At 35.6% G+C, this 144,179-nt stretch overlaps 2 protein-coding genes and 1 pseudogene across 2 annotated transcripts; 1 reads left to right on the forward strand and 2 right to left on the reverse strand.

The window, feature by feature from the left end:
* Nucleotides 1-15,655: 15,655 nt before the first annotated feature.
* On the reverse strand, nt 15,656-16,243 carry LOC131067584 (ubiquitin-conjugating enzyme E2 27-like). Its single transcript, XM_058002660.2, has one exon. The coding sequence runs from the start codon at nt 16,241-16,243 to the stop codon at nt 15,656-15,658; it is 588 nt and encodes a 195-aa protein (XP_057858643.2).
* Nucleotides 16,244-46,546: 30,303 nt separating this feature from the next.
* Nucleotides 46,547-47,134, reverse strand: LOC131067585 (ubiquitin-conjugating enzyme E2 27-like; annotated as a pseudogene).
* An 8,450-nt stretch (nt 47,135-55,584) lies between these two features.
* Nucleotides 55,585-107,658, forward strand: LOC131067601 (cAMP-dependent protein kinase type 1-like). Its single transcript, XM_059220430.1, has 10 exons — nt 55,585-55,638; nt 104,670-104,825; nt 105,516-105,590; nt 105,801-105,894; nt 106,226-106,289; nt 106,370-106,431; nt 106,534-106,600; nt 106,765-106,812; nt 106,970-107,087; nt 107,554-107,658. Exons 1-10 carry the CDS (start codon nt 55,585-55,587, stop codon nt 107,656-107,658), a joined length of 843 nt encoding a protein of 280 aa, XP_059076413.1.
* The last annotated feature ends 36,521 nt before the right edge of the window (nt 107,659-144,179 follow it).

Consider the following 144,179-nt stretch of genomic DNA (forward strand, 5'->3'; position numbering starts at 1 on the left):
AAGCACTGGGTAGCAGACACGGTATGTAACTATCATAGTTATTTTTATAATCAAATTGGATACAAAGTTACATGTGATTTGTTGATTTCTTTCTTTTCTAAATACTTTACATCTCTAAAATGTTCCTATGACATTTTCAAGTTGTTGCAGTAGAGGGGTTCGAATGAAATCTTGGAATAAACAATTTTTTGAAGCTAAAAATTCAATTCTTTTCATTTAGACCCCTATAGACATGTACTATGTTACAATATGTTATTTAATATATTTCCTGAACAACTTCTATAAAATGTTTGCTCCTTACTATTTTTGAGAAATTCATCATTGATCATTTCGACAATTCTAGCTCAACAATCTTGCTTTTTCTCTTCAACAAATATCGCTCTCCTAGTTCATCCCATTGGATACCATAATGTAACTTAGATATTTTACACAAACTTGGCAATTACTCTAAACAAATATATTCATAAGCTTATTTTTTCAGCTTCTTTCTCTTCTACACCTTACTTTAAGTTACTAACAAACTTTCCTCTTTCCTGCATTCTGTGTAATTAATATTGAAGTTATGTTCCTCTCCAAACTACTTTTACTTCCATTCCCATTGTTCCTTTAATCAATGTTGCTCAAACATAGTCTCCCTATCGGCTACCCGTTGCATGCACTAAAAAACATGCAACTGCTAGTATTATATATATGTTTATTTATTTATGTGTAATATTATTAAATACTAGAGAATCCATTTATTAAATTAACATTCAATTATTATTATAAATATATATAAAGAAAGCCAAGAGATAAGGAGGCTTTCAGTTTTTAATTTTATAAAATTATTTTATTTAAGTGAAATAATGAAAAATGAAAGCTCCACATGCGCAAGTAAAAAAAATTAAATAAAGAATTATGTTTTTTGATAGATAGATATATGAGAATTTTAATATTTATTATTTTAAAAGTATAATTAATTATTTCCAATAGTATTGTAATAAATTTAAAAGGTTTTTGAGCAAGTTAACACTTCAAGAAAAATGAAGCGAATGCATAGAGCCAATTTGTCATTACGATTTTCTCTGCGGAAATCTCTAGACCTTGTTCAATAGAGTGGTTTTTTCCAACAAACCAAATATGCAACTATGATCTGCATTCTGGGGAATAGGGATCCCCTGCCTCAAGCTAATTTAGAATGGCAAGTGGTGAAACCTAGGAGGTTTCGCATGGGGCCATGAAAAACTCCTGATGGCTGGAATTGGCGAGTAGGGTAAAATGAACATCCGCTGCCAAGGAGGCGCTACGCCGGTCATCTCCAATAGGTTTAATCATTTGCAGAATCTTGAGGAAGGTTTCATAAAACTTGCTCCTCGAGTTAGAACTCATTCCAATAATGTTAAGAGAAGAGGAAATATGAATTACTCTAGGTCGGTTGGTATTCAAACCAGAGCTAGGGATCTTGAGGGTAAGGGCAAGAAATTCTCGACGCCTCCTAAACCCTTAGGAGATGAGCCAGTCACAAAAATGAGCCCTAATTCAGATTTGGCAAATATTTTAGAGATTAATGACAATTTGGTTAAGAGGATTCAACAATCTTGCAAGGCTTTTGGGGTTTTTGCTAGATGGCAGGGACTTGGAATTCCATCATAGGCTATTGCAGACTAGTTCAAGTCCTCCTTCAAATGGATAGTAAGTATAGCTATCTTGACTGGGGGTTTTTTGTATATTGATTATGGAAATTCGAGGCATAAGGAGGAATTCCTAACAGGTAAATCTCCAACTTTCAAAGGTTTTGATTTTATTTTTTAAGAATGGTAATTGGATTTTACCCCAAACAAAGTAAAATCTTTTAAGGTAGATAAACCAATTATGATCCCTAACCTTCCACTAGAATTATTGGACATAGAAATTATTAGGAAAATAGGTAATCACTTGGGTAAATTTGTACAGATTAGAGATAAAAATAGGAAATATTCTAACTATGTAATGATAATCAACATGGATATTAGTGTTAAATCTTTAAGGCCCATTGAAATTAGAATAGGGGAGTCGTCTTTCCTAATCTACCCTGAATTTTATAAAGGGTTTCTGGATTTAGACCCTACTCCTAAACCAATCTTAAAATTCCCCTCTTCTCAATTAAAACCTAGAACAATTCTTGAAGTAGACATTAGTTTTAATATGGAGCAAGGAGGGTTTGTGATCAATGAAGTCTCCTTACCAACTAGGAAAACTAAGGAGGTAGAAGAGGGGGAAATTATAGTAGACTAGAGTAGGGATGATCAGTTGATCCCCTCTTCTCTTCATACACTCAAATAATTGTTGTTGGATAAGCAAGGCAGGACTGCTTATCCAGAGATACCCCTTGTCAAGAAGGGACAACTTTCTCGGGCTTCAAAGGATGGGAAGGATGGGGAGAAGGAAGCCCTTCCTCTTACTTCTGATCGGGTTACTATTTTGGAGGTTCGGAGCAACTCTAATGGATCTCCCCATCCGAAAGAAAGCCCCATTAGAGTGGAAAGGACTGATCAAAAGGAGGATCAAGCCCGCAGAGAGGAAGAGGTTAATTGCATAATAGACTATTTATGTGACTTAGTTACTGAGGAAATTATGGAGAAACTATTGGATTGAATAATAGACAAGGATGAGCTTGAACTTCAAAAAAAATATGCTTAGAAAAGAGGTTTGGAGCTCCTCCCCCCCCCCATCCAGTCTGAGACATGGAGGAACTTTTTTTAGATTTAGACAACAAGGAAAATGAAACCTTGGGTATCGAACTTTGGGCAGATGACAAATCTACTCTAGATTGTGCCAAGCTCTGCAAAAAGAGAGGTAGGAAATCCTTATCAGAGCTAAGAGCTAATGATGGTATTACGGAAGGTCAGATTAAACTCACGGACATGTTTCATGTAGGGAAGGGGAATTTCCTTCCCAAGGCATCATGAAAGTAGTCTCATGGAATGTTAGGGGCTTAAATTCTCCTAACAAACAAAGGATAGTCAAGCGATGCCTATCCTCTTATAGTCTAGAATTAGCTCTGTTACAGGAGACCAAATTAGGGAATGAGATTTTAGCCTCCTTCGGTAAGCAATTAGGCTTCAGACAGATTAAAGGGTCTTAAGATTATTAAGAAAAATCTTATCCATTGGAATAAGGAACACTTTGGCAAAAGTTTTGACAATAAGGCCCAAGTGGAAGCTAAGTTGGTAGAAGTTAATGAGAAAGTGATGAGACATGGGATGGATGAGGCCCTGTTTCTGAGAGAAAAGAAACTCGTTGTGGGTCATGAATCTATTCTTGCCAAAGAAGAAGTCTTTTGGAAACAAAAATCTAGAGAGACTTGGTTACAGGAGGGAGACAAGAACACCAAATTCTTCCACAATAGTGTGAGGATGAGAAGAGTCATTAACCATATTTCCAAGATCAATTTGAGTGATGACTCTAAGGTGGTTAACCCAAAATTCATTGCGAAGGAGGATGTAGATTTCTTTTCTCTTATCCTCAACTCCGACTGGAGCCCTCATGGCTCTTTCCAAGACAAGTTGATTAAGTGTATCCCAAAGCTTTTGAGTAACGACCAAACCGATTCTCTAACTGCGAAATTTTCCTTAGCATAAGTAGAGGATTCTCTTATGTAGATGAGCCCAGACAAATCCCCTAGGCCGGATGGCTTTCCAACTAGTTTCTTTCAAAAATGTTGGCCCTTCTTAGGTGAGGAAGTGATGATAGCTCTTGAAGGGATGAGGAACTCGAGTAATATCCTCAAGGAGATCAATAACACTTTTTTGGCCCTTATCCCAAAAAAGGATAAACCTGAGCATTTTAATGAATTTCCACCCATAGCCTTGTGCAACACTATCTATAAGATTTTTTTTAAAACTCTAGATAATAGGATTCAAAAACTCCTTCCCCTGTTGATCAGTTAGGAACAAATAGGTTTTGTTCCACGAAGATCTATTTACGATGGGGTTATAATACCTCAGGAGGCTATCCACTTTGTCCAAAAGAATGGATCTCCCAATATGCTCTTAAAATTTGACATTACGAAAGCATATGACAAGGTGAATTGGATATTTCTATGTAGATGCTTAGAAGCTTTTGGATTCCCCTTTGCTTGGATTAACTTAATTTTTGAATGTATCTCTACACCTAAATTCTCAGTGCTGGTCAATGTTACCCCTAAAGGTTTTTTCAGCTCCTCTAGGGGTTTGAGGCAGGAAGATCCTTTATCTACTTTTCTCTTCATCATTATGGTAGAATCCTTAGGGAGATTGATTTCTAGAGCTAGGGAGAATAGTCAGATTGAGGGAATTAGACTTACTAGTAACCTTGACCCTATAACACATCAGCAATTTGTGGATGATACTATGGTATATGGGATTAGTGATTTAGGGGAGCCTCGTGTTTTCAAGAAAATCTTGGAGTCTTACTCTATGGCCTCAGGTTAGGAAATAAATCAAGCTGAATCTGAAGTCTTCTTTTTCAACACTAAGTTAAGCTTTCAAAAAGATATCTGTGGCATTTTGAATTTCAATCTAGGAAGTCTCCCCTATAAGTATCTAGGTCTACCCGTAGATAAGGGCTTTGGTTCAACAAATTTGTGGGATGGATTAGTAGACAAGATTAGAAGTGTGGTAGCAACCTAGAAGCGTAAGTGGCTAGCCTTTGCGGGTAGACCTACACTGGTCAAATCGGTTCTGGCTGCTATGTCCATCTATCAGCTATCATGTTTTAACCTGCCCCAGTCCAAAAAGTATATGCTAAATAGACATCTAAGATGTTTCTTCTGGCAAGGGGCAGAAGAGAAGAAACGGATCTCCCTTATGGCTTGGGATAAGATCTGCAGGCCCAAGTCGGTAGGGGGTATTGGGATTAAGAATATTAAGGTTCAGAGTAGGGCGTTAGGGGCCAAATTAATATGGATAATGTTTAGATCTCCTCATCTTAAGTGGGCACAAATCCTTTACCATAAATATTTGTGAGGCAGGACCATATGAGCCTCTTCAGGGACTCATCCCCCCCGAGAGGCTCGCGTATTTGGAACTTTATGTTGGATTGTAGGAAAATCATCTTAGACAAATTATCAAGGAATTTGGGCAAGGGTGATAAAGCCCTTTTCTGGTCTGACTCTTGGGGAGGTTTCCCAGTCCTTCAGCAAAAGGTCAACTTGGAATCGACGAGAGTAGTACTAGAATTTGTCTTGGGTAGGCATGTTAAGGATTATATCATGCCTTCTGAGAGAGAATTAGCCAAGGGATGGCTTGGAGATCCCTTCATCAGGTGGACATCCCTGCAAGGGAGAAATTGTTGCTTCAAGACATCCTTAATAAGAGGATTGTCACTTTCAACTTAGGGCTAGATACTCTTGTCTAGGATGGGTCGAAATCAAGAGAATATACCTCAAAAGATGATTATAATCTCCTCTTGAGTCAGCAGCTCTCCTCTTCCTCTTTTGTCCCTTCAACCTTATGTTGGGATAAGATGTGTTTACCAAAGGCGGGATTGTTCTCATGGTTAGCTCTCCAGAATAAGATTTTAATAGTAGATAGATTTAGAAAGATGGGCTATGAAGGCCCTAGTAGATTTCTTTTATGTGAAGAGGCTGAAGAAGATAAAGAACACATCCTTCTCAATTGTAATTATGCCTCTAAGTGTTGGCTTTGGTTGTGCAACAAATTAGGGTGGTACTCATCCTTTCCCAATACCATCCTTGAGATTTTTCAGGCATGGCCAATCCTTTTAAAGAACTCCCTATATGGAGGGATTTAGAACCTGGCCCCTTCTCTGGTTATCTGGGAACTTTGGAAGGAATGCAATAGGAGACTCTTTAAGGAGGAGAAGATGAAGTGGACTCTTTTGGTGAATAAAATAGAAGCCTCAATTGTTGAGACTCTAAATAGTATAATTTCTAAATTTCCTAGTAATCTCTCAGAGATGACCTACTGAGATGAGAAGATGAGGGGGTGGTGGTTCGGTCCGAAGATCCCTCCCTTTGTTGGAAATAGAAACTCTAACAAATAGGAGTTGAGAAAGTCCTACAAGTGGAGTGCCCCAAAAAGGAGCTGGATCAAGATAAACTTTGATGGAGCCTCCCATTGGAACCCAAGTCCTACAGGTATTGGATGTTGTCTGCATGATGAGGTTGGAAGGGAATTGGCCAAGCTAGCCAAACCTATAGTGTTTGAATCCAATAACAAAGCTAAAATCTTAGCCCTAATTGAAGGTCTCCTTCCTTGTCAAAATAGGGGTATTCACAATATGGCCATTGAAGGAGACTCAGACATTATTATCAATGGCCTTAGAAAAGGTTCTTTGCTTGATTGGAAGTTGAATGCACTCTTGTCTAGAGCTCTAGGTCTCCTCAGAGATTTCAAGAAAATGACCTTTAACCACATCTATATGGAGGGAAACTCTAGGGCATATGCATTAGCTAATGTAGGAGCTGATAGGCAGTTCCTTAGTTAGGAGAGAGTCCTCCTCTATTTTAGCTAAAGGGTTGGTTATCCTAGGCTTCTGGTCTTGTTCAACTTGGCTTGGGGTTTCCCCAGGGTATTTTTATTTTTCTTTTTTCTGAATTGTGGCCTTCCCCTCCTTCCAAAGATGGTGTGTCTCTACTACCTTAGGGGGCTTATCCTAGATCGAAGATGGAAGAAAGTGTTCCTATCATCGCTCTAAGCTGGGGTACTTTAGCGAGCCTGTGTCTAAGCTCTCAGAATATATTTAGGGTTCTTTGGTCTTTTTTCGTGGAAAACTTATTTTCTTATATCTTCTTTAGATCTCCTCTTAGAGCCTTATAAGATTTTACATCTATTGGTATACATATGCATATATGGATATGCATATTTATATAGACATGCAAATATATAAATAATTATAGATATATATATATATATGCATGGATGTATATGAATTAATATTAATATAGATATATCGTATACCAATAATAATAAGAGATTATTATGTTTTAAGAGTTATAATTATCTAGTAATTTATTTTATACTCTATGTATTTTATAGCTATGATTTAGACTATATCTATCTATGGATTTTAGCCATATTTTAGAGGCAGCAGATACCTTTTCCGGACATCTTTTGTCAGCAACTCCCCTCGATTAGTACTAACTTGGCAGCATACTTGTGGTGATGATGTGACTTCCCTTACCATGATAGCCAACAATTGCTTAGCAGCCCGTTTGTGTAGAGGCGGCGATATCAATTATGTCTATCGTCCCTCTAAGGCTAGATGAGTTGTATTTTACGATGCCTTTTAATACTAGTTCTATTTATATTTATACTTTCTTGGGCTCTGCCTTATCTGATATTCTAGTAGCTCCTATGGATACCCCACTAAGATTAATAGGGCTCAAGAAAGAAATGGCCTTTGTAGGAGAAATTAAGGAGGAGAGATTGAAAGGCATCTTGGTCTTTACAAACCCCCTAGTCATTAGGGCGGTCATGAATATTCTCTGGAATCATGATATTATGAATGAAGACCACACCAAAGCCAATTCAGACATTGCCGCAATGTTCATGGAAGTAGCTATGCATTTTGAGAATGACAGGAATGTGGTAATGAAACTTTGCAAAAAGGTCTTCAAGAATGAACTGTTTGAAGAATTGGATCGTGTGGTGGTTAATGACTATGATATTCTCATCCAAATGAACAATGGAGTGCCTAGATACCCAATTCTATCAATTAAGGATCCGATAGCCTTTGAAGCCTACAACCCAATTAGGCGAAGGAATATCTTCTTCCTCATGTGGCTTCTGCAGGTTAAGAAACCGACATGCAACAGGTGGTTGGATAACTATCTAGAAGTAGAGAATATTGAAGTGGTTCCGGACTATGTGGAAATCCCTCCATCCCCAGCTTCATCCCCTGATAATCTGAAAACCAGCTCTAGAGAAAAACCTCCACAGGAACGAGTAAGGAGATGTCGAGCTAGTTAGAGGGGTCTGTGATGGTTTTAGGATTCTCGCCTCTTTATGACTCTCAAGTATTTTTAGTTTTTATTTTGACCTAGATTAGTAATATCCATCTTTAGACATATGGCTGTTAAGTAGGATTTTTTACTCTATCTTTAGTTTTGCTTCTATCCCTCAACTTGGGTCATTCCTTCGTAGCCCGGACTTAGTTTTTTGAAAGTGTTTATGGACACAGTTTATTATGCTTATCATCTTTACTCAGGTAGTATTTATTTATCTTGTATGAACTGATGGCCTTTATGACTGGAAACATGTTTCAGTTTGTTCCAAGCTTTTAATTAGCTGTTATCTTATTTTCTCTCTATTTATATATGTATGAAAATATATATATGATTATATATATATATATATATATGGGTTTATAAAAGTAAAATCTCTTATCTAGATGTATAGATATATCTGTCTATTTTTGTTTAAGCAGTGTTTGGCCTTTTTGAATGATGATGGATGTTTCAGTAAGGTGGTTGTCTTCTACTTCATCTATAAGCATCTATGTTGATTATGTGAGCTTCTTTTTGTAATTCAGTTCGGGGTTTTCTCCTTCTTCCTCCTCTCTTGCGTAGGATGTTTGTCTATGTTTGAAAGGTGGAAGCCATCTTGATTTCTCTTTGCAATAAGAAGGAGAGAAATGATCTAACTTCGATAAGATTTGGTTTTTTATCCTTTTCGAATGGCTATATTTCCCAATATAATGCTATGATAATGCTATTCTATTCTTAATATTACTTATAGTCTCTAAGGATGTTGTAGATTAATTATGAAGGTTTGGCACCACCAATTGTGTGGTTTTTAGGGCTAACATCTCTTGGAGTGATTGATGTAGGATAAGTCTGAAGGTTTTATGCAGGTCTGGTCACGATTAGCCTTGCAGGGCCTTCCCCTTGAAGGCTCATTATTCATTTAAGCTTTGTAGAGCATTTCCTGACACTGATCTTGGTCATAAGATCTTTTGAAGATTAGAAGATCATTTTGAAACCTAGGAGATCATTTTGAAACCTGCTTCTGAGAGACTAGATCCAGGCAATAAAGGGTTTTGCAGACATCATTTTTAAGGAGTAAGCAGTTCTTTCAAAACTTCAAAATTTAAGAATGATTTCTCTCTGTCATATAGCTCAGCCTATTGGGATTATCCCAAGGACTACTGTATCTTATTCTCATTCTTGTTAAGTGTATCATTAGATTCTGATCCTTTAAGGGATCGGGGTGAGACCAGAGGTTTTCTTCCTCCATTCTTTCCTACCGGTGCCCACACTTTCTCCAATAAAAATTTTAGGCTTCGGCCTTTTACCCATCAAAAAATAAAATAAAAAATATTTCCAATAAATTATTTTTAAAAAAATCTTTTCAAAATGAAACTAAATATTAGAATTAGAATGTATATGCGTTAAAATAAACTTTTAATAAATCAAATTGAATACTAAAATAAATATTCATAAATTAAATTAAACTATACCAAATTGAACCCTAATAATTAGTTAGGATTAGAATTCAACTAAGGTTAAAGTTACAATTTTGATTATGGTTCAATTTCATTTAATGTTAGATCTACTCCTCAATTTGGTATATTATTATGGTTGGAAATTCAGATAAATTTAGAGTTGGCTTGGTATTAATAAGATGCAAATTATATGAGCCAATTAGATTGAAGAAAAACAACTTATATAATTTGAAAACTTAAAAATCATGTTGAGTGCAACAGGACCAGCCTAACTACAAGTACTAATAAGTATCATGTTCTCAACAAGAAATGAAACAGTGTTTAAAAATATGAATGAACTCTATTATTTCTTGAATAATTTATTTGAATATGTTCAGAAAATATATTTTATTTGTAATGCATTTCATTTTCTAGTGATGAATATGATACTTTTAGGTTTAATATGGATTTACAAGATTAAATTCAATTTTGATTAAATAAGATCAGATAAATAATTATTTTAGCTCTGTCATAAAGCTCTCTATGGGTAGGCAGCCTTGGTTGTTGGATTGGAAGTATTTTATACAAATCTCAGTTACCATTTCAGCCGGCTAGATGCCCAGTCCATTGTTCATTTTCAAAATGCTCTTGGTTTCATATTGTTGGATTTTGCCAAGATCAAGAGGTCAATGAAATGTACAAGATAGAGACATAATATGGGACAAGAATAAACTGTATTCTCATCAATAGAAAAATGATCAACAACTGTTGTTACATACAATGTAGATGAGCCTGCTTATATAGGCAAGGCTAGGGATATGTATGAGCACACAAATATGACATGTGGCTCAATAAGAAACAAGGGTAGGTAGGAAATAAGTGTGGGTAGGTAGGAGAAATAATACAATATTCCACATGAGGTGGATCACCCACCGAAGGTGGAATTATCACTCCACTATAAGTGGATATGATAGTGTAATAACAAGATCAACACCATAAGAGGTGGAATTTCTCCTACACACACTATCCCAATGTGGTACAAACACCCAAGTGTCTCATATCCAAACTACTATGAAATGCATTATCCTAAGTAAACTTAAGTAAGTGTAATAATATTCATGATGAATAATTATTTACACCAACACCCCCCCTTAAGTGCAACTTAGGGGAATGCACTTAAGTCTACAATGCAACTAAGCAATGCAAGATGGGTCCCGGCTACGAGGCCATGTTAGGTACCCATGAACAAATGCAAATGCATGCAACCAATGCAATGAAATCTCTCACAAAGTGGGGAAAGAGAGAAAATCCCAATGGGAAAAAACCCTCCCTCAAAAGAGAGATGAAAGCTATACAAAAGAGAACTCTCATAGAAGAATGTGAGGAACAAAACCCCATGTGAGGAAAGAGTCCCCCCCATATGAGAGAAGAAGAGAAGTCAAACTGTGATCCTCCCTCAATGAAGAATCTGCACCAATGATAGAAGCTCGATGTATGAAGAAACTGCTCCACGAACGTCGAACAACATTCCTCCCCTTAGGAAGAAACAAAACCAAAGGTGTATCCATGAAGTCTCCCCAATCATGAAGGGAAGATGTATGAAGAAAACTCATGATGAAAGGAATCTCTGAAAACTGCTCAAGTGTCCCCATGTCGATGCTGAAAGATACCCCTTCCAAAGGTGGTAAACTGTGCCACACTGCTGAAAAAGGCACTCCAAGATCTAGTGGAGATGGATGTAGAACAATGTCCAAAGACTCATGTGTCTCCTCAAAGAATAAAGAGACCTCCTCCAACTGCTGTACATAAGTATCCACAATCATGTCAACCTCGAAAGAATGATCATGTAGAGAATGAACAAGAGGGTCAGAGTGTGCCCTCGCAACAATTGAAGAAGGATCATCTTCATCAAAGAGAAGATGTATGTCATCAATGATGTCTCCCAAATCTGCAATGTAGGATTCCACAAACAAACCTGCAATGTCTGTCAAGTAATCATCCCATGAATCTGAAGCTGGAAGACAATGTATATCCTGCTGCACTGAATCACATGAAGGCAAAACTGTCGCACTATCTGCATCATCAGGTGCAATAGGTGATGTGATATCAATAGGAGGAGATGAAATACAAGACTCAAGAATGGGTTCACATGTGAGAATCCCCATGTTCAAGTGTCCAAAGTTCTCCTCAAAATCTGAATCATCACAATAAGTGTGATCATCATGTGTAGAATCATCAAATGTGAAATCATTATCATCAACAAAATCTGAAAAGGAGTATAACCGAGATGCATGATCAACCACCCCATTTGCAATGATAGCTCTAGTCTCCATGTCTCTAATAAAAACTGAGTCAGGTGTGAACTCCACAACTCTCTTAGTTGCGCCATGTGTGATTTGATAGATAGAAAGGAGATTGTTTGTCAAGTGGGGTACACACAACACATCATTGAAGGAGTTATCCCCAATGTCAATAGATCCTTTCCCAATCACATCCATGTATGTATGATTGCCCATCAAAATCTGTGGCATGGTGCAAGGCTCAAATGTAGAGAACATAGACTGTGAAGATGCCATATGATGAGAAGCCCCTGAATCTAGAAGCCATCTCTCTGAAGTATGATTTGTTGTAGCACATAGAGCTTTTCCTTTTCTTGTTCCAAAAGAGTGAGTTTTTCCACTTGTAGAAGCCATGAATGCTTGCCCTTTTCCTTTTGAATGTGAGGAAGTGGAAGTTGATGAATCATCCTTCTTGTAGACTTTAGGCAAATCAATGTTATGCTTTTTGATGATATGTGTGAGCTCATCAATCTTCTTAGTATGGCAACGATGTTCCTCATGACCAATCTTTTTACAATAAGCACAAGTAGGTCTCTCTCTCTTTGGTGAATTATCTCTCTTGGAAGAGGATGAATCTCCTTGTTGTGGAGAAGATGGTGCTTTTTCTTTAGGCTTTGATTGCCATTTCTTCTTGTTTGAGTTGTCCTTTCCTTGATTTCCTTTGTTTCCTTGATTTGCTACTAATGCTTGAGACTTAGAAGAAGCCTTAAGAATGCCCATGCTTATCAACTTAGTTTGTTCCATCATCAACATTTCATTGAAAGCATCAAGTGTAGGCATTTTGTAGCTTGAACCCATTGTCATCCTATGAGTTTGGAAACTAGAAACAAATGCTGCATATTCTTGTGGAAGCTTCCCTATCAAGTTGAATATCAATTGAGTATCCTTCTTATCAATGCCACAATCTTTGAGTTGTGCCCTCAACTCATTTGCCTTAGTGACATAATCTTGTATAGTATCAAATTTTTTGGGATCTAACATGGTGAGATCACTATCAATTTGATATCCCCTAATCTCATCAACTTGACCATACAAGTCTTGAAACTTTTGCCAAGCATCCTTGATTAGAGTACATTTCTCAATATGAAAAATGAGATCCTTTGATACATACTTTCTTAAGGTACCAATTGCCATGATATTTTTAGTGAGCCAATCTAAGTGACCAACTGGATCAGCCTTAGGATCAGCTGGAGCAACAATAGTTCCATCAATGTAATGAGTGAGTCCTTTTTCCATAAGTTTACTCCATGCATCAATTTTCCAAGTAGCATAATTATGTGGAGTTAAGAGAGGAAACTTAGAGGAACCCATAGCAGCAAAGAGGAAAGAACACAAGAGCACAAAAGCACAAGAGACACCCCCCAAATTCAATCAATCAAAGTACCCCCCCAAAAGTGATGATTTTGGCACTTTATACTTAGTGCGATTACAATGAGCCACTTGCAAAACAAGGCAAAGTGGACTTATGATGCAAATTTTACAACTTCTCAAATGAGATACAAGAGACTTCAATCAATAGTGCAATGAATCTAACTGAGATTCAAGCAAATATACAAGTACCAAGAGAGTCAAAAATGGCCAAGATCTGAAAGTACAATTTCTACTTACAATGACATCAATCTGATAGCATCATGTGAAAGTAGACAAAAAAATACGCACTTTCAAAAAAAACGGCACTTAAAAAGGAGGTCGGATGACCCCAAACGAAGCCTCTGAAGTTGCAAAAACTGGGATTACTCAGGGACAGTCACCAAAAACTGCATTTTCTGAAAAATCCATGCATCAAAATCAAAAAATTCTTTCACCACTGCGGAGAGCACAAAATTCTAGCCCATTTCAAAACAAATTGCACCCAAAAAGGAGCAAAAATGAGCAAGTTATGGCCATTTGAAGTTGAATTGCAAAATCAAAAATGCAAATGAGAGGGGCTCCAAAAATTTTCAAACCCTGCTGATGTGGCGCTGACGTCAGCAAGTCACTATGTTAAATTTGACGACCGTATGACCGTCGCCAAAACTTCGCCTCTCTGGCTAACTGGGCGTCCGTACTGTACGGACAGATTACGTGGCGTGCTGACTGTATGTTCCGTACTATACGGAAATGCTGACTGTGCAGGGCTGATGTGGCGTCCGTACGGTTGACGTGGCATATAGTTTTCTGCGTGGCAATGTACGGAATCGATGACGTGTCAAGGTTTACCCCGCGGGCCAGTGGACGCCTGCCACGAGGCGGACGCGGCCACCGGTCTTCGTTGACTGGTCGGTTAGATGTCTGCGTGGCGGTGAGCGTGGAGGCGGAGCTGAGGGCGGATGGAGCCGAGGCGGAGCAGCTGGACGAGGTAGGAGCTCGGGAGGCGAGGATGCGGGAGGCGCCGGGGGGTGGCGCTGGCGGAGCCAAGCAGCGGCGAGAACCGGCGAGGATGTGCTCGGGAAGCGGCGCCGGAGGTCGCGGTGGTTCCTGGAGACGCCGAGAGGAGGTCGTGCAGGTCGCGGTCTGGAGGAGCCGGCGGAGACAACGTGCGCTCGGGCGGCGGCGCTAGGAGCCAAGCGTGCGGTGACAGACGGACACAGCGCCGAGAGCGGTCGGAGATCCGGGGAGAAGGTGCTCGTGCTGCGGGAGGCTGCGGGCTCGGCGGGAGATGGGCGAGCGGACAGTACGGGCTTTGCGGCACAGGTACGACGTGCAAGCACTGCGACTGACAGGGAGTACGAGCGCGCAGGCTCCTGCGACCTGCAGACAGGTACCGCGGGGGTACGGGGGGGTCTGCGGACCCCTCAAAAACTATTTTTTTTATTTTATTTCTTTTTCGCTTTTTTTGATTTTTTTGAATATTTTGAATTTTTTGAAAACAATTTTCAGAGAAATGAAAAAAAAAAAAAAAATTGAAAAAAAAGGAATATTCGAAAAATCCGTACGATATAGCAAAATTGGGGAAAAAAAATTTTCTCACCAAAATAGGCCAACTTTATAACCAAAATTCATGGAAACGGCCTTCCGGACGCAATGGAGAGGTCGGATCTGGTCTAGGACGCCTCCAAATGATGATGCTCCTCAGATCTGCCTCTTGACGTCACAATAATGCCTCTTCAAGACGAATCAATGAAGCCCCAACTAGCTTTGATACCATGTTGGATTTTGCCAAGATCAAGAGGTCAATGAAATGTACAAGATAGAGACATAATATGGGACAAGAATAAACTGTATTCTCATCAATAGAAAAATGATCAACAATTGTTGTTACATACAATGTAGATGAGCTTGCTTATATAGGCAAGGCTAGGGATATGTATGAGCACACAAATATGACATGTGGCTCAATAAGAAACAAGGGTAGGTAGGAAATAGGTGTGGGTAGGTAGGAGAAATAATACAATATTCCACATGAGGTGGATCACCCACCGAAGGTGGAATTATCACTCCACTATAAGTGGATATGATAGTTTAATAACAAGATCAACACCATAAGAGGTGGAATTTCTCCTACACACCCAATGTGGTACAAACACCCAAGTGTCTCATATCCAAACTACTATGAAATGCATTATCCTAAGTAAACTTAAGTAAGTGTAATAATATCCATGATGAATAATTATTTACACCAACACATATATTCACCACAAAAAACGTGGGACTCCAATATAAGATAGCCAGGATAGAAGTCTAGAATGTTTTTATGATAAGAATTCGTGTTATGATTGGAAGTTTGGATTTCAAATTCTTATTATATAGTATTCATTTAGATTGTTTATGCTTATTAGGTGATGATATTGATTCTCTTATTGACTTTATTGATTTCGAAAATGTAAAAGCTTACTAGTTATATCTAAAACAATACCAATAAAAATAGGTCATTTCCAATAAAAGATCAAACTGTCATTTGTTTACCATTTCATGTTCAAGTAAATCTAAAACGTTTTGAATCAACTTTTATTTTAACCACTGCATAGCTTCTCAAGTGCCATATCTTCATCTCCTCTCAACTGCTGTAGAGCATTTCTGACTGCATTCTCATCAAAACCCATTTCAACGAGCTTCGATACCTTTTCTTCCATTCCTAGTACTCTCCTCTTTGCAAAAGGCACTGTCCAATGCCGTGCAGTGACCAAGAATTTTGGATAATCATTCAAGTATTGTTGTGCCACCATGGCATCCTGAGGATCATTAGGTTCAGGAGTTGAAAGCAAAGCTTGTAAAGAAATTAATGTGGTTTTCAAGGTTAGAGCTGGGCTCCACTGTTTTTTTAAGATATCCAGGCATATTGCACCATTTTGGCTACTGATATTGGGATGCCAAACTTTTGTTATAAATTGCATCTTTGGTGGCTCAAATGGATACCCATCTGGCAAACGAATGTCAATCTGGAAGGAGCCCTGTTCATAAGGGCTGTCCATGGGGCCTGCAATTGTTCCACACAGATGTGACATATCATTCTCCTCAAAAACTTTAATGCTTACTCCTGTTAATTTCTTATCTTTCTCTATTTGGGTCAATTCCCTGTGTACGCGTTTGGTGTCCACCATTGTCAAAATGCTAATACTAATGGCACTCTTCTCTCTGTAAATTACAATACCAGGATTATCAAACTTGTTGCTCTCTGTGTGATCAAGAAACCCTAAATGGCACTCTTCTCTCTGTAAATTACAATACCAGGATTATCAAACTTAATGCTCTCTGTGTGATCAAGAAACCCTAAATGCACTCTATATATGTAGTATTCCTTTTTCGTTTTATTTATAAATGATTTACTTGGTTGCAAGGCCGACAGCCCTCGTCCCTTTTCTTTCCAAAGCGCTGCCTGCCTTACCTTTCACAACGCTATTTCATGCTTTGACAGTTGAAGTAATTTTAAAAAAACACACAAAATAGTCAACTACTTTATTATAACACAATTTTTAGAACAAATAATTGTTATTATTTATTATTTAATTAGTAGTAATAAAAATATAGACTTCAATTTTATTGTATTATGTTTCTCTTTTCTTATTTATTAAATCTAAATTTCTTTCTAAAAAAGGACATCAATGAGTTCAATGTAAGTTTTTAAATTTTTTAAATGTAGTTTTCTATTTTCATAGTTTCTCAAATAGAGTTTTTTATTTATTATTTATTTTTATATATAATATACTTATATTGCTTTGCCAATTGAAGTAATTTTTTTATATTAAGAATAAGGAGATCAAAAATACAAGAGATCACAGAGTATCAGAGAACAGAGGCTAAGCCTCACACCATCTAAAAAGAGTATTTACAATGAACCAGCAGCATATATAACTTAAATTACGACAACTAGTAAAGCACATCATCCCAGGTGTCCACCCAAGCCAGCCAACCCATAGCCATCCATCCACACCATGCTTTTCTGATCTTGAATTTGTTTCAGCATGTAAACCGACTCATTAGTAGCATTGTGAGGTCTTCTTTTAATCTCCTTTCTAATTCTGCTGAAAGTTTGATTGAAATCATGTATATTATCCAAATGCAGCCTCCATAAATATCCATTCTTAACGTCATTGGCAAAAAAGGTAGCATGACCGTCCTTGAGCAGCCTTTTGAATTTAGCCTTGTTGATTTTCATGGTGATCTGAATCTGCGAAAATTTTTTAAAATATGTGAGACTTCAAAAAGACTCAGTAAGCATTCTGGGGATATTTTGAAACCTTTCTTCATTTCTGCACTTCCAAATTTGCCATAAAATGCTAGATGAGGTAATATCCCAAAACATGTTAACATCTTTTTAAGCATGAGAGATAAACCCAGTAATAACTTCAAAGAAATTGAAATTAGAAGGGATAGAAATACCGAACATTAACCAAACCTCTTTAGCAAAACTGCACTCAAAGAAAATATGATTTCCCATTTCCAAGGTTCTGCAAATGGTGCAATAGTTAACATCAGAGAAAGAGCTCCTAATAGGAAGCTTATTAAGAATAAGTAACCATTTAAAACATTTAATTTTTGGATCAATGGAGCTTTTCCAAAGATAATCAAAATACTTTTTCCAAGAAGAAATATCCAAATCAGTATTCCAAATATTGTTAACATGATTGATAACATCAACATTATAATTTAAAACAGAATAAATATTCTTAGCCTTAAGCTTAGAAATGATAATACCATTAGGCCATTTTATCTTTAAATAACTATTAGAGTCCACATGACACAGAAAAGGAATGTTTTTACTAGCTTTAACAATCATACTATGAGTCTTTTTATGAGAATCGGGAAGTTTAAACTTATTCTTAAGATCATCCCAAAGGATAAGTCTGTCCATTTCAAAGATATCAATGAATTGCTTGATTCCAAGGTTAGCCCAATACTTAGCCAAGCACCCTTGGGTAAGAGCAAGAGGTTTATCACCAAGCTTAAGGTTCCACCAAATGGACCTTTCACCGTGGAGGGTTTTATTATCAAAAAAATCTTTGCTAGTGATGAATTACCTAACATGGTTCCAAGCTTTCCAGATGGATTTAAAGACTGCTGAGCCTTGAACAGTAATAGGAAATTCACCACAAATGAGATCAGTGAGAGGAAGATTTTTCCAGAATTTGGCACTTTTAGGATATCCCCTCTCAATATTGTTATGAATCAAAAATTTCCAAGGCTCATCTCCCTCCAAGGCATGAAAGATCCATTTGGAGGCCAAAGCAAGACCGCTAAGTCTCAGGTCTTTCAACCCCAAGCCCCCAAGGAGCTTACCAACATGACACCACTTCCAATTGACAGAAGGCATCTTTTTATTTCCCTTCCCATCAGACCAAAGATAATTTCTTATAGCCTTCTGGATTTCCATAACTTGATAGTCATTAAACATCCAAGTAGAGGCATAATAAATGTTGTAAGAGGACAGAATTTTTTGGCAGACTTGGATCCTTCCAGCAAAAGATAGAGACCTATTGTGCTACTTGTTTAGTTTATTATGGATCTTATCCTTAACCCAAGCCCACATCTCTTTCAAAGAGGGGTCAACAGAAAAGGGGATACCCAAATATCTGACAATTTTAGAGGGGCCACCCCATTGGAAATCAAATTTATTAAACCAATTAGGAGGTTAATCATCCCAACCAAGACAAATAGATTTGGCATGAGACAATCTAGCTCCTGAAATTTTACAGAAGAAATTAAGTTTATTAATCATAGCAACAAAATTGTCTTCAGAGGTTTCATGAAACAGAGAAGTATCATCGGCAAACTGACAGTTAATAATCTCTTTATTATTAGGAAGAATGACACCTTTAACAGCTAGGGATAAAGTGTTGTCTCTAAGAATATAAAAAAGAGCTTCAGAAGCAATAACAAAAAGGGCGGGAGCAAGAGGACACCCTTGTCTAATCAATCTTCCCAAAGGGAAAGAAGTAGATAGGGAACCATTAACATCAATTTGAGCATGAGCATCCTTGAGATACATATTCACAATGCCACAAAAGAAGGATGGGAAACCAAAGGCCTGGAGCATCATATTAATAAAGCTCCATTCAATTCTGTCATAAGCCTTTTCAAAATCTAGCAAGAACATAGCAACCTTTTGATTAGAATGCTTAGCCCAGTTAAGAGCTTCCCAACTGGTAACAAGATTCTCTAAAATATATCTGCCCTTCACAAATCCAGTTTGGGTAGGACAAACTAATAGAATAACTATTCATTATTTTCAAGTGTAGAATAGAAGACTTATAAGTTCACGAGGTCAAAGATAGTTTATAGGATATGAGATCCTATTACTTTTGTTTTTTCAAGTGTCAAAATTCTATTATTTAATTTTATAATGATCTCTCCCATTCTCTCAACCTTTTCCTTACATAATACATCTTAAAAAAAAAGTTGTACTATAAAATATAAAATTGTCATATACTATTTGTCTAAATTTAAAATTATCCAAAATCTTCATATAGAAGTTGAAACTACAATTAAAATATTGCCTATCATAAGATCTCATATCTCTGTGCGTATTCCCCGTGTAATTATATATAACTTATTCACTATCATTCTCAAATTACTTCCAAATGTTGACCACGAAAATGATAATTTACATTTTTTAATCTTCTCACAAGCAACATGTGAGTTGTCAAGAATAATCTGAATACAATTATAGTATCTTTATTTCAAACTTTGTTATAGTAGCTTTAGTCTCATAGCCTCTTTATTTCAATATTGTTAGGAGTGTTTATGCACAATTTAATGATTGGAACATGGATGCTAATGTCTTCAATTGTACTATACTTGGACTACAATTCAAAATATAATATCTATATAATTTGTGTTCCCACATTTCATCTAGAGCATTCTAGAAAATGACACTTGTCTTGATCTTCTAGAGCCTTCTTTTCTAGAGTATTCTACTAGCTTGCTTATGTTCCTCTAGAGTTCCTAATTTTTATAATATACTAACCACTCCCTTATACAAGAAAACTATAAGCATGCTTCAATATATTTTGATTCTATATAATCTAATCACTATTGTCTATTATATATTTGTGTCTTTATACCTTCTACTTGAATTTATATATCTCTATGTTTAAGATATTGTAGCGTCCTAAAATTGTATGCCCTTGCAATTTTTGACTGCATTTGAATCTTCACCTTAGCGTTTGCGCCCCTTGGCCTAATTGAAGACCTGATTATTCTCATACACATCATAAACATCAAAAACTTTGATTTTACCCTTGTCATACACCTTGATCCTGGCCTAAAATAGCGAAGGACCAGGGCGTGGTGCCATGGTCCTCCCTAAAATGGGCCCAATTTAAACCATTTTTCCCATTTCAAATTTGAGTAGGATTTCCCTCTTTGTGTTGGCTCATGTCTAAAAATTAGTCAATTAACCTGACAAGAAAGTATATAAAGAGGATTTCCCTTCTCATTTGAACATCCATCAACTAGAAAGAGCACACATGCGACATCAAACAATTAAGCATTCAAGAGAAATTGAGCATTTTCAGTCTTTCTTCAAGCCTTGGAGCAGCAACAAAGTCAAGATTCAAGCATTGAAGTGGAGATCTACATCCTATTTCATGAAACCCTAATTCCATGTAGAGGCAAGCAAAACTTCACAAGGAGTTATAATAATTTCATTTTCAGTCATAATTCAGCATATCTCTCAAAAGGAGAACATTTCCTTTCAATAAATTAATCTCAACTTCATGGTTAATTCAAAAATAGGGGTTTAACCTAAGGTAAGCCCCTATTTCCAACTTATTTCCCTTTCTTTCTATGTGCAGGAAACAGGTGTGCAGTTGTACTTCTTAGAATAAGCTTCAGACATAGAGACAGAAAAACCTTTTTCGGCATGCAAAAAATTTGGAGGACCATGTTTTCGCATCACAGTCTCTTCTTTTTCGAGGTATTTTTGCAGGGTAGATCTGAAGTAGCTCATATTACTCAAATCTAGGTGCACGATGAAATCCCGAATCTGTAGCTCATTGTTTTCGATGTTTTGTTTTCAATTTCAACACTTTACCCTAAATCAACATTTCAACTTACAAAAGAGGGTAAAACACATCATAATCAATCGATCCACTTAGTATTTGGTCCTTATCTAATTTTTTATTGAATCTTGTGAATTTCTTCCCCCAAAAGTGAAAATTGATTTGGTGATTTCTCCTTCTATGTTACAAATCGCCAAATCAAATTTATCCCTTTGCATTTTGGTGAACCTAACATGTCCTATGCTTACTTCTGATTTAGATCTAAGTGTCTATGCAATTTAAATTTTAAATTTTCATTTAAAAGTTTGATTTCCGTGTAAATTTGAAAAAAATAGCTTGATTAATTTCATTAAAACCTTTATTTTCATTTTCAAAATTGAGCTTCTGAATTGCATAATTTGGGTTAATTCTTTCAGACCTGAGTTTTATTCAATTTAAAAATTCAAATTTTCACTTACAAGTCAAATTTCACATTTAAATTTTAAAAATAAGTGGTTAATTACGAAAACCCTAATTTTCAAATTTTTTTAAAAATTGAGCTTGTCGATTGTTTAAATTTTGAATTTCCCTCTTCAAATTTATTGTTAATTTCAATTCAAATTCAAAATTGCAATCTTGGATCTAATTTGAAATTTAAATTTTAAAATTAGGTGGTTAATTAAAATTACCCTAATTTTTGAATTTAAATTAATCTTGTGCATTTCACACTTTTATATTAACTACTCCAATTTTAAAATTTTCAACATTGGCTCTAATTGTAAATTCAAATTTCAAAATTAAGAGGCTCTTTCTACAAGACCCTAATTTTAAATTTAATTTATTTGGATCATTTCAAATTTAAATTTTAAAATTAGGTAGTTAATTACAAGAGCCCTAATTTTTAAATTTAAATTCAACATTTCATTTAATTTTAAAATTAAGTGGTTTTTTTTACAAGGCCCTAATTTTAAATTTGAATTTCTATCTCCTAGTGGGTAATTTTAATTTTAAATTAAGAGGTTATTTTTACATAATCCTAATTTTAAAATTAAATTTCCTAGGGGATTGTATCACAATTATTCAATATCTTTTCAATCAATTTGTTCATCATTTTTCCTAGAATTTTGCATTATTCAATTATTTTGCAACCTAGAATCCAAAATTCAAAATTTAAATTTCAAATTTCAAATTTTCAATTTCCCTCTCTTAGGGCATGAGTTTTACTACGATTAGTCCAACCTACAATATCCCCGTGAGAATAAGTTGTATAATTAAGGCTTCCCAAGGTTTAATTACCGAGGAGACAGAGCATAATTTGGATAAAAAATTTAATGAGGCTATTGGTGGTTCTTCCAATCCTACAAATATCCCTATTTATCCTCATTCTTTATATAATTCTCATGATATGGAGGAATCACTAACTAGGGTTTCCATTGACAAATTGGAGAAGATTGACAACCAATTTGAAAACATTCAACAATGGATGAGTCAACAATACTCGGAAAGTGAAGCTCTCCCATTGATTGAAGGATTGAAAAGAATGATTCAAAGTGATAAACTTGGTGTTGATATCTTGCGTGGTATTGCTCATATTGTTGATTCTAATATTATTCCCATGAAGAGTTGTTTCGAAGCCCTAGGTTGCACACAATCTCTCAGTCAAGTTAATCATTTCATTCCTTTGACTACTCCTATGGCTAGTATTCCCACATTCACATTAAAAGTCATGGCTACCTCTACACAAAATTTCATACCTACGAATGTTATCCAAGGGAGAAACTCCTCTTCTATCATTCCTCCTACCATGAGTCTTCCATTTGTTACCCAATCTTCTCCCATACCTGTGAATGTTAGTCAAGGGGACAACTCCTCTTCTTTCATTCCTCCTACCATGATTCTTTCATTTGTTACCCAATCTTGTCCTATACCTACAAATATTAGTCAAAGGGAAAAATCCTCTTCTTTTTTTTCTCCTACCATGAGTTTTCCATTTATTACCCAATCCTCTCCTATACCTACCTATCATAATGTTCCACCTCCTTATTCTCAACCTCCATCTTCCTATAACAATATTCCTCCTTATTCTCAACCCCTTCCTTCATTTAACAATGTTACCCCTCCTTCTCAATCCAACATGTCTAATTTCAATCTTTCTACTAAAGCTACCATCAATATTCTAGCCTAGATAGTGTCTTCCTTACAACAATAAATAACTTCTATGAATCAATCTAAGTATAATGTGCTGACATTTGATGTAACGAGCCCATTATCCAATGACATTCTTCTAGTTGTCCCTCCTAAACATGTGGAAGTCCCTCAATTAGAACTTTATATTGGAAAAGGTGATCCCTTGACCCATGTTAAAATATTTGAAACTTTGTGTGGTGACTTTTCTCATGACCAAAGATTATTGGCTAAATTTTTTAGTAGAACATTAAGGGATAAAGATTTGCAATGGTATTTTTCTTTGCCTCCTTATTATATTAATTCTTTTCAACAATTGGCTAATGATTTTATTCAACAATTTTACAATGATGTTGGTCCTAAGATTACTTTGACTTATTTGATGCATTGTAAGAAATGTGTGAAAGAAAAAGTGATTGATTTTATTAGTAGATATAAGCATTTGTATTCTCAAATTTCTTTTCCTATGCCTAATCAAGACATTCAAAATATTTTTATTGCTAATTTACAAAAAGATATTAGAGATAAACTTCTCTTTTATGAGTTTACTTCCTTTACACAGTTGTGCTCAGTACTTCACAACTATCATCTTACTCTGAGTCAATTGGAACAATCATCCTCTTCAATGGCTTTAAGGGATAAGGGTGAAAGTGCAGAACAACCTTTTGCAAAGTTCAAACCAAATAAGGGATTCATCAAATTCAATGTCAACAACAACAGTCAAGTGGTAGCCACAACATGTGTACCTCCTTTGTCCAAATACTTTTGAAAAGAATTTACTCCTCTTAATGAATATTTGCATAGTATTATATCTCAATTGTTACAAAGGAATGTGTTGAAACTTCCCCCCATCAAACCAATTGATCCATCTAAGACATCCTCACCTTATTTTGATTCTAAAGCCTTTTGCCAACACCATCATCAACAGTTTTGACATTGAAAAGTGTTACTCTTTGAGAAGCAAGATTCAAGACTTGATTGATAGCAATACCATATATGGGGCTGGTGTGAATGATAATGGAAACAAATCAGTAGCTCCTCCTTATCTTGGTCTGAATGATGAGGACTCAAATATATGTTGAGGATATTGGAAAAAAAATATGCTACCTCCTTGGAAATAAGCTTGGGATCTTCCACCTCTAAGTCATTGTTGATCTTAATCTTAGAGATTATGTTAATGACTCTCCTAAGTTTGACACTATTATGAAATAATTTAGTGTTCTTATCTCCCTCATCTAGCCAAGTTTCCCTGGATTTTATTTCCAAAAGACCTCATCTTTTGCTAGAATGTTTTCTTGTTCAAGTAGTTCCTTTTCTCTAAGAAATAAAGCTTCATATATCCCCTTCAACATAACTTCTTTATTAACTTCCACTAACTCTTCTTCCACCTGTGACTTCTTGTCAAATATATTCCTGAAGTGTTACCTATTTCATATAATGAGTTTCTTCTTGATTATCTTAATTTTATTGACTACCTTAAAGATCCTCGACCCGGAAATCTCTGCTTCCTTCCACCAAACCTCTAAAATCCTAAGAATATTATCATCTTTTAACCACATTTGTTCAAATTTGAAAGGACATCTTCTTGGTCCCGAGTCCAAAAAAATGTTAAGTTGAATCGAGAAATGATCCAAGCCCGAAAAAGGTAATATTGAGGCTTCTAAGGTATAAGGGAAATTGATGAGACTGACTAATAAAAAGAATCTATCTAATTTCTCTACAATATTACTAAAATTTAACCTTCTATTATTCCAGGTAAAGGCATCCTTAACCATGTTAATCTCTACCAAGCCACTACGATGAATCCAATCTACAAAATCTAGAGTAGATCTAGAGGTTTTACATTTGCCTCCTCATTTCTCAAATTGATTAATAATAGCATCGAAGTTACCTCCTATGATACAAGGTTGTTCATGGGTACTACTTATGAATTCCTCAATTTCCTTCCAAACTCTTCTTTTGTCTTCATTTTGTGTTGGTCCATAAACATTGATAATAAGAAAGTCAAGTTTATGTTTAAAATTGGTGACTCTACCATTGATCCAATTGTCATGAGATTCTAATAATGAGAAACCAATATTCTGAGGATCCAAAATCATAGCCAGACCCCTAGAGGCTCCAATGGCTAGTACTCCTGTAATATGTCTAAAGCCTAATTGTTTTCCAAAAGAGGCTAAATCATCTTTCTCTAGTTTGGTTTTTTGTAACATAACTAAATCAGAACTAGAGGTAGAAAGGTAGCGTTTAACAATCCACTACTTGTTAGGGGCATTTAAACCCCTAACATTCCATGATAAAAATTTCAGGTGTTGTGGGAAGGACCTTCCCTTTCCCACCATGGAACATATCGATAAGTTTAACCTAAGCCTCAACTACTCCATCATTAGCTCTTAACTTAGATAGGGACTTCCTGCCCCTCTTCTTACAATGTTTTGCATAGTCAGGTGTAGCTTTTTCCTCATCCCATTGTTCAATACCCAAGGCATCAAAAGTATCACCATTATCTTTGTCATTTAATTCCACTATAAGGGCTTCCATTTCTATGACCTTTGGAGGATCAATAAAAATCATAATTCCTTTCATTAAAAGCCTTTTTTGTAAATCTAACTCTTCTGTGTCAACTATTTCATCTAATAAATTCTCCAAGATTTCCTTAGTAACTGAGTCGCATAAATAGTTGATAATGCAATTCACCTCCAATTATTTATGATTCAAATCCTCCACTCGTTCATCCTCTTCCAATCTGTCGGGAGCCACCATCACATTTTGTTGGGGGGAGCTGATTGCTTCTTGAGTTCCCAAGGCTTTTGCACCAAAATCCTGATCAGGAATAGGAACCAAATCCCCCACCACAACAGAATCCCGACAAGCATTGTCATGACTGAGTACATCCTTATTATCTATAGATAAATCTTTGTTCCTTTCTTTACCTTCTTCCACTAGAGCACAAATGCTCTTCCCATTATTAGTGTCAATATCCCTTCCCTCACCATCTATCATAATGGTCATTTCCTTAACATGAGATAGAAAGGGAGAATAATTCACCCCCTCAATAGTGCTCTGATCTCCCACAATTTCTCCATCCTCTACCTCATCAAAATGCCTTTCCAAAGGGAAACTATCCATAATTACAAACCCAACCTTTTCCTTATTGAAAAAAATATCAAGCTTTGGGTTTTCTATAGGGTTCTTATGAGAGGGCATAACCACCGAGACTGGTTTATCTGCTAAATCTAAATCTACAACCCCTCTATAGATTTCAGGGTAAATTAAGAAAGAGGACTCCCTAGTTCCAATTTTGATAAGACTGAATGAATTAACATTAATATTCATATTAACTATCATTACACAGTCTGAATACATCTATCCTTTATCAGTGATTTCTACGAATTTTCCTAAATGATTACCTATTTTCCTTATAATTTCTTTATCCATTAATTCTACTAGTAAGTTAGGGATCAGAACTGGTCTATCTACTTTAAATGATTCTAATTTACATGGATTGAAAGCAAGTTGGCAATCTAAAAATTTAAATTCATATCCTTTAAAAGTCGGAGATTTAATTGTTAGGAATTCATTCTTATGCTTAGCATTTCCGCAATCAATATAAAGAAAGCCTCCAGAAAAGATAGCAATACTCACTATCTGGTTGATGGAAGATTTGAACCAATCTGTGATGACCTCTATCGGGACCTCGAGTCCACACCATCTAGCAAAAACCCTAAAAGTCTTGCATGTTTGTTGTGTTGGTATTTTGGTATGGTTTTGTCATTGATGTCAACACCTACTAAACATTATCAACTCTGGCACTTTGGAGAATCAGCAACATTCACCGGCAAGCAAATGACTCATGCACAATCACTGGTATCTGGTACACCGGCAGCATATATTGATCACGTGCACTTGGTTATGTCGAAGACATCATTTGGACACTTTGTCTTTAAGATTTGTTTATTGGTATATTCGTATTAGCGTATTTGTTGTTACCGGCAAATAGGTCCAGGTTATACACCAGCAGGTTTATCTTTTTCAGATCAGCACAACACACTATGGAAATGTTTTATTATTGTTGTAAATGCATCAAGCTGACATGTTGTATCGGTTATTGCATCGGATAATGTTTTAATTGTAATTTGATTTTATTGTAATATCCTTTAAAGCTGACCTACTAAATATGGTCTTAGGTTATGATATAAATGTAAGATCAAATGTGGAATGCGAAAAAAATTGTGTGAAGATATATGCAAGAATAAGTAGAGCTATACACGCAGATATCATTTGAAGGTTAAAGGAGGTTTTTGTGAAAAACAATAGAACTACATCGGTACTGAATCCAGCATAGAAAGATGTTATTTTGAGCAGTACATCTTTATTGGATTTAACCATCCAATTGTAGTCAGTGTGATTCCTATTTTGTGTTTGAGCAATGAGCTCTAGGCACTTGGCCATTCTGCATGTGTAGACCCCATATGTATACACTTGCCATCTGCAGTAGTATCATCTAATTGTGGATAAAGTTTCCCACCGTGGTTTTTCCCCTTACAAGGTTTCCACGTATAAATATTGGTGTTATGTGTTGTGGATGACTTTCTCTTTCTGTTTCATGCATTAATCCTTACCGGTATTGTAATTAACTAATAAAACTATCTACCATTATAAAAGATTGGTTTACCGGTATTAAGCACTAAGTTGGTTAAACTATTTTGGGTTTAAATTTATTTGACAACTGATTGATGCCCCCCCCCCTTCTCAGTTATCTCTGGGACCTAACAATTGGTATCAGAGCCTAGTCCTCTTTTGGAGAAGTTTAACAACTTAAGGAGATCCAATGTCTACTAACTATTTCAGGAAGGACAGTCCTAAACTTGATGGAACCAACTATGGCATATGGAAGATTAGAATGGAGACACATTTAAATTGCATTGGAAAGGACATCTGGGAAGTTATAAAGATGTCTATACTACTCCTACTCCCAATCAACCTAATCCACCTACCTTGGAAAAAGATGAAGAAAATGATTGCAAAGCAAGAGAAGCACTTTTGAGCGCATTAACAGATCGGCAAATCATGGGATAATCAGATAGATCAACTACTAAAGTTATTTGGGATCATTTGGAAACACTGAATGAAGGAAGTTCCATAGTCAAAATTGCAAAACTTGAAAGCTTCCGGGTCAGGTATGAAAATCTGAAAAATGGAAGAAGATGAAAGGATTTCTGCTTTTATGGAAAGAGTAAGTGAAATTGTTTTGGATATTAAATGTTATGGAGGAACCTTAAGTGAAGATGAAATTGTTTCAAAAGTTTTAAGAGGACTGCCACCGGCATATAAAATGAAAGTTACTGCTATAAATGAGTTAAGAACAATGCCTAATACATCAGTAACTAGGGATACATTGATTGGAAAACTTTCAGCTTTTGAAATTGAGGAATTTGGTCATGTTGCTACTATAAAGATAGATTTAGCTTTTAAGGCATCAACATCATTTGCACCATCATTTGACAAATCTGATTGGAAAGCCTTTTATCAAGAGAACTCAAAGAAAGCAGGAGAGAAAATGAAGAACTTGAAGCACTATTTGCAAGAAAAATGCCTAAAGGTCCAGTTGGAAGTAAATATGAAGGTAAAGCACCCTTTAAATGCTTTAACTATAATAAGATTGGTCATATGGTTTTTAGATGCCCTGATAGACATGCTAGACTAAGAGAAGAAGCTAGAAGAACATACAAGCCTAACCCTGAATATTAGAGATACAGATTTAAGAAGAATAAAGACAAATCTTGTTATCTTGATGATGAAGGAGTGACTGATGATTCTGATGAGGATTCGGCAGACAATGGATGGGTTTTTGTTGCTATAACATAAGATCAACTGGCACCTACTATTCAACTAGTAGAGCAGGCCCTGGAAGCTAAAGTTAAAGTAAAGGATGAATGGATCATTGATTCAGGATGCTCACATCATATGACTAGTGATAAAAGTAAATTCTTGACCTTTCAGGAATATAATGGAGGTCTAGTAAGATTTGGAGATTATAAAGCTTGTTTGATCAAAGGTAAAGGTACAATATCTCTTGATGGTAAGCATAACACTGACAATGTTTACTATGTTGAAGGTTTAAAGCATAATCTTTTGAGTGTTGGTCAATTAGTTGAGAAAGGATTTCTGTTACAATTCAAAAATGGAAAATGCAAAATCATGAATAGAACTGGTTTGGAAATTGCAACCGGTAATCAAACTAGAGGTAATATCTTTCATTTGAATAACAGTGAAAAGACATGCTTGATTGATCATATTGATGAAAGTTGGCTATGGCATAAGAGACTCTGTCATGTAAATTTTGATTGCATGGTAAAAATCAGTACTACTAAGGCAGTTAGGGATTTACCTAAAATTGTCAAACCTCACAATACAGTATGTAAGGAATGTCAATTTGGAAAACAAGTTAGAGCTACTTTCAAAAGTATTCCAGAAAAATCCAATAATGCTCTTGACTTAATTAATACTGATTTATGTGGTCCAGCTAGAACTAAAAGTTTACAAGGTGATAGATATTTCATACTAATCATTGATGACTATTCTAGAATGTGTTGGGTTACTTTTGTGAGAAAAAAATTAGAAGCACTTGGGAAGTTCAAACTATTCAAAGCAATGGTAGAGAATGAAACCGGTAAGAAAATCAAATGTCTGAGATCAGATCAAGGAGGAGAATTTACATCTAAGGAATTTAATACATTTTGTGAAGTGAATGGAATCAGAAGACAACTATCAGCACCTCGGACACCACAGCAGAATGGAGTTGTTGAAAGGAAAAACAGAACTATCTTGGATGCAGCAAGAAGTATGTTATCAAAAGAAAATCTACCACATGTGTATTGGAGAGAGGCAGTAAGTACAACGGTCTATACATTCAACAAGGTTCACATCAAAGATGAAACCGGTAAGACCCCTCATGAACTATGGTTTGGTATTACTCCTACTCTTAAATATTTCAAAATATTTGGAAGCAAATGTTAGATCAGAAGAGATGAGTATATTGGTAAATTTGATCCTAGAAGTGATGAAGGAATATTTCTTGGTTATTCATCTAAGAGTAAGGCATATAGATATTTTAACAAAAGATTGTAGAAAATTGTTGAGAGTACACATGTGAAGATTGATGAACAATTCAGAGGAACTTCAAGGTACATAGACTCTGAAATGGCAGCAGAGATTCTAACAAATGAACCTATATTGAACCCACCAGAGTAGAATGAAGATCCAGTTATCTCGGTATCATCTGAAAATTCCACTGTAACTGAGGAACAGTAGCAAATAAAGACACCCCAGTATGTAAGACTGAATCACTCTGAAGATCAGATAATTGGAAACAAGTATAAAGGAGTTATGACAAGAGGAAGATTGGCAAATGAAGAGGTATGTCTTATTTCTCAAATTGAACCATTGTCAATTAATGAGGCATGTGAAGATAAACATTGGATTAAACCTATGGAAGAAGAATTAGAACAAATTAAGAAAAATAACACATGGATATTAGTTCCCTAGCCTAAAGACAAAAATGTGATTGGAACAAAGTGGGTATTCAGAAACAAACTTAATGAAGATGGTAAGGTAATCAGAAATAAAGCAAGACTAGTGTGTAAGGGATATTCTCAAAAAGAAGGAATTGATTATAATGAAACATTTGCACCAGTAGCTAGAATTGAGGCAGTTAGATTATTCTTAGCTTTTGCAGCACACAAGAACTACAAAGTATATGAAATGGATATTAAATGTGCATTTCTGAATGGAGATCTTGAAGAAGAAGTTTGCATTGAACAACCTAGTGGATTTTCTTTGACAGATAACAAAGATATGGTTTGCAGGTTAAGGAAAGCTTTGTATGGGTTGAAGCAAGCTCCAAGAGCTTGGTATGCAAGATTGGATAAGTATCTTTTGAAAATTGGTTTTTCTAAAGGTAATGCTGACAACAACTTATATTATAAAGTGACAAATGATGACATCTTGGTTATAGAAGCTTTTGTTGATGATATAATCTTTGGAGGAGAAGATGGATTATGTAAAGACTTTTCTATTGAAATGCAACAAGAATTTGAAATGTCTATGATTGGAGAAATAAAATTCTTTTTAGGATTGCAAATTTCTCAAACTGATAAAGGTATATTCTTGAGTCAATCCAAGTACTTAAAAGAGTTACTAAAGAAATTTGAGATGGATGACTCTAAACCAATAAGCACACCTATGACTACAAATGAAAAATTATCAATAAGGGATGAATCTACACTTGTTAATCCGACTAGGTACAAATATATGATAGGGGGTTTACTATATTTGACACAAACTAGACCTGATATCATGAATGCAGTATGTATTGTTTCAAGATTTCAGAGTAATCCTAGAGAAAATCATGAATTAGCTGTAAAAAGGATTTTCCGGTATTTACAAGGCACTACAAATCTTGGATTATGGTATCCTAGAGATGAAAACTTTGAATTATATGCATATACAGATGCAAATTGGGCAGGAGATGTGGATGATAGAAAAAGCACCACCGACGGAGCATTTTTTCTTGGAAGCAGATTAATTTCTTCGTTGAGTAAGAAACAAAGTTGTACATCTTTATCAACAGCAAAATCAAAATATGTTGCAGCAGCAACTAACTGTACACAAGTATTATGGATTAAGCAAATTTTAAAGGGCATAAAGGTAAAAATGCAAGGAGCCTATTACTATCTATTGTGATAACACTGCAGCAATTGATATATCTAATAATTCCGTATTACATTCTAAAACCAAACATATTTCTATCAAACTAAATTTTCTAAGGGAAAATGTTGAAGCAAAAGAAATAAAACTGGTTTATGTGAATAGTAAAGAGCAGATTATAGATATTTTCACTAAACCTCTGCCTAAGGAGACTTTTGAATATCTCAGAGATCAGCTTGGGGTCATACCCCCACCGGTAGAGACTTAGGAAGTTGATCTTTGTCATCAACCAGCAGAATTAACAGATAAATCTTTTACTCCGGCTTTGATGAGGAAGCTACTTCTCAGGGGGAGTAGTTTGTATACTGAATTGGTTGGTATTTTGTATCTAAAAAATAATTTTTTTTACTTTGGCATTTGATGTCAAAGGGGAAGAGATTGATATGAAAAACACATTATCTTTTGAGGAGAGATTATTTTTTGGGGGAGAGATTGTTACTCTCTGTATCTTGATTTTTGGTTATGATCTCTTTTGGGAGATTGTTGACTTTTGGTATTTGACATTTCTGCTTTGACACTTCGATGGTTTTTCCATCTTGTGTTGCCATCAATGCCAAAGGGGGAGATTGTTGGTATATTAGTATGGTTTTGTCATTGATGTCAACACCTACTAAACATTATCAACACTGGCACTTTGGAGAATCAACAACATTCATCGGCAAGCAAATGACTCATGAACAGTCACCGATATCTGGTACACCGACAGGATATAATGATCATAGGCATTTGGAATGGCATGGAAAACACTTGGTTATGTCGAAGACATCATTTGGACACTTTGTCTTTAATATTTTTTTATTGGCATATTCGTATTAGCATATTTGTTGTTACCGAAAAATAGGTCTAGGTTATACACCAGCAGGTTTATCTTTTTCAGATCAGCACGACACACTATGGAGATGTTTTATTATTGTTGTAAATGCATCAAGCTGACATGTTGTATCAGTTATTGCATCGGATATTGTTTTAATTGTAAATTAATTTTATTGTAATATCCTTTAGAGCTGACCTACTAAAATTGGTCTTAGGTTATGATATAAATGTAAGATCTTATTTGTAAGATCAAATGTGGAATGCAAAAAAAAATTGTGTGAAGAAATATGCGAGAATAAGAAGAGCTATACACGCAGACATCATTTGAAGGTTGAAGGAGATTTTTGTGAAAACAATCAGAATTACACCGGTACTGAATCCAACATAGAAAGATGCTATTTTGAGTAGTACATTCTTATTGGATTTAACCATCCAATTATAGTCAGTGTGACTCCTATTTTGTGTTTGAGCAGTGAGCTCTAGGCGCTTGGCCTTCCTGCATGTGCAGACCCCATATGTATACACTTACTATCTGCAGTAGTATCATCTGATTGTGGGTAAGGTTTCCCACCATGGTTTTTCCCCTTACAGGGTTTCCACGTACAAATATTGGTGTTATTTGTTGTGGATGACTTTGTCTTTCCATTTCATGCATTAATCCTTACCGGTATTGCAATTAACTGATAAAACTATCTACCGATATAAAAGATTGGTTTACCGGTATTAAGCATTAAGTTGGTTAAATTGTTTTTGGTTTGAATTTATTTGACAACTGATTCACCCCCCCCCCTTCTCAGTTGTCTCCAGGACCTAACATGTTGAATCCTTTCCACCATACTGTCATTCATTTATAGTGTGCTCTTATTTCCTAATTTAGGGTTCATATCCAGATCCAGTTTAGACTCTGTGGGTTTGGAAGGATGCCAAGAATTGGGTATCTGATGTCTATCATCAGATATCTGAGGACTAGAATTATTAACACCAAATTCCCAGCTATCCAAAAGATTAATATTTATTTTGGGCTTGTTCTAGGGAACCGGTTCTGAACAACCTCCCTCAAGATTTTGTAGATGGGTGAATCTATTGGAGATGGTAGGCCTGCAGGAACCTTCTAGGTGCAGGATATTTTTTTTACCTCTAAAACCTCTTCCTGCCCTATATTTATTCGGTAATCTCAAACCCTTTCTCTATGCTTTTTGAAATCTCTTAGATTTCATCATCTGCCATTCGAAAACCGATTTCGGCTAAGGGAGGGGAGCCCAGTTCCCCACATTAACAACAAATACCGCATATTTCGTATGCGCAAAGAACCATTTCTGTCGCTCGATATCTCAAAATTTTCACTGGTTTGTGCAGAGCCATTTTTCCATATAATTTTAATATATTTATTATTATTATGTTGTTATTTATTTATTTATTTATTTATTTATTATTATAAATATTAGTATTATAATATTAATAACATTAATTTATTATCAAGCTTTTATATTATTAAATTGTATTAAATTGAATGAGAATAACTAAAATAATATTGTTAATTTTTTATTTTTTATATTATATATATGTTTATTTATTTATATAATATGAAACTTAAAAAAAATATGGATTTTAAATAATTTGTTAAAAAATTGTTAATTGGATGTGTATAATAAATTTGAAAAGATAACAATAATTGACTTGGGTAAATGATATAAGTGATGTTATTAGGGTTAGGTAATTAATAATGTACAAATATGAACATACCCTATTTTTAGGGTTAACAATTAACTGCCTCAATTAGCAAAAAAATGTTAAGAGTATTGTGACAATTAAAATGTGAGTTATAGAGGTCGTATCTCTAAGATATTTAGGATTCAAAATAGGATTAATTTTGTAATGAAATGATAAGATTTAAGATAGTAATAATAATTAGTGATTAATATAAGGTTATTAAAGATTATATTTGTTAAAAGATAAAAGTTAAAATGCCTAAATTGAATAAGAGATAAATATAATAATGCTAGTACTTTTAAAATGATAACCTCTTCTCTCTTCAATATAATTATAAGAAATAATTTTACTAAAATATTGTGAAGCCTAAATTTAAATGAGGTAAAAAAAGCAATCAATTTTATAAAAATCAACTAGATTTTTTTTTGTGTCATAATTTTAACATTAGTATTATCATAGAATTAATTGTGACATCACTAATACCATTAATGATATTATATGTCTATTTGCATTCTTACTACTATCGATCACTTTTTTATTAAAATAATTATCTTTTAATTTCCTTCAATAATATTATTATTTGTTTAAGGTTAATTATCTTCCTTAAATTTATTAATATGACTACTTTATAATAAATTCACATACTTATACATATTATTATATTAATTATAAATAATTTATTAATAATAACGTTACCTGAAATATATAATTATTACATCAACCAAATATAATATTATATGTCCTTATCATATAATATTAAATATATATATAATGCAATAATATAATCTTGGAGCGATTTCGGAGTGAATTTCGGAGTGATTATTTTTTAGAGCGTTTGTTTCGGACTGCGTGCTCTCCAACATCGTCGGCGTTGTCTGACATGGCCAACTCTATGAGGATGTGGAGGAGTTAATCTCCTCCACGTGGTTTGCATCTTCTCTCCATGCCCTCATTACTGTTTTGCATTTACTTTCTGCTCGACGCTTTATGTATTTTTTCTACACTTTAACCTAACCATTAATCACACCTCTCTGGTCACTCGTGTGACTCCTTCGTAGCTCCTAATGGAGCTTGAGTCTGATGGTGGTGCCATTAATTCTCCTCAACCCACCAAGCAGGCTCATTCAAGCCAAACCAAAACATTTGCCAAGACTGCTAAACGTTCTGAGCAAGCTCACTCAACCCAAAAGAAAACCTTTGACGAGACTGTTGCTCCGTTTGCCCATGGAGTCCACCCTAGTGCGAGATTTTTTAAGACTCCTGGAGGCGAATGAATCGGTGAGGAAGGTAAGAGCCCTACCGTGCCCTCGAATTATTTCTACATTTTGCCAAATGATGAGATGTTGAAAGAAATTGTTTCCAAAAAAACTAGGTTAAGTGATACTGCAAATTTTTTTTCTTGTGTTAATATTGAGAAATGCCTGCCTAGGAAATTCCTAGATGATTAGTTTCATAATCTTTGGAATTTGAAATTAGGGCTTAATATTTCATTCTATAGGCAAGTTCTAAAAGGTCTGTATATTATCTTTTTTAATAATCATGAATCCTAGGTTGAAATTCTTAAAAGACAATACTGGACTATTGGGAACACCTCCTTTCGTGCCCTAGCCTGGTCTTTGGAGGCCGTCAATGAGGAATTTCTTGTGCTCTCAAGCCCTAGATGGGTCATCCTTAAGGATGTCCCTCCCTTCCTCTAGCGTTTTCTTCCCCAGGTATTGGAAACATTTGGAAGAATAATTCGGGTTGATGAAACAATATGTTTAGTCCCTAACCATGATGAAAGAATACTTATATTCATTAAACCTGGGTCGACATCCCTCCTCTACTAAACCTTAACATCAGTGATGAAATATTCATTTGCCCTGTTGAAATACTTGGAGGACTAAACGCCTATTTTTTGTGCAAAAAAGAAGGGCATCTTTGAAAGAACTGCCCAATCATCAACCGCAGGAAACAAAAAAATAACACTAACCTTGCAGGAACATCTAAAAACCCTAGCTCCGATAAGGAGTCAATCCCTAACCCAAGCAACTTTCATTCTATTGGAAACAATACTAACCCTAAAGATGATCCCTCCCTAAGCTCGGCTCCTGGCCTCATCCCTGATGAATTAAATCCAATGATTGTTTACACCACTACCGAACCCCTCAATCCTGCTTTTGTCCCCTCCAAAATTTTTGAGGATTTGCCTTTTGATTGTTTTCAAACAGTCACATCAAGAAAGAGGAGATGAAAGAATTCCCAACAACTCACCTTAAACCAAATCCGAGCTAGTGATCAAACTGCTAATCAATTGACTACCAGTAGCAAATACCCCATCACTATGAATGATGACATACTAAAAGCTTCACAAACTTTGACCACCTCCCTAGTTAAAAATATGGTTAAATGTTTAGAGAAGCCTGATCGCAGTGCTAGTGATGCTAGCATGAGTGATAACCCTGCAAAAATGGTGCTCAGGTCTGGGACCCCCAAACGATCTGAATCCACATTATTTGCAGAGGCTACCCTTGATGTTAACACCTCCAACCCCGAGACTGCATCTCTGCTAAATGAAATAGAGGACAACCATATTATTGAAGTTATTTATGCTAATAAGGGACTAGAGGGCATTAAGTCTAGCTCAATGCTCCTTGGCTTTCTAGGCTCCCAAATACCTAGGTCGAACATTGCAAAAACTACAGATGGTAAAACTGAGCTAACTAAGCTTAGTGAGGAAGAGGATGACCTCATGAAAGGTTCGTCCATGGCTAAAAAGAAAGGAAAACCTTTTTTCTTCAAAAATAAGAAAAATTTTAGAGATCAAAATGGTCTCCCAAACAATCCCTCTTAATCCCCTTTTCTCATGAAATACATCTCATGGAAATATTAGAGGCTTCGAGTCGCCTGATAGAAAGTTTGTTATTAAAAGTTTTCTGAATTTTCATTAACATCTAGATTTCTTGATGCTTCAAGAGCTTAAATCTGTTGAGTTCTCCCTTGACACTGTACTTGATTTTATTTGGAGAGATGTGATCAAAATATGCACCAATCATCCTAAGGGAAAGGGTGGAGTTGGTCTCCTCATTAACCCTAAGTGGGCAAATCACATTAGGGATAGGGGTGTCTCCCCTTGTAATAGAGTGGCTTGGGGCTCCCTAGATATCCGAGGCTCTTGTTTTGGGGTATGTTCTATATATGCATCTAATGATCATAGGGAAAGAATGTCCCTCTGGAATTGGCTGGCAGCCCTTCCAAGTATCCCCTAAGTCATGGCTGGAGACTTTAACATGATTGAAAACCAAGATGATAAGGTTGGGGGTATCCCTTTCGAATGGAAATGCCAAGAGAAACCTCACTGGGATAGGTTTAAACAACACATGCAGCTATTTGACCCCCTTTAGGGCAGCAAATCTGAATCCTCTGCCCTATGGTACACTTGGTGCAACTTTCAGCAAGGCCCCAGCCAAATTTACTCCAGATTAGACAGGTTCTATGTTAATAAAAAATTCTTCTTCTTCTCCCCTAACCACTTGGGGAACTCGGTGTTGTTCTGCCAGTAACCTTATCTGACCATTTCCCTATCATTGCTCTCATCAATACTAGGAACTCCATCCCTAACAGCATTCCTCTTAATAAGAAGTTTATCCTTAATACCTCCCTACTAAATGACAAGGATGCCCTAACTGCCATTAAAATGGTTAGACTCTTTAACATGCACTCTCAACATCCCCAATCCCACACCCTCAGATGAAACAGAAATCTCCTGTTGGCAAAAAATATTCCAAACTATAGGCCAAAAGAAAGCCAAGGATCTCAGGCTTGGGGAAAAAACTCTCACTAATCAACTCCACTCCTTGGAGCATGAAATACAATTACATCATTCCTCCTCTGTCCTGGTGGAATGGGTAGCTCAAGATAGAGACATTCTTAGGAAACATCAACAGGTCAAAATCAGGGGTACCCTCATCAGAGCATGTAATCATTGGCTCAAATTTGGAGATAATGGCTCTAAAGTCTTTTTCAATCTCCTTAAACAAAAACAAAATAGAGAAAAAATTGACAGAATCATAGTTGAGGATAAGGAACTCCTGAACATCAATGAGATCAAAGATGCTTTTGAAATGTTTTATAAAACCCTCTTTACCTCATAAGATAGTGAAGCCTCAAAAGAGGCTAGAAATAGGTGCAGTAACATTATCCCAAAAAGAATCTCTGAGGCTGAAGCTCTCCCTCTCAAGACCAAAATCTCTATGACAGACTTTGTTGATGCCATTAAAGCCCTCAAGGATGATAAGGCCCCAAGCCCTGATGGACTTCCTGCTGAGTTCTACAAAACCAATATTGAGTGGGTCACCAAAGACCTTTATGAAATATACACTGAAGCATTTGATAGTGGCACCCTTTGGGGAGTCCATCAATAGGGGCATTGTTAAACTTATCACAAAAGATGGGGACAAAGCCCTCATAAAGAACTGGAGGCCAATTACTCTCCTTAACGTTTCTTATAAAATCCTGGCCAAAGCCCTAGCCTCTCACCTTGAGAGAATCCTTCCCAAGTTCATCTTCTCTACCCAAACAGGATTCATTAAAGGAAAGTATATCTTAGAGAACCTTGTCACTAGCTCAGAATCTATGGAATGGGGAAAAACTCCAAATCAAGATACTGCCATGTTCCTTAGAGACTTTGAGAAGGCCTATGACAGCGTGGAATGGGACTTCATCCTCATGATGCTCAAATCCTTTGGTTTACCTAGTGAGTTCTGTAAATATGTCCAAATTCTCCTCAAAGATGCCTTCGTCCCGGTTGAAGTTAATGGATCACTTTCCCAGTCTATTCCTCTTTCTAGATCCATTAGACAGGGTTGCCCCTCACCCCTGCTATGTTTGTCATTGCCTCGGATGCCCTCTTTTACCTCCTAAGAGATGATACCCTATCCCCTAAAGTTCATGGTATTAAGATGCCAGATGACTCTGAATTGCTCAACATACAATTTGTTGATGACACTATGCTCTTCCTAGAGCTCTCTAGGCATAACATTGACTCCCTCAATCAAAAGCCTGCAACCTTTGGCAGAGCTTCTGGTGCTTGTATCTCCATTTCCATGTCTATCCTAGTTAGGTGGAACAAGGAAGCCCCGGACTGGCTTCAGCAGGTTGGATACTCATGGGGAGGACCCAATAAAATAGTCAGGTACCTCGGTATCCCTTTTTCTATCTCTCCCTCTCTCAAGGATATGTGGATTTGGGTCAAAGAAAATATTGACAAAAAACTTAATAAATGGGACAATAGGATTCTATCCCTGGCTATAGGATCCAAGTCTGCCAAAAAATCCTCTCCTCTGATAGTTTGTACTACTCCTTTGTCTGGATATTTAGTAACTACCAAGTTTATGAGATCCAAAAATCTATCAGGCGCTTCCTTTGGTCTGATGGTAAGGGTAAAAGAAAGGCCCACACAGTCAAATGGCTCTGGTGCCACATAGATACGAAACTTGGTGGGTTGGGACTTAAGAATCTCATAACGCAAGGAGTTTCCCTAGCTTCCAAGTGGATATTTCATGCCCTTGAAGGACAAGAACCCTGGAAGATCCTTGTCAGAAATAACATACAAAATGGCATCCCCAAGTCTACCAAATCTTGGAAAGCCCTCCCCTTTAGTGATTTGATAGTAGGCGGATTCTCTATGTCTGTTCAAGGCACTTGGGTATTTAAATCCATATGGAAATCCTGGGAGCATGTGCGTAAACTTATTACCAACTCTAATATTGATTGTAATAATACTCTGCATGGGGAAAGGTCAATATGGTGGAATCTCTACCATAACTCTAAACCCCTCGCTTTAACCCAAGGCTACTCTGCTAGGTATTGGTATAATAAAGGCATTAAATACCTCATGGACATCTTGGAACATGATAATCTCATCAGTTGGGAGGACCTTAGCAATAACTTTGGCCTCCCTCGCATAAGAGAACCTACAATATGATTAAAAATGCTTGTACTTGTCTAGATCTTCCTAGGAACACTGATGTAGATGCTCATAGATACCTCTCATTCTGATGGAAGGATGGCTCCCTCCTCTCCAAGGTCAAAGCCAAGTCTATCTACAAACTACACACTCATGATACCTCAGTGATCGATCATATTAACTCCCTCTGGTATGTTGACCTTAATACATCTGCCTGGCTGAAAATATTTGAGAAACTATGGAAGTCCCCCATCCCCCCTAAAATCAAATGATTCAGGTGGTAATTAATGTTGGATAGACTTCCTATTAGGAATAACATTGCTTCTTTCGACCTATGCTCAGTATGTAGGAAGCTTGAGACTATGCGGCACATTTTTTTTGACTGCATTTTTGCCAGAGAGGTCTAGCTAATGTTTGGAATTTCCATTACTAAACATGTTTGCACTCTTGATATTATTGTTGGATTCATTCATGGCCTCAAGAAGGATGTTAACCTATTCTGGCAAATTCTCTCTTCTTTCATACTTTGGTTTATTTGGAAGCTTAGAAATGAGGAAAAATTCCAAGGTACTGATAGGAGTCTTACTGGGTTTTTTAAGAAACTCACATGTTATACAATTGTTGTGTAGGTATGTTTTTTGATGAATGTTAAGAGGGAGAAGCTGTTGCATTTCCTCAGGGATGGTCGGCAACCATGTTCATATATGAGATGAAGGATGGCTTTGAATGGGCTAGAATTGTGGAGAACTAGACAACATTCGATGAGGCTCTAAAGAAACTGATCAAGGAACTCAGGGACAACAGAGGTCCCTACTTTGATAATGTTTACCCAGGTCTTGGAGCAAAAGAAGGTGGTGTGGATGGAAGGGCCACAAGGATGGACAACATGGATGAAAAACCAGGATGAGATTCAGCAATAGGTTTCTAGTAGCCTCTAGTTGATGTATATGGTTCACTGTATATACTCTCTCTCGTAACTCTTTTTTTTGTAGGAGGTTGTCTTTGTTTAAAGTCGGATAGTCCCACTGGTTAATGGATGAGGCTCTGCCTCCCATCCTCATTTTTGTATAAACGCTCCTTATTTTGGTCTCTCAATATTTAATATATAAAAAAAATTGTATAAAGATTAATATATTAAATATAAATAATTTATTAATAATAACATTACCAGAATATATAATAATAAATCTATTATTAATAATTATATTAAAAAATTTCATTAAATAATTATTAATTGAAATTAAGATTATTATTTTAAATTTACAATTATAATTTAAATAAATGATTATAACTTAATTTATGATTCTTAATTATATTATAACTTTAATCTTAATTCTTATTTATTATTATAATTCTAAAATAATTATAATATGATAATCTTAGATGATCCGGTTAATACTGAGAGCGGGGGTGAATCAATATTAACAATAATTTCAATCTTAAAACTTGAACTTATAAAACTTCTTCAAATCATACATAAATCAGTAATAAACTCTCTACCATTACCAGTAATCACTGATAACCAACTGTTAAACCAATTTATCAGAAAAAATCATTCAGTGTTCATCAATATGCATAAACGGAAAGTAAAACATAACAACACATAAAATCATTCACCATATGAACACCATGTTTTTCATGTGGAAACCCAAATAGGAAAAAAACATGGTGGGAATTGCTACCCCAAAAAAATTTGCACTCTTTTGGAATGCGCCCTATTAGGAGCCTAGTTTGGTTAGAAGCTTACAATGATGCCCTATTAGGATCAGACCCTATTAGGAGTCACCCAGTTTAGGGATTTAGATGATGAGCCCTGCTAGGGGCTTTGACCTGTTAGGATCAACCTTGCAAGAGGATTTAACACCCTGAAATAGAGCTACTCAGTTAAGGGATTTACAATGTAAGGCATGTTAGGACCTGCCTAGTTAAGGGATTTTGATTGCTGCAATTGTTGGAGAATAACAATGAATGATCTGGGTACAACACATAACTGCTTGCTTGATCAGATCCAATTAAGCTCCAAATCTGATACTCTCTAGCAAATCCCATACTTTGGTTCGGCTTCACACTTTTCTCAAAACCATCGACACACCAAACATCAACTGTACAAACATAAATAACCTTTACAACTTAGTTGGTTACAAAACCCTAAGACTTACAACATAGATCATCACAGATATTTTACAGCTCATTATAGATCATCATTGATCATCATATGGATCATTAAAATCAATTACAAATAAATTACAATTGTTAAATGATTATCACATCTCGATCTGATACAAAGTCAAACCCTTAGAACACTCTGCTAAGCACTTTGCATATTCCCAAGAAATTTGCTCTCCAAATGCGCCAAAACATCTTCCAAACACTTCACACAGTTTGTGCCACATCATTACCAACATTTGAACTTGATATAGATCACAACCAAACCCAAAATCATTACCGGTTAATAGAATTCTTTACCAGTCCTTAAACCCTAGCAAAAATACAAAAGAAATCATAAACATGATTTTCGATAACCAAAGCATGATACAGTTCCGGTTAGATACATATTACAATGATACAAGCTCACATTCCAAACCACAACACTTCAATCATCACCAATTGCCAGATCAAATCAAAAAATTCCTCGTTTATGGGTTAAGGTCCTAATTCCCAGTTCACTATCTATAATTCCGGTAAGGCATTTCCGGTAGACCAAAAAGACTTAGATGACAAAATAAAATATAGTTAACATCATTTTCCATCAATGACAACACAAATAACTGATCAAAGTCATCTAATGATGCAATCTCAATCTCTTCATCACAATGTCATTACAAATAGTCCTTTAGCGGTTCAGTCACCATTCTTGACTTGCATTAGTTATGCCAATCATGCCAACATAATAATGATTAGAATTAAAATTAAGTTCATAATAAAAGAGTGTTAGAATAAGGGTTAAGGTTACCATAAAAAATAAGGTTCAAATTATTTCTAAATTAAGATTAAATTTAGGCTTAGAGTTAGATTGAAAACTAGGGTTAAATTTTTTGCATTAGTTATGCCAATCATGCCAACATAATAATGATTAGAATTAAAATTAAGTTCATAATAAAAGAGTGTTAGAATAAGGGTTAAGGTTACCGTAAAAAATAAGGTTCAAATTATTTCTAAATTAAGATTAAATTTAGGCTTAGAGTTAGATTGAAAACTAGGGTTAAATTTTTTTAAAATATGATTATAACTGTATTTAATGTAAGATTTAGAGTTAGAATTAGATTAAAAATTTGGAGTAGGGTGCAAATTATGTTAATATTATTATTAATTTTTGATCTAGTTATAGATATTACTGTCATTTTATAACTATGTTATAATTAATGCACACTCTCTATTATATTATTGCAAGCATATATTATCTAAAATTCTAATGACCTAAATATTATTAGGTAAATTAAATATTATTTTAAAATATGGTAATAAGATGCAACTTATTTGAGCCAATTAGATTGAAGAAAAACAATTTCTTTAATTTAAAAACTTAAAAATCATGCATCTTGACTAATGAAAAATTAAAAAAAAATCGAAAGAAAAATTTCATAGATATAATTGATGGAAAAACAATTTAATAATAATGAGTTAATGAAAATAATAAGATGAACATAATAATCAATTAAGACAACTTAGAGATTAAAAGAACATTCAAAAAGAAGGTTAGTGGAATAATCAACAAAGAAAAAAAATATTTGAAAACAAAAATGTAAAAAGGTCTTTTATGTTAGTCACTTGCCTCACTTTGTTGACAAGGATAAGGAAAATATAACTATTTTCGAGTAGCAAGATGTTAAAGTATTTGACAAGTTATTGGTCCATGAAAACCACTATGAGAATAAATTCGTGTTTCAATAAATATTTCAGAGAGCTATTATGAAGTCAAAATTAGTTCTCTAATGTTGGAAAGTAGAGTTCAAGGAAAAATTATTGTGGGATGAATTAAGAGTGTTTTGTTCAAACTTACATATCAAACTAACATTTTTTTGAAGAAAAAAATCATGAAAATCATTAGTATGTTTCCATAATATTAGTCACTCAAAATGAGTCCTTCCAATCAACAAGATGATATAGAAGCAGTCCATAAATGATGATCAACAATAAAATTTTAAACTTTTCCCCTATTAGACATCTAGCTTGGTTGGAGGCTAACAAAACACCACAAATCATGCTTATTTATAATCATGAAGTTGAGTATATAGAATATAGTATTCAACTTACCTATCCAATTCAAAACAATAACATGTACAACCAACATGAATGGGTAGCTGAGTTCTTTTACATTCTTCAAGAATACTTGCAACTTGTTAATAACTAGTCGTTTCTTTATCTCTTCTTGGTTGTTCATATGCACGTGAAGCATCCTGAGTTTAATAGAAAAGGAATTTATTTTTCCCAACCAATCAATGGTTTTGTTTGAGAAATTCTCACGTTGGTTAGTGTAGGTTAAGATAGATTTTGATGTTGAGTAAGTGTAGGTTAAGATAGATTTTCATGCTGAATAAGTGTTGTTGCATGTTGTAGTTTTTTCTTTCTTCCAAGTCTTGATGCACAACTAGTTAGATGTTTTTAGTATAACTTTTAGGTAGTTGTTGTTTGTCTTTTATTTTGTTGATTGATTACGAAGTATTAAAATTGTTAGTCATCTTTTTCCATATAATTCAGGTCTTTCATGACTTATTTTTCAATTGATATTTAAGCGAGAAGAGTCGTTGAAGCATAGTAGACAAGCATCCCATAGAGGATGCCAACGATGTTAATATTTAGCCTTTCAAAAGATTTTATAAGATCACAAAATCTTATTAATAGATTTTTAGGAGTCTTAAGTCATGTTTCCCTAAGGAAAAACTAATTTGTAAGGGGTCTTAGACTCTCGAAAGATGAAATATTTATTTATTGTGACAATTTATATGCAAAGTCTTGAGTGCTAAAATATATGTTTTCATAGCTTGAATATATCAAACATTGCCACATATTGTATGAGATATACTTTTTATGATACTTCTATCCAAGTACTTGATTGTTCAATTTATTTAAAGTATTTTAAAAAAGATTAGGCTAAGTGCAAAGAAGACCGTCTTTATTTTTGTCAACAATGTATTTCCTGCTACTGGCTTCTACCTTCTCTCTAGCTAAGCATCGAATAAAATATTTTGGTATATAGATATATGCATTCTTGTTTGTAGTGATTCGTTTTGGAGGATGCTCCAAAACTTACATTTTGGCTTTATTATTGCGTGGAAATTATTTGGCTATTTATAATTGACTAGTTATTAAGTTTTCGATGAATAATCATGCTTACTCATCTTGCAAGCTCTAGTTTTGTTTGTCTATTAACTAACTTGTTACCATGCTTTGTTTTTGTAGTTGCTTGTAATTTCATCATTATAAGACGGCACGAAGATGAAGATGGATTCCTGTATGTTACATATTGTAGACAAAATGCAGTTAGCTATGATGGTTTGATTCCTGACTTCTACTTAAATTGAACAAAATAGAGTTGGCACTAAATGACTTTTGTTGTATTTAGAACTTGAAGATTCACTATCACTCAATTAATCTACTAGAAAAAAGACTAATTATTTTTGGTTATAACTATTAAATTATCTGGTAATCGTCTTTAATCTTATTAAAGAAAACATACTGTATTGGATTCATTTGTAAATAAGTATCATGTTCATGAACACGAAATGAAACTTGTGTTTAAAAATATGAATGAATTCTATTATTTCTTAAAGAATTCGTGTTATGATTGAAAGTTTGGATTTTAAATGCTTATTATATAGTATTGATTTAGATTTAATATTGATTCTCTTATTGACTTTATTGATTTCAAAAATGTAAAAGCTTACTAGTTATATCTAAAACAATACCAATGAAACTAGGTCATTTCCAATAAAAGATCAAACTATCATTTGTTCACCATTTCATGTTCAAGTAAATCTAAAACTTTTTGAATCAAAACTTGTATCTTAGCCGCTGCATAGCTTCTCAAATGCAATATTTTCATCTCCTCTGCATTGCTCTAAAGCATATCTGGCTGCATCTTCATCAAAACCCATTTCAACTAACTTCGATACCTTTTCTTCCATTCCTAGTACTCTCCTCTTTGCAAAAGACTGTGTCCAATGGCGTGCAGTGACCAAGAATTTGGGATAATAATTCAATTATTCCCGTGCCACCATGGCATCCTGAGGATCATTAGGTTCAGGTGTTGAAAGCAAAGCTTGTAAAGAAATTAACGTGGTTTTCAAGGTTAGAGCTGGGCTCCACTCTTTTTTCAAGATATCCAGGCATATTGCATCATTTTGACTACTGATATTGGGATGCCAAACTTTTGTTATAAATTGCATCTTTGGTGGCTCAAATGGATACCCATCTGGCAAACGAATGTCAATCTGGAAGGAGCCCTGTTCATAAGGGCTGTCCATGGGGCCTGCAATTGTTCCACACAGATGTGACATATCATTCTCCTCAAAAACTTTAATGCTTACTCCTGTTAAATTCTTATCTTTCTCTATTTGGGTCAATTCCCTCTGTACGCGTTTGGTGTCCACCATTGTCAAAATGCTAATACTAATGCCAGTCTTCTCTCTGTAAATTAGAATACCAGGATTATCAAACTTGTTGCTCTCTGTGTGATCAATAAACCCTAAATGCACTCTATATATGTAGTATTCCTTTTTGGTTTTATTTATAAATGATTTACTTGGTTGCAAGGCCGACAACCCTCCTCCCTTTTCTTTTCAAAGCGCTGCCTGCCTTTTTCACAACGCTATTTCATGCTTTGATAATTGAAGTAATTTAAAAAAGCACACAAATAGTTAACTATTTTATTATAACACAATTTTTAGAAAAAATAATTGTTATTATTTATTATTTAATTAGTAGTAATATAAATATAGACTTCAATTTATTTATTTTCAATAAAAGTGGATTATTCCACTAAACTTTTTTATTAATAATTTTTTATTTTTTTACACAGGATTCAAAGAGCATACAGGAGGAAAGAACCCTGGGAAGAAAACCTCCGGTCACAACTCATAAAATAAACATATAGTATCTAACAGATCAGTTTATACACCTGGCCCAAAACCACATACAAAATGCAGTCAGAACACATATAATATCAGTTTTACGTAGAGCCCATATGGCAATTTGCAATCAAATAATTTTCAAATGTAGATTCCATAGCTGCTATCAATGAAAGAAGACAAAATTTTCCAAAACCCTATGCCAAAACCCATGAGCCAAAAACCTTCCTGCCAAAAAAGAAAGTATCAAAAAACCTTTGGAAAAACACTAATGTATTAAATACCATGAGCTCGAACTTTCCTCCACACAACGAACATGAATACTTGAAATGAAAGGGGAAAGCAGGAATAATTATCATCATAAAATTTTACATCAACATTACTCAAGAATATCACATAACTATTGTTGCAAACCTTCCCATACCATAGAAGGAATTTCCTCAAAACCCACCTCTCGCTGATTAGCACTGCTATCGATGGCTAAATTTGCCAAATAATCTGCAGTCTTATTAACTTCTCTGTAACAATGGGATAACAAGAAAGATTCAAACAATTCTATTTTTTGTAAAATGAGATCAAGTATATACTACAAATTCCAACAATTCGATTTCTTTTTCATAACACATTGAATAATCACTATAGAATCACCTTCAATTATTAAGTCCTTAATTCCCAAAGAGATTGTCAAATCCAATCCAAAAGACAAAGCATGAAATTCCACATAATTTTTAGTTTTAAAACCAATAGCATGACACTTAGCTCGAATAAAATTTGCATTGTGATCATAAATTACCATGCCTACCCCAGCCGGCCTAGGGTTAGCACAAGAGGCCCCATCAAAATTCAATTTAAAGTGCCCCTGCGGAGGAGGTTTCCATCTAGCAGAGAATCTCTTACCTATTGCATCATTCTTTTTTAAAATTGAACCATGAGAGGGTAAAACTGACAGCGTCTTCCAAACTCTAGTAACTCTACTATCCCAGTGTGAAAAAGAATTAAGATTTTCCAAATTCTTATAAATAAATGACAAAGCAACCTCAGAGATTGAAGACTCAATTTTTAATAGAACCTCAAACACAGGAGAACTTGTTTTTTTAAATATCCTATTGTTTCACTCTAGCCAAACATTCCAAATCACAATAGATGGAGATATGATCCAAAGGCATGCATGAAAAGATGAGGAAAACATAAATGGCCAAGATCTAAAATGGGAAATGAGATCCTTACCAATAACAAAGGATATATTTAACTTCTCAAACAACCACTACCAACATTCATAAGCATAATCACAATGTAGGAATAGGTGTGAAGAAGATTTTAAATTTTTGTAACAAAGGATAAAAGGGAAAACAATAGTAATACCAAGCCTGTCCAGTATCATACCTGTAAGGACTCTGTCCTGAACTACCAACCAAGCAAAGGCTCCAGCTTTAGGAAGAAAAGTCGAATTCCAAAACAACTTATAAGGCCGGGATGATAAATCTTTAGCAATGATAAGAGAGTTGTAATCATCTTTAACAGTGTACTTACCAGAAATATTCTTTGTCCAAATAAGTTCATCCTCAGAATCAGAAAGAAATACAATTCTATCCTCCAAAATCTTCTCAAAATCTAATTTCATACTTTGATCAACATCTAAGAAATCAATCGACTTTCAAAATAATCTGCTACAAAAACACCCCAAAGGGAGGAAAGAATAGTGATTAGAGGAGACCAATCCCTAATATTCACCAAAGGTGTATGTCCATAACATACTTCATCCCAGAATCTGACCTTTCTACCATTATGAACAATCCATGAGAGATGAGGCAAAATAATTGATCTACACTGACAAAGGAAATTCCAAATAGCAGAACCCGAAGGCAAATTTGAGACTTTAAAAATGTACTCTCTCGGTCCATTATTTAAATATTTGGCAAACATAATCTGTGCCCATAAGGAGCTAGGCTTGCCATATAATTTCCAAACCAACTTAGCACCTAAGGCTAAATTTTGATTCTCCAAACTCTGAATTCCTATTCCCCCAAGTTCCTTAGGCAAACATACCTTATCCCATGCGACTAAAGGGAGTTTCTTCTTGCCATCTTTATTATTGTTCCAAAAAATATCTCTAAGAGTGTCCTGTAAACTAACAATAACTACTTTTGGAGACTTTAAAATAGACAGGAGATATATGGGATCAGCATTCAAAACAGACTTGATGAGAATAATTTTACCTGCCAAAGTTAACCATCTATGATTCCATGAGAGAATTCTTTTAGAAATGACTGAAATAATCTTATCCCAAAAACCAATCTATCCTATTTAACAAAGAAAGGAATCCCAAGGTAAGTACATGGAAGATTTCCAATCTCAAATCCCCAAAAGGATTGCAACCTATGTTGAACCAGTTGTGATGTATTAAGGAAGAAAATTTTTGATTTATCACCATTCACTTTCTGACCAGAAAATGATGCATAATTTTGTATTATTCCTTTAATCACTTTTGCCTCAACTAATGAAGCATGTCCAAATAACAAAGTATCATCTGCAAAAAGACAATGAGAAATACTTTGGGGAATATTTTGAATCCTTATACCTTTCCAAAGCCCCCCCACTTTAGCAGCCCTAATAGCCCAACTAAAGGTTACAGCTAGGAGAATAAACAAAAAGGGAGAAAGGGGGTCTCCCTGTCTCAAACCCCTGGAGGAAGTGAAAAGATTACAAGGAGAACCATTAATTAAAACCGAGTATCTTGCAGAAGAAATACATGCATGAATCCATTTGACCCAAGCCTTGGAAAAACCTAACTTCTCAAGAACAGCACATAAATCCCCCCACTCTACTCTATCATAAGCCTTCATCATGTCTAGTTTAAGTATCATGGTTGGGGTTCTTTGTGTGGAAATAGAATGCAGCACATCATGTGCTATAATTGCACCCTCTGTCATCTCCCTTCCAGGAACAAAACCACCCTGCTCCGATGAAATGATCCTAGGTAGAGTTTTTGCCAACCTAAGGGAAATTGCCTTCGTAAATATCTTATACAAAGTATTACATAAAGCAATGAGGAGGAAGTCAGCAAAAGTCTTAATATCCTCTTTTTAAGGAATAATTGCAATCATTGTAGTATTAAGTTCTTTTAAAATAGACCTATTTGTCCTAGCTTCCTCGAGAGCCAATAAAACATCATTTCCCACAAAATCCCAACATTTCTAAAAAAATAAAGGAGTAAAATCATCTGGTCTGGGAGCTTTATTCGGATTCATGGAAAAGACAACACTCTTAACTTCTTCTAAGGAAAAGGGAGACATCAACATCTTATTGTCTTCCAAAGATACTAAAGGAGGAATATTAGATATAATATCATTGCTAAGATTTCCATTTTCTAAAGATAATAATGACTTAAAAAACCTAACTGCCTCTGAAGCAATGTCCTCTGGCTCTATCAATAAAGTCTGATTCTGACACTGAATACAAGATATCCTATTCTTACTTCTTTTAATCTTAGCTAAAGAATGAAAAAAAATTGTGTTCGTGTCACCATCTGAAAGCCATAACTCTCTAGATTTCTATCTCCAATAGATTTCCTCTCTAGCTAACACCTCCTCAAGCTGTAATTTTAGTGACTTCAATTCATCAAAAACTTGTGGCACCATACCATGTTGAAGCACGAGTATTAAGACACTCAATCATATCTTGAATTCTTTGTTTACCCTGAAAAATGTTCTTAAAATGCGAGATATTCCATTCCCTAATATTCAATTTTAAATAACTTAACTTCTTAGCAATCTGAAACATACGGGACTCAGAACAAAAAGGAGCAGAATTCCACCATTTCATAAGCAGAGGCAAAAAGGAAGAATCCCTAAACCACTTGGGCTCAAATTTAAATGGAGACTTAGAAGAAGCCCTATCCTCAATAACTGAAAGGGAAATTGGAAAGTGATCAAAACCGAAGACCAATAGAATAGAAGAAAAGAATTCAAAATTTGAATCAATCCAATTCTCAGATAACAAAAACCGATCTAATCTCTCAGCAATCTGAGAAAAATCCCTTCTCATGTTTGTCCGTGTGAAAACCCCATTCTGAGACTTACAATAAAAAAGGCTCATATCAGAAATGAAATCCCCAAAGTCATCCATAATCCTTTTATTAGGGAAAACACCTCCTATTTTCTCATCTAAATCAGTGATAGCATTAAAATCACCCCCGAAGATAATAAAGGAACCATGTCTTAAGGGAGAAGAAATCCTCTTTAATTCACCCCATAACTTACTCTTCCCTTGAATTCCTGATGGAGCATAAATGTTAAAAAGCCAGAATTTAACCTTCGAAATCTTGCTTATAACTAAAGTCAACATCTAATTTGTAGCAGATGCCACTAATTGTACCTCAATATTATAATTATTCTAAAGAAGTTCCAAACCTCCTAAATCACCACAAGCAGGAGAAGAAAGAAAATTCCACCTTCTCCAAGATGAATAAACCAAATCAACAGACTCCTTTGACAACTTTGTTTCTTGCAACATAAAAATATCACACTTAATTAAGTTCATCTTGGACTTAATTAAGTGTCTCTTGTTAGGGGCATTTAAGCCCCTAACATTCCAAGAAATAATTCTCATTGTCCTCGAGGGGAGGCCGAATCTCCCCTCTTCCCATTAATCGGAGAATTTTTTCTTTCCCCAAAGCAACCTTGCAAATTACGTTTCACAACTCCTGATCTTGTCACAGGAGGACTAGTCATAGATCTCTTACTCCTCTTTCTTTTTACACTTACAAGAGTTAGGCATGTTTTCTTAGGCTTGCCAAGAAAGACTGAACACCTCCCTTGCCCACCAGCAAGAAAAAGGGACAAAGTCTTTTGAATTCTAGCATCAATTTCTATTTGAGTCTTAAGATTATATGGAGGCCTACCTCTCCCAAGAGAAACCACTGACGGTGAAAAAACTAGAGTTGTTTGGACAATTGGTAAACTCTTGCATGACTTTGGAGAAGCTGGGATAATTGGATTATCTTCACAACCTGACTCTGTTGTAGCCAAAACCGCAAAAGGATTAGCAGATGCAGAAATTGGAAGGGTCGAGTTTATACCCCTCAAATCATTCTCAATTGAACAAACAACTCTATCAGTAATACCCTCATCCATCTGATGTGTATGATTGTTAAAAATATCATTTACTTGTTGAACCAGATTCTCATCTGGCATAATAACAGGGACAACCTCCGATGGATTACTATTCTCTAAGGAAGATTCATTAGCCATATTAATTTCAACATTCAGAGGGGAATTATTAGACACCAAATTCTTAATTTCTTGAACTAAAGAAGCATCATTAGGAAAACCTATGACAGGTACTGCATTTTTATCTAAATTCACATTCTTTGAAGAATCCAAAACATCCTTATGAGTGCATGAAGACAAATTGCCCTCCTTACCCTTTATGTGATTTTTTGACATCTTAGGGAAATCTATTGTCAATGGATGATCTACTCCATTTATCAAGGGATTACCATCCATCACTATACCCTCGTTATTAGAAAATGTCTTCAATAAAGGCGAAAGTGAGACTAAACCCAAAGTGTGATCATTTGGTTTCCCAGAAATATGACACAATGGATTATTTTCAAGTTAATGTGACCTATTTCTACCAATTTATGCAAAGAGATATTTCCACATCCGTCAACTGAAGGTCTCGCTGACAAACTATCTTTATTAAGGGATTTAGGAATAGAGCCAACAACCTACTAGTTTTTCTTAAAATCCATAAGTAACGGAGCATCCAAAAGTAAAGGAGACTTAAGAAGCTCTGTATCTAATTTCTCAATTGACTGGCGCCAAATACCATTGATATTACAAATACGGGGGCAAACATTGTTAGGGTTAATAAGAACACAAATTTTTACCAGAACCTCCCCCTCCACAAAGTCCATTTTAGATGTTAAAAAAGTTCCAATAGTATTTCCAATTTGCTCAAGAACATCGAGATCCATAAATTCAAAAAGAATTTTAGGTAAACCAAACCAGAAAGGAATAAGTTTCGAACTAGACCAAGCAGGAACAAAAAAGGGTTTCCAAGCCGCAATTGAAAATAAATGTTTTTCAAACCAATGATGTGAAGTTCTTAATACCTCATCTCTAAAAGATGGAGAATAAAAGCATTCGCAGACAATAATTGAAAATAATACATATCCCCCAATCTTTTTTGCAATTTATGATAAAGATTTAACAAACTAATTTGGTCACCCCAAATTTCCCCAGAAATAGCATTCGTATGCAAACAATTCGCTTTCTTATCGACATAAGAACCCAGAAGATCGATACAAGGGATAGGAGCCCAAACCTGTGATGAAGAAACCCTCGACAGAATAGGATCAGTAGGTATCTTACTTACCTTTTTCGGACTAGCTTCCTTGAGGTTCACATTTACCTTATTTTCCACATGTTGTGAAGAAATAGAAACCCTAGCCGTAGTATCCTTATTTGCCAAGCCAAAAACCCTAGCAAACGTTCACTGATTTCCCAATTCCAAAGACCATTTCCCCGAAAAGCCCTTCAATTTCTTCTCAGAATTCCCTTGATTAGCACCATTATTAAAATGCCCTCGAGTGAATCTCCTTCCATTGTTTTTCTGCCTCCATCCCACACTGCATTTGTTCTGAAAGAAGCCTTGAAAGTATTTTGAAACTGGTCAAAAAACCTTGTTATTTTCGCTCCGGTTTACCTATATCGCCATGTCCTTTCATCTACCATTCATGTAGACCCATTGTGGAACATGAGGTGGGTCTTCCCAACCCACATCCGCCCATGAACCCAAATGCCTTATATCGGCCATTTCCTGTAAACAAACTGTATATGGTGAAAATGGATAACAATAACAACAAAATTGAAAGGCTAAATGAATTCAACCACAAAATCCTAGCCTAACAATCAACAAAGATCCACCATAACATATGAAGATTACCTAAGATAATGTGAATCACATGAAATCACAAAGATTATACCATCACATGTCCAATAGGGTTTTGATCTCCATTCTTCCTATCTCCATTGATCTTGCTTGATATATTTGCTCTCAGATTTTATATGCACAAGAGCTCAACAAAGAACGGAATGTGGTTGCAAGTAGGATCGTAGTGTAGCCAAGTCCTCCAAATTGTCGATTAGGTCATTAGAATGCTTGATTAGAATGATTAGGGTTGATAATGAAGGAAGCATCTCCTTATATAGAAGACACTATATGAAATGGAGGGATAAGATTGAGAGGTGTAAAAGGAGGTCGGCTATGATTAGAGGGTAGGTAGAAGAAATAATAAAATAATGAAAGAGGTAGGTAGTGTATGAATTAAGAGATGAATAACATGTGTCATGTGTAGAAAAAGCTAATGAATTAATTAAATAAATAAAGATTTATTGAATTAATAGAAGAAGTGGGATCAATTAAATAAATAAAATATTTATTTAATTTAGGAAAAGGATAATTTAAATAAATAAATGTATTTATTTAAATGAGAAATAAGGCTAGAAGAGGATAAATGAATTAATTAAATAAATAAGGATTTATTTAATTAATAGAAGAATTAGGCTTAGATAATTAAATAAATAAAATATTTATTTAATTAGACATGACATTTTTAGGTGTCTACATTTTGCCCCTCTTTGAGACAATGCGGCTTGTCGCGTTGTTTCAAAGAAGATAAGATGAACTGATATAGAGTTGCCCCAGGATGGGAATGATATGCCCCCTCGAGAGATTGGATGAAAATGTCTGAAAAGATTGTAGACAATCTCTCGATAAGAAAGAAAGGCTAGAATGGATTGATCGGATAAAGTGAAAGAGTCACGGGATAAAGAAGACTGACTCGGGAAATGAAGGCGAGGGCTAGGGTAGGCTATAAGATAAGCCACGGGGGAAAATACATCCTCATTGTCATCCACGCATCCACAAGAGCATATTGCAGAGCGAAAATAGAGTAGGAGCAGTCAGCAGCAATGGCTTTCATGCATAGATTCGGTCGTGTTCGCCGGTTTCAGAGGCCAGCAGAGGTAAGAGAGCCGGTAAGTACCACCAAGCCTCCTCGTACTTTGACGCATTTAATTTTGTCATTAATGCATGTCGAATAGGGCAATAAATGCACTTAGACTAGGGTCCAAAAAGTGTCAAAAAACATCCAGGCACGTTTGCGTTGGTGCCAGGCGCGTCTATGTCCGCTAAGCGCGTCTGTGTCTGTGCCAGGCGCGTTTGTGTCTGGACCTGCGTTTGTGTTAAATGCGGCCGCGTCTGTGCTGTTCAGGCGCGTTTGTGCCAAGAAGGCACGTCTGTATCAAATAGGCACGTCTATGTAGAGCATAGGCACGTCTGTGTCCGGCAAGCGCGTCTATGTCAGACAGGCACGTCTGTGCAGTCTTTAAAAACGTTTGCGTCATGTAAGTGCGTTTGCGTTTAAAAAGTATGAAGTTGCATCTTCTAGGTCAAATCGGCGGTTCGGTGATGAACATACGCTGTCGATTGGATAAGCTGCTGAGAGGATACACTCAAGCAGGTCCTCTAGGAAGGCTAGGATAGATCAAGGCACTTTGTGATGAATAGTGAGTACCGAAATAGAGTACTTTGTGATGAACAGGGAGTACCCAAAGTATGAGCACCACTTTGTGATGAACAGGGAGTGCAAATGTGAGTAACACTTTGTGATGAACAGGGAGTGTCACACATGTAGTACTTTGTGATGAACAGGGAGTACCACTAGGATAGATAGCAACACTTTGTGATGAACAGTGAGTGTCACTAGGGTAGATAGCCATATGCATTTAGATAAAAAGTAGCATTTTGTGATAAACAGTGAATGCCACTATAACTGACATGATTGATTTGCTTGACTGCAGGAGTATTTGTCGATGCTGGAGTCACGGGAGAGATTCCCGTCGACACAGAGGTTGTGACCAGAGTTGTCGTTCGAGGACCGAGCTACCATCGAGGAGATGGGCTTGAGACATGTACTATATGTGCCTGAGTTTCGGGCAAACATGGGTTTGCTGACTATGCTTGTTGAGAGATGGCACTCTGAGACGTGCACATTCCATTTGCCGATGGGTGAGATGACAGTCACCCTAGAGGATGTATACAGGATTCTGTGGGTGCCGATCGATGGGGAGCTAATCCCATACGATCGAGATGGTGACAGAGAGGCATCGAGACGGGTGTTTTAGGACCCTCGATTGGAGATGAGGGTAGGACACGTGGCCTGGGATACCATGACAGCCACAGGTTTAGCATTGTCGGCGGTGATCGGAGGAGCTATCAGTGGTTTCCAGTGTCCAGACAGGGCGACACGGGGATTGGCTGTGGGCTGGGGGGGAGCACTAGAGATGTTGATGACATAGCATACCCGATATGCCTGGGGACCGTGTGTGCTGGCACACTTATACTATGAGCTGCATCAGTTTGTGTATCATGGATCAGTTGGATTGGGCTGCGGGGTGACACTATTGCAGGTTTGGGCTTACGAGCATCTGTCAGTGACGAGGCCGATACACTTCACAGGCAGGGGACATGGATGCAATTTTGTGCACCTGTATGATATGATCACGTCGCAGCCACGGATTGGTAGGTTGGAGCATTGGCGGCGGGTGCCAGATGACATTGATGAGGTCATATGGCGACCTTATCTAGGCTACGAGGAGTGGGAGGATGATGCAGTGGAGCTGCCCTACACCTTTCGGAGCAGGTACTGTAAGGAAGTTAAGTAGTGGAAACAACTTCCTACACTAACCTTGAGAGGAGGGTAATGCAAAACTTTTTCAGATCAGTTACAGAAAATAGAAATAGATATAATAGCATTCATACCACAACACAGTGATTTACATGGGGAAAACCCTTTCAGGAGAAAAAACCCACACTCCAAAAGCAGCTCAATATTTTATTCAGCAATCAAAAACAAATTACAACATACTTGCAAAGCAAGCTCTTCGTAGGAGTATCACTAATCAGAGATTCAGAGGCAACTCAATAGCCATAAGACTCTTTTTCACCCAACCTCTATCTCACACACCTCATAAATAGGAGATACAATACAGGAAACCGTCAAACGGTATTACAAAACCATGGGCTAAAACCACCCAATAAGGTGTAGCCGACCTTATCTCCCTTCTAGATGCCCTATGACATGTTAAAGCACACATCAACATGTGTCGCTTCCTTTTACAGCTCATTTATGTATCCGATACAAATTATTTTTCCTATTTCAGGAGTACAAACTTCCGGAGGCCATAACTTGAGAACTGGGTGTCCGATTGACGAACCGTTTGAAGCGCCGGAAAGCTCGTGAAGTGCTCTATCACCTCGTAACCCGCTGTGCCAGTTACGGCCACTTTTCAGGGCATTTTGGAGCCTCTAAAGCCTCCAAAATTAAGTTAAAACATTTTATCGCACCCCTCCAAGACAAAAACTTTAATATCTTCAAAACTAGCTGTGACCTTGCAACGCAACTTTACCGGAATGCTTATCTAGCCGACCAGAAGCTTTAGGGAGAGTTTCGCACCATTTTGTGCTCAAATGAAAACTTACTATAAATAGTAACCTCACATAAATGCAAGGTTGAGACACCATTTTTCCCAACAGGTACCTGATTGGGTGGATGCCCTATGTGCTGGAGAGGTAGCTGGTGGATAGGGTTGGCCGATAGTTTGGCTGGATTCAGAGGATGCCCCGGGGATCAGGCATGTATGCCTGCACCGTCAGAGATCAGGCATAGTTTGGGCTGCTACTGTCATATGATCAGGTAGTGACTCAGCTGGTGGAGATGATACCTCTTCCTTGGGACATGTGGCCTGAGATTGAGGACGCCGGGATGGATGTAGAGTATACAGCGTATTGGGCAGAGCATCCATTCCCACGGTTGACAGATCCAGGAGAGGCACTGGAGGGAGATGGTGGTGGTTAGGAGGATGATGATGGAGGAGGCGATGGGGGTAGAGGCCGATGGAGGAGGAGAGGAGTAGTGGGAGAGAGGTGAGTTGCACCTCAAAGGGAGGGTGATGAGGAGAGACTAGCTCGGGTGGTGAGGGGTCGCAGTGGATTACCCCTACAGGTACCAGCAGCACAGGGTCCCAGGCAGGTACAGAGACAGGGACAGGTGCCAGTACAGGCACAGGAGTAGGGACGGAGATAGGGACAGGTACAGAGGCATGTACAGAGATAGGTACCCATACAGGGGCAGGCACCCGCAGAGGAGGAGCCATAGGCAGAGGCAGAGGGGGCTAACCCAGAGGAGGATGAGTTGATTGAGCTTAGGGAGATCTGCCAGGGCTAGGCAAATGAGATATAGGAGCTGGAGAGGGAGAGAGATCGGCTCAAGACGAGGCTCAGAGATACTGAGCGGGAGAGCGATCAGGCGATCCAGCACTATACAGAGGCTGAGATAGCGCTGAGGGCAGGGAGACAGGCAGTAGAGGACACAAGGGCAGGATATGCATATGTCCTGCAGGCCAGAGAGGAGATAGCCTACTAGAGGGACCTCTACTATGGTGCAGTGCCAGCAGATCAGCAGGCGAGGAGCTTCCATAGACCATCGCGTACAGCGATAGCTACGGGAGGGAGTCAGAGGAGGCAGGCATCTAGTGGTGGGGTCATGGGTCCTCCACCACCACCAGATAGAGGGGACAGGCAGGGTGATCCTGGGGCGGGTCCCTCAGGGGCTCAGATTCCATCGAGGCCAGGTAGCTTCGAGGGAGGGAGTTCATCATAGCCATAGAGGGCTCCCATTGTATCAGTGTTGTACCATTCTTTTGTATGATGATGTTGACACCTTCGGGTGATTGTAGCCATATGTATTTTTGACATCATTGTATCATGACACTTATGATTATATATATGAGATTATTCATTTTTTTTTTGGAAGCTATATGCATGTGTACCTATGTGATGAGTTGTTTAATGATGTATGTTTTGTGTGATGCTTAGAATATGGATGCAAAGATGCAATGCAATATATTTTGTTCTTTTATGTTTTATATGCGTATGCATGATGCAAATGTGAATGTATGATAATGCAAATGTAAATTGTGCTAACAGGTGTTGTGTGCAGGATGTGATGCAGTTGTGATATCTATATGTATGTATGAAATGCTTATATGTGGTAATGCAGGTGCAACTTCATGAAATGCAAATGTTTTTTGGTGTGTCATTATACTCAGTCATGTGATAGCAAGCTACACGGACTCGAGAAGGACGATGGAAGTCAATCAAGAAAGGGGGATGAAAGACAGAAGATATGAAAGTGAAAGAGCTTCTTGTGTGTTATCATCATTGAGCTTTATTATGGCAAGTAGGTTATAACAATCGAGGCATTTGTTCGACCCAGAAAGTCATTGTACCTATTTGCATGGAGATAAGACAGTCACAAACAAGGAATGCCCCAGTTCACACTAGACTCATAGTGTCCTCATATCCTTGGACAAGTCATAGCATTACTAAAAGACAATCCACAGACAGCAAATACAAGTAGGTGACGATACCCCATCCTCGCCTTTCTAGTCAAAGACATCCTGGAGATAGAATCTCTAGTCAGAGACATCCCGGAAAAGCTAAAAGACATGTCACCAAGAAAAGATAAAATCAAAAGAAAACCAAGACTCGACACCAACATCCACTGTAGTCCTCAAGTTTAGTGTCTCTTGTCACTTGTATAAGTCTTATTTGATTGTGGTCATAATGTTTACTTTCACAGAAAGGATAGATAGCACTAAACCATAATGTTGTCTGAGTCTGTTGAAAGATTTGATTTGTTGAAGCCCATTGTTGCTGCTCTGTCTCATCTGAAACTGACTGAATCCATGAAACTGATACTTTATTGCGGAGAAGATGAAACTTTATTGCAGACTGGCGATGCAAATGTTGCTTTATTGCAACTTGTGCGCGAATAGACTGAAGGAAGCTGGAAGAAACTGTACTCCTCGAAACATGTGATGTTCTTAGTTCCACACCCATCACTAGATGCAGGATTTGCCTTAGCCACAGATAGGATCTGATTTATTATGGATGGAAAGGGATGTAAAGCAATATTTATTATGAATGGCTAACCAATCTTGGATAGATCAATAACAAGCCATGATGGGAATGGGTAAGTTTATTATGGATGAATAGGTTGTGAGTGTGTGCAAAGTGAAATGATGAAAGTGAATCCTGAAGGAGGGAGGAGCAATGTCTCTACGCATGGCGCTGGTGACCCAGTTTTCACCATGGTACTTGCCCAGGGCGCCACCGAAGTGGTTTTCACCATTGGAGGAAATTATTTCTCTTTACTTTTTTTGATTTTTTCAATTTTTTTTTTGTGTCACAAGGCGCCTGTTTGCCAGGTTTTCACCAAGTAACGATTTTTTTGTTTTATAATTTTTTTGTATTTTTGAATTAGGATATTCTGAAGAGCTATGTGTAAAACTTGCGAAGGTGCATGCTATTGATAGGATCCTCCAAAGGTTCACCTTCTGTAGTTGAGAGCTGATATGCACTAGATCCATATGCTACTGTAATAATGTAGGGACCAAGCCAGTTTGGTTCGAACTTGCCCTTGTTCTGTCTGTCTTGCTGATTTTTAAGATTTTCTCTAAGAACCAAGTCACCTACCTCAAATGTGTGAGGCTTTACCTTGTGATTGTAGCTGCATTGTTCCTTGACTGAATGATGTGTATCTTGAGTGACTGTCTTCCTTGATAAAGGAATTGAGATAGAATTACTAGTGTGTGGACTACACAGGCCCGTATGCGTGTCACCTGAAGAAGTTTGGGCATCACTGATAGCAAAGTCCTTCAAGGAAGCTCCATTAAAGGTTTGTGATGTATCACCAAAAGGGGATGGATGTGTGGAACAAGTGGATGAGTGATGAAGGCTTATGATTGTGAAAAGAAGTGAAAGTAGGATAGCATGATGGAGACTTAGGATCAACAAGTATGCTTTTTTACTTGAAATTGTAGAACTTTTGCCCCCAGTTATTTTGATATTAGGGGAGATCAACTCTTGCTCTTTTTGCTTCATAGGATTTTTATCCTTGACTTTGATTTTTGCAGAGTCCAGTAGCTTTTGATTTTTATTTGGACTAAAGGACTTTCCTTTATTTTTTCCTTTTAGATTTTTCTTTTCAAAGCTTGATTTTTTATCCCCAATAAGCAAGGGCTTTTGTAATTCTTGTTGATCCAAGTCTGGAAGTGGAGTGAAAATGGAATGAGTGGATGAAATGGTAAAGATATGTGAGCTCTCAAGAGGACTGGTGATACACTCAATAGATTCTTCTGTGGAACCACTCTTAGGACTATTGATATCAAGAGATGCTTGCACCACTAGAGGAGATTTGCATTCAAACTTAGTAGCCACAACACTAGGTGGTTCACACCCAATTCCTTGGCATTGCAAATTGCTTGTAGATTGTTCCTGTTGACAAAATGTGCTAGGAGATAGTGGGAGTTGATCAACATGAAAGATATACTCACCACATCCTAGGTCTTTAATCTTGAACTTTTCTTTTAGCTCTGCTTGTTTTGATGTAAAAGCTTTTAAGGATTCTGGATCAACATATGTTAATGAAGGAATAGCTTCTTGATTGACTGGTATTGTTATGTCTGATCTAGGTTGTAGATTGTTGCAATATATGAATGGATTTGGGTCAGCTTTGATAGTCACTTCAACTCCATTGTGTGGAAACTTGATGCAACGATGATATGTAGATGGGACTGCGCTCATTTCATGAATCCAAGGATGTCCTAGCAATATGTTGTATGTGAGATCTAGATCAAGTACTTGACAAACCACATCCTTTGTAACTGGCCCAACTCTGAGAGGTAAGGTGACTGTGCCTTTGGATGAACGCTCTTCATCATCATATGCTTTGATAGTAATTTTGTTTGTAGAATTCACAGCTTTGTCGGAATATCCCAATTGTTTAATAGTGCTCAATGTACAAATGTTTAGACCTGCTCCTCCATCTATCAGGACTCGTTTGATTCTATGTTTATGTATGAAGGCTTCAATGTGTAATGGTGCATTATGTGGTTGACTTACGGAGGCGTCATCGGCTTCTGTGAATGTAAGGGAGTGTGGAATGGAAAGGTATCCCACCATGGCTTGAAACTGGTCCACGTTCAGATCAGTAGGAACAACAGTTTCTCTCAAGATTTTGTCAAGAATGGATTTATGTGCGGAGGATATGCATAGGAGCTCAAGAATGGAGATGAGCACGGGTGTTTTCCCTAATTGTTCTACAAGGTCATACTCAGGCTTGGTTGATGAAGATGGGGTGTTTTTGGCTGGAGCACCTTGCAAAGTGATTTTACCTCGACAGGTTGTAACATGACATTCAGAGGTAGGTTCGGAAGAAGCTCCAATGCCTTTTAGGACAATCCTGGGTCTCCGAGTAGAATTCTCAGACGTTTTGTCTTTGATGATAATGGTAGAGACATAATTGTCCATCAAGATGTGATTGATAGTTGAATCATAGTTGTAGGATGCTCTGGTATAGTTGGTTTGATCCTCTGTGGCTTTAGCTTTTCCCTTGTCGTGCTTTGGGAATGGTTCCTTAAACATCTCATGTTCTTGATTGGATGAGTGTCCCTCAATCTCAATGTCACCTCTATCAATGAGATCTTGCCCAATATTCTTCAGTCGATGACAATTACCTGTTTTATGACCCTTGCTCTTATGAAATTCACAATACTCATCATCATTCCACCAATTTGGTTTAACCTTTGGTTCATATGGAGGAAAATCTGGCACTATGATTACCTTGTTTGCCACCAGCTTTTTGAAGACTGACTCAAGTGGTTCTCCCAATGGAGTGTACTTCCTTCGTGATCTAGAAGTTGTTTGAGTATTCACTTGATTGTTTGTAGAACTTGATCCTGAAAAGATGAATTTGGGTCGCACTGTGTTGGCATCAACAACACCATCATTGACTGTGTTCTTGTTTTTATTCCAAAATCTTGGCTTATCTTTTCCTTTAAAGTCATCTTTGTTTTCCTTGAATATCTTAATGACTCCTTGTTCAATTAGGACCTTTTATGTTGCTAAGCCCTTTTCAATGACATCCTTGAAGGTGGACAAACAAGCTTTTCTTAGATCATAACCAATGTCTTTGTTAACATTTTGTGTGAACATCTCTACCATTTGTTTTTGTGGAATTTCGCAAGAGCATCTGCTGGCTAGATTTCTCCATCTTTGTAAAAATGATGCAAAAGATTCTCCCTCTTTTTGCTTGGTGTTGCACAAAGTAGTGACTGATATGTCTATCTCTATGTTGTAGGAGAAATGTTGAATAAATGCCTTTGCTAAGTCACCCCATGACTTAATACCAGGTGGGAGTTGGGAGAACCATTCCATAGCTTGATCGCCTAAGCTTTGTGGGAATAATCTCATCTAATATGTCTCTTCTGAAGCTACTTCAATGCAAGTTGTGAAAAACTGTCTTATGTGTGCCTTAGGATCCCCTTTTCCTCTATACTTATCAAATTTAGGCGTCACAAAATGTGTAGGAAATGGAGGCATTGGAATGTTCTTGTCGAATGGATAGGGACATATGTCTCTCATTGTGTATGTTGGCTTTGGTGTATTTATGTCCTCCATTTTCTTTTGTAAGTCCCTTATTTGTTGCTCCAAATTGCTCTTAGGTGGAGATCGACTTCTTGGACCATACCCCATGTTTGAGACACCAATTTGAGGAGGAGCTTGTTGCATATATGGATGATATTGATCATACACATGTTCATATGGAGGAGGTCTATAGTGATGTGGCATATATGGAGCACTTGGTATAGATTCATGTTGAGGAACACCATATCTATTTTGCGCATGTATACCATATTCTACAGGCATGTCATGTTCCATTGTGTTGCCCCCAAATTTGACATGAGGTTTCCTTGTGTCCAAATTTTGAGCATGCCTTAGAACATCCAATTGCTTTGGTTGATCCTTAGCATTAGCATATCTGTCTGCATAAGACTTCCATACTGGTCTACGAAGGTAAGTATCATATGCTTGACCATGTGTATGTGGGACCTCTGGTTTTTTAAGCAAAGCTGATGGTGATTCAGGCACCATATATGGTCCTCTATTTCCTCCACTATTAGGTCTCCTTTGATCCATGTTGGAGTGAGTTTGTTGCAAAGGTCGGTTTTCCATTATTTGAGACATGTCAAAATCATGAGGTATCTTGGCTCCACTTTGTGCCATCATGTGTAAGAAGTATTGTCTATCCCTCCTCATTATTTCTTCAACCAATCGATTGAAATGGGGATTCATAATGGATTCTTCCACATCTGTTGAATGTATTGATAAGTTGTCCAAATTGTCATTGTGTGTAACATTGTTGTTTGTAGTGCCTGTGTTTTCAACATTTGGAATGTTTCTATAGACATCCATGTCCGGCAATGTAGTGTGATCAGTATTGAAAAATAAATCTTTGTCATACTCATAAGAACTCATGTTTGCGGACTCTTGAGCCTCTTTAGTTTCTCTCCTAGATTTTTGAAGACGGGTTTCAACCATGAACTAGGAATTAACCAAGATGTGTAAGACTAGATGAAAATGGAAAAAGTATGGAAGACCAAGAGTTGTATGGAGTGTAAATGAATCTGAGGTGTACTTGCAATTGTCCAAAGTGTAAGACCAAGTATGTATGTAGTAGAGTAGGTGTGACTTCTAAAGAGAGGATAGTTTCTCTTGATGAGGTAAGCTGACCTTGACCCTAAGTAAGACCAAATGAGACCCAAAGGTAAGAAACCTTGATGAGGGTCCACTTAGCAAAGTGTTGTTGTATGTAGTGTGTTGACAAAGTATAGTGAGGACAAGCAAGTGACCTTTTGACTCAAGTTTAGACAAATATGAATGTAAAATGAGATGTGAAGCAATGATGGACTTTGTGAGACCCAAGGACAGGTTGAATGCTAAATGAAAACCTGGAGAAACAACCTAGGAAGCTCAAGAATTCTGAAACTGATTGCTCTTGTTTGCTGGACTCTGAAATTTTCTTGCAATTTTGAACACAGATGCGCCTGTATACTGCACAGTCGCGGTTATCCAACACAGATGCTACTCTGTTTAACACAGACGCACTTCTAAAATTTTCTTGTTTATGTTTGCTGGACTATAAAATTTTTTGCAATTCTGGACACAAACGCGACTGTATACTTCATAGACGTTGTTATAAACACAGATGCTATTTTTCCCTTCACAGACGTGTTTATATGACTCAGACGCGGTTAAAACAGACACGGACACGTTTCTGTAAAATTTGTGCAATATTTTCCAATCTATGAAGTCGTTTTGTTGTGACCAAATCTGACTGTTTGACTATTTTTCGTGACAAGAGGACACAATGCTGATGAGGACTCAATGTTTGCAAGTGTTTAGACTCCAAAAGGACTCCAAGAAAAGTGTGTTGTTTGATGTAAAAATGTTTTGCATACACTTGAAGACACAAAAGACACAATGTTTTGTTGTTTGGTCTTGAATGTTTTGAATGTTTAACATAAGTCAAGTACAATTCTTATGGCTGGCCAAGACAATAGTTGTTGATCCCACATGGGGTTTTACCCCCGAGGCTACGCTATTCAGAGTGGATACTTAGATGCTTGACCTCACTGGCTCCACCCTCGGCACTCACTTCTCGAGTCAGCCAAGCATCAGTCCCCACGAAAACTCCCTGTGGTGAACTTTGTATCTCTACTAAGAACCGTATGTGTGTGGGCTGCTACCAGAGGTCCGACCTCCTGCCCCAACAACTAGAAGGATTTGGGATTCTAAAACAAAAAGGTTCTAGTAAGGGCATCCGTTCATGTGGCCATACATGCGGCACTTTCAGCTCTATAAATACAGAAGGCTCCCAGCCGGTAGGGGTTACGCCCTACAACTGATCAAATAAATTTGATCAAACGGGTTTATGGGGAGACATAGTGTCGGTATGAACTAATCAGCACACGTTATTCATAGTTTTCACCATGAATACATTTGATTATAGTGGTTCGGATAAGGTGGGTTTTCCTCGCTACCACTTGGGTCGTCCTCTTCTCACTAGTAGTCCTAATGACCACACGGGAAGACAGGCCCTCTAAAGATTAAACAAAAAGAGCCTATTGCTCAAGACACAAAAGACAATGATTCAATTTTAGTTCACCAATGGAAGTGTTTGCTAGTCTATGAAAACAAGGCACACGATAAAAATCAAAAACTCTTGCCAAGGACCTGCAACAAAGAGTTGTTAGTAGTTTGGGTTGTTTGAAATAATCACCCCTTCCTGCAAACACACAAGTTAGGTAAATTTTAAAACCCAAAAGACTTTGTGAAAATAGGGGCCTTCAACCAAACGATTTAGCTTCCAAGGCAAGCTGCACCAATTGTGTTAGCTAGATCTGAAAATGTTAGTCCAAAAATAAACCAGATCTGAAACCCTAAATGCAAAATCCGAAAACTGAATCAATAAAATTTCCAAAATTTTGAAACAGGCAATACACAGACGCGATTACCTCATACGCAGATGCGACTCCGCAATAGAAACGCGGTTCTGTGAGACACAGACGCGATTAAAAACCACAGATGCGCTTTCTGTACGCAAACGCGGGTGAAAATGACACAGACGTGTTTTAGTAACACAGACGCGCCTCCCTGGAACCATCAAAATGAAATATGACCAAAACATAGACGCAGATCCAGCTGTCTCAGACGCGCCAGAAAATAAAAAACGCGATCCGAAAGTGCGCAGACACGAAAATACCAAAAATGCTGCCGAAAATGTCTGATCTGCAACTTCAAAAACACAAGACCTGCAACAAGGAGGTTAAATGCAAAGGGACAAGAGTCCCACTGGGCGTGCCAAAATGTATATGGTGAAAATGGATAACAATAATAACAAAATTGAAAGGCTAAATGAATTCAACCACAAAATCCTAGCCTAACAATCAACAAAGATCCACCATAACATATGAAGATTACCTAAGACAATGCAAATCACATGAAATCACAAAGATTATACCAGCACATGTCCAATAGGGTTTTGATCTCCATTCTTCCTATCTCCATTGATCTTGCTTGATATATTTGCTCTCAGATTTTATATGCACAAGAGCTCAACAAAGAACGGAATGTGGTTGCAAGTAGGATCGTAGTGTAGTCAAGTCCTCCAAATTGTCGATTAGGTCATTAGAATGCTTGATTAGAATGATTAGGGTTGATAATGAAGGAAGCATCTCCTTATATAGAAGACACTATATGAAATGGAGGGATAAGATTGAGAGGTGTAAAAGGAGGTCGGCTATGATTAGAGGGTAGGTAGAAGAAATAATAAAATAATGAAAGAGGTAGGTAGTGTATGAATTAAGAGATGAATGACATGTGTCATGTGTAGAAAAAGCTAATGAATTAATTAAATAAATAAAGATTTATTTAATTAATAGAAGAAGTGAGATCAATTAAATAAATAAAATATTTATTTAATTTAGGAAAAGGATAATTTAAATAAATAAATGTATTTATTTAAATGAGAAATAAGGCTAGAAGAGGATAAATGAATTAATTAAATAAATAAGGATTTATTTAATTAATAGAAGAATTAGGCTTAGATAATTAAATAAATAAAATATTTATTTAATTAGACATGACATTTTTAGGTGTCTACACAAACCTTTACCAAGGTCTGGATAGACAATGGCCATTGGGCATGAAGATGCATCTAAGTTGATGGTGGTTGTCGTGGTTGTTGAGATGAACAGGGGGCTGAGAAGGTAGCGGCTGCTGGTTTCTGCTAATTTTTGGAACAAGAGGCAATTCGCACAAAGCTCTGCTATATTTATTGCCCGCAATGTCTTCGCTATCTGGTTGCTTTAAACAAAGGCTCGAGTTCCTCCTTTATAGAAAATTCTAGGGTTAGGGCTTCTTATTACACCAAAGAAGGACAACCTATTTTTTGGTTTTTTTTTTGCAGATTGTCGGTTCATAGGAGTATCATGAATTCAATGTTGGACCTAATCTGACGCTGAGAATGATATTGTCGATGCTTCTAAGTCTGAAATTTGAAATCTGAAAACTGAAATCTGAAATCTGAAATCTGAAATATTCCTCTTTCGCTTCCTTAGACCATAATATAGATTTTGTTGTTTATGTTTCTCTTTTTTAATTTATTAAATCAAAGTTTCTTTGTAAAAAAGGACATCAATGTGGAGTTCAATGTAAGTTTTTAAATTTTTTAAATGTAGTTTTCTATTTTCATAGTTTATCAAATAGAGTTTCTTATTTATTTTTTATTTTTTTTAATTTATATATATAATATACCCATATTGCTTTGACAATTGAAGTAATTTAAAAAAAATACTAATAGAATAACTATTTATTATTTTCAAGTGTAGAATAGAAGACTTGTAAGTTTCATGAGGTCAAAGATAGTTTATATGATACTCGATCCTATTATTTTTGTTTTTTCAAGTGTCAAAATTCTATGATTTAATTTTATAATGATCTCTCCCATTCTCTCAACCTTCTCCTTACATAATAAATCTTTAAAAAAACTTGTACTATAAAATATTAAATATAAAATTGTCATATACTATTTGACCAAATTTAAAATTATCCAAAATCTGCAGATAGAAGTTGAAACTACAATTAAAATCTTTCCCATCATAAGAACCAATATATCTCTTTGTATTCCCCATGTAATTATATATAGCTTATTCACTAGAATTCTCACATTACTTCGAAATATTCACCATGAAAATGATAAAACATATTTTTAATCTTCTCACAAGTAACATGTGTGTTGTCAAGAATAATCTGAACAATATTATAGTCTCTTTATTTCAAACTTTGTTAAAGTAGCTTTTCTATCTTCCTGTAGACTTCCTCAATTTTTATAATATATTAACTACTCCCCTTATACAAGAAAACTATAAGCATGCTTCAATATACTTTGATTCTATATAATCTAATCACTACTATCTATTATATATTTGTGTCTTTATACCTTCTACTTAAAGTTATTTATCCCTATGTTTAAGATATTGTAGCGTCCTAAAATTGCACCCCTTGCACTTTTTGACCGCATTTGAGTCTTCGCCTTAGTGTTTGTACCCCTTGGCCTAATTGAAGACTTGATTATGCTCATGCACATCATAAACATCAAAAAAATGATTTTACCCTTGTCATACACCTTAATTCTAGCCCAAAATAGGGCAGGACCATGGCATGGTACCATGATCCTCCTTAAAATGGGCCCAATTCAAACCCTTTTTCCCATTTCAAATTGAGCAAGATTTCCCTCTCCGTGTTAGCTCGTGTCTGAAAAATAGTCAATTAACCCGACAGGCAAGTATATAAAGAAGATTTCCCCTCTCATTTGAACATCCATCAATTAGAAAGAGCACACATATGACATCAAACAATCAAGCATTCAAGAGAAATTTAGCATTTCCAGTCTTCCTTCAAGCCTTGGAGTAGCAAAAAAGTCAAGATTCAAGCATTGAAGTGGAGATCTACATCATATTTCATGAAACCCTAATTGCATGTGGAAGGAAGAAAAAATTCACAAGGAGTTATAATAATTTCATTTTCAGTCATAACTCAGCATCTCCCTCAAAAGGAGAACATTTCCTTTTAAACAATTCAATTAAATTTATCTCAATTTCATGGTTAATTAGAAAATCAAGGTTTGACCTAAGTCAAGCCCCTATTCCCAGCCTATTTCCCTATCTTTTTGTGTGTAGGAAATAGGTGCCCAATTGTACTTCTTAGAATACACTACAGACACAAAGACGGAAAAACCCTTTTTGGCATGCAGAAAATTTAGGGGACGTATTGTTGTGTCACATGTAATGCCCCGCCAGGAACCCCAAGGAAAACCCACAACAAGGGTGAAATAAAAAATAAAAAAAAGTATAAACATAATAAGTGCATTAAACACAACATGCACGATAACACAAGCGGAAGACTTACACCAGAATTCCTTAAGGGTTACCAACGAAGAGTTAAAACCATAAGATAAATTCCACAATAATGATTAATCCAAAAATCCATCATTAACTAAATGATCACAAGAAACCATATACAATAATAGATTACACCATTGAAAGCTTGAAAGGATACGACATGGTTTCTCTTCAATAAGCATTTACACATATCATAAAGGAAACTGATAAATAACATCCCAAACATAGGATTACATTACTCTTTCAATACATGGCTTCTCAATATACATATAGAGATACAACTTAAACAAATACAAGGTTACAAAGGATCATGATACATTGACCACATAGGTCTTCAAATAACAATAATATCCAAACATGAGATGAAGCATGAGCCACAAACCATAGAAACACCTACGAAGCCAATCCTCGCATGAAGGCACGAATAAGAACATCCAATGGGAAGTGACACTACCATCTGACCATGTAATTCCCAAAATGGAATCACCCCACCATGCTAGGAGATAGCGAAGGACCCTCAAGCAAGAAAAAGCATGACATGGTCAATAGAACAATACGACTCCATGACAGCACAATATGACTCCGCAATATCTAGGTGACTCAACATCACAAATACACAAGTGAATTGACATCACAAATACACAATTGAATCGACATCACAAACACACAAGTGAACCTAATGAGAGAGTTTCATCGCATAGCTTATGATGGTTACCATGGTTGGCCTCCATAGGTCCCGGCCCCCATCCTAGGTTATCCTGGTAACCTTTCCTGAACCTCTGGGTCCAACTAAGTCTCATGTGGACCCTACCAGCCTTTCGTGAAGACAAGGTGATCGGTTTGCCATTCCAAGCCTTCTCACTACATTATGAGCCGTATACAAGCACTCACCTATGCGTGAGGTACAATATCTTATTTAGTGTTATGAACTATGGTCCACCTAATCAATTAATTAGATTATCAATTATTATCTGACTTTTGATGGGTTATACTGCCAACCACTTTGGGTGCAGCCCCCACTCAAAAGCCACTCTCTCAAAGGATACTAAACATACATGGTTAGTCCATGACGACCCTATGGCGGAGCAGACAGTCATAAAACCACTATCTAGAAACAAGTGGTCAAAACAAGGACATACTGACTTTTGGTTAACCATACGATAAAGACACTACATGGTTAAGATGATGAAGTCATCATATATCACATGGTCAAAGGTACCAAATATGCCACCACAGGACAACTGAACCATAGACCAGAAATAAACACATTATAACTCTTTGCAAGGAAAGCTAATTTCACTAAGCCCGCACTCAAACAATCTTTGAGAAAATCAACATCATAATCACTTGTAACATCATTGATTGAAAATTAAATAAAACACTCTTTTACGACATTCATATCTATTCAATTTCCAAATCAATATTCCATCAAGAATGAAATCCACATAAGATATTCAACCGAATAAAACATGAATTCCTAATAGGCATTTAATTCATTTCCAGAATATATCCAAATTTACCAATTTGAATCGCTAAATCATGCCTTGATTTCCATAGATAAATTTGTTAAACCACATAATAAAAATCATTAGGAAAATTACCATTTATATTTAACATAAAACCAACTATTAAAATAATTCTATTTATTCAAATAAATTCATAGCACCCAACCAGTTATACCGCGAAGGGTACAAGGTCAAGCGGGGGTCAACGCCAACCCACAATAGTGCTGTTGTTGAGGCAATCAAACACTACATGTTGGTAGTATTGTTGTCGATCGGTAGCAAGCCTACCGACTGGTAGTGTTGCTACCGCTGGTAACAGCCGCTATCGACCGGTAGCACTGCTACCAACTGGTAGTGGTCCTACTAACCAGTAGCACTGCTACCAACTGGTAGCAGTCCTACTGACCTATAGTACTTCTACTGCTGGTAGCAGCCACTACCGACTGGTAGCACTGCTACCAACCGGTAGAAGTCCTATCGACTAGTAGTACTGCTACTATGTAGCGATACTGTCGACCGGTAGTTCTGCTACCTACAAGTAGCAGACACTACCGACCTGCATGGTGGGACAAGCCCGCCACGGGAAGGTAAAGCCCACAAATAAAAACATAAACACGTGCTTCCAAAGCATTCAAAAACCAATATGCCACAAAATCGTTTAACACAAGAAAATGATTCATTCCCAGATTATTTCATAGGTACACACATAGTGCCAAGATCCAAAATTAAAAGGGATATTTACCAGTAAGGAAATTGGTGAAATAAAAACACACATGAACCCAATAGATAGCCAAATCTTGGGAAATTAGATACTAGGAAGCACACAGCAAACTAAATCTAATTCATTTATTTCAAATAGAAGAGGTAAATCAAGAAGTTGATTTTCAGGAACAAAAACATACAACAAATAGAGAAATGAACCATTTATTTCCTATAAGCAATCATATGATTTGAGATTCACAAAATCAACAACCATAGGCATTCAACATACAAGAAGCAACTGAAAAATTCAAATTTAAATTTAAAACAAGAAGAGATTATCCGACCTTGAAGCAAACTGGCAAGCAAAATAATGGAGAATCCCAAGCCTTGCAAACCCAATCAAATTCTAGCTCCTCCTTCAGAATGATTTTCCAAATTTTTCTTCCAAAAATTCTGCCTCCTCATTCCCGTTAATTTCAGGCATATATGGAAAAACATATTTCAACCTAAACTTTCTAGGTTGAATTTTTTTCCATCCAATCAAATTTAATTATTTAAAAAGTAAAAACAATCAGATTTTCTCTTTTCCAAAAATAATTCTTTTCCAACAATTAAAATGCAGAAGTCAAAAGGGAAAGGTAAAAAGGAAAAGCTTTGTTTATTTTCCAAAAATACTTTCTTTCAACATGAGCATTTAACATTTAAATGGCTAGGCAATTATTTATCTCCTTCCACAAATATATCTATGCAACTTACACAATAAAATAAGCCATTAACCATTTAATCTAGCAACTCATTAATTTAATTAAATCAATAATCTCAGAGCATAATAATTAACTAATTATGCCAACTTCAGATAGCATCATCCATTAAATTAAATAACCATTTAAATAAGCGGAAACGTGCAAAATGAAGGATGATCAAATGACGACTCATAAATGACCAAACCAAAGCACTACGACTCGCATACCAGCCAGACGAGATAGACAACCGACTGACAACACTCACACGAGTGTAACTATGGGTCAAGTTAGGGCCCAACAACTATCTCCTCCACTCTCATCGGACATATAAGGCATGCTCAGACATTTGAATCCAAGTGGAGTCGATACCCCATACCTACTCGATACTAGTACCTGCAATGTCCTACACCAAAGAATCCACACATGTATATAGACACATATACATATATATAAATAGACATAGCACGCACATCATTGAAGGAGAATCGTGATGTTCCCTGTCTCACTCGAGTGAGTGAAGGAAAATCATCCCCTCGCATCCCAATACACTTGCAAACATGCAACATATAAATAACACATCGCACATATAAGGTAAGATTGTCAGTCCATGATAATGATCCATAAAATAACATTAATCATAAGCACTAAGATTCTGCACAAAATCATACACCACAAATCTAGATAAAGCATGAAATAACATCGCATAACATCTGAATCAATATACAATAATGTTCCACTGAACAGTCAAATGAAGTCAATCAAAACATACAAATAGAGTCTAATCAAGGAGGGGTACTACATCACAGTCTCTTCTTTTTCAGGGTATTTTCACAGGGTAGATCTGAATTATCTCATATTACTCACATCCAGGTGCACGACGAAATCCTGAATCTATAGCTCATTATTTTCTAAGTTTTGTTTTCAATTTCAACACTTTACCCTAAATCAACATTTCAACTTACAAAAGAGGGTAAAACACATCATAATCAATCAATCCACTTAGTATTCGGTCCTTATCTGATTTTTGATTGAATCTAGTGAATTTCTCCCCTCTTTTGAATGTAAAGGAATTTCTTCCCCCAAAAGCGAAAATTGATTTGGTGATTTCTCCTTCTATGTTGCAAATTACCAAATCAAAATTTTCCCTTTACATTTTGGTGAACCTGACATGTCCTATGCTTACTTCTGATCATTGTTTTCAAATCTGAGTGTGTATGCAATTTAAATTTTAAATTTTCATTTACAAGTTTGATTTCCTTGCAAATTTGAAAAATTTAGCTCGGTTAACTTCATTAAAACCTTAATTTTCATTTTCAAAATTGAGCTTGTGAATTGCATAATTTGGGTTAATTGTTTCAGATATGAGTGTTATTCAATTTCAAATTTTGAAATTTTAAAAATAAGAGGTTAATTGCGAAAACCCTAATTTTCAAAAAATTTAAAATTGAGCTTGTGGGTTGTTTAAATTTTGAATTTCCCTCTTCAAATTTATTGTTAATTTCATTTCAAATTCCTAATTGCAATCTTGGATATAATTTCAAATTTAAATTTTAAAATTAAGTGGTTAATTAAAATTACCCTAATTTTTTAATTTAAATTAATCTTGTGCATTTCACACTTTTCTATTAATTACTCCAATTTTCAAAATTTCAGCATTGGCTCTAATTGTAAATTCAAATTTCAAAATTAGGAGGCTCTTTCTACAATACCCTAATTTTAAATTTAATTTATTGTGGATCATTTCATATTTAAATTTTAAAATTAAGTAGTTAATTACAAGAGCCCTAATTTTTAAATTTAAATTCAACATTTCATCTAATTTTAAAATTAAGTGGTTCTTTTTACAAGGCCCTAACTTTAAATTTTCCTTTAGATCATTTTCAATTCAATTTTTAAAAAAATTAAGAGGTTATTTTTAGCCCTAATTTTAAATTTGAATTTCTATCTCCTTGTAGGTAATTTTAATTTTAAATTAAGAGGTTATTTTTACGTAATCCTAATTATAAAATTAAATTTCCTAGAGGATTGCATCACAATTATTCAATATCTTTGCAAACAATTTGTTCATCATTTTTTCGAGAATTTTGCATTATTCAATTATTTGCAACTTGGATTTCGAAATTCAAATTTCAAATTTTCAATTTCCCTCTCTTAGTGCATGAGTTTTACTACTATTAGTCCAACCTACAATATCCCCATGAGAAGAAGTTGTATAATTAAGGCTTCCTAAGGCTTAATTACTGAGGAGATGGACCATAATTTGGATCTTTTTTAATGAGGCTATTGGTGGTTCTTCCAATCCTACAAATATCCCTACTTATCCTCATTCTTTAGATAATTCTCATGATGTGGAGGAATCACTAACTAGGGTTCCATTGACCAATTCGAGAAGATTGACAATCAATTTGAAAATCTTCAACAATGGATGAGTCAACAATACCTGGAAAGTGAAGCTCTCCCATTGATTCAAGGATTGAAAATAATGGTTCAAAGTGATAAACTTGGTGTTGATATCTTGCGTGGTATTTCTCATATTTTTTATTCTAATACTATGCCCATGAAGAGTTGTGTTGAAGCCCTAGGTTATACAGAATCTCCCAGTCAAGTTAATCATTCCATTCCTTTGACTACTCCATAGCTAGTATTCTCACATTCACATCCCACGAATGTTAGTCAAGGGGGAAACTCATCTTCTTTCATTCCTCCTACCATGAGTCTTCCATTTGTTACCCAATCTTCTCCTATACCTATGAATGTTAGTCAAGGGGAAAAATCCTCTTCTTTCATTCCTCCTACCATGAGTCTTCCATTTGTTGTATGCAATCTTCTCCTATACATACAAATGTTAGTCAAGGGGACAACTCATCTTCTTTCATTCCTCCCACCATGAGTCTTCTATTTGTTACCCAATCCTCTCCTATACCTACCTATCATAATGTTCCACCTCCTTATTCTCAACCCTCGTTTTCCTATAACAATATTCCTCCTTATTCTAAACCCCTTCCTTCATTTTAAAATGTTACCCCTTCCTTAATTTAACAATGTTAACCTCCTTCTCAATCCAACATGTCAAATTTCAATCCTTCTACTTAAGCTACCATCAATAGTCTAGCTCAAATGGTGTCTTCCTTACAACAATAAATAGCTTCTATGAATCAATCTAAGTATAATGTGCCCACATTTGATGTAGCGAGCCCATTTTTTAATGATATTGTCCGAGTTGTCCCTCCTAAACATGTGGAAGTCTCTCAATTGGAACTCTATATTGGAAAAGGTGATCCCTTGACCCATGTTAAAATAGTTCAAACTTTGTGTAGTGACTTTTCTCATGACCAAACATTATTGGCTAAATTGTTTACTAGAACATTAAGGGATAAAGATTTTCAATGGTATTGTTATTTTCCTCCTTATTCTATTACTTCTTTTCAACAATTGGCTAATGATTTTATTCAATAATTTTACAATAATATTGGTCCTAAGATCACTTTGACTTATTTGATGCATTGTAAGAACGGTGTGAAAGAAAAAATTGATTTTATTAGTAGATATAAGCATTTGTATTCTCAAATTTCTTTTCCTGGGCCTAATCAAGACATTCAAAAAATTTTATTGCTAATTTACGAAAAGATATTAGAGATAAACTTCTCTTTTATGAGTTTACTTCCTTTACGCAGTACTTCACAACTATCATTTTACCATGAGTCAATTGGAACAATCGTCCTCTTCAATGGCTCTAAGGATAAGGGTGAAAGTTCTCAACAACCTTTTGCAAAGTTCAAATTGAATAAGGGATTCATCAAATTCAATGTCAACAACAACACTCAAGTGGTAGCCACAAGTGTACCTCTTTTATCCAAATACTTTAGAAAAGAATTCACTCCTCTTAATGAATCTTTGCATGGTACTATATCTCAATTGTTACAAAGGAATATGTTGAAACTTCCCCCTATCAAACCAATTGATCCATCTAATACATTGTCACCTTACTTTGATTCTAAATCCTTTTGCCAACACCATCATCAACAGTCGTGACACTAAAAAGTGTTACTCTTTGAGAAGTAAGATTTAAGACTTGATTGATAACAATATACCATTTATGTGGCTAGTGTGAATGATAAAGGAAACAAATCAGTAGCTCCTCCTAATCAAAACCTTCAAATTTTTACTGATCTTTTACCTTCCCACTCCACTAATGTGATTGAGACTGGTCACCTTTCCTTCTCTCCCAATGATTTTGGTCTTGAATCTAATAATATGGTGAACCTTATAGATCAAAAAGAACCTCTTAAGGACTTGTGCATTACATTTGATCCTAGTGAGACCATTGAAGCACCTGATGGCCCAATTTACATCACTATGAAAATCAAAGGCATACCTTCTCTAGGAGTGCTTATTCATCCCTCTTGCATGTTTAATGTGATAAATGAATAATTTCTTTATACTTTTCAATTGCATCAAGTGATATATGATGATAGTGATGTGGTAGTTAAAGTTTTTGATGTCTTCTCTTGTCCTGCTATTGGTTCTATCACACATCCTATTGATGTTAGCACTAAATGCTTAGATGTTAAATTTTCTATCATTGCTACATCTGATCAATTTCGTGTGAAGTTAGGACATCTTTGGCTCTCTTCCATGAAAGCAGTCGCTTCTACTATTCATAATGTTTGAAATTTCCTCATAATGATGAAATCATAACTGCTAATCATAGCATATATCAACCTACAGTGAGACATGGAGATGTTTGTCTTGATTATTTTTGGTTTGAACAATTCCAACCTCTTCAACCTAGAAGTGATGCTCTCTTAAAATCATATCAAAAATTGAAAAATGAGATCTGATTTTATCATTGAGTAAACTCGGAAAGCCAAGACTTAGCCTTCATCTTGATGATCATATACCTCATCTTGAGGACAAGATTATTCTTCCTCCTAAGGAAAGAAATAATATTCTTCCCAAAGAGAAATCTATTTCTTCTCCTAAGGTTAAGAGTATCTTTCCTCCTAAGGAAATCAATATTCTTTTTCCCAAGGAAGAATCTATTCCTTCTCCTAAGGATGAGTCTACTATTCCTCCCAAGTATCAAGCTATTTCTCCTAAAGGTATACATATTCCTCCTCCTCATGAAGGACCCGGTCTCCTTCCTACACCTCCTACTCCTACTTTATATGGTGTGGTTCCACCTTCTACATCTTATGAAGGGAAGCAATTGACCTCTCCTATTGTTCAACCTAGAAGACCTCAACCTATTCATCCTTCCTTAAAAGAAAAAAACAAGCCTATACCTGATGAACCTAAACCTTCACAACCTTTAACTAAAACTAAACAAAACCGTTGTGTGAGAGAACACCGATAGAGACGTCGTGCTAGAGATTGTGGACTTACTTCCCAAACCATTTCTTTTCCCAAGACACCTACGTTGACATAATTCCATTTTCTTATAATGAGGATGTTCAACTTAATTCTCCAAGAAGAAAAATGCTTAAGACAAATGATGGTTTAAGTTCTATTCCTATTATATTTCCTACTTTTATTAATCTCGATGAAGAAATAGGTGAAAATATTTTTAATGATGAAAATGTTGATCCTAATATTTCTGATGATGAATATAAATATGTTAATGCTGACAATGATTTATCTAAACAATTTTCAAAAAGCATTAATCCTAGCTCCTAGTAACAGACAAAGTGACTCATCATTAGAGCATGACCCTTGTTTGGAACTTGTGATAGCTCCATCTACTATGCTCGATGTCTCTCCTCTTTCATGTTTTCTACCTTCCTAAAATAATGATGAGCAAGATCAGGAGGCGGATGATGTGCTTTATTAGCTTCATTAGCACTATAGATTCTCTTTGTTTTCTCTTTCTTTTTTGTGACCTTCTTCTATTTGTCTCTCCATTCTTCTATTTGTTGTCTCTAGTGTTTTCTACTTGAGGATGATGCAAAGTGTTGAGATCTCTTTTGGTCTCTCCCATGTTGACTCAAAAGATACATGTGATCCCTTCTTCCATTGTGGTTTCCTTTATTTGGGGGATAAGGACAATTCTATGCATAATATATATACATAATATACATGAACTATCATAAAAAGTATACTGACTCCAAATTTAGGTGAAATCACCCTGTGCTTTGTATTTTGTGATCATTATCCTTTGACTTGTCCTCTCTTGGGGGCTAAATTATTGTGATAATGTTCTTATTTTTTTGGGTGTATCCTACCTTAAATAAATTGCTCCCGATGAGGTGTGCACAATCTCTTTAACGTGAGGGCATACACATCTCTCAATGATTCTCTCTCTTGCATATCTTGATACTTAAATTTACTTAGTTTTTTCTTTGTAATTTTTGGTATTTTTCTTTTCACGACTCACAGTATGAGAACCTTACTAGTTGTAGTTATGGATATCTCTTTCTCTCTCTCATGATCTTCCCTTTTACCTTGTCACTAAAGTTATGAAATCTCAAATTCCACTAGAGGCTTGGCGTATCTTTCCTCCTTGACGACTTGGTGAAAGTATTTCATTGTGAACCCTTTGTACTTTACTGAGGGTATGATTGACTTCATACTATCACTAAATTGGAGGTTAATTGTATCATCCTAAAATTGCACCCTCTTACAATTTTCAATCGCATTTGGGTCTTCACCTTAGTGTTTGCACCCCTTGGCCTGATTGAAGACTTGATTATGCTCATACACAACATAAACATCAAAAACTTTGATTTTATCCTTGTCATACACCTTGATCCTAGCCTAAAATAGGGCAGGACCAAGGCGTGGCACCCTATTCCTCACCAGGACAAGGGTGTCGCACCATGGTCCTCCCTAAAATGGGCCCAATTTAAACCCTTTTTCCCATTTCAAATTTGAGCATGGGATTTCCCTCTCCGTGTCAGCTCGTGTCAGAAAATTAGTCAATTAACCCAACGGGAAAGTATATAAATATGATTTCTCTTCTCATTTGAACACCCATCAATTAGAAAGAGCACATATACGACATCAAGCAATCAAGCATCCAAGCATTCAAGAGTAATTAAGCATTTTAAGTCTTTCTTCAAGCCTTGGAGCAGCAATATAGTCAAGATTCAAGAATTGAAGTGGAGATATACATCTATTTCATGAAACCCTAATTCCATGTGGAGGAAATTAAAACTTCACAAGGAGGTATAATCATTTCATTTTCAGTCATAATTCAGCATCTCCCTCAAAAGGATAACATTTCCTTTCATTCATTTCAATTACATTTATCTCAAATTCATGGTTAATTCCAAAAATGGGGTTTGACCTAAGGCAAGCCCCTATTCCCAACCTATTTCCCTTTCTTTCTGTGTGTAGGAAATATGTTTGCAGCTATACTTCTCAGAATAAGCTTCAAACACAAAGATGGAAAAAAACCTTTTTGGTGTGTAGAAAATTCGGAGGACCATGTTGTCGCATCACAGCCCCTACTTTTTTAGGGTATTTTTGCAGGGTAGATCTGAATCAGCTCATATTACTTAGATCTAGGTGTACGATGAAATCATGAATCTGTAGCTCATTATTTTCTCAATTTTATCTTCAATTTCAACACTTTACTCTAAATCAGCATATCGACTTACAAAAGAGGGAAAAACATATCATAATCAATCAATACAGTTATTATTTAGTCCTTATCTAATTTGTAATTGAATCTAGTGGATTTATCCCCTCTTTTGAATGTAAAGTAATTCCTTCCCCCAAAATCAAAAATTGATTTGGTGATTTCTCCTTTTATGTTGTAAATTGCCAAATCAAAATTTCCCCTTTACAGATATATTGACCTTTGTCTCTAGTATGGTATCAAAGCATATTAAAATATAGGGTCATGGACGTGTCTAAAAATTGTGGGTTGACAATTGTGTGGGCTATTATTTGTGTTATATTATGGAATCAAAAAAAATATTGTGGATGGACATATCTTCCTAGATTGAATAGTTAGGAGGCAAAAATATTAAAAAATGACCAAAATTTTTAAGTAACACAACAAAGAACAAAAAAAAGTTGCACTAAATGATCCCAAATTAAATAATTTCCACACATAGAGGTTCAAAAGTCTAAAGAAACTATATTTTTTCATCTAAGTGTGAAAATAAGCATATATGTTCTATTGTTAAATATGATGACATAAGCAGCTTATGTTTCATGATGCATATGACATGTTTCAACTACCTAAGCCTCAAGCTTATATATAAGTTTCATATATTACATGGAGTTCCAAAGACCTAACCAAGACACAAGGTATGTGTAGGATGTCCTATGGAAAAATAATATGTGGAAAGTTTCACACAAGGAAAATCATGGAGGGAAAACACTACTAAGTTACATTTCATTCAAAGTGATGGAATGGGTCCTTTTAAAACATCATCACTTATAGGACTATGGTATATTCTTACTATCATATATGACTATAGTAGAAGAATTTGAGTGTATTTTAGATACAAAAGAAGCATGAAATGTTTAAATTTTTAAAAGATTTTAAGTTTTTTTTTTTAAAGAAAAGTGGAAGATCTATAAATATAATAAGAACAATATAGATCTTTTATAAATAAATTAATTAATATTTCTTATATTTTTGTTCAAAAATTTCCTATTCACCCCAATATAATGGAGTTATAGAAAGAAAAAATAGAACCATCATGTAGAAACGACTAGATAAGTTACACTCTATAAATATAGCAGCAAAATTTTGGGCTAAAATAATTCATATAGTAAATATTTTGAATAAAAATACTACTAATGAAGTTATGATCATAAACTCAAAGGATGCACAAAATGGTAGAAATAAGTTGTACAATATCTCTTTTTTTATTCTTTAGATTTATGCCTATGCCCACATTCTTGATGAAAAAATGAATAGGTTAGATAAGAAAAGTGTGAAGTACATATTGATTGTGTATGGTAAGTAATAAAAAGGATATAGGTTTCATAATAGTAAAACAAAAGAAGTTCATATCAAAAGAAGTGTATGGTTTGATGAAGATATTGAAAATAATTAGTCTACTACATCATCTTCCTCTCAAATCTTCAATGGAGAGGATGATCCTACTTATACTAATAATTCAAATGGAGGTGTGTCATTTTTTACAAAATAATCTAAGGAACCCAACTTCAAGCATCAAGTGAAAGTGACAATGAATTCAAAAGAAAAATAAGAAGCATTTAGGAAATCTACCAAGAAGGTCTTTCGAGCATAATTTTTCTAACTACGATATTACGAATAGGATAATGTAGGTTGACACCTCAAGTACATGTGAGGAAGTGAAAGTAAAATTTGAATGGTAACTAATTATGCATTAGGATTATAACTATTTTAATAAAAAAATATTAGAATCCAAGAACACTGAGAGGGGGGTGAATCAATGTTCTATCGGTATAATATATTGTAACCTTATTAACAATGTAATTTAGTAACTGGTAAATATAAAAAAATATAACAACAAATAGAAATGAAGCAACCAGAAGAGCATACACCATAACATAGAAATTTATATGTGGAAAACCTCAAAGAGAAAAAACCACGATGGGATTGGAGACCCACAATATCTATCCACTAGCCAGATGAATAAATATAACAATAGGGGTCTACACATGTAGGAAGGCCAACAGCCTAGAGTGCACTGCTCATCACAAAAGGAGCCTCACTAACTACAAACACCACATATGTAGTTACAAACAAAATTTTGAACTCTAAGAGTGCATCTGCTATGCTGGATGAGTTCTGATTAAAGCATAGTCTGTACCAGTTTACATCGTGTCCTTCCTTATCGGTATCTTGCTTCACTTCCCAAACCTCTAAACCAAAAACCCAGACCAACTATAGAATACTACAGTTTCATTCTATCAATCAAGATCACTCGCAAAATATCACATCACAATATCCTTATCCATCATCAAAATAACCTATATGTACTGACTTAATACCCTTCCCAAACACAAAAATATATGTCTTATGTCAGCTTACAAAGATATTACAATTTATTTACATGTTACCCTAAGAAAAAATAAATTCATTAAACTTCAAGACGGATGCCTTTAATTGTTGTCGTGTAGACCTATTGGATCAATTTCCTATGTCGACCTCAAATATTGGTTCCTAAATGTTGATTTCTCTTTCATGTTGGTGTTGGCTCCTTGAATGTCATATGATTGAATGCCAATTGCCAAACAATGAATACTAGTGAGTATCGGTTAAGTGACCAACCCAAATTGGTGTGTGTTTCCATCAATGACAACACAACTAAGTCAGATGAGTTTCAATATCCAACAATATCCCCCTTTGGCATTGATGGAAACACTCATGTGAAAAATGAATCGTTGAAGTGTTGTTTTGATTCCTTGCCAAAAACTCCAAAACTGATCTCAAAAATTGTTGAAAGAATGCTCCCCCTGAGCTATACATTACTTCTCATATCCCTAGACATTTTTCACATCAACCTCTCCCCCTTTGACAATAATGCCAAAGTCAAGATAAATGAATGAAAGAAATGAAATTTTGTACAAACCAAAATGTGATTATCGGATCTAGATATACTTAAAAATATTCGGGTAAGCATTCTTCAAAAATCCTAAATATGCATCCCAACTTGTCTTAAATGTACTTAAAATGGATACAAAACCATTAAGACTATATGTGGGAAGCTCTTCTTCTGATAGGTTTTCCGGAGTAGGTTTATTCATTAACTCTATGCTTTCCCTCTTGTGAAGTAACAGAGTGTTCAATTGAGGACTCACCAAACCTCTTAATTCTCTTGCATGTCGAATTCTAGCCTATCCATATCCTTCTCTAATCTAGAAATCTTAGACTCTATAATCAAAACCTGGCCATCAATGGTACTGGTCAGTGACTGAGTAAAATCAAAACTGTTAGCCAAAAGATTTAATCGGGCCTTTTTCACCTTCAATATCACCTCAAGATCCGCTATTAATTTGTTGGTGTTAGTACATGACCTATATATATTCCTACATTCATGTAGAGCCACATCAATCTTTGATATCTCATCTATCAACTTGGCCTTGTCAGATGAAATCATGATGTCACAAGTGACTTTCTAGGGTGCATTATACCACTCAGCCAATTTTTGGTTTGATACCTATTGAAGAGTTTTAAACTCTTTCGAAATATGCTCAGTCAAACCTTTCGGCTTACCGAATGGGCTACTAATCTGATCTACCTTATATTCTGGTGCAAGCTACTGCAAAAACAGAATGGTCTGCTCAATAACCTGCTTATCTTCAGTCCCTTTCTTCCTTAGCTTCTGAGCTTCAACATACATAAACTCAAAATTTCACAGCTGTTCAATATTCTTTTGTGCAAAATCAACTTGACCGGATGAGTCAAGTGCCAATAATGAATGACTATCCAAAATCTTTTGTGAAGATTCAGCCTCAAGACTTGCATCGATGGCTTCGCCACTTGGTACAATAACCTTTTCAACCTTAACCTCTTTAGTATATACATTAGGTGTCGAAGGTTCAATATCTTCAACCTACTTATTTGTTGTTTCCACATCAATGACCTCATATCTTAAATGATTTGTTCTGGTGTATCCTGCTTATCCTATGCAGTATCAATGTTATCTATCAGTATCTCTATATTAGGTACAAGTGGTTCTACTAGAGGAATAACCTCAGTTAGTTTTTTATCCAAATTCAGTACATCCATTTCCAATATACCTTTCCCCTTATCATCTACCAGGATATCTGGAATGTTAGACATTTGAGAGACTTTCGGTGATGTAAAGAATCCTGGTTTATCTACAGAGAATTTTACCCAGGCCTCATGTGTCTCCTTAACTATCTCATTCATGATACCTACCATGAGACTCGCATGCCAGTGTTTGCTTTAGAAAATTGATTTATTAGCAAACTCTAAACACTTTTTCATCTCTTCATCAGTTATAGCACCACACATACTTAACAATTCCTGTATCTTTATATGTCTATCTTCTTCAACCACAGATTACCTTGTAGCATCTAGTTTACTATACAAATATGTCGGTATCTATTTTTCAATCTCCGAAAGTGTCTTCTTATATATGTCTAAGTATAACAAAATTGATTCCTCTATCTCCATTTGCTCCTTATCATCCATATGTGCATAGTAATGTTGTATATTAATTAAAATTCCATCTTTAGTGATTTGATCACTCAACTCAGCAACTAAAAGAGGAGGAATGACTTCAATACTCTTACCGGATTCAAGAGAAATATCTACATCTGATTTCTTCTTCTTTCCGGGAGTAAAAGTAGACTCCTTAATAGGGTTCCTCTTCTCTGTGGGCTTCCTCTCCTTCGAGATTTTAAAAGTAGACTCCTTAACCGGGTTCCTCTTCTCTGTGGGATTCCTCTCCTTTGAGATTTTCTTTGGTGTTACCGGAGGGGTAACCTTCACATTTTTCTTCTTTACTTCCTCAACCTTCTTCCTTGGTATCCTATAAAAGTTTTATGAATTTGTGAGGGCACAACATCAGTGTCAGAACTGAATGTAACAGGGGCAATATAAGTCTTTGATTTATTCTTCTTTACTACACCCTTGTTAGTTGCTACTGCTAGAGATGACCCTTCAGCTAGTTCAATAATCTACTTTATCTAAGTGGACATCTTCTGCACATCTTCCCCAACCTTCTTGATCTTTCCTTCCTCTTTCTTCTTACTAAATCCAATTTCAACTTCAGTTTCTTTTTTCTTAGCAGCCCCAAGGCATCCATAAGAGTCTTGGCATACAAGTCCAAGATCTCAGCATCTACCTCATAGCCCATTTCATTTATCCATATCTTCCTAGGTTGTACTACCTCCATCAGTGTTTCATCCTTTTTCACCATAAAATAGATTTCAATTGAGTACTTATCTACAATATGTTTTGGAACTCTTTCTCTCTTCTTCATTGCCTTATGGAATGATTTGAAATAACCCCAAAGAATGGAGTCCCTATTGTTTTCCTGTCCCATATTCCTTATAGCATCTTTGATTTGTTTCGCTACCGGTATATCAAATGCCCATTGAGTCTTACCAATTCCGGGTAACTCATTCAGAAAGAAAAGCATTAAACAGACAACAAGGTTGCCATATCGGAAAGCACCCTTCTTCTCACCTTTAATCTTTCTTAAGTTTATTATCAACTCATCACACATCCATTGACATAGATCTATCTTTTCATTCTCCTTAATCATTTTGTGAGCATAGAAAATACATGAACTCCAAAAATGATTCAACCGATTAGATTGGGTTACCTTGTAACCGATGATCATGCTTGCAATTTGAAATGCTTTGTCTTTGATAGTACTTATTCTCATGGACCGACTGTCATATGTTGCACTAGTCAACTTTTCCACCTCATTGTTAGATATCTTCTTCCTTCCAAGGGTTGGACCGGTCTAGGGTAAACTGATGATCACACAAATAGCCTCCTTGGTGATCTTGTGGGGCCGATCTAGCCATATGAATTCACCATGGACTTAGCACAATGCATACCTGTTCAATTCGTCCACAAATTTTGGCATCTCAAAAATATCAGTAAAACTATAATCCTTCAGAATTTGAAATTATGGTTTCATCGACCCATCCTGGTTCACCAAAGTACCAATATACATGTTCTTGATCTTAACAAAACCCAAATCCTCCAAAGTACAATGAATGTATGCATGAACATCTTCGACATACAAAACTTCTTCAGGAACCCTAGAAAATTTGCCAACCGAATCATTGACCTTCACAATTTGAGGGCATTGCTTGAAAATAGGGTGTGGATGGTTCTTGATGTTGACCACAATAGGGGTAGCCACCCCTGATGAAGCAGAAGATGATCCAAAAGCCATTACAAAAAAAGATAGCTCGAAAAACTAATAAAATACCTCACAACCTTCACCGATGAAATCTCTTGAAAATTCGCTTGAGAATGCACTAGAATTTGCTTGAAATGAATTTGATCACCTCAAATCACCTTGAACTCGCTATGTTTTTCTCTGAATGCGGTGATCAAAAATGAACCAATATTTCCCTTTTATTCTATGAAAAATCCTAATTTCGTATTGACATTAATGCATGTCAGCGTATCATACCGGATTCAAAATCCATTATCTCAGCACTGGTGAATCTCCAGACTATCTTTACCAAGATCTGAAGCAAGCTTTCAAACCTGTACTAGGGGAAATACAAGATCTATCAATAATTTGCCTTCCCCTAAGGCTAATGCCTTAGTTACCAGATAAGTTTCCTGTCAGTGCAGGAACATTCTACTCTATTGGTTGAGTAACTGGGTTGATTGTCTCTATCGATTGATCTTCAGATTTCCTAAACCATTTCCTCTCATGCTCCTTTCAGAATTCTTCAACCTTTTATTTTCCTTTCTCATCATTTCCTACCAGATTGTTCTTGCTTCTGCAATATTTGGTAATATGTCCTATTTTGTTGCATGCATAGAAAGTGACATTATTTCTCTGAATTTCCTTGTTGAGTCCTTGACCATTCTTCGACCTACATTGATTAGTCATATGCTCAAACTTTCTGCATGCATGACATTTTATATTCAATCCACAATCTTCTATCCTATGACCATACTTATTACATTTTGAACATTGACCGGGAACTACATTATTATTATGATTTTCTCTATTTCTGCATTGACTTGCTCCATGACCAAACTTATTACAAACAAAGCATCTACCATTAAATTTATGTGCATTGGGTTGCCTTACCGATAATTTTTTATTCCGATTGTCTAGTGGATTTCTCTGATTTGCAATACCAAATCTTTCTCCATGCTCAAATCAAAGGCCTCTAGTGTCTCAAGTGTCTCTTTGATCCTTCAATAATCATCAAGCCTTGCAAAACTGACCCTGCACTTTTCTTTGTATTCATTTGCAACATCCAGATCACTTATTAGTATTGACATCATTCTTTTCAGCTCTTCCTCATTGTTTTGTGATTGTACCAACTCAGTCCTCAACACATCATTCTCATGTGTCAACCTAATGCATTCCTCAGATCTATCCTTAAGAGATTTGCCAGGATTTTCTTCATTCTTCTTTGGTCTTCAATCTCCTTGGACATCCTCATAGTCAAGGATTGCATTTTATTCTTCATCACACTATTCTCCTGACTCAGTTTCTGACATTGTTCCTTAAGGGCATGCTTCTCTTCATCATTTGGATTTTGAAAAAGTTCCTTCCTTTTAGCTTTAATAGATGATAGACTCTCCTGCAGTGTAAGAATGAATTCCTTTCAAAGTTCAATTCATCTTGCAACTTCAAGTTCTTCATCCTTTCAACATCATAGTCCTCAAGTTCTACTTCAAGTTTTTCAATAGACTCATCTCCATTGATTTTAGATTCAGGATCTTCCTCAAGCTATTAGACTTACTCCAAGGCACCAAGCCCTGATACCAATTGTTGGAATCCAAGAACACTGAGAGGGGATGTGAATTAGTGTTCTACCGATATAATCAATTTTAATCTTATTCACAATGTAATTCAGTAACCAGTAAACATGAAAGAATATAACAACAAATAGAAATGAAGCAACCACAAGAGTATACACCATAGCACAAAGATTTATACATGGAAAACCTCAAAGAGGAAAAACCATGGTTGTCACAACCCTCCTTTATCACCTTTTTGATTTAAATACAAAACTCTATTATATTTCTTTGGATAAACTATTGAATCAATATTGTAAGGGAATAAAAATAATAAACCACACACACACATGGGAAAATATATATATATTTTTAATTGGTTATTTAATTTCCCCTCACCCAAATTAAGGCACATGTTGTAGGAGGAATGAGAAGCTTCTAGAGGCTTCTCCACCACCTTGCATGTAACTCCTCCCACTAAGCCTAATCAATTTGCATGGAGGCCAAATTGGGAGAGAATCTCTTTTTTTTTTTTCAATTAATAATTAGGTAGTGGGAATTTGAAATTTCTTTTATAAAAGAGGTACAAGTTTCAAAATGAGTGTTGGCTATTCCATAAGAAATTCTGCAAGTTAAATTCTCCTTTGTAGTCCATTTTCATTTTCAGCTAAGATTTTGTTGGGAGGACTTCTCTTCAATTTGGAGGATCAAGGAAGACTCTACACCATTTTCAAGCACCCAGGTTCCTTCAAACTTAGTTTGTGCATCTTATTCTTGTGGTAGATTAGATTTGACTAAATTATTTTATGAGAATGAAATTCATTTGTGTTTTGTTAAGAATTATTTTAGATTTTGATAAGAAATAGATTAAAATGTTTGATAAAAAGTAGATTAAATTGTTTGATTCATTTTTTAAATTCTTGATAAGAAATTAGTTTCAGATTTTGTAGAGAATGAGATTCATTGTTTAAATTCTTGATAAGAAATTAGTTTCAGATTTTGTAGAGAATGAGATTCATTGTTTAAATTCTTGATAAGAAATTAGTTTCAGTTTTGAAAGAAGTAGATTAAATGGTTTAGGAGAATAGAGTCACTTGATGAAAATTAGATTCATTGTCTTCAGTTTATTTTTGATAAAAATTAGATCTCCCTGTGTGTACAAACAATTTTCTCTTTTCTCTATGAACAAATCTCCCTGTGTGTATAAATAAATCATCTCCCTTCTCTGTGAATAGACCTCCCTATGTAAAGAACAAAAGAAATGAAAAAAAAAGAGAAGAAAAACCCTCTCTGGTTACTGCTTCATTGTATTTTATCCCTGAAAATCAATCTGCAACATTGTTATTGCCTGTTATCTACCCTACTCTGGGTGATTTTCAATAAATTAAAATGCAATACTCCTGTATCAAAAAAAATAATAATAATGTTATAAATAAGAACAAATATATTTATATACATATATATATATATATATAACCAAAAAGAAAAGAAATCATTTCGAACTTTAGAAAAATCTCTTAAAAACCCCCCCGTAACGCATGGCGTTTCGCACCAAATAAACGTCGGCATGCAAGGATGGTTACGTTGAACTGTCGCAGTAGTACGGAGGGGCCCACGGGCCCCCTCACCTCTGCGGACCTGCGCATGCAGGGCCGCAGGGGTGATGGGACCCGTGGTCCCCACCCCGCGCCCTCATTACTACCCTAATAAACTAACTTATTCAATTAAAAGTTCCTTTTTTTTTTTTTTTTTTTTAATTTGTAAGTTGAAATTTTAAATTGGAAATTTTTTTTTATATATGTAAATTAATATCCCTTGTTATTTAATTAAAAAAAAAAATTATTATTTTAGTTGATAGAAATGGCATTTAGGAATAATGAATTCTTTTTTTTGTGTAAGCTATAAGATATTGTATTTCGACTTAGAAAAAATTAGGCTAATATGTAGCAAGCTCATAATTAAATTGCCTTAGTAAGTTTTAAAATCGTAGACTATATTCTTTTAAAATTAAGTTACTCAACCCATTAAGAATCGTTGGGACACTTGATTGGTCTTTAATACAAATGCTTAAATTTAATCGTTATTTTGGATTCATAGCATGTGAATTATTTATAGAATAATTATATCTTCATGCAATTACTATTATGCAAGTTTCATTGTTATGCAAATTACACTTCAAGTAGTTACTTCAATTATTTACGCTTTCATTTTTGTCATTCGTAGTTAGAAAACTAAATAAAGGAAGTTGGAAATCCAAAACTAGCAGCGTTCAGTATATATGGTGCCTCTGGGTCATGCTTACGGGTAATGCCGTCGTGTTGAACTACTGCACTTAACGCCTAATAAAGCTGCATTAACGACGTCTGTGGCATCGTCCCTATAAATCGTCGGGGAGTAATAAGGGACATTTGGAAGTTAAAAATCCAAGGGGCGGGTAATCCCTCTTGGATCAATAATTTAATAAGATAACTTTTAAATGAATTTCACATCCGTTGAGATAAACCATAGTAAACCCCTCTTAGGTATGGTCAAGTTAAAAGCTCTCATAGAATTGATTTCTATTTTTTTTTTCCTTTGAAGGGATTTTGGCATTTTGCAATTGGGTGACGTTCATGATAAGTATTAGGATCTAGTTATTTCTTTTTTTTAGGCCACAAGCAATAGGCCATCTTGAGCCTTCGCTTAAGTGCTACCATCGTGGGTAGCAACAGCAGAGAAACTGTCTGGGACACTGACCCTAGAAAGGGTTGCATACCCACAAATCAGTTTACATCAAACCATAGATTAGAATATAGAACTACATACTTTACGCCTTGATCCCGTGCCGAAGCAGGTATGTAGGCAGTCTTGGGACGAAGTTGTCCCTCGTACTCAGGCATTCGTGGGTGGGGTCTAGGCTTGGTTGAGTAAGAATCCGAAATGAAAAATAAGATAATCAATTTAATTCAATGCATACTCGGAAGGAATCCCGTATGGATTCGCTTGACTTCCCGAGGCTTTAAGCCAAATTCCGAGGCGGAATTCAAGCTTGTGTTATTTTTTAATTACTCCTAAGGACGGCGACCTCGGTGCATTCTTGTTAGAAGAGTGTAGTACTTAGTGAGTGACTCAGGACCCGAATGGTCCCGATGAGTCTAATTCTCTGGCCAGAGCATCTCCTATCCTGTTTGGATGGATGCCTACCCCGTATGGGTAGATGCCTATCCTGTATTGGATAGATGGAATTTACGTCCCGTATGGACAATTGCCTAACCCGTATGGTTAGAAGCTCATCCCGAATGGATGAATGCCTAATCCTAATTGGATGGATGCCCAGAGTATGCAATTGAATAAAACATAATAAAGGAAAAAAAAAAAATATACTCAATTTTTGTTGGATCAATTTTGGTGGGTTATTACATGTGGTATCAGAGAAAAGGTTCAAATCTAGGCCTTGTGCTCACTTCAATTTATTCAACTAAGGGAATGTTTTACAAAAATAGAAATTAAATTTTATTCTACAAAAAAAAAATTAACTGCATAATTTAACTTTCAGGTAAAACCTAGAATGGCAAGAGGAAGAGGAAGAGGAAGAGGAAGAGGAAGGGGTAATGGAAGACGTACTAGGAGTCAAAGGGAGGAAAACCATGAAGAAAACCATGAAGGAAACCATGAGGAAGATCATGAATAGGATCGACACAACCCAGGGAATAACGGAGATGGGGTCCAAGCTATAATCGACCTTCTAACCGAACAAAGAGATAAAATCAACTTCTTGGAACAATCACTGCAGGACCTTAGGGAAAGGCAGAATGACTATGAGAATAGAAGTGGTACCGAGAATGGAAACCTTGGTAGCAATCAAGGAAATGTGATGGGTAATGGGAAGGAAAATAACATATTGGAACTCTCCAAGGATTTGAAGAAAATCACCCCTCCTAAGTTCGATGGGAGGCAGATTGGTGAAGGGGCTGAGAATTGGCTAAATGAAATGGAAAAATATTTTGAGCTAAGAGATTTTAGCGAAACAACCAAGGCTTTATGGGGCTCCTATCAACTCACAGGGGAGGCGGCTAGTTGGTGGACCAACACCAAGGAACAAAATGGGTATAACAGGGATACGATCACATGGGATCAATTTGTTCACCATTTTCGAGATAGGTGGCTCCCTCAATTGTTCTTTGATGAGAAAGTGACAGAATTCCATAATCTACGTCAAGGGTCCCTATCCGTTCAACAATATTGGGATAAGTTCGCCAAGTTGCTTAAATATGTGCCTATGTACCAAAAGGATGAAGAAGGCCAAGCAAGGAAATTCATTTTGGGGTTGAATACCAGCATAGGGGCAGAGGTTGATATGCATGGACCCAGAAATATGAATGAAGTACTTGAAAAGTCCCTAAGGCAAGAGAGGAAGATTCAAACACTAGCAGGACGGAACTATAATGGGAACCACTCATTTAAAAGGAAGCAAGAATTCAATGGAAACACTAATTTCAACAAGGGTCAAAGGAATAACTTTTCCGAAAGGAGGCCACCGCCTAATCAATATTAGAGGAATGGAAATGACAATACCAGGGGCAATAATAACAGAGGCAATAATAACAGGGGCAATGATAACAGGGGCAACTATAACAGGAATGACCAGCAGAACAGGATAACTTATCCACCCAGGGGAAATGAAACAAGGAATGATCCCCCTAGAAATCAAGGTAGGAGAGGTCCTCCAGGTGGATGCTTTATGTGCGGGGAAAATCATTTTGCTAGAGATTGCCCCAGGATGCAAGGACAAATTAGAGCCAATCAACCCCAACAAGGGCCCCAATAGAGGATTCATGCAGTGGTTAGGAACCAAAGAAGAAGATACCAGAATGTTCCCGTGGAAACTACAGGTACACTATTTGAACAACCAATATCAATTCTAATTGACACTGGATCATCTAAATGTTTCATCTCACCTGAATTAGTGAACAAATATGCATTAAAAGTTAATCAAATGGAGTCATCATGGACGGTTCAATATGGGGATAAGGTAACTAGAGAAGTAACTAAGTGTTTACCGAGGGCAAGGGTACAATTCCCTGAGTTCGAAACAAGGGTAGATCTCTATGTGGCACCCCTAGGATTATATGATGTAATTATGGGAATGAGTTGGTTAGCAGGCCATCAAGCTAATGTAGATTGTTATAACAAAGTTGTTGAATGTTTGGATGATGGGGGGAAAAGGGTCAAAATCCAAGGAAAGTTTAAACCCATTAATATAGAAACTATCTCAGCAATGCAATTAAAGAAGGAAAGGAGAAGAGGAGGACAAATATTTATGGTTGAAATTGATGAAGGAAAGGAGGAAAATACACCAACATTTGAAAATAACCCTTTCTTAAAGGAGTTTAAGGATGTTTTTCCAAAAGAATTACCCGGTTTACCCCCCAAGAGGAAGTTTGACTTTTCTATCGAAGTACTCCTAGGAGCTGAACCAGTATCAAGGGCACCTTACCGGATGAACACAACCGAATTACAAGAGCTCAAAATGCAATTAGAGGAACTCTTAGCTAAGGGATTAATAAGGCCAAGTGTATCACCATGGGGAGCGCCAGTTTTATTTGTTAAGAAGAAGGATGGAACCTTAAGGCTATGCATCGACTATAGGATGTTGAACAAAGTCACCATAAAGAATAGGTATCCCTTACCTCGCATAGAGGACCTTTTTGACCAAATGAAAGGAGCGGCAGTTTTCTCAAAGATAGATCTTCGGTCAGGGTATCATCAACTCAGAATTAAGGAAGAAGACATTCCGAAGACAGCTTTCAGGATGAGGTATGGACATTATGAATTCACAGTAGTTCCTTTTGGTGTAACTAATGCCCCAGCTGCATTCATGAACCTAATGAATAGTGTACTCCATGACTACTTGGATAAATTTGTTTTGGTATTTTTGGATGACATATTGATTTACTCTAGAAATGAAGAGGAACATTTAGTGCACCTACAAATTGTTTTGCAAAGATTGGGAGAACATAAGTTATATGGGAAATTGTCCAAATGTGCCTTCTTTGAGGAAAAGATTCACTATCTTGGGCATATAATATCAAAAGAAGGAATAGCAGTCGACCCAGATAAAATAAAGGCGATAGTAGAATGGCCAATCCCTAAGAATGTTTCAGAGGTAAGAAGCTTTATGGGGCTAGCAGGTTACTATAGGAGGTTTGTAGAAGGATTCTCTAAGATAGCAAACCCCATCACCTCGTTGCAAAGGAAGGGCAAAAGGTTTGTATGGACCGAGCAAAGTGATAAGGCATTTCAAATCTTGAAGGGAAAACTAACTTCAGCACCCATTCTAAAGGTACCAGATCCAAATGGACACTTCACAGTCATAACAGATGCTTCTATTGAAGGGTTAGGAGGAGTACTTGTCCAAGATGAAGGGGTAGTAGCTTACGAATCTAGGAAGCTAAAGACTCATGAAGTCAATTATGCACCCCACGACTTAGAGTTGGCAGCAATTGTGCATGCCCTGCAAAAGTGGAGACACTTCTTACTAGGGAAGCCCTTTGAACTTAAGTCGGACAACCAAGGACTAAAATACATCTTTACCCAACCTCACTTAAATGCCAGAAAAAGAAGGTGGTTAGAGTTTCTAAGTGAATATGATTTTGAAATTGAATATATTAAGGGAAAAGAAAATAGGGTGGCAGATGCCTTAAGTAGGAGGAGACACTTGATGACTATAGCAACCTTCAAAACCTCTTTCAAAAGGCAAGTAATGGATGAACAAGGACATGACCCATGGTATGAGCAAGTCAAATTAACTATAAGACACAACCCGACCGACCCTAAGGTCGAAGGGTATACATTAGATGAAGATGGGTTGCTCAGATACAATAATAGAATCTATATTCCTAATTCAGGGAACTTAAGGGAAGTAGTCCTTTCGGAGGCTCACAATGCCCCTTATTCAGGCCACCCAGGAGTTAACAAACTTTATGCAGATCTAAAGAAGTTATACTTTTGGCAAGGGTTGAAGAGCGATATTGTCAAGTATGTAGCTAAATGTTTGGAGTGTCAAAGAGTAAAGGCAGAACATAGACACCCAGATGGATTGTTGCAATTGCACGATGTACCTCAACATAAGTGGCAAGTTATTAGCATGGATTTTGTACAAGGGTTACCCATGTCACCTTCTAGGCATGATGCAATAATGGTGGTAATTGACAAACTCACTAAGGTGGCACACTTTATACCAGGAAATCTGATGGATGATGCACCCACCTTGGCTAGACGCTTCATTAAGGAGATATTTAGGTTGCATGGAATACCAGAGAAAATCATATCAGACAGAGATGCAAGATTCACTTCAAGGTTTTGGACCACTCTTCAATCAGCTCTAGGAACTCAAACTAAATTTTAGCACCGCATACCATCCGGAAACCGACGGTCAAACAGAAAGGACAAATCAGATTATGGAAGACCTGCTTCGCATGTACTGCATGGACCAACAGAGAAAATGGGAAGAGTACCTACCTTTGGTAGAGTTTGCCTACAATAATACATATCAAACATCTTTGGGAATGGCACCTTTTGAAGCTTTGTATGGTAGACCATGTCGAACACCTTTGAGTTGGGATAGTCTTGAAGATAGAGTGATTATTGGGCCAGATATGTTGAAAGAAATGGAGAGGAAAACTAAGGAAATTAGGCAAAGGTTGAAGGAAGCCTCGGATAGGCAGAAAAGTTATGCAGATAAAAACATAACACCAAGGGAGTTTGAGGTAGGAGAGAAAGTCTTCCTAAGGGTTAGGCCACACAAGAGTTCCATAAGATTTGGGAAAAAGACTAAGCTTGCACCTCGTTATGTCGGACCTTTTGAAATATTGGGAAGAATTAATCCAGTTGCTTATCGGTTGGCCTTACCTCCCCAATTGAGCCGAATCCATGATGTCTTCCATGTATCTCTTCTTAAAAAGTATGTACCTAATGAGAAACACATTTTGAATTGGGATGCTTTACAGGTCCAAGAAATGGGGGGAATAATGATAGAGCCATTCAGAATCTTGGAGAGGCGCCAGTGCCAATTGCGCAACAGAGAGGTTGATCAGTGCAAAGTGCAATGGGACCAGTATGACGAAAAGAATGCCACGTGGGAGGATACTAAGGAGATGCAGCAGCTGTTTCCTTTTTTGTTTTGAACATGAACTATAAACTCTTTTGAATGCATTTAATAAGTGCATCGGGACGATGCATAGATTTAAGGGGGGGAGGATGTCACAACCCTCCTTTATCACCTTTTTGATTTAAATACAAAACTCTATTATATTTCTTTGGATAAACTATTGAATGAATATTGTAAGGGAATAAAAATAATAAACCACACACACACATGGGAAAATATATATATATTTTTAATTGGTTATTTAATTTCCCCTCACCCAAATTAAGGCACATGTTGTAGGAGGAATGAGAAGCTTCTAGAGGCTTCTCCACCACCTTGCATGTAACTCCTCCCACTAAGCCTAATCAATTTGCATGGAGGCCAAATTGGGAGAGAATCTCTTTTTTTTTTGTCAATTAATAATTAGGTAGTGGGAATTTGAAATTTCTTTTATAAAAGAGGTACAAGTTTCAAAATGAGTGTTGGCTATTCCATAAGAAATTCTGCAAGTTAAATTCTCCTTTGTAGTCCATTTTCATTTTTAGCTAAGATTTTGTTGGGAGGACTTCTCTTCAATTTGGAGGATCAAGGAAGACTCTACACCATTTTCAAGCACCCAGGTTCCTTCAAACTTAGTTTGTGCATCTTATTCTTGTGGTAGATTAGATTTGACTAAATTATTTTATGAGAATGAAATTCATTTGTGTTTTGTTAAGAATTATTTCAGATTTTGATAAGAAATAGATTAAAATGTTTGATAAAAAGTAGATTAAATTGTTTGATTCATTTTTTAAATTCTTGATAAGAAATTAGTTTCAGATTTTGTAGAGAATGAGATTCATTGTTTAAATTCTTGATAAGAAATTAGTTTCAGATTTTGTAGAGAATGAGATTCATTGTTTAAATTCTTGATAAGAAATTAGTTTCAGTTTTGAAAGAAGTAGATTAAATGGTTTAGGAGAATAGAGTCACTTGATGAAAATTAGATTCATTGTCTTCAGTTTATTTTTGATAAAAATTAGATCTCCCTGTGTGTACAAACAATTTTCTCTTTTCTCTGTGAACAAATCTCCCTGTGTGTATAAATAAATCATCTCCCTTCTCTGTGAATAGACCTCCCTGTGTAAAGAACAAAAGAAATGAAAAAAAAAGAGAAGAAAAACCCTCTCTGGTTACTGCTTCATTGTATTTTATCCCTGAAAATCAATCTGCAACATTGTTATTGCCTGTTATCTACCCTGCTCTGGGTGATTTTCAATAAATTAAAATGCAATACTCCTGTATCAAAAAAAATAATAATAATGTTATAAATAAGAACAAATATATTTATATACATATATATATATATAACCAAAAAGAAAAGAAATCGTTTCGAACTTTAGAAAAATCTCTTAAAAACCCCCCCGTAACGCATGGCGTTTCGCACCAAATAAACGTCGGCATGCAAGGACGGTTACGTTGAACTGTCGCAGTAGTACGGAGGGGCCCGTGGGCCCCCTCACCTCTGCGGACCTGCGCATGCAGGGCCGCAGGGGTGATGGGACCCGTGGTCCCCACCCCGCGCCCTCATTACTACACTAATAAACTAACTTATTCAATTAAAAGTTCCTTTTTCTTTTTTTCTTTTTTAAATTTGTAAGTTGAAATTTTAAATTGGAAATTTTTTTTTATATATGTAAATTAATATCCCTTGTTATTTAATTAAAAAAATTTATTATTATTTTAGTTGATAGAAATGGCATTTAGGAATAATGAATTCTTTTTTTTGTGTAAGCTATAAGATATTGTATTTCGACTTAGAAAAAATTGGGCTAATATGTAGCAAGCTCATAATTAAATTGCCTTAGTAAGTTTTAAAATCGTAGACTATATTCTTTTAAAATTAAGTTACTCAACCCATTAAGAATCGTTGGGACACTTGATTGGTCTTTGATACAAATGCTTAAATTTAATCATTATTTTGGATTCATAGCATGCGAATTATTTATAGAATAATTATATCTTCATGCAATTACTATTATGCAAGTTTCATTGTTATGCAAATTACACTTCAAGTAGTTACTTCAATTATTTACGCTTTCATTTTTGTTATTCGTAGTTAGAAAACTAAATAAAGGAAGTTGGAAAACCAAAACTAGCAGCGTTCGGTATATATGGTGCCTCTGGGTCACGCTTATGGGTAATGCCGTCATGTTGAACTACTGCACTTAATGCCTAATAAAGCTGCATTAACGACGTCTGTGGCATCGTCCCTATAAATCGTCGAGGAGTAATAAGGGACATTTGGAAGTTAAAAATCCAAGGGGCGGGTAATCCCTCTTGGATCGATAATTTAATAAGATAACTTTTAAATGAATTTCACATCCGTTGAGATAAACCATAGTAAACCCCTCTTAGGGATGGTCAAGTTAAAAGCTCTCATGGAATTGATTTCTATTTTTTTTTTCCTTTGAAGGGATTTTGGCATTTTGCAATTGGGTGACGTTCATGATAAGTATTAGGATCTAGTTATTTCTTTTTTTTAGGCCACAAGCAATAGGCCATCTTGAGCCTTCGCTTAAGTGCTACCATCGTGGGTAGCAACCGCAGAGAAACTGTCTGGGACACTGACCCTAGAAAGGGTTGCATACCCACAAATCAGTTTACATCAAACCATAGATTAGAATATAGAACTACATACTTTACGCCTTGATCCCGTGCCGAAGCGGGTATGTAGGCAGTCTTGGGACGGAGTTGTCCCTCGTACTCAGGTGTTTGTGGGTGGGGTCTAGGCTTGGTTGAGTAAGAATCCTAAATGAAAAATAAGATAATCAATTTAATTCAATGCATACTCGGAAGGAATCCCGTATGGATTCGCTTGGCTTCCCGAGGCTTTAAGCCAAATTCCGAGGCGGAATTCAAGCTTGTGTTATTTTTTAATTACTCCTAAGGACGGCGACCTCGGTGCATTCTTGTTAGAAGAGTGTAGTACTTAGTGAGTGACTCAGGACCCGAATGGTCCCGATGAGTCTAAGTCTCTGGCCAGAGCATCTCCTATCCCGTTTGGATGGATGCCTACCCCGTATGGGTAGATGCCTATCCCGTATTGGATAGATGGAATTTACGTCCCGTATGGACAATTGCCTAACCCGTATGGTTAGAAGCTCATCCCAAATGGATGAATGCCTAATCCTAATTGGATGGATGCCCAGAGTATGCAATTGAATAAAACATAATAAAGGAAAACAAAAAAATATACTCAATTTTTGTTGGATCAATTTTGGTGGGTTATTACAATGGTGGGATTGGAGACCCACAATATCTATCCACTGGCCAAATCAATAAATATTACAATAAGGGCCTGCACATGCAGGAAGGCGAACAACCTAGAGTGCACTTCTCATCACAAAAGGAGCCTCACTGACTATAAATACCACATATGGAGTAACAAACAAAATTTTGAACTCTAAGAGTGTATCTGCTATGCTGGATGAGTTTCGGTTAAAGCACAATATGTACCGGTTTAAACTATGTCCTTCCTTACTGATATCTTGCTTCGCTTCCCAAACCTCTAAACCAAAAACCCAAACCGACTACAAAATATTATATTTTCATTCTGTTGATCAAGATCGCTCGCACAATATCACATCACAATATCCTTATCCATCATCAAAATAACCTAGCCGAACTGACTTAAATACCCTTCCCAAACACAAACATAAATGCCTTATCTCAGCTTACAAATATATTAAAAAATTATTTATATGTCGACCTAAGAAAAAATAAATTCGTTAGACTTCAAGATCGATGCCTTTAATCGTTGTTGTATAGACCTACCAGATCAATTTCATGTGTCGGCCTCATATAACGGTTCCTAGAATGTCGGTTTTCCTTTCATGTCAGTGTCGGTTCCTTGAGTGCCAGATGACTGAATGTCAATTGCCAAACAATGAATACCGGTGAGTACCAGTTAAGTGACCAACCCAAATTGTTGTGTGTTTCCATCAATGACAACACGACCAAGCTGGATGAGTTTCAATTGCCAACAAAAATAATACTTAGAAATTAAAAGAATTCTTTGAATAGGTGTTACCATTTTAATAAAGCACTTATTAATCTACATAAGTATTAGAGCTACTATTAATATTTTGAATAAGTTATTTAAAAATTAAATGTGAAGAATTTAGGGTACTTAATTCTAACCTTGATCATGGAAGAATGATTCTAATGATCAATGTAGTCAATCTATTTGCCACTTTCAAAAATTTAATAATGTACTAGTATAGTGATTATCTCAAAATTAGAACATGCACATAATGTTGGAGTTTTGCCATTGATGCTTTTGGTGAAAGAGAATGTTGTGTATAGACTATACTGGTTGTCATTGATGTCAACGTACCTCTATTGATTTATACTATTGTTGCTTTTGTAATTCTATGAATTGTTCATCATGTTTTTCTCCACAATTACAAATATGGGTTTTTGGTTTTGGCAGTATACTTATGAATATCAAATGTACCTATATTATGTTTGTACATGTTATGAATTTTCAAAAGGTGAGATACAAGGTTCAGCAGTTCATCCCATCAGTTGCTTCGTTCCTCTGGAATAGAACAATTTGTTTGGACATTCACATTTCATCAATTGACTGTCTTTTGGTCTTGCACTTTTGGGACATGATTAAGAATTATGAGTAACATGTGAATTTTAGTTGTCATTAACTTTTATAATATCTTGGCCAACCTATGTGGGTGAAATGTATGAAGCATCTTGATGGTAGCATGTAAAGTATTTTTGGATATCGACTTATTAGATAAGGCATGTGTGGTTGACTTGAGATATAGTTCAGTATATACATGATATTCTCTTTCGATGATGAAGTAGGTGTGTGATAGTATGATCGTATGTGATATGATGTGATGATATGTGATTGAAGCAGATGTGAATGAAATCTAAGAGCTAATGAAGTGTGCAAAGTCTATCTACTAAGCCTAATTGGAACTGTACTCCATGCATATTTAAGATGCAACTATAACAGTTCATTTTGTCTACATGTTCTCTTATGGGTAGTGAACCCTTTGATAGTGAGCCTCGGGTAGTAAGCCTTGCCAGTGAGCATTTTGTAATATATTATAACTAGTTATATTATATTGAGAGTTAACCCTCTCCATGGCTTTTCCCTAACAAGTTTCTATACAAAAATCTAGTGTTCTCTTGAGTATCTTATTGTGAATGATGTCTCTACTTTTTCTTCTTATTTGATCATTCATTTATTTTTGTTACACTCATTGATATATATCTGTAAATTGATAATTGGGTTGAATCTAAAGTTGAAAAGGGGAATAGTAATTCACCCCCCCCTAGTATTCCAATTGTCTTTATGGAATCAAAGTATATATTTATAACCTACCACTTATTTAAATGTATATTAATATTAATATAATTCTTTATTTATATTAATTAAATTAATGTAAATCACTAAAATGGCACTGACCTCAAATTCAATTTAGCATAGAGTTGATCTATTGGTTTTGATTTTTGTATTATTGATATTTGTAAAACTAAAAATATGTTACAATAAATGAATCAACAAATAACATAATATAGATGTAATATTATAGATTAATTTTTTGTTGGATGGAGATAAAAAAAAATCTATGCTTGGTGTTGTCTATAGCTTCAGACTAAATCACAAGTATCAAACTTGAGCATAGATACATTATCATCTAATAGTTTCATTGGCATATAAGGTTGAAAGAAAATAAAAATGCTTGCTAGGATTTGTATAGAGGCAAAAGGTTTTGTAAATAAGTATATCAATAAAATAATGCTATTGTAAAAAACAAATGAGATGTGAAATCAATATTAAATTATGGAAATTATAATAAGGTTGGAAGTGTTAAGCTTTCACTATTATTGTTGGATCTAGAGGATGAAAACTAATAGACATAAATATTATTAGCCTATAAATATTTAGGACCAATAATAATCTAACAATGATGGAAATAATGAGATAAATATTATGATGAGTGACGAAATGCCAAAAATTTCAAGAATAAGAGATATAGGGAATGCTAAAATAGAGAAGAAAATGAAGGAATGTAGGTTGTATTGTATGAATTAGAAGAATCCACAATAATATAAGAAATGTTATCTATTCAAATAGATATTTTAATAAAATTGAAGTAACACAAGTGAAAAATGACAATACTTAAGGATCTTACAATAATGAAAAATAGAGAATAATGGTGTTGTAGACAATCAAATATTATAAGCGACCCATGGGATCCAGCATTGCTTACAAGAAGGCATAAAAATTCATCTATATTATTATGAAGTAGAGTTTGTAGAGTTTGTATGACTATATTTATAAGGGTTATTAACATAATTAGTAGAGATCCATGTACTAAAATAGAACATAAAAAAAAATAGTAGTTTTGAAATTTTTATTATAAAAAAGAATACATTAAAAATTAGGAACTAAAATAGGTATAATTTATGATGCCAATATTTTAAGGTATGTAACTGTAGACTCTTGTATGGGTTGACTTTACAACTCTAAGTGAAGATTTAAAAATTCAATAGTGGCCATATGTATACAAGGCTCTTAATCCATTAGAAAATTAAAGTGTGTGAACTAGTTAAAATTTATCTTGTAGATTAATGGTTAGTTGAATATTGTAAATACCATGAATAGCAACATGTTGTACAAATACTTGTTACATTGGCTCATAAGGACTAGTAAAAGGGGTGGGAAGAATCTTGAGGCAAATAGTGAATGCATGGAAGTGAGTGTGATCATAAATAAAATAATGAAGATTAAATGATATATCACATTAAATAAGTATAAATAAAAGTAAATTAAAATAAATAAAAATCAAATTATGAATCAAACTTAACACAAAAATATATTACTTATTAATATATAATTATATTAAAACATTGTACTCGAAATAAACCCAAAACTAAATGAAAATTAAAATCGATATACTAAATTTAGCTTACATCCCCTTAAAAAAATTAGAAAAGGTAAATAAAATAATAATTATTTTTATTTCATTAAGCATTACGCTCCTAAAATTGTAACCACGTTATCATTGGAATTCCATTGGAAAAATATAATCAACAAAGGTCTATGGTCTAACTCTTCGGAACTTAAGGATGGCTCGAAATTTACTCTTTTCTTCTTTCTCCAAAGGAAATCATCATTGTAAGATTAATGGTGCTCTTCCATGCTTATCTGGCAACCAATATTTCATATGAAGAAACCAGTTATAACTGTCACGATGAAGAATTCTCTTTTGGCCCTAACTTTTCTGGTTTTGTTCTTAATCATGCATTCGTTCGACTCTAATCCCACTCACATGGAGCTTATGAGAAAAAAACGATTAGTATTGAAGTAGTTGAAGAAAGAAGAAAAACTGGTTCTCTTTTAAATGTTTATTTTCTTTCCTGGTTAATGTGATCGGCATAATGTTTGCCAAGGTTTTTAGCAGGAGGAGAAACCAGACAGATTATAGTTCAGAAGATCACGATACTAAATTTAATCCCAGAATCCTATTTAATCCCAAGTCCATATCTAAGGAAGTGCTCCTTTTCCATTCATAGTCTTCTTTCCAGTGATTTTCATTTTATTGTTTCCAAATGTACACTTTTATTACTCTTCGATTTGGGTCTTATAAGATTTTCTGTGGCCACAGATCTGGTATGGGTATTGTAACATTGAAGATTTTCAGACGGACAGAATCTTGGGAACAGGAAGTTATGGGCGTGTTCAAATTGCTCGCTACATTCGAACAGGACAAGTTTGTGCCATAAAAGCCCTCTCCAAAGCCCAAATTCTGAGAGAGAAGCAGGTAATGCTTATGTTCATTAAAATATAAATTTTATCCATTTAAAAAAGCAAAAATGGTTATCTAGTCAAAATGGTTATCTAGTCATTCGGATGCACTACAATATTTATGGTTGAATGTTACATAACTGAAATTTTGATTTTTAATAGACGAAGACAGTAGTTACATTTGTTCAAGATGATAATATAATGAACAACCTATCGGAGTTCATCCTGATGACTGAATATCCTTTTCCAAAACTCTTTTACTAATAATTATCTTGATGACTGAATAGCCATTTCCAAAGCTCTTTTACTAATACTTTTCCTTCTTGATCCTACTTGTGTTGGGTGTTATCAGTATGACCATGTCAAACAAGAAAAGGACATCCTGCAAAAAATTGACTTTCCATTCATAGTGAATCTGCTTGGATATGCTCAAGACAAGGAATGCATTTATTTGATTTTGGAGTATGTTTGTGGGTAAGATTTTCAACCATTTGAATTCATAGTAATATTTTTTCTGGGCATTTTGAAGATACACTAATAAGGGTTCACCTGGTGTTGCAGAGGAGAATTGTTCAGGCATCTTCGCCACTGGGGAAGATTTAGTGAACCCACTGCGGTTAGATACTTAACTGAATTGCAGATTAACAAATAAGTCTATTAACTGCTATTTTGCTAATTTATGATTTTTGGTGAGATTTGCCTGCAGCGTTTCTATGCAGCCCAAGTTTTGCTTTCCTTTGAGTATCTCCATTCTCGAAACATCATCTACAGAGATCTGAAGGTATATATTATTTGGTTTAATGATCAGTAACATTCATTTTACAATCAATTCAGGCCTCCGATTTAACTAAATTTTATTGTAGCCCTTCTCAAGCTGAGGTTCAGCATGTACCACTCTAATGAAAAAAAATTGAGATTGTCTTTCAATTCCTATTATAAGATTGCAGCCTGAAATTTTTGTATTATTGTTTCATTCTTGCTATGTTTTTAGCCAGAAAATTTGCTGCTAGACGAGATGGGCTATATAAAAGTTGCAGATTTTGGTTTTGCTAAAGTGGTTGATAGAAGAACATTTACTCTATGTGGTGAGGGCATTTGTACCGTAGAATAATGCATTTTTAAATATAGCTCACTTTAACACTAAACATTCATAAAAAACAATTTCCTACATAGTTCAATAAGTACAGATTACTTATTCCTACAAACATACTAAGTATCTATTACTTGAATGCATGTAAGATTAGAGGAAAAAAAAAAATATTGAAAGTCCATCTTCATTCTGATGATGTATTATAGAACATGATCTCAAAAAGGTTATGAAAATGATACTTACACACTCAAATTCATAATCTTCATTGGTATTGAGATGTTCAAAGACATTCAATATCTGATTTTATGTTGTATTGAGCATCTTAGGAACACCAGACTACTTGGCACCTGAAATTCTCTTGAATAAAGGCCATGGCAAACCTGTTGACTGGTAATATTTTAAGTGCTACCTTGAATAATGATTGATTCTTACCTGTAAAGACTTGATAGTTAACAGGATATGATTTTCAGGTGGACATTTGGTGTTCTTGTGTATGAAATGCTTGCAGGCTTTACTCCATTTCAGGACAGTGGTTGGTTTGCAACTCTTTCCCTATTAGCCTTTTTAAAGGTTGCAGGTTTTTCATGTTTTTGTGATAGTTTTTAACTGATTTTTCGTGGTTGGATGATGGTAGATACATTCGGTACCTACCAGAAGATATTGAAATGCAAGCTTCGTTTCCCAACCCATTTCTCCTATAAGTAAGAGATCCTTTCATTTTATTTTTCTCAATAATTTAGATTAAACTCTGATTCATCATCATTTTACTTCTCCCGCTTTTAACTGTAGAAACTAGATGTCTGCTATATATTAGTCTTGCAATATATTATAATTTATTTTTGCTTTTACATTTTGGATTGTACAGTGCAAGAGACTTAATCAACAAACTCTTGACTCCAGATCTCACTAAAAGGTTTTGTTTCTTAAATTTTTAAAACATGAACTAGTTCTAGACCAGAGTTTGTGATTAATGTTGTGCTTGATTATCAGGCTAGGCTTCTTTGCATTTTGCATTTTATGATGTAATTCTTGGTTCCATATCAAGTTTGACAGCACTAAAATGTGATCAGGATTGGATGTCTGAAAGGAGGAGTGAGGGACATTAAGTCACATCCTTTCTTTGAACATGTTGATTGGGACTGGCTGCTTCAAAAGAGAGAAACACCACCTTATAAGCCCATATGTAATGTAAGTGTAATACAGGAAACTCATTGTAGATACCATTACTAGCTTTTGTGACTTCCTCTGCAAGTGTTGTTTTGTTGATTACATATTTTAAAGGAACAGGAGAATGAGAGATGTAGACTTAGACTTCATACAGATTTTTGGATAAAATTGTGTGAATATTTTTATTCAATGTTTTGAATCATTCTCTCCAAACATCGAATAAAAATATTCACAGTTTTATCCAGAAGATTATATCTACATTTCATAGACTGTGGACCTTCATTAGTATGAGACATATAATCCTCCTGAGATTTTTGTGCCACACTAACTGAACTAGTGCCTCAATCAAAAGGCTACAACCCATTATAGGTTAACAGAACTAATTGTGCATGAACCAAAATTAGATTAACTTAAAATAGGTTAAGCCCCATGCAAAGTTAAAGCTTTTTCAGCCATTATAACTAATTTGCTCATGACTGATTTGCAGGGAAAAGAAGATGTAAGCAATTTTGAAGATTATTCACATCTAGGCCCAATGAAGCACGCATTTGAACTTACAGCTAAAGATCAAGAAGTTTTTGAATATATTTAAAAAGACATGCATTTTTTACAAAATCTCCTATATAACAATGTAAGTTGTTTACATGTAATTTAAGAAGAAATTAAAGATATTAGTCTTTTGTAGTGTTATACTAGTAGTTCGATATGATGTATGATATCTGGATTCTTACATGCGTATGTGGTTCAAAGAGTGATAATACAACAAATATCAAAATGAAACGTAGTCAACACGTTAAATAAGGTATCAAATGTTTTGACTAGAGATGGATGAACTTAATTATTAAACATTAATTTAATTATATTATGATATTAGTTAAAATTAGTACTAATACACGAGAGGGTTTTTTCTCTTTCGATGAAAACAGCCATGACTATGCTGCTGCCTTTGGAGACTGCATTGCCACCCGCATTGAATTGTGAATTATATATTATATTAGTTTTTTATAGAAATGATGGCATAATAGAAGATGATTATAGTATTTAAAATTATTGAGTCATGTTGTAATAAGATATCTTTTTATTGTATGTCAAGACATGGTTTAATGGTCGTATCTTTAAACAAAGAAATGAACAACAGATTGCACTGATTTAACAGAAAGATTATATTATAAACCTTCAAGTGTAGCTCATTAGCACCTTAAAGACACTCAACAACTCATGACACCTTGACACCTCAATGTAATATGGTTGACACATCTACAATTCTTGTCACCACTAATTCAACATCTGTAAGAGTTCTTATTCATTATTTTTACAATTACCTTAATGAATAATTTATTTTTTTATTTCTATTATATCTCTATATTATACACACTTTATCTAGTCTAGAGACTTGGTAAATATATCAACCAAGTTGGCACTTGTGTTACTCATTGATTCTATCTCTTGTGATTGAATCAATTTTTTTTTTTTTAAAAATGTTGAATTTCATTATTTTCTGATTTGGTATGATGCATTGGATTGTTTATTAATTTTCTTGAACTTTGATTGTCACATTTGATTTGTGTTTATCCTTCTTGCTTGTGTTTCATACTTTCAAGAATGCATTTCAGTCAAACAACTTCAGAGGTAGTATCCAGCAATGCTTTATATCGACAATTGAGAGGACACGAAAATAGTTGGTTACTTCTTACCACTCCTAGACATAATGCCCGATCTTATACTAAATGCATATATAATGCTGAATTTTCTATCATTTAAATTACCTATTAGAATTTAAACAACTTCTCAACTCAAACATTCAAATTGTTAGTATATTCAATACTAAAGTCATTAGTACCTTGTAGGTATCAAATTATTTATTTATTTTTGCTGATTTCCAATGTTTCAAGAGCCATGAATTGATAAAGTGTATTAATTAAATATGCAATATCAAGTTTTGTTGTAGTTAAGTAATACAAACTTCCCACCATCTATACAACTTTTACCATTTACATTTTTTTTACCATCATCAATAGAAAACTAAGATTATGTTCCACTAAAGTTGATATTGATTTTCACTCATGCATATTAAATATTTGGACCAACTTCTTTGCAAATTTATTCTGAGAAGTAAAATTTTAACTATCTTCCCTCAATACTTCAATTTCTAAACATTAATGCGTCTAAAGTGCAAGATCTTTCATTTCAAATTTTTGTGATAGATCTATTTTGAATCCAACAACCTAGCCATAACTCTTCCTATAATGATTAAATCTTCAATATGCAATGAAATAAAATCAACATTCTCATTTTTATCCTCATTTATGTATACATTTGGATTGCTTACTTTTCATAAATCTTGAGTTGTCAATTTTCACATTCAATGACCTTGGTGCCTATTTAAGACTATATAATGCTTTATTTATTGTGCATACAAATTTGTGTCTTTGCTTTACAAAACCTTTAGGTTATACATTCATTTGATCTAGATATTAATTAAAATTATTAGAAAGTGCAATCATAAATCTAATGGGTGTTCATTTTAGTTATAAGTGGAAACATGTCTTCATAATATATTTTTTCTTTCTATAAATAGTCATTGCAATTAATATAACTTTAAATTTACTAATACTACCATCAACGTTAAAATTTGACTTGAGCAACCATTTAGAGTGTATAAGAGTTTTATTTGTAGGTAATTCATGTTTAGTTCCAAGTGTCAGTTTTCATGATAGAATCATATTCTTCTTGCATAAAATTTAACTATTCTTAATAATTCTAAGTTTTTTCAAAATCTAGAGGTTCATATACACTCATTACTTGATCAACTAGATCATATTATTTATACCTAGCGCCTTTGTTTGACTCATCAATATGTTCTTTATTGCATGATGGAGTAGCTTTATTGTGTCTTTTTCTAAGGCCACTTTGGTTATCATTTTATTAATCTGCAATTTCTATACTTCCAATGTCTTCTTCAATAATTTTCTATGAAGTTGGACTATCTTACACTTGAATATCATAAATATTCACGAAGCATAACCTCTCTACTAGTAAATAATTTATGATTAATATGATTATGTATTTTGTAATTCTTATGGTTAGCACAATAATTAATGAAAATGCATTTAATTGACTTTGTATTAAATTTCTTTTTATTTTATTTAGAATACAGGAGAATGTCTTACTTCCAAAAAAATCTCAAATGACTAATAATTGGTTTATGATAGATGAAAGCCTCATAAAGAGTTTTATTCTCGTAAAATTTGGTTGGTCTTATATTTTTAAAATATATATTTATATCTTTATCCCACAAATTATTAGATAGATTATTTCATTTGAGCACACAACTATAATTCCAATTTTCCTTTTAGCCACATCATTTTATTGAGGACTACGAGGAATTGTGAATTGTTAGATAATCTTATTTTATTTAAAATACTTAACAATTACTTTTGCAACGTACTTCCCTTGATCTAATTTAAAAATCTTAATACTATGAGACTTTTTCTTTTCCACCATAGTTCTAAATTCCTTGAAGCATTCAAAAAAATTATTTTTATTCATTAAGAAATAGAACCATGTCTATTTGATTCTACCATCACAAACCATAAGAGATTAATAAGCTCTCTCAAGTGACTTGATTCATTCAACAACACAAATTAGTATGCATTAATTCAAGAATTTTTCTTTCTTTTAGCCATCCTTATAATAATTTCATTCCCACGCTATTTTTGTAATGCACAACCATTTCAATTAACATGCTAATTCTTAAAAATTGGAAGATCTTGCACCATTTATTTTCTCTGTAATAGGAGAAGAACTCTAAGATTCAAGTGATCATATGTCATATGCTAGATATTTCATTTATTGGCACAAATGTATATCTCATTGCTTGATGAATTTCTACAATTACATTAAGTTTGTATTATCCCCTTATCCTTCACTTGACAAATTTTCTTAATGAGTTCAAATTTTAAGACTTGATATGTAATTCTTGAAGCAAATATTAGATTCTTCCTAATTCCTAAAACATACATCACATTTGCAAGTTATCTTATATGTCCATTAGACAACAATACACTATATCACCATAAACTTTTATGCCATGAGACCTATCATCCTTGGATATAACATGATACCATCACTTTTCTCATGGAAGACTTTAAACAAATCTCTCTTATATGACACGTAAATAGTGCCTTTTGAATCTATAAACTAAGCATTACAAAAATTTATTGTAGTAGAAAGTGCACAACATCTAGAATAAATAATATAAGATTTTTGAGTCACCATTTATCTTATCCTCACCATTAATAAATTTACCTCTATACTTATTATCTTTGGATAAATAATTTTTTTCCTATATTCATATGCACAGTATCTAAATTTATCACAATAACTATAATTTCCATTTTTCTTCAGATCAAAATATTACTTAAATGTTGTCGTATCTTTACTTCTTTTTGTCAAGTTTTCTTACTTTTTTATTTTCCCATTACTTTCCTTGTATGACTTGTTATCCTTGATCATCAAATCTAAATTTGCAATCTATAGTCTATTGTCTAGATACTTCCTCCTTTCCTCTTATAGAATTATAGCTGCTAAGTTAAAGGAAGGTGCATGTTCTATTGAAGCTAAACTAGTGATAAATGCTTGATATTCACTTAACATGCTATTCAAATTAATAACTATAAACTTGTTCATAAATAACATCTTTCGATATAAAATAATCCATGCGGATCTCCACACACGAAGGTGAGACCCAAAAATGCATCCCAATACAATTTCCAACTCATATTTGGACGAAAAGAATATAATCTAGCTAAATAACTTAATCAGACACATTTATTTATAACATAATTGATCATAAATCAACAAAGATGTCTTGTGGAACAAATAAATTATCTGAGAAACATATTGAAAATAATATACATGTCATTTGTTGAATGTTCGTACAACTAAGAGGGGGGTGAATCAATTATCGCTTAAAATTTTCATTCTTTCATAGATCCCAAATAACCAACTTATAATTTTTTTAACATGCACAGATTTAAACATCACACATACACAAAGAAATCATACACAATGAACATCAGATATGACATGGAAAAACCAAGGGAAAAACCATGGAGAATGTTAGTTCTCAATGTATAACACCTATTAGGGTGACACTAGTTAAGTTTTTTTTTTTCAAAGGTGACTCACTATCAGAATGCTCACTACAGGAGGGCTCACTGCCCAGAAAGGCTCACTATTAAAAGAGAAAGAAAGAAAATAAAATCCACCGCTATGATACAACTATCACAAACTACAATGCCAAAACTGCCTTTGATGCCTAGCAACACTCTACACACCTCCGCACAAATTCACACATCAATCATCAATCGGATTTTTGTTTTCAATCTCACCACACCACAAAACACTTCATCAGTCAAATCAACATGTTACATCCATCACAAATATTGGAGCCAAAACAAGACTCATACACTATAAAAAATATTGTTACATAATCTCCAATTTCGGATTAGACCATACTCAAAATAGCACTTCTCAACTAAGCAAAACAAGAATGGATCCAAGGTAAACATGAATCCAAGCAATCAACACCATATCTAAAAGAAAGAAAAATATCGATGACAAATGACGCTATCAATTATCAATTAACACTAAACATCATCCAGAGCATCAAATAGTTCAGGAAACATATTCTAGATCACCAACTCAGAAAAAAAAATATTGACATCAATGACAACCATTAAAGACAACCGTGGCAATCATGTCAGCACCATCAACATCATATTTGTAATAATATCCCCCTTTCTCATTGATGGAAACATCCATCAACAACAAACAAAAAAAACTTATTTAGTATATTTATATGACTCTACATCTCTCTTTGCATCATCATTTCTGTACATCTCTCCTCCTTTGACATTAAGGACAAAGGCGGGCACATCTCCCCCTATGAAACTTACTTTTCTCCCCCTAAGAGGAATCCCCCAAGCATTAGTCTAGACAAGAATGATCATGCAATTTACTAGACTAGTGCACATCCAAATGCGCATCAGTTCAAACTAAGAAGGGGTAATACCCCTAGCTTCTGTCAGAGATACTTAGAAGTAATTTTACACAATATATTTGTGAAGATATCAACAATCTACTCTTTCGTAGGTGCATACTCAAGTCTTACTTCATTATCCAACACTTTTTCCCTCATCAAGTGATACCAAATAGATATATATTCTTTGTTTTGGAATGTTGTACCAAATTCTTAGAAATATTTATTGCACTAGTGTTATCACACATAATTGAGATGGGTTCGTCAAACAACACACCAATATCCTTCAAAGTTTGTTTCATCCAAAGTGCATTTGTGAAGCACAAAGATGTTGCAATATATTCAGTTTCATTAGTGGATAGGGACACAGAATCTTGCATCTTACTTCACCAAGAAACTAATCAAGAGCCAAGGAAAAATGCTCCACCACTTGTACTTTTTTGTCATCAAGACTTCCTACCCAATCTACATCTATATAAGATGTCAAAGTGAAATCTGAATCTCTGGGATACCATAATCCGAATGCTTCAATTCACTTCAAATATGCAAAGTGGTACAGGGCACCTTGGTGCAGGGCATCTTGACTTGTCTTTGTGGTATTTTGTTTTATTTTTCATGTTTTTCTTGTAATAAGGATGTGTGATGACCATCCATGTCTTGGTGATCCTTTTGTGTGGTCAAGGGACTCTTAGGTCATTCTATAAACCTAGAGTTGCCTTAGTCCACTTGGATCCTATTAGGTCTAGTAGCCATTTTTTCTTGTAGTGATTAGTTTTGGCATTAGGAGGTTTATTTTGATGTTTTGTAGTACATATGGTCATGTTAGAACCATTTTGGAATGGCTAGGGGTCATAAATGTTGAAATTGCAAAAAATGCAAAAACTATCAAAAATGATGTTGACAACTTTTGACAGTTTTGTGCAACTTTTGAAATTTAGTTAAACAAAGGCTCCAACAGTTCCCAAACACCTTGGTTTGGTTGAGCCTATTAGGGGAATCCTATTTAGGCTTTTAATTCTACTTCCAAAGGGTTGGAAGTGATGGAGATGTAAAATTGCACAAAATTCTGATAAAAAAAAACTAGTTTTCTGAGCAAATTCGTGACTGTACAGTTCTGTATGGATTTGAAAACCTGAAATAGGCCCATGGTTGTGTGAAAATGTGAAATACCTTTCATTTGGTTTCAATTTTATATATTTTGGTGTTGAATTGAGGAAGTTATCGAATTTTTCCTCTAAACTGCTGCAAACCCTAGGGCTTTGGGGTTTTACTGCTAAATGGCACATATCTTGCAATTCTAGGGGTGTCAATTCAAGTCCCTTTGGAATTTTCAAGGTATGATGGCGTACTATAACATCCTAAACACTCAGGTCTGGTGAAGAAGATTGCTTGGTGTTTGTGCAAGCCATAGGCTAAATATCCTCATGTATTTAGCCTGAACTTTGATGTTTGAAGTGTGCCGATCAGTAGAAGGACCAAGGGGCTAGTGATAGATATTGAGAGGCAAGAAAACAAGTTGAAAAAACTTCCCAAGACTCTATCCAAGCCTTATGAACCCATCATCAAGTGCTTGCTGGTGTTCCAAGCCTGAATTGGCCAATTAGGCCTGTGAACCAAGTGAGAGTTTGATATTGCAGGAGTAAGGTGAGGCTCTGTCCTCTTGGGGAATGTTTAACCATATGTTGGAGGTTCCAAATCAACAAAAATAGTACTATGTCCTTTGTAAATTTTTTTTTGTATTGATCGGTTCCTTGCTGACAGACCTAGTAGCCGAGTAAGCCCAAAAGGTGAAGTTGGCATAGTAAGGTTTGGGGCAGCCAGTTAGTGGTTGTTTCTTGGTTGGTTAGGGTCCTAGAAGGTGTCCCTAATGCTGTTTTAGATCAGACAGCAGATTTGAGTCATTTTCCCTAATTGAGTCTCATTAAGGGATTGAGTCCCTGAAGCTACTTTTGTGTCAAAGTTGAGTAACCCTTAAGGGATTGGGTTTGGCCTTGGACAGGTCTTAAGGATTATGTGAGGGTGGTCTTACACTTCCTTACCAAGTGTGGGTAAGGTAGACTAAGTTAGAATAGTCACCTTTTGAGTCTAAGAGACTGTGAGTCCATTTGACACTTCTTGTTGTGTGCACTCTGCATCAAGTGGTATCAGGGCACTACTAAGATCCCAGGTGGTGGAAGATGTCAGAAAATGAAGGCCATGATGGGGATGAATTCCCTCAAAATGTTACCAATAAGGAGTTAGCCAAAATGCTCAAGGAGCACCTTGCAAAGAGCAAGAAGATGGAGATGGAGTTGGAGAGACTCAAGCAAAGACAAGAAGGAAGTAGGGAAGAAGAGGAGTATGAGGAAGAAGAGGAAGAGATACATGTATCTTAGTTGGAGAGGTTGAACATACCAGCAGACCAAAGACATTTCTTGGAGGCTCTTGAAAGAGTAGGAAGAAAGGATAGCAAACCAGATGTCCCAATGTTCATGGGAAAGATGAATGTGGAAGAATGCACGGATTGGGTGGAAGCCCTTGAAAACTACTTTGAGTGTGATGATACACCTGAGAGTTCAATGGTGAAGATAGCCAAATCAAAGATGAAGGGTCCAACATTGAGTTGGTGGAACTTCTTGCAGAATGAGAGGGTTGAGAACAACAAGGCACCTATCACCGCATGGAAGAGGATGTTGGTTGAGATAAAGAAGCAATTTGTACCAGAAGACTATGAAGTTGCCTTCCACAAGAAGCTACATAACCTGAAACAAAAGGATATGGATGTTAATACCTATACAAACGAATTTCACAAACTTACCTTGAAAACTAAAATATCTGAAACTGAAAAATCAAAAGTTGGCTAGGTACTTGAATGGACTGAAATACAGTATTCAAGATGAATTAAGAATATTTAACCCTGAATCAGTCCATAGGTGTCATCAAATGGCATTGAAAATAGAAGAAAAACAAAGAAAGAGAGGTGAGCAAAGCAACAGGGGTGGCAAAGGTAATCAGAACTTTAGGGGCAAAGGCAGATTTCAAGGCAGAAGTTCATCATCAAGACCTCAAGGTGAGAGCAACCAGCAAGATGTTGAGAAAGATTCCAGTTATAGAAGCAATCCTAGAGGTGGAAGAGCCGATGGAAGGGGCAGATTTGGAGGTAGAGGCCCTAATGTATTCACTGGGAGATGTTTCTCATGTAACCAAGTAGGTCACCAGTCATTTAGGTGTCCTGAGAAAGCAAGCAGCAGTTCAGGCCAGCAAGGAGAAAGAAGGGTGCAGCTAGCCCAAGATGATGACCATCAAAGTACCACTTCATATCACACCACCTCATCAAGACTTGTTGATCCAGTAAATGGAGAATGTATTATGTTCAATAGAACACTTTTGGCATCAATCAACAAGGAGCCACCACAGAGAAAGTCCTTGTTCTGAACCAAATGTTTGGTGAATGGTAAAGTATGTAGAGTAATAGTTGATTCTAGTTCTACTAAGAACTTGGCTTCTACTGAGATGATTGAGAAGTTAGGATTGAAGAAAATACCCCATCCTAACCCCTATAAAGTATCATGGATGAATAAGGAGCAGCAAACACTAGTTGATGAGTAATGTTGGGTCAATTTTTCAATTGGTGGTTATGAAGACAAAGTATTGTGTGAAGTAGTGACTATGGACGCCTGCCATATTCTTCTAGGGAGACCTTGGCAGTATGACACGAGTGCACAACATGATGGCAAGAAGAATGTGTATCACATTAAGAAGAATGGTGAAAATTTCACAATGACTTCCTTACCGATTGATGGACAGGAAAAGAACTCGACTGGTAGTGTGATGCTAGTTGGATAGAAGGAGTTCATGAAAGGCCTAAAGGAGGAGTAGACAATGTGTTTTTCTATTGTGGTGAAGCCTAAGGACAGCATACCCAAGCAAGAGAAAAATCAAAACTTGTTGAAGAATGTAGACCCCAAGGAGGTTGTTGATCTGTTGGATTAGTATAAAGGAATTGTTGCAGATGGTACCAATGATGTTTTACCCCCTGAAAGGATGATCAGTCATTGTATAGATCTGATCCCAGGAGCCACTTTGCCTAATAAGGCTACTTACAAACTCACCCCTGAACAAAATGTAGAAATAGCAAGGCAGATTCAAGAATTGTTGGAGAAGGGTTTCATAAGGAAAAGTGTTAGTCCCTATGCTATACCAGAAGTCCTTGCACCTAAGAAAGAAGGAACTTGGAGATTATGTGTTGACTCCAGAGCTATCAACAAGATAGCCATCAGATACCGTTTTCCTATGCCTAGATTGGAAGATCTCATGGATTGTTTAGGAGGAGCTAAGTACTACTCAAAGATTGACCTCAAAAGCAGATACCATCAGATAAGGATTAAGTAGGGAGATGAATGGAAAACAGCTCTCAAGACCAATGAATGTTTGTTTGAGTGGGTTGTAATGCCTTTTGGTTTATCTAATGCTCCTAGCACTTTTATGCGCTTGATGAATGAAGTCCTTGCACCTTTCATTAACAAGTTTGTTGTAGTCTATATGGATGATATTTTGGTGTTTAGTAGGAGCAAGGAAGAGCACCTCAAACACCTGGACATGGTCCTCAAGAAACTCCATGAAGAGAAACTGAAAATCAACCTTGAGAAGTGTTCATTCAGGCAAGAAGAGTTGGTTTTCCTAGGATTTGTCATCTCAAAAGGAAATTTGAAAATGGATCCATCCAAAGTTGAAGCCATCCTTAGTTGGCCAGCACCTACCAATGCAACTGAGGTAAAAAGTTTTCATGGCTTGTGTAGTTTCTATAGAAAGTTCATTAGAAACTTTAGTGGAATTTGTGCTCCACTCATAGATACCATAAAAGGTGGAAGGAAATGTGTGTTTGTATGGACCAATGAAGCCAGTAGGTCATTTGAGACGTTGAAAAGGAAGATTGCAGCACTTCCCACCCTTGTACTTCCAAATTTTCATAAAGCTTTTGTGGTAGAATGTGATGCTAGCAATAGGGCTATTGGAGGAGTCCTAAGCCAAGAAGGGAGGCCAGTAGCCTTCTTTAGTGAAAATTTGAATGAGGCTAAACAAAAGTACTCTACCTATGACCTTGAACTCTATGCTATGGTCCAAGCCTTGAGAAAATGGAGGCACTACCTACTCCCTAAGGAATTTATTGTGTTCACAGATAATCATGCTTTGAGTTTTCTAAATAGGCAGGAGAAACTTCATCATAAACATGTTAAATGGATGGAATTCTTACAATCTTATACTTTTACCATAAAACATAAGAAAGGTGTTGCTAATAAAGTTGTTGATGCTTTAAGAAGGAGGATTTTAACCATCCAAGAAGTTCAATTGGAAAGTGCAGGTATACACACAATAAAGGACATGTATGCTACGGACGATGATTTCATGGAAATCTATAAGGTATGCATGGATAGGACAGCAAGGTATCATACTGATTTTTTTGAGTTTCTGATACAAGATGGATTTTTGTTCAAAGGTAGTTTTCTTTGTATACCTAAAGGATCAATAAGGGAGAATATAATCAAGGAAAAGCATTGTGGGAGTCTAGCAGGTCACTTTGGGATAGATAAAACATTGGAGTTGGTAAGAAGATTTTATTATTGGCCTAAACTTCAGACTGATGTAAGAAAGTTTGTTGAGACTTGTTTTATTTGTCAGAGGGCCAAGGGCCAAACATCTAATGCAGTATTATATACACCATTACCTATCCCTTCAAAGCCATGGGATTTAGTAAGTATGGACTTAGTGCTTGGTCTTCCAAGAACCAAATCTGGTTATGACAGTGTGTATGTGGTTGTGGACAGATTTTCCAAGATGGCTCACTTTATTCCTTGCAAAACCACTCATGATGCTTCACATGTTGCAGGTTTATTCTTTAAAGAGGTAGTTAGAATTCATGGATTACCTATGTCAATCATACCAAATAGGGATCCTAAGTTTATAGGTCACTTTTGGAGGACCTTATGGAAAAATTTTGGCACCAATGTTGCCTTATCTTTAGCATATCACCCTCAATTAGATGGATAGACTGAGGTTATTAATAGGTCACTTGGAAACCTCTTGAGATGCTTAACACAAGAATATGATTCAAGTTGGGATTCTATCTTGGCACAAGCTGAATTTTCTTACAATGATTCCATTAACAGGAGTACAGGTATGACACCTTTTCAAGTTGTTTATGGTGCACACCCTAGAGGGATAATGGAACTCAGAGATGTTAGTCATTTGGAGAAGAAGAGTGCTTTGGCTGAAGATTTTGCAGAGGTAATGAAGGATGTGCATGATCAAGTAAGGAACCGGCTGCACCATACCACAGAAAAGTATAAGGCAGCAGTAGATAAGAAAAGAAGAGATTTGCAATTCAAAGTGGGTGATTTGGTGATGGTACATCTGAAAAAGGAAAGATTGCCCAAGGAGAAATACACCAAGTTGATGATGAAAAAGCTTGGTCCTTGTAAGATCCTCAAAAAGTGTGGGAATAATGCATATCAAGTTGATCTACCTTCATCTATTGATTTATCACCTATCTTTAATGTTTCTAACCTTTATCCTTATAAAGGATCTGTAGATGATGTTTTTGTTGCAGGTGAGAAAAGGTTGCAGCATGATGAATCACTCAAGGAGATATCACAGCCATCTAATCTTGAGATTGAAAGTATCCTTGACAAGAGGGTGACTAAACAAACAAGGAGGAAGGTGTACTATGAATACTTGGTCAAATGGAAACACCAACCCCTGGAGGAAGCCACATGGATGACTCAGGAGGCCATTGAAAAGGCAGGGGTTCAGTTTGAGAGCATTCCAACTCAAGGGACTTGAGTTCTTTTGAACTTGTGGAGCATGGTGTAGGGCACCTTGGTGCAGGGCATCTTGACTTGTCTTTGTGGAATTTTGTTTTCTTTTTCATGTTTTTCTTGTAATAAGGATGTGTGATGACCATCCATGTCTTAGTGATCCTTTTGTGTGGTCAAGGGACTCTTAGGTCATTCTATAAACCTAGAGTTGCCTTAGTCCACTTGGATCCTATTAGGTCTAGTAGTCATTTTTTCTTGTAGTGATTAGTTTTGGCATTAGGAGGTTGATTTTGATGTGTTGTATTCCATATGGTCATGTTAGAACCATTTTGGAATGGTTAGGGGTCATAAATGTTGAAATTGCAAAAAATGCAAAAACTGTCAAAAATGATGTTGACAACTTTTGACAGTTTTGTGCAAATTTTGAAATTTAGTTAAACAAAGGCTCCAATGGTTCCCAACCACCTTGGTTTGGTTGAGCCTATTAGGGGAAGCCTATTTACGCTTTGAATTAGACTTCCAAAGGGTTGGAAGTGATGGAGATGTAAAATTGCACAAAATTCTGATAAAAAAAAACTAGTTTTCTGAGCAAACTCATGACTGTACGGTTTTGTATGGATTTGAAAACCTGAAACAGGCCCATGGTTGTGTGAACATGTAAAATACCTTTCATTTTGTTCTATTTTGATATATTTTGGTGTTGAATTGAGGAAGTTATCAAATTTTTCCTCTAAACTGCTGCAAACACTAGGGCTTTGGGGTTTTACTGCTAAATGGCACATATCTTGCAATTCTAGGGGTTTCAATTCAAGTCCATTTTGTAATTTACAAGGTATTATGGTGTACTATAACATCCTAAACACTCAGGACCTAGTGAAGAAGATTGCTTGGTGTTTGTGCAAGCCATAGGCTAAATATCCTCATGTATTTAGCCTGCACTTTGATGTTTCAAGTGTGTCGATCAGTAGAAGGACCAAGGGGCTGGTAAAAGCTATTGAGAGGCAAGAAAACAAGTTGAAAAAACTTCCCAAGACTCTATCCAAGCCTTATGAACCCAACATCAAGTGCTTGCTAGTGTTCCAAGCCTGAATTGGCCAATTAGGCCTGTGAACCAAGTGAGAGTTTGATAGTGTAGGAGTAAGGTGAGGCTTTGTCCTCTTTGGGAATGTTTAACCATATGTTGGAGGTTCCAAATCAACAAAAATAGTACTATGTCCTTTGTAAATTTTGTCTTGTATTGATTGGTTCCTTGCTGACAGACCTAGTAGCCGAGTAAGCCCAAAAGGTGAAGTTGGCATAGTAAGGTTTGGGGCAGCCACTTAGTGGTTGTTTCTTGGTTGGTTAGGGTCCTAGAAGGTGTCCCTACTAATTTTTTAGATCAGACAGTAGATTTGAGTCATTTTCCCTAATTGAGTCTCATTAAGGGATTGAGTCCCTGAAGCTACTTTTGTGTCAAAGTTGAGTAACCCTTAAGGGATTGGGTTTGGCCTTGGATAGGTCTTAAGGATTGTGTGAGGGTGGTCTTACACTTCCTTACCAAGTGTGGGTAAGGTAGACTAGGTTAGAATAGTCACCTTTTGAGTCTAAGAGACTGTGATTCCATTTGACACTTCCTGGTGTGTGCACTCTGCATCACAAAGATTATTTTTACTACAACAATATTTGATTCTTTTGGTTGGCTCTTGTTGAAATCTAGTTGCTAGAAAAACAACATACATGATATCTAGCCTGGTTGCAATTAGATATAATAGTCCTCCAATCATTTATTTGTACTTACTTGCATCAACCTTAGGAGATTTATCATCTTTTGTTAACTTGAATTTGGTGGTCATAGGTGTACACATCAGTTTAGAATTCTCCAACCCAAACTTCTTTAACAATTCTTTGACATATTTAGACTAAGAAATGAGAATTCCTTCGATATTTTGATTCACTTGCAATCCAAGAAAGAAATTTAACTCACTGATCATGGACATCTCAAATTCCTTTTGCATTTCACCAGCAAACCTTATGCACATACCATCATTTCCTCCAAATATTATGTCACCAACATACACTACAACAATTAAGTTTTTTTCTGAATCAACTTTGAAATAAAGATTGTTGTTAGCATATCCTTTTTAAAAATATTGACCAATCAAATACTTATCTAGCCTTCCATAATAAGCTCTAGGAGCTTGTTTCAATCCATACAAATCCTTCTTCAACCTACAAACAATATTCAGATCATCTTTCAACTTAAATCCTTTCAATTGTTCAATATAAACTTCTTTCAGCTCTCCATTCAAAAATGTTGATTTTACATTCATCTGATAAACTTTGAAATCCTTCAAAGCTTCAAAGGCTAAGAACATCCTAATAGCCTCCATCCAAGCAACTGGAGGAAATGTTTCCTCATAACCAATTTCTTCAACTTGTGTGTAGCCCTTGAAAACTAACCTTGCTTTGTTTCTTACAGTCTTTCCATCTTCATCCAACTTGTTCTAGAATGCCTACTTTGTTCCAATTACATTTTTATCTATCAATTTGTGTACAAGTTCCCACCATGTCTGATTTTTCTCAATCTAGTCTAGTTCTTCTCTCATTTCCTTCATCCAATTTTGATCATTGCAAGCTTCCTCTACTGATTTCAATTCAGACTCTGAAATTAAACATAACAAAAATTGTTCTTGAGTCGCCTTAATTCTTGTGATAATTCATTTGTTCTTGTTTCCAATATTTTGATCCTCTGAGTGATTCCTCTATACATACCTCAGGGTCTTTGATGTAGTTGCCAGAGCATCTTGAGTTTCATTTTCCTTTTCTTCTTCTTTATTTTCTTCTTCCCTTCTTCTATCAAAGGACTCATCTGATTCACATCCTACTAATTTATCATATACTTTAGAAATATCTTCATCAACCTTCACATGTTCACTTTTAACAATTTTATTTATTATTTTGTTATAACATTGATATTCTTTGCTCCTTGTAGAGTATCCTAGGAATATGCTTTCATTTTCTATACTGTCAAATTTTCCAAGATTATCCTCATCTCTCTGGATATAACATTTTCTTCCAAATACCTTGAAAAGCTTCACTATTGGAATCCTACCATGCCATAGTTCATATGATGTCTTCCCATATCTTTTTTGAAATAAAATTCTATTAAGGTTGTATACTATGATGTGTATAGTTTCTCTCCAGTAAACCTCTGGTAGTCCTTCTCCTTTGATCATCATTCTAGCTTCCTCTTATATAGTTCTATTCATTCTTTCTACTAAACCATTCTACTATGGTGTCCTTGGGGCGGATAATTGTCTTCTAATTCCATGTTTCTCACAAAAATTGTTAAACTCATCAAAAATAAATTCTCCTCCTTTGTCAGATCTTAACACTTAATTATTATATAAACTTTGTTCTCAACTCTTGCCTTGAATATCTTAAATTTTTCTAATGCTTTTTATTTCTCTTTTAAAAATGTAAACCATGTCACTCTAGAATTATCATCAATTAAGAGCATGAAATAGCTCTCACCTTGTTTACTCTTTGTTCTGGTAGGACCGTATAAGTCTATGTGCACCAATTCCAACAATCCAATAGAAGATCGTTCCTTTCCTCTAAATTTTCCTTTTGTCTTCTTTCCCTCTTGACATTCTTTACAAATATTGTTATCCGATTTGGTCAGCCTTGGTAAATCTCTTACTACACTAGTTGAGCTAATCTTCACCAAATTGTCAAAGTTGATATGACACATCCTTCTGTGCCAGAGCCAACTATCATTGAACTAAGATACCAAACAGTGTCTTGTAGATCCTTCTAGTAGATACATGTTTCCATTAGTCCTTTTTCCTACAATAATAAGAATTCTAGATCTCTTCCAGATCTCACAACCACCATCCTGAAACACAAAATTATAGCCATTTACACACATTTTTCCAACACTTAGGAGATTATGATGCAAACCCTTCACATAGTAAACATTGTCAATATTATTTTTTTCATCAAAGGTAATAGTGCCAATTCCCACAATTTGTATTGTTTGATCATTCTTCGAACCTAACAAAATCTTCATCATATTTCTCAAGTATTTCAAACTTACTCTTATCACCAGTCATATGATTTGAACATCCACTATCAATCATCCATTCATTTCTATCTCTTCCATCATGTAAAGTAGTAGCAAAAGTTTTAACAGTCTCTGAAGATAACAAGTTAGAAACATTAGTCTTAGGTATAAATCCTTTTCTAGCAAAAACAAATAGTCACCTTCTTTATAGTCTGATTCATCATCTAAAATACCAGCATCATCTTTAACATAATAGACTTTCTTATTAAACTTTCCTTTACCCTCTCTAAGTTTTTGTCTTGATCCTTTCTTCAAACATCTAGGAGCCAAGTGGCCAATTTTTCCACATCTAAAACATTTAGGAGGTAACATACCTTTATATTTGTTAGTACCTTTGTTTAGCTTCCTCACAAAATTTTCTTCGATCTCATCTGAGCTTCCATCATCTGGGTCTTCCTCAATATCTTTAAAGGTTGTCTCAAATTAAGATTTGTCTTTTCCAAACTTCCTCATCTCAAACATGGTTGGAGTGCCATATAGTTGTTCCCTTGTGAACTTCTTTGGATCATAGACTTCTTCAATAATAGAGATCTTATATTTGTATCTTTCTGGTAGGGTCATCAAGATCTTCTCCATTATGTCTTCATCATTTTAGGTGCTACCAAGTTCTCTAATTTCATTTACAGCACTATCAACCCTCTGAAAATAACTTGTTATATCCTCTCCTTCTTCCATTCTCGAGTTCTCATATTTGTGCTTAGCAATCGACTTCTTTGATAATTTAACTCTGTCATTTTCTTCATAGATTTCCCTTAACTTTTCTCAAACTTCATAAGTAGTATTTATTGAAATAACCTTTGATAATTCAGTTTTTTGATAAAGCGTTAAAGAAGGCATATCTTGCTTTTTCATTCTCTTCATAATCCTGAATCTCATCTGGAGTAGTAAGACCATTTATTGGCAATACATGATTAGTCTTCACCACTTTCCAAGTGTTGTAACCCAAGGAGATTAGGCAACCTATCATCTTCACTTTCTAGAAGCCATAGTCAGATCCTTGAAAGATAGGAATAGTTAGTTTATGTGTCATCAAATCTACCTCAAGCGGTTAAGCTCTTTTCAAGGAACCAAAGATCTGATAACAATTGTTGAATGTTCAGAAAACTGAGAGGGGGGTGAATCAATTGTCAATTAAAATTTTCATTCTTTTACTGATCCAGAATAACCAACTTATAAATGATTTAACTTTAATAGATGTAAACATGAAAACACACACATAGACAAAGAAATCATATACAATGAACACCATATATGATGTGGAAAAACCAAGAAGAGAAAAACCATGGAGAATGTTAGTTCTCAATATATAACACCTGTTAGGGTGACACCAATTAAGGTGATTTTTACAAAGGTGGCGCATTGCCAGAATGCTCACTATAGGAGGGCTCACTACCTAGAAAGCCTCATTGTTGGAAGAGAAAGAAAGAAAACAAAATCCACCATTGTGATACAACTGTCACAAATTTTAATGTCAGAACTGCCTTTGGTGCCTAACAACACTCTACACACCTTTGTACAACTTCACACATCAATCATCAATTGATTTTTTCTTTTCAATATCACATGCCATCCATACATCATTCATTTTGATCATCCTTTACTTATATTATCCTCTTGACTACTTAACCTTCCAAGTTAGCCAAACATAATTTGAAATAGGTTTGCACTAAACATTCCCATGGTGGAAAGGAATGAGAAGTGGACCACACCAAAACACACTTCAATGGTTAAATCAACACATTACATCCATCACAAATACTGGAGCCAAAACAAGACTCATACACTACACAAATATTGTTACACAATCTCTAATTCCAAATTAGGCCAGACCCAAAATAGCACTTCTCAACTTAGCAAAACAAGAATGGAACCAAGGTAAATATGAATCCAATAAATCAACACCATATCCATAAAATAGATAAATCCATATCACAAACAACACTATCAATTATCAATCAACACTTATCATCGTCCAAAGAACAACTTTCAGAGCATCAAACCATTTGGGAAATATATTTTAAATCACCAATTTAGAAATCCACATGTTAATATCAATGACAACCATTAATGAAAACCATGACAATAATATCAACATCATCAACATCAAATTTGCAACACCATGAAATAATCATCCACTAAAATGCAACACAATCTACAACATATCTAGAGGGAACCAAAAGATTTTGAAACCACTCTAGTAGACATATTCCCTACCAAAGAAAAAAGATAACTATCCAAAAAAAATGCCACAGCCAACACCAAAATAACACCACTCTATTTGAAATAGAAATCACATCCATTAAACCAGCATCCATTCAGATAACTATGTTTGACATCAATGAAAACCATACAAGCTCATGCTTCCAATAATCTCCCCCTTTGTCATCAATGGCAACACTTGATCACAACACTTGAATAACTTGAACAAATTTGGCAAAACTCATAGAAAATATCTCTCCTATAATCTCACAACAATTATATCCCCCTTTGACAACAATGAAAATGGGTGTTGCATAACATACTGACCAACACACACCATTTCTCCTTTTGTGAGAAGCGACAACATTAGTCTAGGAGATTAAAAAAAACCTTTGAATCTCCCCTTGGAAAGATGCACTATTGAAATGCATCTAGTTAGAAAAAGGAGGGGCAATAACCCCTAGCTTCTCCCTAATTAGATACTTAAAAGTATCCTTCACCAATGCCTTCTTAAAAATGTTTGCTACCTGCTCTTTTGTAGAAATATATTCCAATCTAACTTCTTTCTTTGCAACTATTTCTCTAAGGAAATTATAATGAATTGAGATATGTTATGTCCTTGAATGCATAATCAAATTATTTGAAATGTTTATAGCACTTGTATTATCACACATAAGAGGAATAGATTTAAATCATATGTACTGCTTCAAGGTATCCTTAAGAGTCTACTCCAACAACATAACTTGAGTACAACAAAATGCTGCTAAAATGTATTTTGCTTCTGCAATAGAAAATGGCATTGATTCTTTCTTCTTACTTATCCATGAAACCAATATTTCTCCCAAAAAGAGTGCACCACCATTGGTACTTTTTCTATCATCAATTATTTCGTCCAATCAACATTTGTATATGCTTTTAACATAAAATATCCATCCTTCTTTTACCATAAACCCAAATCCTAAGTTCCTTTCAGATATTTAAAAATTCTCTTCATTGCTTGATCATGAGTCTACTTCAGATTATCCTGAAATCTTGCAATTAAACAAATAGCCTGCATAATATCCAGTCTAAAGCCAATAAGATAAATAGTACTCCAATCAAAGATCTATACTTCTTTTGATCAACATCCAAAGATACATCATGTTTACCTAGTTTGCAACCAACAACTAAAGGAGTAGTAACACCTGTTTACAATGCTCCATATCAAACTTTTTTAACATTTATTTGACATATTTAGCTTGTGAAATAAAAATTTCATCATCCAACTAAATAACTTGTAAACCAAGAAATAATGACATTTCTCAAAACATAGACATCTCTAATTCCTTTTGCATCTCTTCTATTGTAATGGGTGAAAAATTAGGGTTTCCTCCACAAGAAAGATGAAAACTGTTAATTTTTTCTTTGGGACCAATTGCATTCAAAAGAGGGATAAGATCCAATAGATTCAATCACAAACCAGTAAGGATAAGAACTAAATACTAATTGGATTCAAGGTGGTGGATTTGTTTACCCTCTTTTGTGAGTTGAATTGCTAAAATTAGGGTAAAGTGTTGAAAATGAAGGTGGAAACATGAAAAACAATGAGGTACAATCGTTGAATTAAAGCACACACCTGGGTCTAAGTAATATAAGCAAATTCGAACTTGATCCCTGAAAAAGCTCCAAAAATGCCAAGACCAAAGCAAAATTCACCCTGGTCCTCCTAACTTTTTGCACACTAAAAAGCGTTGATTCGTATTTGCAAATAATGTCGATTCTAAAGATTGTAGGTCTATACGTGTTTCCTACACACAAAAAGAAAGGGAAATAGGTTGGGAATAGGGACTTGCCTAAGTCAAACCCTGATTTTGCAGAACCATGAAATAGAGATAAAATATAATTCAATTATTGTAATTGAAGAATCTCTTTTTGAGGGAGATGTTGAATAACGACTGAAAACCAAATGATATACCTCTATATGAAGTTTTGTTTATCTCCACACAAGATTAGGGTTTCATGAAGTCTTTTATAAAATAAGATGTAAATGGGTTAGTGTAGGATCAAGGGGGACAAAAAAGTGGCGATGTGAAAAAAAATAGCCTTCCTCACTTGCCTAAAAACGTGAAAATCCATGTTGACTTTTTGCTTGGCCTGGGTGTCAGTACACCTTGGCTTGGTAATTACCTATGCAAATCGGATATCCGAAAAAATCGGATATCCGATTTTTATTTGTAATTTTAATTTATAAAATATATTATATGTTACATATTACATTTTATATATTATATAATACGTATTATATAATATATTATTATATTGTATTATATTATAATATAATAATATATTATATAATACAATATTATATTATATTATATATATTATATTATATTATATAATATAATATTGTATTATATTATATATTATAATACAATACAATATTATATTATATAATATATAATATAATATAATACAATATAATATTATATTATATAATACGTATTGTATTATATTGTATTATAATATATATAATATAATACAATACGTATTATATAATATTATATTATATTATATTATATTATATTATATTATATAATATAATATTATATTATATTATATTATATAATATAATATTATATTATATATAATATAATATAACATTATATTATATTATATTATAATATATATAATATAATACAATATGTATTATATAATATAATAATATATTATATAATATATTATTATATTATATAATATATTATTATGTTATATATGTTATTTAAAAATAATTTAAGTATAGAAATCGGATATTCATTTTTTTGAGACTTTTATATTTCAATAGTGATAGTCCCGTGAGTCATTTTTAACTCACGGGTAGCGCGAATTCGTCAAAATCCGATATCCGCTCCATCCAATATTCAGCATTTTGACAAAAAAATTGCAAAAAAATAGATTTAGAGGTAAGAATTTTATTGTTTTGAATCATTTTCATTCATTTTTTGTATTTTTTGTTAATGTTTATTTTATTTTTCATTGAAAATATGGTTTTTTTCATTGAAAATATGGTTTTTTCATGAAAACTAGGTTTTTTAAAATCAAATACCTAATTGTTTAAATTTGTTAACTAAATTTAATTGTTTACATTCAATTAGGTTAAAAATGGGGGATAACAATGAAAACACTGACCAACCACAACTGCAACAACCAAACCCTCATTTGCCAAACCCCCCCCAAATTCAAGATTTGATTGCACAAAATTTGAATGAATTGAGGGGGATTGCAGAAGTATATCATAGGATCCCTCATCTACACCCATTGTTTGATCCTCTCACATCGATCATAAAAAGTATGGAAACCATGACTGAGGAGCACGATGTCGCCCTTTTGTGGTGAGATTCTATGAAGGAAAAATATGCAGATGGCTTGTCATATAAGGATATCAAGGATCTTGAGATATCCAAAGCCGAAATCGCCTCATTGTTTGTCAATCCTCGTACTGGTCAGCCCGTAGATCCCAAAAAAACAAACTTTCTATCAAATGGTGCACAAATGATGGGATTGTGAAAAACTTTTGGGATCGTTGGTGGATGGTTTTTGACAAACCACCCAACAACAATCTTGATATCCCCTTCTATTTCATAAAAAAATTGTATGCTGAGTTTGTTTTACACAAACATGTGAACTACTTTGACATCCAACCTTTCCAGGGTGTAGGTTTAGGTATGCCCTAAAATAGACTCGGGGTAGTCAGAGTAGTCCAGGGCCCATATGTCCCCCCTCCTCCTGTTGATCCCCCACCTGCAGTGCAGTATCCTGATATGATTTCTGAGGTGGCTTCACGGACCATATCGACTATTCACTCTTTGAGTAGCCTTTTGGTTTCTCAGGTTGCATCAGTAGCTCAGCTTACTCTTGATGGTAACAGTGCATTCGGTGGCATTGACACATCATCCTTGGCTCCACACATATGTGTGCCCCATAGTTGTGTCATGTGTGGGCACGTATGCTTAGGTCCAGTTGGACAGCCCGTCGATCCTCCTGTGGACAGTGCAGATTATGAGGTGCATGAGATGCATGATGCACCAGATGTTATTACACAGATTGGAGGATACCCTGGGGAGTCCTCACATGCTAGAGGTGAGGAGGCACTGTCATCATACATTGATGATGTAGTGGTAAGATTTGTATTTTCATAGGCCATGTTATATTTTAATTAAATATTTATAAATTAGATTATATTAAGTGCTAATTTTTATTTACATGGTCTATTCAATAGTTGATGACCGAGGATGAGTTGAGACAGATTCACGAGGGCACTTTGTCGGCCATTTCATTTGGCCTTGATAGCTTGACGGTACATATATTATTGCACCTAGTCATTTGTATTTTATTGTACTTACATGCTCATCATTTATATTGGTATTAATTAGATTATGTAGTAACTTGCATGTATATCTTATTTTACTCTTGTAGGGCACAAGCAGCATGAGTGCGGGGTAGTGTGATTTAGGATCTGGTAGTGTAGTTGGAGACAAGGGAAAGGTAATTGAATGCAAATATGATTGAATGAATAGTTTAAATAACTTATAGTGATTATACATATCTAGACATAGATTGATAGTTTCATATACTTGTTGTGTATATATACAGAGAATTCTTGGCTTCACATCCTTGATGACTACACCCAGTATACCTGAAGAAGAAGAAGAGATGCCTCGAGTAGATGTGTGTTTATTTTATTTTTTGATTAGTAGATATAATTTATTATTATCAGTGACAATTATATGCTAACTTGTATCAATGTCATGTTTTTGAACATATGTAGGTTGTGTATGAAAATATTCGAAACATGCCTCCTCTACTAGAGACATACATCAAGAGTCCTGCAAAGCTGAAGAGAAAACATGGAGATGAGGTAAACATGAGTAGTTCAATTATAGTTCATTTTTATGCTAACTTTTCGAATGTGAATTATATAATATAACTAATATTAATCGTGGTTTGTTTTTCTTGTGCAGCATCCTTCAGAGCCGAGCAGTGCAGCGAAGAGGATCGATTTTGATGATCCATCGGCAGCTTAGGATGTTATAGATAGTTTTGGGATGCTTACATATCTATTTGGCATGTATATTTTGTATATGGACATACATTCACGTATTTAGACATACATTTTGTTTCAGTTGGCATTTATGCCATATTTGTGTATGGACATACATTCGTAATCATTTGACATTTTTATATATATAGAAGTTGATATTCAATCATATAAATTGTTGCTCATCTATGTGTGGTGTTATCAAGGAAATCTTTAATCTTCATTCCAATAATTAACAATGGTAAATAATGGCTATTTAATGAACAATACAATTCATTTCATTTCATTGTAAGTGTTGTTTTTATAATGAACAATATAATTCATTTAATGAACAATACAATACAATTCATTTAATGAACAATACAATTTATGAACAATACAATTCATTTAATCAACAATACAATACAATTCATTCAATGAACAATACAATGTATTTAATGAACAATACAATACAATACAATTCATTTAATGAACAATACTTGATACAATTCATTATTACCCTATGCATGCTCCTATTTTGCCCCCCCACTAAATCCGACGCTCAGGGTCATACCCTACCGACGTCATCCCTTGAGTGCCCTAAGTGCTCAAAATTGTCAAACTTTGATGGGCCCTAACTCAAAACCTATGGCACCTGAGAACGATTCATTTTAACATACGGGGTCACGAGAGGGGTCCCTACAAAAGCCTATCTCGGTTTTTCAAGTTTCCCCACGGTTTTATTAGGGCAGCAATTTTTCGGTTGGCAAAAAAATTGTCAGACTCACTCAATGGAATGTTGTTGTGTGGCCGATTTCTTGTTCTGCTCGTCGCGATGACAAACCATCAGCTCTGACATGTCCAGTTAGGCATTATTACCCTATGCATGGTCCTATTTTCCCCCCCACTCAATCAAACGCTTGGGGTCATACCCTACCGGCATCGTCCCTTGAGTGCCCTAAGTGCTCAAAATTATCAAACTTTGACGAGCCCTAACATGGAATCTGTGGCACCTACAAACAATCTGTTTGAACCTACAGTGCCATGAGAGGGGTCCCTACAAAAGCCTATCTTGGTTTTTCAAGTTGCCCTACAGTTTTATTAGGGAAGCAATTTTTCGATTGGCAAAAAAATCGTCAATCTCACTCAATGGAATGTTGTCACGTGGCCGATTTCTCGTTCTGCACGTCGCGATGATGAACCGTCAGCTCTGACATGTCCAGTTAGGCATTATTACCCTATGCATGGTCCTATTTTGTCCCCCCACTCAATCGAATGCTCGGGGTCATACCCTACCGGCGTCGTCCCTTGAGCGCCCTAAGTGCTCAAAATTATTAAACTTTGATGGGCCCTAACTCGGAATCCACGGCACCTATGAATGATCCGTTTGAACCTACAGAGCCATGAGAGGGGTCCCTACAAAAGCCTATCTCGGTTTTTCAATTTTCCCTGCGGTTTTATTAGGGAAGCAATTTTTTGGTTGGCAAAAAAATCGTCAGTCTCACTCAATGGAATGTTGTCACATGGCCGATTTCTCGTTCTACTTGTCGCAATGATGAACCGTCAGCTCCAAAATGTCTAGTTAGGAATTATTACCCTATGCATGGTCCTATTTTTCCCCCCCACTCGATCGAATGCTCGGGGTCATACCCTACTGACGTCGTCCCTTGAGCGCCCTAAGTGCTCAAAATTGTCAAACTTTGATGAACCCTAACTCAGAATTTGTGGCACCTACGAATGATCTATTTGAACCTAAGAGGCCACGAGAGGGGTCCCTACAAAATCTTATCTCAGTTTTTCAAGTTTCCCTACGGTTTTATTAGGGTAGCAATTTTTTGGTTGGCAAAAAAATCGTAAGTCTCACTCAATGGAATGTTGTCGCATGGCCGATTTCTCGTTCTACTCGTCGCGATGATGAACCGTTCGCTCTGACATGTCTAGTTAGGCATTATTACCCTACGCATGCTCCTATTTTTCCCCCCCACTCGATCCGACGCTCAGGTTCATACCCTACCGGCGTCGTCCCTTGAGCGCCCTAAGTGCTCAAAATTGTCAAACTTTGACAGGCCCTAACTCAGAATCCATGGCACCTGTGAATGATTTGTTTGAACCTATGGGGTCATGAGAGGGGTCCCTACAAAAGCCTATCTTGATTTTTCAAGTTGCCTTACGGTTTTATTAGGGCAGCAATTTTTCGTTTGGCAAAAAAATCGTCAGTCTCACTCAATGGAATGTTGTCGCGTGGCTGATTTCTTGTTCTGCTCATCGCGATGATGAACCATCAGCTCCAACATGTCCATTTAGGCATTATTACCCTACGCATGCTCCTATTTTGGTCCCCCACTCAATTCGACGCTCAGGGTCATACCATATCGATGTCATCCCTTGAGCGCCCTAAGTGCTCAAAATTGTCAAACTTTGACGGTCCCTAACTCACAATCCATGGCACCAGTGAATGATCCATTTGAACCTACTGGGTCACAAGAGGGGTCCCTACAAAAGCCTATCTCGATTTTTCAAGTTACCCTACTATTTTATTAGGGCAGCAATTTTTCGATTGGCGAAAAAATCGTCAGTCTCACTCAATGGAATGTTGTCGCGTGGCCGATTTCTCATTCTACTCGTCGTGATGACAAACCGTCGGCTCCGACATGTCCATTTAGACATTATTACCCTACGCATGCTCCTATTTTGTCCCCCCCACTCAATCCGATGCTCGGGGTCATACCCTACGCATGTGACATCCATGAAGGGATATTTTGTAAACAATCAGAAACCTTTAATGATAATCAAGTTGAAGCCTTGAGATTTATGCAATATGGTTCAAGTCCAAAACTGTACCCTGAAGCCACACACTCTTCCCTCTCCCAGCATACACTAATGAGTCACAAGTTAACATAGAATCTGGAAGGATTTGATGAGAGCGTTTTGATTTTACTTATGTCTTGTGTATTATAATAAAGAACAATTTGCCAATGTGACATCTTCATATGAGAGAAAAGCTTCATTTTATCTCAATACAGTTGTACCTATTTCATTATTAGAAAAAATAAATATACAAAGATCTGTTATTAGCATCCTCTATATTATGGATTTGAATTGATGTTCTCAATTAGTTATTATCTGTTCATCTTTTCTTCATAAGGCACAACCATCTGGTGGTTATCATATCAGGACAACCATCCATGACTTTCAAAGTAATTGATATTTATTCCTACACCTCACACTCACAAGATTAATAATGAAATGACATTTATGATTCATCAAATGCTGACAAAGTCTAATCAAATTTCAACTTCAAGATGTATACAACATATCATATTCAACTTCAAGAGGCATACAACTTACCATATTCAAGCTCATGCCAACCACCACTTGGATATTGTTATATGTCGATTAAAGTACAATATATGTAATAAAACCATATAGTCTTACAAAAAAGCCATCATAGACCATCTATGTCGATTAAAGTACAATTCATTTGTAACAGGGGCACACTCACAATCTGAAGTTGCAAAGCCCTGTGAGAAGCATCAAATTAGAAATTTACTAATCTGACTCATACTACTGTCAAAAGCATCAAAGATGCTACTGGTAGAGAACACCATACTCCATTGTGGAGAGAATATTAGGTGCATCTGATGTAAGCATTTGAAAATGAAACAATGTTATTCAATTGCCAAAATAAAAATAGACAAGGTTACCTGAGTGAAAGTTCGATGACCACCTTGACTAGTAGGTGTTGATGTTGAAGGCCCAACATTAACCTATTTACCTAACTATCAATGTCAAATGTTTGATTCAATAGATCATCTGTCATGACAATTTGATCCACTGTAGATGTGTCTTGGTCACATGCATTTGAATCATCTTCATGATAATAAACGCAACAAGACCCACAATTTAATCTCATTAATGCACAAAGGAATATGTACCATCACCAAGAGAGGGTCTTGTCAATGATGAATGATCTAGCATGAACCTGTATTTTTAAGAATTGTTAGTCTACACATAAAATGCATGGATGAACATAAAGGATTTATGATAATCACTTCAACTAAAATGCATGATAATAAATGAAAAGGTGGGATTATATACCATAAAAATATGTCCCTTCAAATTATATCAACAGAACCCACTATGTTGACGCAAAAATCATAATGTGATACTGTTGTATATCATCAAAAAAGACCTTCATGAGCATAAAGGTTATGCAATAATTATATCATAAAAAATTATCAAATAGTATTGTCTAATAACAAAAATTGTAAAGCTCATCAAATGCATGATAATAAGTCGTGTTGCAAAAATACGTCCCTTCCAATTATATCGAGTGTACTCGCTATGTGCATGCAAAAACCATGTTGCCAAAAAAAAACGTTCATCAATAGACCTGCATTTTGAACACATCCTTAATATACATGTAACAAACTTGAACATTAAGGTTTAATGATCATTGTTTGAAATGAAATGCATGATAAAAAAATAAGGCACCATTAAAGACCTACTACTCAAGTGTGCCTGAAGGGTCATCTCTTTGTTTAAGAGTATCCAGTATTGCTTCATGATCAGCAGTAGTCACTGTCCATAGCTCTTTGGTCTTCGGTTTTGCTTGATGCTTCAACAACTTGACATTTGTAGCTATAATAAGGTGTGAATACATTATAATGGTTTTGTGTCTCTCATAGTTTTCAAATGCAGGTATGCCATTCTTTCTAATCATGTATGTTCGCAACCAAGTTCCCACAACAACAACTGAACCTGTAGGATATGTGAACCCATCATCATCTGTCACTGGTTGTGTTAGCTTTTGTTTTCCCTGTACACATCGTGCCAACCAATATTCTGATCTCTTGTCATTCCCTTGTGGTGCAACAACTACAAAAACATGTCCTGGCTGTACAAGATCTGATAGTTGATCATACTCAAGTGAACTTTCCATGTCATCGTTTGACAAGGATATTGTTTGAGATAAAGGAGTTAGATAGTGGGGAACCCACGTATCAACCCACTCACTTGACTCGCACTGATCCCAATCACACCGAACACAACTCTGACAAAAACAAGCCAACGCTCGTGTCCAAATGGTCCATGTACTTGCATCTGAGCTGAGAAATGAATGCATCTTTGAAGAATCTTTAATTGTTTGACAATCCAATCTATCTCCCACTGTTCCCTCCTCAACCAACCAAAAGAATCTGATCACTGTTGAATCAAGAGTACCTCCATGTGACAATGCTGAACTACACCAATCAACAATAGAACATGCATCAGAGAAATTTGCACCTGAAATCCTCAATTGCTCCTTAACTAGAGCTCTCTTCAAACATGCACCTTCTCCATCATGCTCTCCCTTCCCATGCCCCACCTCAAAAAAACACCAAATATGAGGTATACGCCTCTCCACATGCATTCTACTCAACCAATAAAACATATGAGCATTCTTGAATTGACCCGTACAGTTATCTGACGATATTATATGTTGGTCAATTGCAATATCTTTCTCATGCAAGAACTCAAAAAAATTCTCAAAAGAATGTTGCACATACTCGGAGGAGTGTGATCTATCATCACTCATATAAAAATGATACTCCCTGATTATCTTCCTATCCTCTTCTATACTATCAGGAGCATGTCTATATGTAATGTGAACAAAAATAGCAATCTGGACTGAATTGTAGTACTGAGACTGTACCTCATTCTGTGGTTGCAATGTATAGTTCTCTGCAAAATCAACCACCGTTATAATAGTGCCAATCAGGAAAGAGTTCTTACACATCCTGAACTGTTGATCCAACCACTGAGACCTATGGGTGTGCCTTGCATACTTGTAGAAAAAATTTTCCTTAAAATCCAAAATAAAATCAGCAATACTCACTTCTCTTGAGACTAATTCGCATCTAGAACCTTCACCTCCACTCTTCAAAGTATATTTCATTGTCTCATATCTTTTTTTCTCAACATAATTATTTCTAAACTTGTGTTCGCTGCCCTCATGAAAACATGAAACAAACTTTGACAACCCACCACATTCTGAGCACTTCTCATTCAAACAATCATTTCTATAGAAGTAGCAGCCATCATCTCTAGGGCATAAAAATAGATCTTTCAACTCTCTTGATGATCTTGGAAATAGCATTGCACCACACTCTTGCAACATCTCATTAGTATGCATCGTAGAACGAATATGACATAAAAGTTCATGGTACATTGAAAACTCCACATGGTACTTGCAACAACAGGTATTATGAATCTTAAGAGGAACACAATAAAATGGTTTCAAAGATTCAAAGGCCCTTTTTGATATTTGCAAAGTTGGATGTAATTCACAAAAAAAATTGTACAACATTGTTTGGCTTGATTCCAAGAAATGTTTGGGATGCGGTGTGTGGTCTCGGTTGCCGATTCTTAATTTCAAAACATCCTTTACATTGGGTGACACTCTAGAATTAGAGTGCCAAAATTGTTGAATCTCTTCCTTCACACTGTCTGTCAACTTTCTATCAACACGTGGAAGCCTCCCACCAAATGCCCATGTATCTTGTTGAAGTGGATTGTCAAGTCTTTGTCTTCGTGCAAGTGCGCTATCCAAAGTTTTACGGTTTATGTTAAAATCAACACAAGTTTGTCTCATTTGACGAGCCTTCCTCAATTGATGGCTTACTAAGAAGGTTGTAATCACTCTTTGAGTGGCTCTCTTATCTCTTTCTTTGGTATTCTTTCCAATAGAATTGAGAGCATCAAACAGATTTTTTGCAATAATAGAATTTCTCTCCATCTTCTTGTTCATACGAATCTTCAATTTGTTTAGCAATGGTCTCATCTTTATCATCTTTAGCAATTGAACAAAGAGTTGGCACTACTCGGTCAATGTCTTATTGCTAAAATTTTGGTTGAAAAGTTGTGTAGCCCACAACCGAACAGTTCTTGTTGACCTCTTGCCTTCAAGATTCGCAATTATGTTCTCATCGATTTCAAATAACCATTTTGGGGTTCTTGAAGGTCTTGGATTTGGAATTTGTCTTTCATCCATGAGAGGGTCTTCATTTCTAAAGTAATTAGGTGTTACATATGGTTCACTTGGTTGAGCAATTCCACCTTCAACGTTAAAGTTTTCCACATTTTCATCTCCTATGTCAAAATTTTCCACATGTTGAGCATTTTCATTATCACTTTCAACATTTTCAAAATTTTCAATATTTTCACTTTCAAAATCTACATTTTCATTTTCAATAACTTGTGGCACATTTTCAAATTCAATTTCCTCTTCAGTTGAAGTAACATTAGCAATATTTAACATGCCTTGTCTTCTCCTCCTATGACATTCTCTATCTCTTTCTTTATACACTTCAATTTGGTCATTTGAAAGTTTTCTTTTGCGTTTAGACTTCCGATGACTACTACTCCCCATTTCCCTCCACACATGCTCCTTCATGATTGACAATGTAAGTTTTCACTTTAAGAATCTCCCAAAAGCACAAATTTGTCTCTAGCTATCTGAAAACCCGTGATCCTCGACAAAAAATAGAATATGCAGACTTTGGGCCATTGGAATCTACAAAATGGCCCACAAACCCTTTTTTTCTCAGTTTTTTGTACAAAAATAGGATATCGGATAAAATCAAATATCGGATTTTATCCGATATCCGATTTTAATACAAAAATTTGTGGTCCCCAAAAACATTCCCATTGCCGCCATTTATTTAGTAATCTACCACATTGCAGAAATCCGATATCCGATTAAATCGGATATCGGATTTTATTAGTCATATTTTAGAGAGAGAGAGGAGACGGAGAGAGGGAGAAAGAGAGAGAGGAGGAAAGGGAGAGAGAGAGAGAGAGAGAGAGAGAGAGAGAGAGAGAGAGAGAGAGAGAGAGAGAGGAGAGAGAGAGAGAGAGAGAGGAGAGGGAGAGAGAGAGAGAGAGAGAGAGAGAGAGAGAGAGAGAGGAGAGAGAGAGAGAGAGAAGGAGGAGAGAGTGAGAGAGAGAAGAGAGAGGAGAGGAGAGAGAGAAGAGAGAGAGAGAGGAGAGGAGAGAGGGAGAAAGAGAGAGAGAGAGGAGGAGAGGGAGAGAGGACCCCTTATGACCCCTATGGACACCATACGACCCCTAACGACACCAGAGGACCCCTTAAGACACCAAATCATGTCGTTAGGGGTCATATTGTGTCCTACGACCCCGTAAGACACAATATGACCCCTAACAACATGATTTGGTGTCTTAAGGGGTCCTATGGTGTCATTAGGGTCTTACGGTGTCCATAGGGGTCATATGGTGTCTTGGGACACCATAGGACCCCTTACAACACAATATGACCCCTAACAACATGATTTGGTGTCTTAAGGGGTCTTATAGTGTCGTTAGGGGTCTTACGGTGTCCATAGGGGTCATATGGTGTCTTGGGACACCATAGGACCCCTTAGGACACAATATGACCCCTTTTCCCTATAATAGGACCCAAAGCAACACAATATGGTGTCATTAGGGGTCATATGGTGTCCTAAGAGGTCATAAGGGTTCATGGGACACTGGATATGACCCCTATGGACACCATACGACCCCTAACGACACCATACGACCCCTTAAGACACTAAATCATGTCATTAGGGGTCATATTGTGTCCTACGACCCCGTAAGACACAATAGGACCCCTAACGACATGATTTGGTGTCTTAAGGGGTCCTATGGTATCGTTAGGGTCATACGATGTCCATAGGGGTCACATGGTGTCTTGGAACACCATAGGACTCCTTATGACACAATATGACCCAAAGCGACCCAATATGGTATCATTAGGGGTCATATGGTGTTCTAAGAGGTCATAAGGGTTCATGGGACACCATATGACCCCTTAAGACACCATATGACCCCTAACGACACCATAGGACCCCTTAAGACACCAAATTGTGTCATTAGGGGTCATATTCTCTCTCTCTCTCTCTCTCTCTCTCTCTCTCTCTCTCTCTCTCTCTCTCTCTCTCGCTCTCGCTCTCGCTCTCGCTCTCCTCCTCTCTCTCTCTCTCTCTCTCTCTCTCTCTCTCTCTCTCTCTCTCTCTCTCTCTCTCTCTCTCTCTCTCTCTCTCTCTCTAAAATATGACTAATAAAATCCAATATCTGATTTAATCGGATATCGGATTTCTACCATGTGGCAGTTTACCAAATAAATGGCGGGCAACGGGAAATTGTTTGGGGACCACAAATTATCGGATAAAATCCGATATCCAATTTTATCCGATATCTGGTTTTTGTAGTCAAATTTTCAAATTTCAAATTTCGGCTCGGGATTGCTTTGGTATTTGGCTTGGAAGTGACAAGCCTGGAAAGTCAACTGAAAAAACATTTTTTTCAGTATTCCTTGATTTTCCAAACTTTAAACTGGTGGCTGACGACTTTTTTTGTAACCAAAATTGACAAAACGAAAAGGGTTTTTTAAGGACGTTCCCAGCTTTCCAACAATATAAGGCTTGTCTTATTTTGACTTTAATAAATTATTATTATTTATTTTCTAATTGAATTCTGACAATAGTCCTAATTGATATACTGATTGAAAAAAACTCATAACTTTCAAATGGTATAACATTATTTGAAAACGAAACATGCGTCACATCCTATGCTTTGTCTACTATAGGGAAAAAAAAATTTAAAAAAAAATTCATAAATAATTATTTAATTTATAAAAAATTCAAAACAAATATGTCTCACATCCGGACATGAGTCTAATACTTATATTATAAATATTATAAAAAAATATTAATATTTGATTGTGATTAGGGTGGTCAGACATACGTCTACTTCTTATTTTTTTCCTGAAACTTTAGTACCACTGCATTGAAATTTGAAATTTTCATCAAATAGGAATTTTTTTTTTCCAAAAAACAACTAGTAGCTTAGAAACTACATTCAATTTTATATATATTCTCTTATTACATATTTTAAAAATAATGTTCACAACTTATTCAAATTTTCATGTCAAGTTGCATAACTCTGATTTTCTGAAATTTCTTTGCCACTTAAGGGCCTGTTTTGGCACACCATGATCCTGCACATACCCAAATATCCACTTCAATGTTTGAATCTTGATTTTATTGTTGCTCCAAGGCTTGAAGTAAGACTAATTACTTTCTCAATTGCTTGAATAATTGAATGAATGCTTGAATTCTTTATGTCATGTGTGCTTACTTATGCCTTAGATGTAAAATGAGAGGGGAATTCTTCCTTTTATACATGTCTATCAAAAAAATTGTTGATTGACATGGAGCTAGGAATCTCGCTCAAATTTGAAATAGCAAAAAGTGTTTTAAAGAGGACCCAATCAGGGAGGACCAAAGTGTGGTGCCCTAGTCCTGATTAGGACCAGGACATGTCCCTCTAGTCCTACCCCAATTTAGGGCTAGGAAAAGGTGCCATGTTGATGTAAAAATAAAAAAATGTAATCATATTTGAGTGATATGAATAGAATCAGGTCTCAGTTAGGCCTAGGGGCACAAACACTAAGGTAGGGACCCAAATGCAGTCAAATTGTATAGGGTCTAATTTTAGGACGATAAATTTAGCCCCCACTTTAGCGGTAGTATGAAGTAAATCATACTCTCGGTAAAGCACAAGGGTTCACATTGAAAAACTTTCATCAAGTCACCAAGAACACAAGATACACCAAGCCCCCAGTGGACTTTAGAATCTTACAACTTCAATGACAAGATAAAAGGGACATCACAAGAGAAATAAAGAGAGAACCATGACTACAAACTAGTAAAGTTCTCTTACTATGAGTCAAGAAAAGAGAAAATTACAAAATTACAAAGAAAAAGACTAAGTTAGCTAAGTAACTTAAGTATCAAGATATTCAAAAGAGAGAGATCATTGAGCAGAGTGTATGCCCCCATGTTAAAGCGATTGCATGTGCCTCATCAAGAGAAATTTATTTTTCTTTAAGGTAGGATACACCCAAAAAGCCAAGCACATTATCACAATAATATGCCCCCAAGAAAGGACAAATCAAAGAATAATGATCATAAGACATAAAACATGGTGTTGTCTTTCTTAACTCTAGGGTCAATATGATTTTTATGATAAATAATGTATATCATGTATGTATATATATATATAGAATTATCCTCACCCCCGAAAGAAAGAAAAACCACCATGGAAGAAGGGCACATGTGTCTTTTGAGTCAACATGGGAGAGACCAAAAGAGATCTCAATGCTTTGTATCATCCTCAAGTAGACAATACTAGGGACAACAAATAGAAGAATTGAGAGTCAAATAGAAGGTCACAAACAAGCAAGAGAGAGAGAGAGAGAGAGAATCTATGACACAAATGAAGCTAATCATGAAAACCATCTGCCTCCCAATCTTGTTCATTACTATTTTGGGTAGGAGGATGACATGCAAGAGAATCCACTTCAAGAACGATAGATGGAGTTATCACAAGTTCCGAATAAGGACCATGCTCTAATGATTAGTCACTTTGTCTATTACTTGGAGGTAGGATTAATGCTTTTGAAAATTGTTTAGATAAATCAAATTGTCAACATAAATATATTCATATTCATCATCTAAATTATTAAAGCATTAATATTTTCAACATGAACAACTTTCTCATATGTTTCTTCATCAAGATTAACAAAAATAGGATCTCTAATAGGAATAGAACTTGAAGCATCATTTATCTTAATCATTTTACGTCTTGGAGATTTAGGCTGAACATATTGGTTAGGAGAAGGTTTCCAAGAGGAACAGTTGGTGTCTTTGGAGAAGAAATTGTTTGATAAGCAAGTTCGCAAGCCCTAGCGTGACGTCTTCATCAATGTTCTCTCGCACAATGGTTTCGTTTAGTTTTAGCTGAAGGTTGTGAATGTTTAGGTTTAGCAGGAAGAGACTTGTTCTCTTCTTGTAAGGAAGGATGCATAGGAGAAGGTTTGTTAGTTTGAACAATAGGAGATGTCGGATGATTTCCTTTGTAAGATTTAGGAGGCAGAACTGCACCATATAAAGGAGGAATGGAAAGTGTAGGAAGGAGACTAGGTCTATCATGAGGAGGAGGAATAGGTCTATCCTTGGGAGGAAGAATAGTTTTATCATGGGGGCTTCACTTAGTGAACTTGGGTTATAGCATGTGTGTTCATGGCATACTAAAGGATCCTCCTATTTTTTAAAAATATTTTCCTAAACTCCTTTTTTGTCACCCCCTCCCAATACATAGGTTGAATTAAAAGCCCCTATTTTTGCCCAATATTGCATTTTTCATAGCCCAAATTTAAAAAAAGACTCCTTTTTTTACCAATAGGCAATATATTGTACCATAATTTTTGGGATATTAAACCCCCTAGAATATGAATGCACATGATATAATATTGCCTAGCCAATGAAGCCCCCATGAGGTTTATCCATAGGAGGAAGCTAGAGAGCATCCTTAAGAGAAGGAATATTACTGAGTGTTGGATTTCTAGGTTTACTCAAGGATAAAATAATGTCATTCTTCCATCTTTAATAAGATTGAAAAAGAGCATCACTTCTAGGCTTAAGAGGTTGGAATTGTTCGGACCCAAAATTGGTCAAGACAAACATCTCCATTCCTCATTGTAGTTTGATACATGTTATGATTAACAATTATGATTTAATCATCATGAGGCAATTTCAAACACTTATGGATAGTAGAAGAAATTGCTTTCATGGAAGAGAGCCAAGGATGTCCCAACTTTACACAAAATTGATTGGATGTAGGAATGATAGCAAAGACAACATCTAAGCACTTAGTCCCAACCTCAATAGGAAGTGTGATAGAACCAATAGAAGGACAAGAGAAGCCATCAAAAAATTTAATCACCACATCAGATTTATCATATGTCATTTGATGCAATTGTAAGTTATAAATAAATTCTTCATCTATCACATTAACCATACAAGTCGGATCAATG

Source organism: Cryptomeria japonica, chromosome 5 (assembly GCF_030272615.1).
Source record: "Cryptomeria japonica chromosome 5, Sugi_1.0, whole genome shotgun sequence".
NCBI lineage: Eukaryota > Viridiplantae > Streptophyta > Pinopsida > Cupressales > Cupressaceae > Cryptomeria > Cryptomeria japonica.

What these genes read in the sequence shown, in the direction of transcription:
- LOC131067584 (XM_058002660.2), bottom strand. Translation starts at nt 16,243, where the DNA reads ATGGTGGACACCAAACGCGTACACAGGGAATTGACCCAAATAGAGAAA.
- LOC131067601 (XM_059220430.1), top strand. Translation starts at nt 55,585, where the DNA reads ATGGCTTTCATGCATAGATTCGGTCGTGTTCGCCGGTTTCAGAGGCCA. An exon ending in GGTTTCAGAGGCCAGCAGAG is followed by an intron (nt 55,639 to 104,669) that starts GTAAGAGAGCCG and finishes CTGTGGCCACAG; the next exon opens with ATCTGGTATGGGTATTGTAA. An exon ending in ACTCCAGATCTCACTAAAAG is followed by an intron (nt 106,813 to 106,969) that starts GTTTTGTTTCTT and finishes AAATGTGATCAG; the next exon opens with GATTGGATGTCTGAAAGGAG.